The 144,179-nt window shown below is 45.6% G+C and overlaps 1 protein-coding gene across 4 annotated transcripts; it reads right to left on the minus strand.

Annotated features, from left to right (window-relative positions):
* Positions 1-9,302: 9,302 nt before the first annotated feature.
* SLC12A8 (solute carrier family 12 member 8) lies at positions 9,303-83,136 on the minus strand. Of its 4 annotated transcripts, XM_068123193.2 has the most exons (15): positions 83,079-83,136; positions 75,429-75,545; positions 62,750-62,929; positions 59,203-59,349; positions 55,595-55,786; positions 54,829-55,060; positions 49,061-49,174; positions 48,678-48,765; positions 45,402-45,489; positions 45,105-45,251; positions 33,341-34,019; positions 32,456-32,553; positions 32,131-32,248; positions 18,114-18,174; positions 9,303-11,108 (listed from the first exon to the last, which is right to left on the minus strand). In XM_068123193.2, the coding sequence occupies exons 3-15, from the start codon at positions 62,915-62,917 to the stop codon at positions 10,943-10,945; spliced, it is 2,298 nt and encodes a 765-aa protein (XP_067979294.2). In that variant the 5' UTR covers positions 62,918-62,929; positions 75,429-75,545; positions 83,079-83,136; the 3' UTR covers positions 9,303-10,942. The 4 variants fall into 4 exon arrangements, with proteins under 4 accessions (XP_067979294.2, XP_078638405.1, XP_067979296.2 ...); XM_078782279.1 differs by lacking the exon at positions 32,456-32,553 and having other exon boundaries at positions 83,079-83,125; XM_068123195.2 differs by lacking the exon at positions 75,429-75,545 and having other exon boundaries at positions 83,079-83,108.
* Positions 83,137-144,179: the final 61,043 nt, after the last annotated feature.

A 144,179-nucleotide genomic window follows, 5' to 3' on the forward strand; every position in this document is an offset into this window, starting at 1 on the left:
CGGCATCCGATCACCTTGAGTATCCATGGCACGACTCAATTTGGATGTTAAAAATAATTTTGGCCGCTCCTAATTTTTTGACCAAATTTTTTTCGATGGTATAAAATTTGGTTTGGGTCCCAAATTCCACTCCCGGACACCAAGTGTTGCGGATCCGGGGGTCGGCGCTCCCCTTACCAAGGGGGGGGGGGCTAATCCCCTTGTCTTTTACACTGGCCGATTTCCCCCAGTCCTGGAAATTACACGCTCCTTTGCGGGGTGAGATTGGCCAGGGTGATTGGTCAATGGGTTCCCAGATACCTTTGCCAATCCCTCCGCAAAGCAGGGATATAATTCCCTGCTCGGACCACCCGGACAAGATGGAAATTGCCGAGCGGTTTTAGCAATCCGAGGTCCGAGCCGTTAGCGGTTGACTAACCCGATTCTGAGCGGTTCCTATATCGTGCCACAGGTATTCAATTGGGAAAAGAATAAAGCGACCGGATGGAGAGGAAACCAAAAGTAAGGAAAGAACACAGGTTTATTAACTATGTACAATACTAAAGAGGAAACGAAAGGGAATGTACAGTGAAGAAGAAGAAGCAGACACACAGGGCAAACCTTATACACTCTTAATTAACACGCCCAGGGCAGAACAAACACACTTACACAAAAGGATGGAATGGCAGGGATGAAAGGTCCAGCCGCTGGCAGCGGGGGCTCCGGTCCGGTTCACGTCTCCGGTTCACGTTCACTCCGGTCCGGTCTTTGGTGCCGCGGCGAAACTCCGGCAGGCAGCGCGGTTGGTATGCCGTTGACCGCGAGCGGAATATATGCGGGGACGAATATACAGCTCTGCTACGAAGCAGTCTCTCTCACCACCACTCCACTCTCTCCTCAACTCTCTCAAGCTCTCCAACCCTTGCTTTTCTCTGCTTGGCTCACCACCACGCTCTGCACCGACCTTGCAAGCAGTCCCACACGAGTGCTTATACCATGCGCTCGCGTATTAAGCCGCGGTTCATGTGGACACGCCCACCGAGGCGCTGGCCTCGGCCCTGGTTGGGTGATGAGGGCTCCTTGGCTCCACCCTTAACAGGGATCCGCCTCGCTCGATAGCTCCTCCCCCCTTCTTCTCCGGACTTGACGGCGTGCGCAATGGCGTCTGGTGCAGCAAAAGCGTGGCCAGCAAAGGCAGGGGAGAGCATGGAAAAAACAACCCCGACTGCAGGTGTTACTTGGTGGCCGGAGAGAGAGAGATTGGGATATTGAAAGGGGCCTAACTTATTTGATTAATGCAAACGCAGAGTCAAGCTATGGGAACAGATCCTTAACTGAAACATAGACTAATGAGATAACTATAGAGGTTTCTATGTGCCCTACGTGTTGCAATATGGACTAGCTAGGGTGCGACATTTGACCTTTACCAAAAATGGGAATATTTACAGGGGATTATTTACAAGGGTTATTATTTACCAAAGTGAAGGTTCTAAAAACCGTAATATATATATATATATATATATATATATATATATACATATATATATATATATATATATATATATATATATATATATATATGTATATGTATATATATATGTATATGTATATATATATATACCTAAACCTATATGTACCTAAAGGTGGTTATTATATATATATATATATATATATATATATATATATATATATATATATATATATATATATATATATATATATATATATATATATATATATATGTGAATGTATATTGAATGAACTAAGGGGAAATTTTTCTTTTTTTGTATACAGAATCGAGGCTCGTGAAAGAGCTAACATTTATTTCACAAACAAATCAAACAGACAAACATAATATATAAAAAGAGGGAGCGGAAGACAGGATGGGGAGAGAAGGGGAAGCACACAAACACAACATTTGAGAGCAGGGATATCGGGAGATGTGTGGGAGGGAGAGGGCTTGGGGGGAGGTGGCGTGGGAAGGGGGGGGGGGGTGGTGGGAGAAGTAAAAAACACAAGGACACCAAGGACTTCCAGGACAGAAGTTGGTATTTCAAAAAAGTGGATTTGGGGGTGAAATTAGCGGGGGTAGAAAAGATCAAGGTTTTGGATGGGGGGAAATAAGAGATGGTGTTGAACAGCTGTTTTAAAGACCTGGAGGGAGGAGTGGGATTGAAGAGAGTGAGGGAGTTTGTTCCAGAGGCGGGAGAAAAGAGGAATGAAGGAGTGAAGGTGAGCAGATAGTCTTGATTTGGGCAGTTTAACCATAAGAGGGTTGCAGGCAGATCCTGTGCGACCTGTAGGAATATTTGGGGGACAGAGCCCAGAGAGAGCTGGGGCGGGGGGGGCAAGGCCGGAGAGGAGTCGGTAGAAGACGGAAAGACCACCAACCTGCCTGCGGTGAGTGAGTGAAAGGCCTTTGGAGTTAGCTTCATCGCGGGAGATTCCAATGATTCTGAACGCGCATGCGCAAGATTGGAGGTCACGTCTCTTCAAAGCTGTTCCATGCGCGCACGCTTTCGAAGTTAAGAAATTTTTCACAATTGTGTTTTTGTCGAAACTGTATCTTTCTTTCGGTGTATGCACCTATTGGTGTGTCTTTAATAGGATTCTCGGTGTTGGTTTTTCATACCTGTGTACAGAATCGCCGGTTAGTTCGTGTCGCGTATTCTGAGGCCTAGTGTAGTAGGCTACCATGTCAGACCTTGGCTTGAGGCTTTGTTTTTGTCTCAGCGGTTCTTCGATCGCGCTGCAATTACTTTTGGTCTCTGTTTTTCCCGGTCTTTTCACCCCATACTTCCTTGTTTTAAAATCTCCTCAAAAAAAAAAAAAAAAAAAAAAAATTTCCTTCTCTGTTCTTATCTGTTTGTTCGTTCTTATTTGTTCGTTCGTTCTTCGACCACGTTGTTCGTGATCACGTGATCACGTTGTTAAAAAAATGTTTAATCTGTCCCCTGAAGAACTGTATTCTGTCATATACTATAACACCTTTTTCTTCTTCTTCTATAAAAGGATGCTTTCGACTTGCTCACCAAATCTATTCATCCCAAAAAAAAAATTCCATCTCTTACAGTGCCTCTTTCATACATTCCCTAAACTCTCCAGCACTCCACCCATCCTTCAGCGTCCTCAAACGTATTTTTGACTCGAAGGTCTCAAGAAACTAATTTTGCAATAAATGTTCGTTTCCCATTAATCGTACACTTTTCAAAATCCAATCTCACCCCTCCCCTCCAAATCTTCCCTATCACCCCTCCCCTTCAAAAACTTCCCCATCACCCCTCCCCTCCAAATCTACCCCCTTGTCCCTCCCCTCAAAATCTTCCCCATCACCCACCTCTTTCAAATAATCCCCCTTGCCCCTCCCCTCCAAATCTTCCCCATCACCCATCCCTTTCAAATCGTCCCCCTTGCCCCTCCCCTCCAAATCTTCCCCATCACCCCTTCCTCCAAAACTTCCCCATCACCCCTCCCCTCCAAAACTTCCCCATCACCCCTCCCCTCTAAATCTACCCCCTTGCCCCTCCCCTCCAAATCTTCCCCATCACCCATCCTTTTCAAATCTCCCCCCTTGCCCCTTCCCTCCTAAACTCCCCCCACACCCCTCCCCTCCGAGACTCTCCCTCGCTCCTCCCCTCCTGGACTCCCCTCTCACCCCTCCTCCTCAAAGTGTCCTCCCCGCTTCTTTCCCCTTCCAACTTTCACCTTCATTTCCCTCAACCTTCTGCCTCACTCTTACCCCTCCTCAAATAACACCTCACTGCACCTCACCCAATCACCATCAAACCTTTTGTCTGCCCCATTCTTCCCTTTCTCCAAGCTATTCTAAAATCTCTGACACACCTTCAACAGCTCTCCCCTACCTCTTCCTCCTCTTCCACATCTTACCCTACCGCCCGCCCCCCCCCCCCCTGTTCTGTATCCGATGCTCCCCCTTCCTCTTCTTTGACAATATGGAGCTCAAACATCTGGGGCCTTCGCTCAAACTTAACTGATCTCTCCATACAGGTTGCTTCTGACAAACCAGACGTGATCTGCTAAACAGAAACTTTCCTCCTTCATGATGTCTCTGATTCCTTGGTATCTCTCCCAGGTTACTCCCTCCTCCGGTATGATAGACCTGAGCCTCGTCCTGGAGGTGGGGTTGCTGTCTTTATAAAAAACTCTCTTCCTCACTCGCCCTGCACTGCCCTCTCTCCACCTCACCCCCAGGAATACCTTTGGCTACGGCTTCCCCTTCGCTCCCACCTTTTGTTCATATGTGTGTTGTACCTTCCACCAAACAGTGATGACTCCATCTACATCTCGCTGTCTGATAATATGGACCAACTTCTATCGACCCATCCCAACTCTCTCTTCCTCATATGTGGTGATTTCAATTGTCACCATGCCAGTTGGCTGGGTGTGGGTACCCCTCTCACCAGCCATGGCTCTTCAGCAAAGGACTTATGTGACTCACTGGGACTGACACAATCTGTCAATTTCCCGACCCGGATCTCAGTCAACGGAGCATCTTCTCTTCTCCACTTGGTTATGACTAACTTCCCTGAAAATGTCTGCTGCCCTTCTTCTGCTCCAATCGGCTCATCTGATCATGTGCTTGTTAAAGTGGACATCTCTCTGACCATTCTCAGAGAGCCTCCTCAGCGTCGACGAGTCTGGCATTTCACTCAGGCCAACTGGCACGGTCTTCAAGCAGCCATCAATCATCTGGACTGGTCTCCCACCTCTACCGCCTCTGACATCAACTCATCCAGGAAATTCTTCCAAAGTAAATTTCTCTCTCTCATGCACAGATTTATCCCATCTCGTATTCAGTTGTCATACCCTTCCTCCCGTCCATGGTACACGGAATCTTGTGGTGAGGCTATTGCCCAGAAACAACTTGCTTTCGTCTCCTGGAAAGCAAATCCAACGGAAGGAAATCTCATTTCCTTTCACAAAGCCCGAAACAAGTGTGTGTCCACCCTCAGGAGAGCCAGTAAACAATATCTCTCCGTTCTCAGGACCCAACTCTCTTATCTGTCTCCCTCTTCCAAATCCTGGTGGCGTCTGGTCAAATCTGTTTCTGGTGTTTGTTCCCCCTCCATCTCCTCCCTCACCTCAAATGGCCACACGGCTGACTCCGCACGTGAAAAAGCTGAATGCCTCAACTCTGTGTTTGCCTCTAAATCTTGTGTCCCAAACCCATCCCTCTCTGTACCCACCGTACCCAGCTGCTCCTGGACTCCGTGTCCTTTCCTCCTGACAAGGTGGAAAAGTTTCTGTCAACCCTCGACTCTGATTCTGCAACTGGACCTGACGGCATCAGCCCACGGGTCCTAAAATCCTGTTCTTCTGCTCTTTCACTCCCTCTCTCTGTTCTCTTCACCCTCTCTTTTGCTCAAGGTCAACTGCCGTCTGCTTGGAAATCAGCCAACATCACCGCTTTGCACAAAAAAGGTGCAAAAACAGATCCTAGCAACTACAGACCAATCAGCCTTCTCCCAATTATCAGCAAAGTCATGGAATCCATCATTGCTTCGGATATGAAATCTTTCCTCTTCTCCAATGGCTTGATCTCTGATCATCAATTTGGTTTCAGACCAGGTCACTTGACTCTGGACATGCTGCTTCTGCTGTCTCAACAATGGATGGAGGTCCTCAATGCCAAACAGGAAATTAGAGCTGTCTCCCTCAACATATCACGTGCCTTCGATACGGTCTGGCACCCCGCTCTGCTCACCAAACTCTCCTCCTTTGGTATCCATGGAAATCTCCACGCATGGCTGGCAGACGTCCTCTCTCGTCGTAGTCAACGTGTGGCCCTGAATGGGTTTCTCTCCTCTCCTCTTCCTGTTCAGGCTGGAGTTCCCCAAGGCAGTGTTCTGGGCCCTGTGCTTTTTCTGTTCTTCATCAATGATCTCTCTGACTCTCTTGAAAATCCTCTCTATCTCTTTGCTGATGACTCCACTCTCTGCCGCTCCATTCCTCATCCCTCAGATCGGCAGTCTGCAGCCTCCTCACTCTCTGCAGACCTGGAAAAAATCACAGACTGGGCAAACAAGTTGAACATGTCTTTCAATCCTGACAAATCTCACACTCTTACGATGTCTCTCCGAAAAGACCGACTGGACAACCCTCCCATCTACTTTCTGAATAATCCTCTCCAAGAAGTTCTGTCACTCAAGCTTTTGGGTCTCACTATCTGCCATGATCTTTCCTGGGAAAACCACATTTCCAAGCTGGCCTCCAAAGCCAGTCGCCGACTGGGCATCCTCCGTCGTGCGAAGTCCTTCCTTGGCACACCTGAGCTCCTCACCACATACAAGGCTTTCATCCGCAGCTCAATGGAGTACTGCTCTCCCCTCTGGGCCGGTACTCCTGCTTCACACCTAGCTCGGCTTCACGCTGTTGAAGCCAAAGCTTTCAGAATCATTGGAATCTCCTGCGATGAAGCGAACTCCGAGGGCCTTTCACTCACTCACCGCAGGCAGGTTGGTGGTCTTTCTGTCTTCTACCGACTCCTCTCTGGCCTAACTCCCCCAGCTCTCTCTGGGCTCTGTCCCCCAAATATTCCTGCAGGTCGCACAGGATCTGCCTGCAACCCTCTTATGGTTAAACTGCCCAAATCAAGACTATCTGCTCACCTTCACTCCTTCATTCCTCTTTTCTCCCGCCTCTGGAACAAACTCCCTCACTCTCTTCAATCCCACTCCTCCCTCCAGGTCTTTAAAACAGCTGTTCACCACCATCTCTTATTTTCCCCCATCCAAAACCTTGATCTTTTCTACCCCCGCTAATTTCACCCCAAATCCACTTTTTTGAAATACCAACTTCTGTCCTGGAAGTCCTTGTGTTTTATACTTCTCCCACCCCCCCCCCCCTTTCCCACGCCTCCTCCCCCCAAGCCCTCTCCCTTCCACACATCTCCCTGCTCTCAAATGTTGTTTGTGTGCTTTCCCTTCTCTCCCCATCTTGTCTTCCCCTCCCTCTTTTTATATATTTTGTTTGTCTGGCTGATTTGTTTGTGAAGTAAATGTTAGCTCTTTCACGAGCCTCGATTCAGTATACAAAAAAAAAAAACGCTTACGAGCTAGGTGTGAGGCAGGAGCACCAGCCCAGAGGGGAGAGAAGTATTCCATTGAGCTGCGGATGAAAGCCTTGTATGTGGTAAGGAGCTCAGGTGTGCCAAGGAAGGACTTCGCACGACGGAGGATGCCCAGTCGGCGACTGGCTTTGGAGGCCAGATTTGAAATGTGGTTTTCCCAGGAAAGATCATGGCAGATAGTGAGACCCAAAAGCTTGAGTGACAGAACTTCTTGGAGAGGATTATTGAGAAAGTGGATGGGAGGGTGGTCCAGTCGGTCTTTTCGGAGAGACATCGTAAGAGTGTGAGATTTGTCAGGATTGAAAGACATGTTCCACTTGTTTGACCAGTCTGTGAATTTGTCCAGGTCTGCAGAGAGTGAGGAGGCTGCAGGCTGCCGATCTGAGGGATGAGGTTTGGAGCGGCAGAGAATGAAGTCATCAGCAAAGAGATAGAGAGGATTTTCAAGAGAGTCAGAGAGATCATTGATGGAGACCAGAAAAAGCACAGGGCACAGGGCTGTCAAAAAGCACAGGGCTGTCACGACACGTGACTCCTGGCGTCCAGTGGAGGGCCGTGGATCATTCTAGTGGGACTCCGGGGGATATAAAACCCGGCCTGGACCCCCGAACTCTCTCTCTGGCAGGACGATCTCTCTGGCAGGACAATCTCTCTGGCAGGACAATCTCTCTGGCAGGACAATCTCTCTGGCAGGACGATCTCTCTGGATTCGAACTCTCTTGCAGGACGATCTCTCTGGATTTGAACTCTCTGGCAGGACGATCTCTCTGGATTCAAACTCTCTGGCAGGGCGATCTCTCTGGATTGGCCTCTCTGGATTCGCCGCTCTCGAGATTCGCAGGCTGGATGCTCTCTGGACTCTGGACGCTCTCTGGATTCGCTCTCTGCTCTCTGGCCCTGGAACCCTGACGACCTCTGCCTGGACTCCCTGCACGTGCGTTTTGCCTCGCTGGCTTCGGGACATGCTGCGTGGATTCCCGTTACGTGCACGACTGAGATCGACGTCCCTGCCGCGAACATCCTCGGGGGGACCCGCCCAACGAGCCATCCAGGCGAACTGCATCAAGCGGCCGCGCTTTGTGCGCGCCCCCCTCTTCCTCCCCCTCCCCGAACGAGTCTGAGGGCCCTTGTCTGGGAAACGTAAGTAAGGTTGTTAAGGTTCTCCTCTGTGTCCCTTTTCTATCACCATTGTACATTTGTGAATAAATCCTGTGGATTGTTTCCAACTTGGCCGTTTTCTTCCCTTCACCATTGGCCTCACATTGCACGACTTAAAACTGCTCGATGGGGTTCATAGTGATTAACGGCACGAGTTACGCGACGCACAAACCGCTCGGGTGTACCATACCCGCGTGACTCGTGTGACGTTCAGCCCCCGTTCTTGCGGCGGCGTGTGTCGAAGGTACTCGGGTTGTGACCGGAAACCCTTCCACGCGTTAGCTGTGGGCTCGGCGGCTGGAATTGCCCAGCAATCCGTCCTCCACGAGTATAGCGTGGGGGCGGCCTCGTGGACTCGAAGCTCGAGGGGGAGCAGGGCTTAACCCCTTCTCAATACGTCGACGAGCTCGAGATCCACAACAATATATTTATATTTATATTTATATATATATATATATATATTTGTCCCCCCCCCCCCCCCCCCCCCATTGGAGGAAGAGATATAAGAGGTAGAGACACTTCTCAAATTATCACATGCAGTTTGATTAGTAGACACGTACATTGACAGTGCGGTGCAGAGGTAGAACACTTATCTTCGTGCTCTCATCTTGGTGAGATTATTATCCCGACTACAGACTGGGATTTGGTGCTTTGTGAACAGTGTCATTAATCAGAGGGATGTTAAATTGGGAATCTGCCAGCATTTGCTGTTGGATGTTAAAGATCCCACCCTTTAAAGATGTTAAAGATATGTCGGATGTTAAAGCAAAGAGTAAGCTGGCCAAACTCCAAATTGCTGCCACCTTCACTCCAATGAAGGCCTGGCCAGCCAGTTCAGTTGAAGACTTGTGCTAAAAACGTTTCCTGGCAGACCTCACAAGGAAGTGAGAATAACTGGAGCCGTTCCAAGTATTAGGAGTGTCATGAAAGTCTGAATGGCACTTCAAGCTCTGCTTTCCAAGTATATCGCAGTCATAAAAACATTTGGCTCTCTCAGCCACTCCATGCATTGCAAACTATAAAACATTTAGGTAACGTAATTTCCGTGTGTGTCACAACAAACAAGTCATTCGGATAGATTCCGTACCATGATGATAACCACTCCAGTTACCCAAAATGGATTGTTTATTGGCTCAATAAATTGATGCAAGTTTATTAACTTATCTCGTGGGAAAGATTGCTTTTATTTCAAACCAAAATAAACTCATCCCAACGTTATAGGGTTGAACATAAAGAATACCATCCAGAATAAAAATGATCCAAAACAAACAATTCAAGGGAACACGTCGACCACGAAGGTAGGAAACTACAATTAAGATTCAATACATTTTAACCTTCCTTTTAGAAGGTAGTTGTATTGTGCATGAATACCATTTTAATACATGTGAAGATCCCTTTTTATCACCTAACATTTATCATCAACCCTTATTAGTGTTGGCGCCAACCATTATTGCTCTAGCCAAAGACAAATGTTTAATTAAGACCATATTACGAGCACACTTGTCCAAGAAAACAAGTAAAAACCTCCGTTGCCCATGAGGGGTGGGAATGGGGTGGAATAGCATTTGAAAAAACAAAGAAGTAACTCCATGGAACAAAGTTATAACTACTGTATACAAGTTTGCATGAAACACAATGATGCTTAAGAGAAACGAAGATACGTCTGATAAGGGTTGATGCTTCTCGAACCGTTAAACACAGATTCAGACAATTTTAATTTTCACCGACTTACTGATGACGAAACATGGATTCACTCCCAGGACCTTAATACCAAATTGGTTTGGTGCAATTAAAGAGCAAATAATCCACACCACCCGATAAATAGCACACCTAACCCTCACCCAATGACATCATGATCTTCATTGTTTTAGGATGTCAAGGGAATCCGACCGATGAGCTATACACCTCGCAAAACTACAATCACAGGGGAATGTTACACCAAGGACAAAAAAGTGGTTAATGCTCCTCGCTAATAAGAACATGCCTGTTTACAAGTGCAGTGTTGCCCACCATCCATCACTGTGACTTTGAGCGGTGGATCACCCTCCGTACAGCCTGTCCCTGGCCTCAGAGGCTGCTCGATGGTTTTGCAGGTAGTCCCACCTGCATGGCCATTGATTCACCAACTATGACCAACCGGCCGAAGCAACTAAGAGATGGCTGAACGAACAATCTGAAACCTATTTTACTAAAATAAAAAGCTTGAAGGAAAAATGGAGCAAGTGCAATGAAGTCAAAAAACTATGCTGTGGAATGGAAAGTATGGAAATGATGTTGAAAAATACAAAAACTTGGCATTCTGGACGATTGTGATAATTTCGTTCCTAGAATCTTTTGAATTACCCTCATAGTTATAAGTTACAATTTTTTTCAGTGATATACTAATACATACTTGAACATCTTCCATTCACTCTCCACGTTACTGAAGTGTGTTTGTGGCATGAGGTACACGCATTAATAAATAGTAGTGCAATTTTGTTGTTGGTAGTTGTGAAATTTTGCACCTGGAAAGGATGGTAGTTTTGTGCATCATCGACGGTTTTGATGCAACAAGAATCGACCTTCAGGTTTGACGTAAACGTTCAGTCCAAAATTCACCAGGGATCGAGTGTGCGTCTCCTCCATTGTATGTCTCTCCTCGTCTACAATTTCCAGCATATTTCCTCTTTGTGAAATATGGAGCACAAAGACTGATGGAAAGCGTTTCAGAGGTCCTCATTGATCCTGTGTGGTTAGAGCAGCTGGTGTAACAGTGGATGAACGGTGGAAGCGTTCACGCAAGGCAAAGTCCTCATTCTCCTCAGTCAACTGGGTTGTGGATATCCCTCCAGGAACAAATGAAGGTGTGACAACAAATTGCTCTGTAGGTGCTGGTCCTTTCCTGGAACACAATTAACAGGAGTACAAGGTGAGTAAATGAAACAATCAGACAGCAAACTTTTCCGTAACCAATTCATTTTTGCACATAATGCTCGGGGAATACATGAATGTATATGCAGGGTGCATTGAATAGAAGGGAATTAAAACGTATTAATTAAATTAACCGAAAACATAATAAGGCTCTGGATGACTAAATGGGAATAGACTGTGAAGTAGATGAAAATATCAGATGAGCATGTTGTTGTAGAAGTAGGGAGAGATTTTTATTTTGTATACTGTTTTTGTATACTTTGAGCTGTTTTTGTTTGTATACTTTGTTTTTGTATACCCTTCGAGCGAGGAATCGTACTTTCGAGCTCTCCACGGCATCAAAGTTTAGAGATCGTCGTTCGTGCTGACTTCGAAGCGGCGGTTCGTCCAGCGGACCTTCTTTAAGCTGTGCGTCCTGGTTCGTGCTGACTTCGAAGCGGCGGTTCGTCCTGCGGACCTTCTTTAAGCTGTGCGTGGAGCGGACACGCAGCGAGGCCGAGTTCGCGCCAACGAACACATTTTCCCGCCAAGGCCTCAGACGATCTCTGATGAGATACACCAGCCAATTTGGAGGTACATCGATCAGGCAAGACATTCTCACGTCGTGCGAGTTCGAGTCCCGGCTTCATCAGGAGCGGTCGTCTTCTGACGTCTTGCTGGGGTCGGTCGTGAGGAGGGGAACTGTTGGCGGAGAGTTGTGGTTTCCGTGCAGACATCGTGAGGACAAGCACGGCTGGGAAGAGCGAGCTGCACGCCAAGGCCGTTCGCTTCACGCGGAAGGCCTACTTCACGCCAAGGAGTGTGTTTCATGCGCAAAGACGCCAGGGCCTCGGACGATCTTTGACGATTCCTGAGGAGATACACCAGCCGATTTAAGACTAAGTGCCCACTAAATCACACCTCTTTGTTTTTCAGTTGGATTTCCCTTTGTCTGTATTTGGGTATGTTTGGGAGTGCTCCATTTGGGAATATAGTTTATTGATCGTTTTTTCGTGCACCAAGCATTTTCATCAAGCATTTTCATTTTCATTTCATCAAGCATCAAGCATTTTCTTTTGTGCATCATCACCCTCGAAAGTGTTGCGTTTACATTCTGTATGCCTGGCCATCTTAGATACTTTACGTGCAGTGTAAACGAACCTTTTCTTTGTTATCAATGGTGATCTTAAGCTTGTGGAGGAGCTTGTATGTGTAATGTATTTGGGAGGATGACTCGGCCATCCTTGTGCTTTTAGTTTTACATGAATTGACTTGGACCGGCGTGTACGGTGTATACCCTGGTTAGAATAGGTACACCGTATCCCTGCGTGTCGTAAGAGGCGACTGGGGGGTTGGCGTCAGGAAGGGCATCCGGCCATAAAAACATTGCCTCAAAAAGAGAACCATGACAATTAGAACTACATATGGGCAGGGTACAGCCCGAAGTGGAGATCGGTTTCTGAGGTTTGGGACATTGAATGTAGGGACAATGACAGGGAGATCAGGAGAAGTGGTGGAAGTATTGGCCAGAAGAAGAGTGGACATATGTTGTGTGCAAGAGACGAGATGGAAGGGAAGTGGTGTGAGAATGGTGAAGGGTAGGCAGGGACAGAAATACAAGGTTGTGTGGCAAGGGTGCCCGGAGGGCGTGAATGGTGTTGGTGTCCTGTTTTCTGACGGGTTTGTAGACAGTGTGGTGAGTGTGACCAGAGTGAGTGATAGGTTGATGATGGTGAAAATGATGATTGGAAAGCTCTTGGTGAACATCATCTTGGGATATGCTCCGCAGGTTGGTCGGAACGATGAAGAGAAGGACAAGTTCTGGTGTGCGATAGAGAAGCTGATGGGAAACGTGAAAGATGAGGAAGTTGTTGTGGTAGGAGGAGACCTAAATGGACATGTGGGAAGGAGTATGGATGGTTTTGAGGGAGTTCATGGGGGTTACGGATATGGTGTGAGAAATGGAGAAGGTGAAAGGATTTTAGAGTTTGCTGATGGAGCTGATTTGTTGATTTGTAAGACTCAGTTCCAGAAAGGGGATAATAAGCTTGTTACATACACGTCAGGTGGATCGACGACAACTGTTGACTACCTGATGGTGCGTAGGCGAGATAGGGGGCACCTCCGGGACACAAAGGTGATCCCGGGGGAGGAGGCTGTTTCACAGCACCACTTGGTTGTCTGCGACATAAGGGTGAAAGGTGCGAGGAGAGCTCGGCGGGTGAAGTACCAACCGAGAATGAAGGTGTGGAGGTTGAAAGAGGTGACAGAAAGGGAGGTATTAAAAGAGAGGCTGAGTCGGGTCGAGGATGATGTGGTTGAGCTTGAAAGTGGTTGGATGTCAATGAAAGATAGTCTGTTGGGAGCAGTTGGTGAGGTATGTGGATGGACAAAAGGACCACCGAGGCACTCGGAAACATGGTGGTGGGATGATGAAGTTGGAAAGAGGATTGACAAGAAGAGGAAGAAGTTCAAGGAGTGGCAGAAGGCGAAGGGTACGGGAGCAGAAAAAGCAGAGCATGAAAGTTATAAGGCAGCCAAGAAGGCTGCAAAGAAAGAGGAAGCAAAGGCGCAGGAGACATGTAGGAAAATGTTCGGAGAACGCTTGGATTCGGAAGAGGGTCAGAGAGCGGTATTCAGGATTGCAAAGCAGATAGCGAAAGAGAGGTGTGATGTGATGGGGGTGAGTTGCTTGAAGGATGAAGTGGGACAAATTGTTGTGGACCCAGATGGAATTAAAGGAAGATGGAAAAGATATATGGGAATGCTGTTGAATACAGAGAATGAATGGGATGGCAACATAGAGAGTAACCAGTTTTAGGACCGGCAGAGAAGATAACTGAGAAGGAAGTTGAGGAAGCGATAAAAGCAATGAAGAGTAGAAAAGCGGGAGGGCCGACGGGAGTTGTGGGAGATATGTTGAAGGCAGCAGGAAGTTGGGGTGTGAAGAGAATGACAGAGATCTGTAATCTTGTGGTGAAAGAAGGCTGCATTCCAGTGGATTGGGAACTGAGTACCCTTGTCCCTCTATACAAGGGGAAAGGTGACCCTCTGGAGTGTGGCTCGTACCGAGCGATAAAGTTATTGGAGCATGGAATGAAGGTATTGGAAAGGGTGTTGGAGAGGACAAGGAAGAAGGTGAAGATCGACGAAATGCAGTTTGGATTTATGCCAGGAAGAGGAACGACAGACGCGCTTTTTATTGTAAGGCAGTTGCAGGAGAAGTACATGGAGAAGAGGAAGAAGTTGTTTCTTGGGTTTGTTGATCTGGAGAAAGCATTCGATAGGGTTCCACGCAAAGTATTGACATGGGCATTGAGGAAGTTAGAAGTGGAGGAATGGTTGATCAGAGTTGTGATGGCAATGTACAAAAGAGCGCGCACAGCTGTAAGGACGAAGGACGGGAACAGTGGTGAGTTTGAGGTGAAGGTGGGAGTGCATCAGGGGTCGGTACTAAGTCCACTACTATTTGTAGCTGTGATGGAGGTGCTGGCTCAGACCGTAAAGGAGGGTCTACCGTGGGAGTTGTTGTATGCAGATGATCTGGTGTTGATTGCGGAAAGTATGGATGGACTGAAGGAAAAGATGAACAAATGGAAGGAAAGTATGGAGAGAAAAGGTCTGAAGGTGAATATAGGAAAGACGAGGGTGATGGCAAGTGGTAAAGCATGTGGTGAGGTGGAAAGAACTGGGAAGTGGCCATGTGCTGTGTGCAGGAAGGGTGTCGGAGTGAATTCCATTCAATGTACAATGTGCGCTGAGTGGGTTCATCAAAAATGTAGTGGTCTGAGAGGGGTCATTAACCAGTGTGGCAGCTACATTCAAATGTAAGGTGTGCACAGAGGGAGCTGCAGATGGAAGAAATGTTGAGTTGGATCTTGGAGACGGCCTGAAGCTGGAAGGTGTGAAAACATTTTGCTATCTCGGAGACATGCTGAATGGAGAAGGTGGATCAGACTCGGCAACGGTTGCTAGAGTGAGATGTGCATGGAAGAGGTTTCGGGAACTGAGTGGCGTGCTGATGAGGAGGGGAGTGTCGTTGAAGCTGAAGGGAAAGGTGTATGCTGCATGTGTGAGAAGTGTTATGATTTATGGGAGTGAGACATGGGTCATGAATGTAGAGCAGCAACGAAGGCTGGAAAGGGTGGAAATGCGAATGGTTCGGTGGATGTGTGGAGTGTCGCTGAGAGAGAGGAAGACAAATGATGATTTGCGAAAGATGATGGGAATAGAGCCTGTGATTGATGCTGTGAAGAGGAACAGGTTGAGATGGTTTGGTCATGTGTTGAGGAAGGATGAAAGTGACTGGTTGAGAAGAGTGATGGAAATGAATGTAGAAGGAAGTAGAGGACGGGGAAGACCGAGAAAGACTTGGCTAAAGACGGTGGAAGAAGATATGCGGGCAAGGGGGTTAACAAGGAGAGATGCAGAAAATAGGGAAAAATGGAGAAGATTGTCATGGGGACCGCAAGGCTAACCCCCGCTCTTGCAGGGAAAATGGCCTTAAAATGCATGTTGTTGTATACTAAGTCAGGGCTCATGTGAGAGCTAATGTGTGAGATGTGACAATTACCTATAATGTGACATATGATAAATAAAATAATAAATGAGATATGACAATAACGAAGAGCGCACTGATGTGCATTGAATGAACAAGAGCATTAGTCTTGTATCTGCTGAGTGGGGGATCTGCTATCCCCCTGCCATGTGACCAGATCCTCAGCTCTGATTGTTGGAAATTTGTGAGGGACAAACATACATACATGCACCAGACAGACAGACAAACGCTGTTCCAGGCGGCATTACTCCACGGGATACGCCGTAAAAATATGGCTGCCGAACCACGTGACCGATGACGTCATCAATTTTTTTCCTCGCCCAATTTATCCCTAGATCACGCTGAATAAATTTGAAACTGATCGGATCAAGAGTTCTACTTGTCGAATTATGATGTCATGATGAAGGCACCAATGACATCATCATGAATATATGTTGTTCCCAATAGGGAGTATTTCACAATTTTTTTTATATACAAGATCGAGGCTCATGCAAGAGCTAACATTAATGACAAAAAACGTAAATGGACACATAAAACATAATAAAGGGGGCGGGAGACAAGATGGGGAGAGAGAGAGAAGCACAAAAGTACAACAGTAGAGAACAGGGACATTGGGAGATCTGTGGGAGGGCTTGGGGGGGATGAGGGAGGTGGGAGAGGTATAAAACACATGGACACTGCTCGGACTTCCAGGAAATAAGTCGGTATTTCAAAAAAGTGGATCTGCGGTGAATTAACGGGGGTAGAAAAGATCGAGGTTTTGGATGGGGGAAGATAAGAGATGGTGGTGAACAGCTGTTTTAAAGACCTGGAGGGAGGAGTGGGATTGAAGAGAGTGTGGTAATTTGTTCCAGAGGCGGGAGAAAAGAGGAATGAAAGAGTAAAGGTGAGCAGAGAGTCTTTATTTTGGCAGTTTAACCATAAGAGGGTTGCTGGCAGATCTTGTGCGACCTGTAGGAATATATGGGGGACAGAGCCCAGAGAGAGCTGGGGGAGTTAGGCCAGAGAGGAGTCGGTAGAAGACAGAAAGACCACCAACCTGCCTGCGGTGAGTGAGTGAAAGGCCCTCGGAGTTCGCTTCATCGCAGGAGATTCCAATGATTCTGAAAGCTTTGGCTTCAACAGCGTGAAGCCGAGCTAGGTGTGAAGCAGGAGTACCGGCCCAGAGGGGGGAACAGCATTCCATTGAGCTGCGGATGAAAGCCTTGTTTGTGGTGAGGAGCTCAGGTGTGCCAAGGAAGGACTTCGCACGACGGAGGATGCCCAGTCGACGACTGGCTTTGGAGGCCAGCTTGGAAATGTGGTTTTCCCAAGAAAGATCATGGCAGATAGTGAGACCCAAAAGCTTGAGCGACAGAACTTCTTGGAGAGGATTGTTGAGAAAGTAGATGGGAGGGTTTTCCAGTCGGTCTTTTCGGAGAGACATAGTAAGAGTGTGAGATTTGTCAGGATTGAAAGACATGTTCCACTTGTTTGACCAGTCTGTGAATTTGTCCAGGTCAGCAGAGAGTGAGGAGGCTGCAGGCTGCCGATCTGAGGGATGAGGTATGGAGCGGCAGAGAATGAAGTCATCAGCAGAGAGATAGAGAGGATTTTCCAGAGAGTCCGACAGATCACTGATGAAGACCAGAAAAAGCACAGGGCCCAGAGGCCCAGACCACTGCCTTGGGGAACTCCAGCCTGAACAGGAAGGGGTGATGAGAGAAATCCATTCAGGGCCACATGTTGACTGCGACCGGTTAGGAAGTCCGCAAGCCATGCGTGGAGGTTTCCATGGACAACCATGACAATGAGCCATGTTTAATTTTTTTTCCGTGAAGCGGTTTCAAAGATTTATAGGGTGGAAAGTTTTTCGCGTTTTCCAAGATGGCGCCCATACCACGTGACCTATGACATCATAATTATCATGGAAAAATTATACAGGAGGAGGCGATCCTATCGTGAAAATGTATTGGCAATCGGACTAACGGTTATTACAAAATAATATTAATACTAATTTTATCCCCCTTCCCCATGAGGTTTTTCCACCTTGAACAAACACCATGCTCACATGTATAAACAGCTTATATGCAGCTGAAGGTAGCTGTATTAAAAATTTAGATTCCCAGCTTTGGGAAACCAAGCTGCCTCAGAAGATATCTCATGTTGCTATCATATGTTGCAAAATCCCAACTAGCTCATTGAGGATCATAAATAAGGGAGGCATTAACTGCACCCACCTTACCTTGTCTATTCTCTATATAGTGTCAGCCCATTTACTTTGTTAATGACTCTTAATGGCATCGGGGTACTAAAATGCTACCTCGGAAAAGGCAGTACTGCCAAAAATCTCCATGCCCAAATTTAATTTAACAAATTTAAACACTTTTTATTCACAGAAAAAAAAAATTCAGACTGCAACAGAATAGAGAAGCAAAACTCAAGCACTTTCTATCTTACCTGCATAACTTCTGCAATTGTTCTTTAATCCATGTAAACAAGTTGAAGCAAACAGAAATGCCTGGAAGAAAGAAAGGGAACTTTAACATAGCAATGCAATTCACGTGGATAGAGCAATTCAGCTTGGGAAGGTGATACAGTCGGCCTTAGCACACCAAAGTCTGCAGTCTGGCCGCACACACGCACACGCACACATACACACACACACACACACACACACACACACACACACACATGACGAGCGCCACTCCAGCACAGGATACTCAACTGGCTCACTTTTCCCAGCAAGCCTTATTTTTCCGCTCTCCGACAGATGACAGGCGACAACAACCAAATTGCAGGTAAGACCAGACAAACGCCAGTCAAATTCCAGTGTTTAATGAAACATTATAATAATGGCACAGCTTCACTATATTACCGGCAGCAGTTGTTAAAATACTTCCTATAAAGGCACAAACAGCTCTGCAAATGCTGTTGTTTCACAGAATTGAAAACGCACACTTTTCCTCACACTTTACACACCTTAAGGGGCCACACAAAAGTTATGTGCATACAGGAGTTCGGGTATAGGAGAGGTTACATGGTGTTATACATTGTACCAGAAATAGCTAAACAGCAATGCCAAAGCAAAAAGTACTTTTTTTGTATACTGAATCGAGGCTCGTGAAAGAGCTAACATTTATTTCACAAACAAATCAACCAGACAAACAAAATATACAAAAAGAGGGAGCGGAAGACAAGATGGGGAGAGAAGGGGAAGCACACAACCACAACATTTGAGAGCAGGGAGAAGTGTGGGAGGGAGAGGGCTTGGGGGCAGGAGGCGTGGGAGGGGGAGGGGGGGGGGGGAGAGGTATAAAACACAAGGGGACCGAAATTAGCGGGGGTAGAAAAGATCAAGGTTTTGGATGGGGGAGGATAAGAGATGGTGGTGAACAGCTGTTTTAAAGACCTGGAGGGTGGAGTGGGATTGAAGAGAGTGAGGGAGTTTGTTCCAGAGGCGGGAGAAAAGAGGAGTGAAGGTGAGCAGAAAGTCTTGATTTTGGCAGTTTAACCATAAGAGGGTTGCAGGCAGATCTTGTGCGACCTGTAGGAATATTTGGGGGACAGAGCCCAGAGAGGGCTGGGGGGGGCAAGGCCAGAGAGGAGTCGGTAGAAGACGGAAAGACCACCAACCTGCCAGGAGAGTGAGTGAAAGGCCTTTGGAGTTAGCTTCATCGCGGGAGATTCCAATGATTCTGAACGCTTTGGTTTCAACAGCGTGAAGACGGGCTAGGTGTGAGGCAGGAGCACCAGACCAGAGGGGAGAGCAGTATTCCATAGAGCTGCGGATGAAAGCCTTGTATGTGGTGAGGAGTTCAGGTGTGCCAAGGAAGGACTTCGCACGACGGAGGATGCACAGTCGGGCGACTGGCTTTGGAGGCCAGATTTGAAATGTGGTTTTCCCAGGAAAGATCATGGCAAATAGTGAGACCCAAAAGCTTGAGTGACAGAACTTCTTGGAGAGGAATATTCAGAAAGTGGATGGGAGGGTTTTCCAGTCGGTCTTTTCGGAGAGACATCGTAAGAGTGTGAGATTTATCAGGATTGAAAGACATGTTCCATTTGTTTGCCCAGTCTGTGATTTTGTCCAGGTCTGCAGAGAGTGAGAAGGCTGCAGACTGCCGATCTGAGGGATGAGGAATGGAGCGACAGAGAGTAGAGTCGTCAGCAAAGAGATAGAGAGGATTTTCAAGAGAGTCAGAGAGATCATTGATGAAGACCAGAAAAAGCACAGGGCCCAGAACACTACCTTGGGGAACTCCAGCCTGAACAGGAAGAGGAGATGAGAGAAACCCATTCAGGGCCACACGTTGACTACGACCAGAGAGGAAGTCCGCCAGCCATGCGTGGAGATTTCCATGGATACAAAAGGAGGAGAGTTTGGTGAGCAGAGCAGGGTGCCAGACCGTATCGAAGGCACGTGAAATGTCAAGGGAGACAGCTCTAATTTCCTGTTTGGCGTTGAGGACCTCCATCCATTGTTGAGAAAGCAGAAGCAGCATGTCCAGAGTAGAGTGACCAGGTCTGAAATCAAATTGATGATCAGAGATCAAGCCATTGGAGAAGAGGAAAGATTTCATATCTGAAGCAATGATGGATTCCATGACTTTGCTGATAATTGGGAGAAGGCTGATTGGTCTGTAGTTGCTGGGATCTGTTTTTGCACCTTTTTTGTGCAAAGCGGTGATGTTGGCTGATTTCCAAGCAGATGGCAGATGACCTTGAGCAAAAGAGAGGGTGAAGAGAACAGAAAGAGGGAGTGAAAGAGCGGAAGAACATGATTTTAGGACCCGTGGGCTGATGCCGTCAGGACCAGTTGCAGAATCAGAGTCGAGGGTTGACAGAAACTTTTCCACCTTGTCAGGAGGAAAGGACACAGAGTCCAGGAGCAGCTGGGTACGACTGGGTACGGTGGGTACAGAGAGGGATGGGTTTGGGACACAAGATTTAGAGGCAAACACAGAGTTGAGGCATTCAGCTTTTTCACGTGCGGAGTCAGCCGTGAAGCCGTTTGAGGTGAGGGAGGGGATGGAGGGGGAACAAACACCAGAAACAGATTTGACCAGACGCCACCAGGATTTGGAAGAGGGAGACAGATAAGAGAGTTCGGTCTTGAGAACGGTGATATATTGTTTCCTGGCTCTCCTGAGGGTGGACACACACTTGTTTCGGGCTTTGTGAAAGGAAATGAGATTTCCTTCCGTTGGATTTGCTTTCCAGGAGACGAAAGCAAGTTGTTTCAGGGCAACAGCCTCACCACAAGATTCCGTGTACCATGGACAGGAGGAAGGGTATGACAACTGAAGACGAGATGGGATAAATCTGTGCATGAGAGAGCAATTTACTTTGAAAGAATTCCCAGGATGAGTTGATGTCAGAGGCGGTAGAGATGGGAGACCAGTCCAGATTGATGGCTGCTTGAAGACCGTGCCAGTTGGCCTGAGTGAAATGCCAGACTCGTCGACGCTGAGGAGGCTCTCTGAGAATGGTCAGAGAGATGTCCACTTTGACAAGCACATGATCAGATGAGCCGATTGGAGCAGAAGAAGAGCAGCAGACATTTTCAGGGAAGTTTGTCATAACCAAATCCAGAAGAGAAGATGCTCCGTTGACTGAGATCCAGGTCGGGAAATTGACAGATTGTGTCAGTCCCAGTGAGTCGCAGAAGTCCTTTGCTGAAGAGCCATGGCTGGTGAGAGAGGTACCCACACCCAGCCAACTGGCATGGTGACAATTGAAATCACCACATATGAGGAAGAGAGAGTTGGGATGGGTAGATAGAAGTTGGTCCATATTATCAGACAGCGAGATGTAGATGGAGTCATCGCTGTTTGGTGGACGGTACAACACACATATGAACCAAAGGTGGGAGCGAAGGGGAAGCCACAGCCAAAGGTATTCCTGGGGGTGAGGTGGAGAGAGGGCAGTGGAGGGCGAGTGAGGAAGAGAGTTTTTTATAAAGATAGCAACCCCACCTCCAGGACGAGGCTCAGGTCTATCATACCGGAGGAGGGAGTAACCTGGGAGAGATACCAAGGCATCAGAGACATCATGAAGGAGGAAAGTTTCTGTTAAGCAGATCACATCTGGTTTGTCAGAAGCAACCTGTATGGAGAGGTCAGTCAAGTTTGAGCGAAGGCCCCGGATGTTTGAGGTCCATACCCTTAATGAAGAGGAAGGGGGAGCATCGGGTCCAGAACAGTGGGGGGAGGGGTAGGGTAAGATGTGGAAGAGGAGGAAGAGGTAGGGAGAGCTGTTGAAGGTGTGTCAGAGATTTCAGAATCGCTTGGAGAAAGGGAAGAATGGGGCGGACAAAAGGTTTGATGGAGATTGGGTGAGGCACAGTGAGGTGTTATTTGAGGAGGGGGAAGAGCGAGGCAGAAGGTTGGGGGAGATGAAGGTGAAAGTTGTAAGGGGGAAGAAGCAGGGAAGATGCTTTGAGGAGGAGGGGTGAGAGGGGAGTCTAGGAGGGGAGGAGCGAGGGAGAGTCTCGGAGGGGAGGGGTGTGGGGGGAGTTTAGGAGGGAGGGGAGGGAAGGGGCAAGGGGGGAGATTTGAAAGGGATGGGTGATGGGGAGGATTTGGAGGGGAGGGGTGAGATTGGATTTTGAAAAGTGTATGATTCATGGGAAACGAACATTTTTTGCAAAATGAGTTTGAGACCTTCGAGTCAAAAATACGTTTGAGGACACTGGAGGAGGGGTGGAGTTCTCGATAGTTTAGGGAATGTAGAAAGGAGGAACTGTAAGAGATGGTATTATATATTGTTACGGATCGCGGTTAGATGTTATTTCGACCGAGCGGTGGTGTATTACCGCGACCTAACAGTTATTCCCCGACTAGACCCCGATTCCACCCAAACGTTGACCAAATCGCGCTATGCTAAATCAATGATGGAAAGGACACAACGACTGGGATAGATGAAACGACGCAAGGGGTACAGTTCTCAAGACCTCCGGAGGAGGATATAATTACAGTGGGGGAGAAAAGGGGTAGATTACAAGGTAGTGAGGTAAAGGCACAGAAGAGATAGGCACTTAGATACAATCTTATCTTACCCCAGACAGACCACACACAAACGGGACAAGGCTGACTTACACAGGGATTGATGGCAGGGAAGGACAGGTAGTTCGATAGCACAAGGTGCACCTTGGCTCGGGGACAGGATCAAGCACGGTCCAAGAGATGCAGGGAGGCCTCACAGCGCTCGGAAGGGACGTCTCTCTTGCTTCAAGCTCAGCGCGCATCTGACGTCACCTCCCTCTTCCTGCGGCGCATGCTCAGCGGGGAGTGACACGCCCTCGGCTGGTTGGCTCCGCCCCAGATGGGACCGGTCCGCCGCTTCCATTGGGTGCGGGGGTTACCGGGCTCTGCCCTTGACGAGGAGCTGACAGGGAGCCCCTATTTGGTAACCCCGTCGAGCACATGTTCGATGGCGGCTCGTGGGGAAGGCCTCGTGCCCTCCCAACACCCCCTACCAACCAAGCCGGAGTGAGGACGCGCACTCCCTGTGCACGCCGCCGCCGTTTCTGTTGTTGTTGTTGTTGTTGTTTCTGAACCGTGAGGAAGAGCTGCGGGGAGGTATTGGGAGGTCCTAAACTTCCTAACGGTGCCATACAATCACATTCTGGTGCAACGAAGGGTCAGAATTAATGGAAACGAATCCTTAACTGACATAGACTAAGAATAACTAGCAAGATGTCCTATAGTTGTCTACGTGAGATGCGGTGGACCTGGATGCGACATTTAATGGGGGAAATAGGGGGAGGTCGGGTCTACAGAGTGTTGTTTACAGAAAATGGGACTAGGGAATGGGGGATTGGGGATAGTTGGGAAGTATTGAGGAAATAGGGGAATATTTACAAGCGGATATGGATGGATGTAAATCCCATATCCGCAACATTGCACCCTTCTCTACCTCGGGGCGTCCCGACCCGATACATTTTTACCTACGTTAGTGTGGCACTCAGATGTAGTTCCCTCTACTATTAACTCAACCCTGAGTGCGACAGTTTTACAGATGTTCACAAATGAGTAAATATGTCCCCCTGCGACGTTGCACCCTTCTCCTAACAGAAACACACCCACAGGATAACCGAGTCGCGGAAAGCATCCTCAAACTAAACATACAGCCGGTAGGGAGCATCATTTATACAAGACTGATATTTACACTACGATCCAGGACCTGTTCTTTGAGGAACACATGCAGATGTTATGCATAGGGAGAGCACGCATGCCAGCATCGATACACCAACCCACGAGTGCCCTGTGGCCCTACGGCCTTTAATAATGTGCAGAGCACCCCGTCCAAGCACCAAAAGCACCACCCCATTATGCACAGTCAGCACCATCCGGTGCACCAATAAAGTGTTCAATAATAAATGCACAATCAAGTGTCCATGGTCACCGGTGGTGTCGCAGCCGGCCGATGTTCTGCCGCTGGTCTTGCCTTCATGGAGTGCACTTGGCCTTCTGGCTTCTTTAGAAATAAAGAAAGGCGCCAACCGCGTCCATTTCTAAATTGTGGCCGTCAGGGGGGCCAACTAAAAGTGGTTCACCTGTATGGCATAGGTGCCACGTTGACCCAGAGGTCCATCCACAGGTGGTGCTTGACCGCAAAAGAACTGCGGTCCATTGTGGGCGGCCACAAAAATTGCGGTCCATATGGTGTATCGATCCAGGCAGCAAGCAGCGGAAGTACAGGCCCACAACTGCGGAGCCAGCACCTCTCTCTCCTCTCTCTCTGCCCCAAAGCCAGATCCTCGGAGGTGGGAGACAAAAGAAGACAAGTGAGTAAGGTGGTAAGGGCGCAAAAGTGCACGCAATTCAAGGTAATGCACACTGGGGGCACATGGGAACCAGGTGAGACAGGTACGTTCCTTCCGTACGCCCCCCTCCCCCCCCACCAGGTAACCTACATTGCCCCTCCCTTACCCCTTACTGCATCCACAAAACACAACACTACCCATAAACATCTACTTTACACATCAACAAACGTCCCTACTGTCTTCCCCGTTCCTCCCATAAACCAAATTCGTCTTCTCTCCCTCCTAACCAATCAAATTTGCCATTTCCAACTCTCATCAAAATTTGCCATCTCCAACTCAACATCAAAATTTGCCATCACCAATTCATCATCAGTCCCTCCTAAGGAGGGAGAGATGGAATCACCCCAATGTCTCATCCACGTCGTGATGCGTCTCACAAATCCACACAGCAATTCTCCTTTCCTGCAACACAGAACAAAGGAACACAGGTGTGGAGTCATCATCACCACCTCAGGTAAGTGGCTGTGTATGGTGCGACAGGTTCATCAATCCTAACTATTTCCTAAATGACTTTAACAACTTTACATTACCCGGGGTCTTTCCCTGCCAATCCATTGGCCAACTTACACTATGGGTTCTAAAAACCAATTCCCATTGACCAAACTGTGGTGCTTCTCAAGTTGGGGTCTCACTCCCCCGATTCATCACTCGGTGCCCCCGCACAATTTCGGTGGCTGGGTCGTGTGACGCTCCCAGCTGGTCCGCCTACCTGCACACCTCCACCACTGTTGTTGCCTACCGAGCTCACCTGCTCCTCACCCTAACCTAACTAACTGGGGAAGGCCCTCTCGCACTCTCACCCCCTCAGTGCCCTCTCTGGCACGGCCTGCCCGATCCACACCCGGGATCCTCAGGCACCCACTGACACTAACGGCTCCCAGAGCCCACCTGCGGCCTCACCTGGCCGACATCTAACAGTGGCGGAGTGCCCAACCATTCACACTCATACTAACAGGCCACACGACCAGCCAATTTCACCTCACCAATGCACCCATCCACAATACCATTCTGCAACCAAACCACAAATGCCAATATCCAACCACAATTTACCTATACCTTCTAACTATTCTTTAAACTACCCTCCCCGGGTACTCGTGAAAAGGGGTCCACTCTTCCCCCATCCACACCTTCGCACCATGCACACCACTCCGTACCACTTACTCCAACTCTCTCCACACCACTCATTCTCTGCTCCATATATTCCACACACCTGTACTTGCATACCTGTGCTCTCATACTTGGTGCCGCCTGCACCCTTCTCTCCCCCAAGCGCATTCGCGCTGATCCACAACACTCACTACTCATACACTGCTCCACACACCTGTCCAGTTCTCACACAGCATCATCTCATCTAACTACTCCCCTCTGAAACTTGCGCTTCCCAGTCGTCCCTCTAAACTATTGCGCTCCCTCGTCATTATCATCCACTCTAATCTACCTGCGTCCCCTCTACAGGTATCAGTCACTATCTAAACCTTAACGTCACCTAATGTCATCTTCGCTAGATCCCTACACACAATATCCTAACCCACCCGGGCTAGTTTTCACTGCCATACACCCCATAATCTATAGCGCATTTGCCCCATTCATGGGAAGGGTGGCAGGGATGCCACCCTTACCCACCGTCATACGGCGCGAGTTGGACTTTGTGGGACCACCTCGTATGTGAGTCGCTGCCCGCCTGCCGGACCCCGTGCGTCGCCCCTTGCGGGGTCAGCGCGGGGCCGAACCGGCCGGGCCCCCACAGTACATTACCCCCAAGGGGCTCCCGTGCCTCGCCTGTCCCTCTAAAAACTACCCCTGTTGGTGTCGATGCATGGGTCACACTTCCGCAACCCGCTACCCATTCCATACCACCACAACCTTGCTCACTCACACCTCGCACCTCTCCCATCACCGGACCCTCTCGCTCGCACCCTCGTTCCATACCCTCCGGACCAGCCATACACCTCACTCTTGGCCTCTCACGAACATCCGGGTCCATCTCGACCCCCAAGCTTATTAAATCACCTGGCGCATCATACGCACGACCATATTGGTCACCACTTACACCGGGTCCTCTTTCTCTTCGCTTCTCCTCCATCACCTGCGAATCCCTCATCCGGTTAATGAGCACATCATCACGATCCGAACACAGACTTTGGACCAATTCTTTTACTTCCTCCTTTATCTCTTTCTTATCCTCTCTCTGTCGCTTCTTAATTTCGCTCACCCCTTCTTCCACTTCTTCTAATTTCTGCTTCACCTCCTTCATCTCCTCGTGCGCCCCCTTAAATTCTTCCTCTAACTCCACCTTATTTTTTTCTATGTGCTCCCGCACCTCCCGCTCTTTAACCTCCATCACCTCTACCACCTTGTTCATTTTCCTCGTCAGGTCCTCATGTACCGTCTGACACTCTTTTTTAATTACCCCTACGTCCTTTTTCATCTCCTTCTGTGTCGATTTTAAACCCTCTATTACCGCTGTGTTCTTCTTTACCTGGTCCCCGAACTCCTTTTGTCCCACTGTCAGTTGTTCTACTCCCAGCGTCAACTCCTCTATACCACCTTGCAATTTTACAGTCCCCTTTCTCACCTCCTTCTCCATGCGCTCCTTACAGTGCCTCACCTCCTCGCGCACTCCTCCGACCTCCTCACTCACACCTCTTCTGATCTCTTCTCCCATCACTTGCATCTCCTGCCCAGATGCCACCCTCATCTGCTCCATTTCCTCCCTGTGAGCATCCAATTTAGTTTCTACCCCCATTCTGACCCCCTCTATCTGCTGCCCCATTTTTTTAACTTCCCTTTCCGCTTGGTCCCTCATGTCCCTCAATTTGCCTTCCATACTGTTTTCTAACCCCTCTAACCTATTTTTCACTCCCTCTATCTGATTCTCCTGGGCAGCCATTCTATTTTCCACCCCCGTTAACCCATGTTTCATCCCTTCTATCCCATTGTCTAATCCCTCAAATTTATTTCCCATATTGTTTAACCCGTCTCTTAATTGCTCACTCTGAGCATCCATCTGGTTTCCCAATTGCTGACTATTAGCCCTCATCTCGTCCTTCTGCAGGTTGAGGAACGCCTGCATTTGTACCATAAATTGCTCTATGAGGGCCTGCATTTGGGCCATCCCTCCCACTTGTGCAGCGGGTGCGGCCGCCGTAGCCATGTGCGAGGCGCCATTTTGCGCGCCCGCAACCTCGTGCGCGAGAGCGCCATCTTGTGAACCTGCCGCCCTCACTGCTTCGCTCTCCTCATGTCCCTCAATTTGGTCCTGGATCGACCCTGCCTCACTCTCCTCTACCGGAACCCAGCCGTCTTGATCTGCCATAGCGCGACTTTCAAAATTCGGGTTTTTTTTTTTTGTAAAACAAAATCAAATTTCGCTGTCTTTATAATTTTGACCAAATTTTTTCCTAGATGTTTTTTTTAAAATTTGGTTCGGGCCTCGAATCTCACTCCTCGACACCAATTGTTACGGTAATAACACAATTGGTGTCCAAAATTTGGGCTAAATAAATTTAGTCCCAGGTTCGAATCCCAACTCCTGACAACCAATTGTTACGGATCGCGGTTAGATGTTATTTCGACCGAGCGGTGGTGTATTACCGCGACCTAACAGTTATTCCCCGACTAGACCCCGATTCCACCCAAACGTTGACCAAATCGCGCTATGCTAAATCAATGATGGAAAGGACACAACGACTGGGATAGATGAAACGACGCAAGGGGTACAGTTCTCAAGACCTCCAGAGGAGGATATAATTACAGTGGGGGAGAAAAGGGGTAGATTACAACGTAGTGAGGTAAAGGCACAGAAGAGATAGGCACTTAGATACAATCTTATCTTACCCCAGACAGACCACACACAAACGGGACAAGGCTGACTTACACAGGGATTGATGGCAGGGAAGGACAGGTAGTTCGATAGCACAAGGTGCACCTTGGCTCGGGGACAGGATCAAGCACGGTCCAAGAGATGCAGGGAGGCCTCACAGCGCTCGGAAGGGACGTCTCTCTTGCTTCAAGCTCAGCACGCATCTGACGTCACCTCCCTCTTCCTGCGCATGCTCAGCGGGGAGTGACACGCCCTCGGCTGGTTGGCTCCGCCCCAGATGGGACCGGTCCGCCGCTTCCATTGGGTGCGGGGGTTACCGGGCTCCGCCCTTGACGAGGAGCTGACAGGGAGCCCCTATTTGGTAACCCCGTCGAGCACATGTTCGATGGCGGCTTGTGGGGAAGGCCTCGTGCCCTCCCAACACCCCCTACCAACCAAGCCGGAGTGAGGACGCGCACTCCCTGTGCACGCCGCCGCCGTTTCTGTTGTTGTTGTTTCTGAACCGTGAGGAAGAGCTGCGGGGAGGTATTGGGAGGTCCTAAACTTCCTAACGGTGCCATACAATCACATTCTGGTGCAACGAAGGGTCAGAATTAATGGAAACGAATCCTTAACTGACATAGACTAAGAATAACTAGCAAGATGTCCTATAGTTGTCTACGTGAGATGCGGTGGACCTGGATGCGACATTTAATGGGGGGAAATAGGGGGAGGTCGGGTCTACATAGTGTTGTTTACAGAAAATGGGACTAGGGAATGGGGGATTGGGGATAGTTGGGAAGTATTGAGGAAATAGGGGAATATTTACAAGCAGATATGGATGGATGCAAATCCCATATCCGCAACAATATACTGAAACGCAAAAGAAACTTACCACCTTTGAAACCTTTAAATATCAACAATAACACTGTGTGTAGTAAATGTGTGAACTTATTTGCGGACAATAGTGTCCTCACTGTCAGACAAAACGGTCACGGATGGTCACTTGAACCTTCAATGGTCATTTCATAGCACAGCTGTTGAACAGCCGTTTTGACTGTCAGTGATTAGCCAAGGGGTTCGGGATGATTTTAATGAGCTGCACATGATGTCTTGATATTGGCTTTAAAAAGGCCAGTGCAAAATGGGCATTTTGACCGAAGAATTTGACCATTTTGACCAACTTCAAAAAGACCGAAAACGCAAAAGAAACTTACCACCTTTGAAACCTTTAAATATCAACAATAACACTGCGTGTAGTAAATGTGTGAACTTATTTGTGGACAATAGTGTCCTCACTGTCAGACAAAATGGTCACGGATGGTCACTTGAACCTTCAATGGTCACTTCATAGCACAGCTGTTGAACAGCCGTTTTGACTGTCAGTGATTAGCCAAGGGGTACGGGATGATTTTAATGAGCTGCACGTGATGTCTTGATATTGGCTTTAAAAAGGCCGGTGCAAAATGGGCATTTTGACCAAAAAATTTGACCATTTTGACCAACTTCAAAAAGACCGAAAACGCAAAAGAAACTTACCACTTGTTTGAAATGTAATAAAATTGTAACAGTTCAAAATAAAACAAACCAACAATTGCTAATTGAAACATTGGCATTTTATTTATGACATGTCAAGTTTTTGACCAAGATACACCATCTCATCAGTTTGTTCTACAGTACAGAACAGCAGAGGGTGCAATGTCAGTCCCCTTTCAATAGCGTGTGTGGCCACCATTGTTTTGGATACAGGCAGTGCATCATCGGCGTATACTGCCTACCAGTCTTTGGATGGATTGCTGCTGGATTCTGTCCCACTCAGTCCTCAATGTCTGAAGCAGCTCTGCCCGTGTCCTGGCCCTGCCAACTACGCGTCTCCCAAGCTCATCCCACAGGTGCTCTATGGGATTCAGGTCAGGGGAGAGCGCAGGCCACTGCATGGTGTTGATGTTCTCGCCTTGGAGAAATGCAGTGGTAAAGCGAGCAGCATGGGGACGAGCGTTGTCATGCTGAAAGGTTCTCAGTTCTGGGTGGTCCAGCAGGAATGGCAGCAGATGAGGTCGCAGGACATTATCCACATACCGCTGGGCGTTAAGATTCCCATCCACAACCACCAGTGGCGTCCTGTACCGGCCTGATATGGCGGCCCACACCATCACACTTGGGCCACCCCACCTGTTGGCTTGACGCACGCAACAATCGGCATATCGCTCGCCAGTTCTTCTCCAGACACGCTCACGCCCATCAGGACTGTCCACACAGAACCTTGACTCATCGCTGCAAGCGACCTCGTTCCACTGCGCCAAGGTCCACCGCTGATGCTGCTGGCACCATCTCTGTCGGTTGCGGCGATGGGCAGCCGTCATCACGGGGCCTCTGTATGGTCTTCTGGCAGTCAGGCCATAGTCATGCAGTCGTCTTCGTGCAGTATCATTGGAGATCCGTGGGTTTGCACGCCCCGGAGTTTCTGCCGCAGTGCGGGATGCTGGACGGAATCGATCCCGCAGGTGACTTCGGACCATCTGCCTGTCCTGCCTTGCAGTGGTGACTCTTGGCCTCCCTGATCGAGGTCTGTCATCTGCAGAGTTGTGGAGGGTGTCTCTGTCCACCAGGGCCGATATCGTCTGGTGTGAACAGCCAAGGCGACGTGCCACCTCACGGTAGCTCAGTCCGCCTTGCAGCATGCCCAGGGCACGCTGCCGTTGATCCCTTGACAATCGTGGCATGTTGATTGAAATGCCCATTTTGCACTGGCCTTTTTAAAGCCAATATCAAGACATCACATGCAGCTCATTAAAATCATCCCGTACCCCTTAGCTAATCACTGACAGTCAAAACGGCTGTTCAACAGCTGTGCTATGAAGTGACCATTGAAGGTTCAAGTGACCATCCGTGACCGTTTTGTCTGACAGTGAGGACACTATTGTCCACAAATAAGTTCACACATTTACTACACGCAGTGTTATTGTTGATATTTAAAGGTTTCAAAGGTGGTAAGTTTCTTTTGCGTTTCAGTATATATTTTTTGGAATGAATAGATTTGGTGAGCAAGACGAAAGCATCCTTTTGTAGGAAAAGAAGAAAAGGGTGTTATAATATATGAGAGAAAATAGTTGTTCAGGGGAGAGATTATACATTTCTAACCACGTGATCGCGTGATCGCAAACGAAGAACGAACGAACAAATAAGAACAACAAATAAACGAATAAGACCTGGGAAGGAAATATTTTTTTGGGTTTTGTTTTTTTTGAGTAGAGATATTAAACAAGGAGGTATGGGGTGAACGACTGGGAGGAAACAGAGAACGAAAATAATTGCAGCGCATTCGACGAATCGCTGAGAGAAAAACAAAACCACAAGGTCGGAGACGGTACGGTAGCCTAAGCCTACGAGTACTAGGCCGCAGAATACTCGATACGCATTAACCGACGATTGTGTATACATGTACGAAAAATTAGCACCGAAAATTTTCCAAAAGATACGCTATAGGTACATACACCGAAAGATAGATACAGTCTCGACAAAAACACAATTGAGAAAGATCACTTAGCTTCGAAAGCGTGAGCGCATGGAACAGCTTCGAAAAGACGTGACCTCGCCGTGATCTCGCGAGCAACTTGATTTATACAACTAGATCCAAGTTTGGTGACTTCCTCATATTAATCTTGCTCAAGGGATTACAAACAGCATGATCCATGTTCCATTAAATTTTCATTTCATTTATTATTTAGCAGGTACATCATAACATACATTGCGCCCCTGCAAGATTGCTAAAAAGTGAACCGAATCACTGTCGAGTAGCTCTCCTGGCGCGAAATAAGGACAGGTGATTTGATCTGGGTACTGACCAGGTGGAAGACCAGGGCTGGCCTGCCCAATGTACAAAAACAGAAGCAAGGCCATAGCTATGGTGATGAGGGAGAAGATCCAGTGGATAATAAACATGATGACGAGGCATACTCCGGCCTGGTTACAGGAATACAATGGCATCAGTCAATAATCAAACATGGCGGCTGCACAATATTGCATCTGATCAAAATAGGTAAATTAAATGCATATTACAGTAGTGTTCTGGCAGTATGATGAAAAACAAGGGTTGCTGTCATTCTGATGCATTTTGATAGTAAATCCAATTCCTCATTCACAATCTTAAAATGTGGGAAGCATACTTACACCAATTAGGGATATCCAGCGATTGCAGAGTTTAGAATAGAAGGAATTTGACATCTGATAAATTTCCAATTCCCAGGGATTCTTGTGATGAGACAAATCTTACAAGGGAGAGGAAAAACTTGATAAGAAACACATCCTTTACAAAGCATACCTGGTTTAGTCTGCAGAGGCCATGGCTAGAGGTTTATATGAAGCAATTGGTGCATTATCGTCAAATTTCAGTGGCAGTAGTGTAATTATGTCTAAAATAAATATGGAGTAGTGTAATCGTGTAAAGCAGGTATGCTTTGGTCAAGTCCCATGTCATGAAATCGCATTATTCAACTTAATTAATTTAGGTATATAAATAAACACTATGGGCTGGTAGGACAACATCGAGTTATGCATACTTGCTTCTGAGCTGTCTAGCCCTGGTTTGAATATTGGCCAAGCTATAAGCTGACATCCTGGGGTTTCACAGGCTGCGTAAGGCATCAATGTGTGTGCCGTCCCTCGGATGGACGTTCAACAGTTGTAACCTGGATAGGATTCGGGTTTCAGACTCTACTGCACACGTAACGCAACCTTGATATATGCAGCATGACAAGAGAACAAATTGGAGTGGATTGGTGGTGGATGATGGAGCAATATGGGGATACAATAAGTGGATCAACATACACTGGAGAGGGGGAGGAGGGGAGGATGATGGAACGATATGGGGATACAACAAGTGGATCAACATACACTGGAGAGGGGGAGGAGGGGCGGATGATGGAACAATATGGGGATACAACAAGTGGATCAACATACACTGGAGAGGGGGAGGAGGGGAGGAGACAAGAGATTTCATTACATAATTCACACAAATAAAGGTAAATTAGCAAACAAGCATTGGCTCTTGCTCACCAGTTGCAGTCTCTGCTTTGCTAGATTTCCTGCTGGAAGTCTCAAACGTTCCGTGTCTTCGCTCCTTTGGTTTTTCTTCACCATTGGCAGAGATCACAGGCTCCGGTTGGTCATCCAGTCCAATGGCCTGACCATTAATTGAAGCGCTGTCCTCGGAAAGTGATCCATCGAGATTCTGCTGGTCCCTCTTGCCAATTGAATCGAGCATGAAGCTGTGCTGCAGCCTCTCTTTGGCCACATTGTGCCGTTTACCCCGAGGGACGTCCTGCTCCGGTCTCTTGCTTCCACCGGTCTTGCCATTTGGCATTTGGCTGGGAAAAATCATTTTCATATCTCGAGTAAACTCCTCTAATGATCCCTCCTGACTCCGACTTATTTCACCACTCTCAGACTCATCCTTGCCTTTGTTTATCAAAGGCTTGTAGCCCTCTCGCTGGTCGCCATTTGTTCTGCTATTTCCCATCGAGGGTCCTCCAGTTGCCCAACGCATCCCTTCCATCTGCTGCAAATCATAACTCATTGCCAGGGCAAAGTAAGCGTAGGCCACAGTGGCATAGGTGATGAGGAAGTTGATGGTGACAATTGGAGAAAGAATGTCCACTTCACCGATGAAGATGAATATTACAGTGACTGCTCCAACCACCCCGATGGCATACGTAGGTGTCTTGTTGGGTCCAAACTGTCATAATAATGTTAACAAACAGGATGATAAACAAGCGTGTGTCATCCTCGTTAACACATAAAAATCAAACACTCATGACATTAGATTGCGCTCCATGAGACTAAAATCAGCTGGTAACTAGAGTGCAGCGATTGGAGATTGCTGACACATTTAAAACAAGACAAAGAGCAATCAGAGATTGCAAACCCTCACCAGGATGTATTTTCAGTGGTTTTTAAGACTTTTGTGTTAAAACAAATATGGCGGCCAAAACACGTGACCGATGACGTCATCGTTAAAAAAAATTCTAAACTAATTTATTCCGAGATTATACTCAATAAATTTCATCTTGATCGGATGAAGTTTTGTACTTGTCGAATTATGACATCATAATTGAGGCATGTATGACATCATCATTAACATATTTTATTCCCCATGGAGAGTTCTTTACATTGAGCCGTGTCTCAATTTCTTTATATTCAGCGCTTTCGGAGATATAGAGGTACAAAGTTTTTTGGTTTTTCCAAGATGACGGCCGAAACACGTGACTGATGACGTCGTCATTATTTTTTTCTCCACCACTTTATGCTGACATGGCGCTCAATAAATTTCATCTTGAAAGGATGAAGTTTTGTACTTGTCGAATTATGACGTCATAATGGAGGCACTTATGACATCACCATTAACATATTTTATTCCCCATGGAGAGTTCTTTACAATGAGTGATGTCTCAATTTTTTCTATTCAGCGCTTTCCGAGATATAGAGGTGCAACGTTTTTCGATTTTCCAAGATGGCGGCCGAACCACGTGACCTATGACGTCATAATTATCATTAAAAATTATACAGGTGGAGTTGCACCTTTGGTGAAAATTTCCTGTCAATCGGACCAACGGTTGCAGAGAAAATCATATTTATTCTGTGCAGACAAACAAACAAACAGACAAACAGACGGACTCAAATGCAATACCCTCTTCTCCGGCGAGGGTAACTAGAACGGCACTCGGTGGAGCGCATTACCTCCGCCAGGCTGAACAGTTTATGTTTTCTATCCCACTGATAGGCCGGATCTGGATTCGGACCTCAACCAATATCGAATTGGCTTGTTCTTGTCACCTAACCAACATATCATGTTATATATTGCTTTTCACCCAATCTCTCAATTGTGAAGAATCACTTATATAATTAAATAATTGTCGTAATGAAACTCACATCCAGATCTCCACCAAAATCGAATCGATTAGTCATTGTCACACACCCAACCTCTCCACCAAGTTTCATCCAAATTCGTCCACAACGTTTTGAGATATCCTGATATGTATCGTTTTTGTCCCAATCTCCCAATGGTGAAGAATCACTTAAAAAATTATAGTAGCCGGATCAGAATCCGGATCTAAACCAAAATCTAATAATTTCGTCCTCGTCACATACACTACCTCTCTGCCAAATTCCGTTTGAATCTGTCCACAACTTTTTGAGATATCTTGTTCACAGACAGGCAGGAGTGAAAACATTACCTCCATCCACCTTTGGTGGCGGAGGTAATAAATAAACCTTCAGCAAATGCACCATCATGTTAGAGACATCAACAGAGGCAATGTGATTAATTCAATCATGTGCAGTATGAGTTTGTGGGCTTGCATCATTACAGGAAGCATGGATGTGCTGCTGAAATAGTTCCCCCTGTAGGTCGGGACAGGGATTTGCTATGTTTTTCAGGGTGCTAGCAAAAATTTGACTGCTCCTAGCGAAAGACAGCATGGTATCATGAACGTCCACCAAGCAGCAGTGCTGGCAGATGGTACAACGAGCTTAGCGTTCTTTCGAAAGACAGTATCAATTTGGTTAGCACTTCATAAGCTGAATGTGCCTTGTCCAAGACTAATGATGGCAGTCTTTAAAGATCTATTCAAACTATTTTATGTTTTTTTCTATCCAAGGTCGAGGCTCATGGGAAATGCATGCCTCCACAATACTATTTTAACTCTACCGATGATCCTGATAAGATGGTAGAAATTTGACACAGTACTCTAATGATGCAATACAAACGATGCTTTCAAGAGATGGTGATTAAGTGGAAACCTAAGGACAAACCATGGTTCAACGACAATCTTTGCCGTTTAATAGTACAATGGGATGCTGCACATGATATCGGTGATTTTGTTAGATACCGTCAACGAAGGAATATACAGACTTGGCATTTAATATGGAAAAAAAAATTTGTGGGGGTGAACTTACTTTTCAAGATGTCTTAGAACCAAAAGTTCATTGGAATTATGTTGAAATTATTCTAGATTTTGTTAATGTGGCCTTTAAAAGAAACAAAAACCACATTTGACATTTCGAAACAAATAAATTGATCCTTGAAAGTGATGTAAACTGATATCGAACTCAATTCATGGACAGTACTGTGTTAAACTTCTGTACGTTTTCCAGAAGTATCTCTTTATTTTGCACATTTGCCAAAAATTTTTTTAACAAAAACAAAAGTTAAATTACGACTGGGATTACGGACAGTAAAATTACAGTTCAGTACTTCGTGTAACCCCCACGAGCATTCAGGAGAGCACGTCCACGTTGAGGCATGCTGTTCACGAGATTTGCCAAGGTTTGGACAGGAATCGCTTGCCATGCAGTGACAATAGCCTGCTGCAATTCACGCACAGAGGTCGGCTGCTGGTCCAAGTGGTCGATTTGACGCGTTAATTCTGCCCACAAGTTCTCTGTCGGATTCATATCCGGAGACATGGCAGGCATGGTATCATGGTATGGTATCATGGTATGGTATCCATATGGTATGGTATCATGGTATCCATATGCTCGACACCACGGTCAGCAAGAAAGTGTTGGATCATGCGAGCATGACGAGGCCGTGCATTGTCATCTTGGAAGACAAAGTTTCCTCGAAAGGCTGCACGAGCAAATGGAAGCAATGTTTCTTCCAGAATGGCCCTGTACTTGAACTGGTTCAGGTTTCCATTCAAAACAACCAGGTCAGTTTTGCCCCCTGCATGAAAAGCAGCCCAAACGGTCACCCCACCACCTCCAGCTTGGACTCTTGGCACTATACAATCTTTGTTGTAGGCTTCATGCACTTGTCTGCGCACTCGGACGTGGCCATCTTGACGATAGACCAGAAATCTAGACTCGTCACTGAAGAACACGTGATTCCAGTGTCCTGGCTGCCATTGACGGTGCTCTCTGGCCCACTGCAATCGGTGCTGGCGGTGTTGTCTGGTCAGGCGTGGCTTTCTCAGGGGACGCCTGGCACGATAGCCTGCTTGAACCAGTCGTTGGTTGACTAGCCTTCTGGATACAGGCACATTTGTCAGTTGCTGCCACTCAGCCCTAAGCCGATTAGCTGACTTGGTACGGCCATTGCAGACTAACCGGTGCAGCTGGCGATCATCCCTCCTTGTGGTTCTGCGGGGACGTCCTGGCCTCGGTATTGGAGTAGGGACACCCCTCTGAGCATTTCGTTTCAGGATCTGTGACACCTGACCTTGAGTGGTGCCATACTGCCGAGCAATAGCACGCTGTTTCATGCCGTAATTTTGTAAAGCCACCACCCCATGACAAACAGCATTGTCGAGTTGACGGACCATCTCCAGAGGAAGCGGCAATAACTTTTGGAGACGTGCAGCAGTTGTTTTCCACTAATACAGAACGCAACAACCCTTGTATACCTGACTGTGAAGCCAATCATCAAATGCACCTGTCCGTACATTTTGCCACGCCACCTGTGATATAATCCTGTTGTTGACTTCTTGCTGCGACAGACAATCAGTGACATGGTTCTTTTAACAAATAAATCACCAAAGTGTAAAAGAAACTCACCAGATTGATATACTGAGTTAAGAAAGTAAACCCGTCAAGAAAAAAAAATATTCCATATTAAATGCCAAGTCTGTAGTTCAGCGTCATATCAGAAAGGCTAAGGTATCTTACTTTCAGAACAAGTCGAATACCTTAAAAGATCAGAGCCTGGAAAATGGCATAGACAGATCAGATTATTGACCAGAATGAAGAAGCAGTCCTATAATCCTGCTTTTGTTGACCAATCTCATCAGCTAGCTAATGATCTTAATAATAAAAATCTTCATTGTCCCACATTCAGGGAAATTATACTTTGTATCAAAAAATGCTTAACAAGCACTGTTTACTGTTTTTTTTACTATGTTATGAAAAAATAACACAAGTAACATAATATGCAACTGAGAAATGCTCAACATCTTGACCTACCTCATTATAAGACTCAAAGATACGAGAATTCAACAATTCCTTTTTTGACTGAAATGCTTAATTCTGTGATGTATGTGCATAAAATCAATTACATGCATCATATCTGTTTGTTGTTCTTCTTAAGTTTTCTGCTATTTTAGGTTATTTTGTTTGTCGAATTTGTTATATTTTTATTGTTGTTTAATTATGTATGTTTGTTTATTCCAGATAATTATTTTGATACATGATATGTATATTATTGTCATTTTATATGATTATTATTATTTTTATATACATTTGTAGGTTTTATGAAATACTATTTTATTATTGTAAACTTGACAAATTTCAGTCGTCGGACTGCCTTGTCCAGTGTTTAATGATTTCAATAAACCGAAATGAATAAATGAATACTACTACTTCGGTTATTCTCACCTTGTGGGGTCAGCCCAGAAATGGTTTTGGACTAAGTCTCCTTATGTCCAGCAAAATCAACACAGCCACGCTAGACTCCTCTTCTCATTCCCAACTCTCAGATCCAGTCGTTCCACAAAAAAATAGAACAAAAAAAAGGACCTTGTGACGAGTTTTACTTCCTCCAGACAGTCTGGTTCGCTCATCTTTTTGGCGCACTGGCACGAGGCGAGAACGGCTCGTGCAGGGGCTGATCCGAGGATCTCACCAAACCGTCCGATCGGTAGTAGCGACCAAGTGTACAAAGGGCAGGGACTTAATCAACGCGTGCTGATGACTCGTGCTTCCTGGGAATTCCTCGTTCATTGGACACAGTCTCAAGCCAGAGTCCCCATCACGGACGGGGCTCAGCGGTTTACCCGAGCCTGACGGCGAAGGGCAAGGTTCATGCTGGCACGTCCAGTGTAACACACGTGCGGCCCCGGACATCGATGGGCATCACAGACCTGTTGTTGCTCAATCTCGCACGGCTTGCGGCCGCTCATCCCTCTAAGAAGTTAGTCTGCCGGCCACACTAGGGTCGCGGGACTAGTTAGTGTATCAGAAGTCTCGCTCATTGTCGGAATCAACCAGACGGATTGCTCCACCAACTAAGAATGGCCATGCCTCATCACCCACGGCAAAGCAATTGTGAAAAGTCTCCTCACCGAGCCCCAATTGCACACTGTGCACTCTATTTACAAAGCAAGGCCAAGGGCTGCACTTTCAAGTGATCACTTCTTAACCCGTTACCCACGCACCCTCTTCAGCGGTAGCCTGGATAACGTCCTACTGATTAACCATCCTACTTTGTCTAGCCACCTCCACCTTTGGCCCACTGTCAAGCGGTCTCTTCCCTGTGCTTCTCCTACTACAACTACCACAGTCAGTGCCCTGTCAAACCCTTGGCTTCCGTCCCTCCCCCTCCTCACTCTGTTAGCAATATCCCTAACCCTAACCCTTACACCTTCTACACTTCACCCTTTTTGTGTTCCCCCTACTCTTCTCTCCATACCAATCACCATGCTTCCTCATTATTTTCCTGCATTCCCTCTCTTTGGAACAGCCTCCCCAGCAGTGTTCCCAACTTATATAAACTTTCACCAATTCAAGTCACGAATCAATCGCCTCGATCTCATTTAATTGTCTCATATTCCTATCTTTCTTTGTTTTTGTTTTTTTTCACACAGAGGGCTCCTCTTAGTTTTGGGCTCGACCCTTCCCCTGTGATGTATTTTTTTAAACGTCTCACAGATGAGCTGGCCAGGCCTGACGTTGGCATGGAATCTCATGAACCACTGAAGGTGGCAGGAATTTGTAACGTGTTCAGGGTGCTGCCGATAACTCTCCTACTCTTCATGAAAGACACCGTAGGATATTAAACTATTTAGCTCATTAATTACCATAGTTCGAACTGAGGATAACAATCCTCCATCAACCACCTCAAATGAGCTGAGAACAATTGGAGTTTGATATTTTTCTACAAGGTATAGAGCAGATTTTAACAGAAATTCCGAATTGTATGAAATTTGGAATAGGGTTCAGCACATTTGACCAGATGATTTAATGTTTTGTGTTCGCTGAAGTTTCTCCAAATAAATACCTTTAATAAGGGTTTTGGGAACCCCAATCATCCAATAGTGTAATTATTTATTTATTTAAATAATTTTCCCTTTTCTAACGTTTTTATTTCCTGGTTGATTATTTGGTGTCAAATATTTTTTGTAAATCAAAATTAAAATTAAGAGAAAACAGATGGGTCTTTGGTATTTACGTCCTTATGGGTTTGAGACCGCTTGGGACACTATTTATAAAGCTGCTGATGATCTAAGCAATAATTTATAAAAATTCGTGGAAATTTGTAATGCAGACAAAAAATAATTGCTCCAAGGACTTAATAAAGGAATTGAGCTGCTCTCCATCAATTTAATTTTTGCATCCCCATAATCATGTGAATTTAGAGCAGCCAAGATCACTCTACGTAGGATTCTCACACCTGAGTACTTACTGTATGTTTGTTCAAAATATTACATTGGCAGAATAATCTGGTGAATGAATGTGAAATCTCAAATTTGTAAGTCTGTTGGGTTTTAAGTCACCACAAGATCAGAAAAGATAAACTTACCAGCCAATTAAAACGGCCAATCAGCAATCTTGGATTGATGAAAGTCTTGGATTGATGAATCATAATTCAATTTATATACGAAACAAGGGCTTTTCAAATGTGGTAAAAAAAAAACATGCTTTTGTATTAAACAAAGATATATTGAGTATTGTTTTATGTTTCCTAAAGATAATGTATTTATTGTTCACGGACGAAGGACGAAGTTCGAAGGACGAAGTTCACCGCAAGGACGAAAGACGGGAACAGTGGTGAGTTTGAGGTAAATGTGGGAGTGCATCAGGGGTCGGTACTAAGTCCACTACTATTTGTAGCTGTGATGGAGGTGCTGGCTCAGAACGTAAAGGAGGGATTACCGTGGGAGTTGTTGTATGCAGATGATCTGGTGTTGATTGCGGAAAGTATGGATGGACTGAAGGAAAAGATGAACAAGTGGAAGGAATGTATGGAGACAAATGGTCTGAAGGTGAATATCGGAAAGACGAAGGTGATGGCAAGTGGTAAAGCATGTGGTGAGGTGGAAAGAACTGGGAAGTGGCCCTGTGCTGTGTGTAGGAAGGGTGTCGGAGTGAACTCCATTCAATGTACAATGTGCGCTGAGTGGGTTCATCAAAAATGTAGTGGTCTGAGAGGGTCATTAACCAGTGTGGCAGCTACATTCAAATGTAAGGTGTGCACAGAGGGAGCTGCAGATGGAGGAAATGTTGAGTTGGATCTTGGAGACGGCGTGAAGCTGGAAGGTGTGAAAACATTTTGCTACCTCGGAGACATGCTGAATGGAGAAGGTGGATCAGACTCGGCAACGGTTGCTCGAGTGAGATGTGCATGGAAGAAGTTTCGGGAACTGAGTGGCGTGCTGATGATGAGGGGAGTGTCGTTGAAGCTGAAAGGAAAGGTGTATGCTGCATGTGTGAGAAGTGTTATGATTTATGGGAGCAAGACATGGGTAATGAACGGAGAGCAGCAACGAAGGTTGGAATGGGTGGAAATGTGAATGGTTCGATGGATGTGCGGAGTATCGTTGAGAGAGAGGAAGACAAATGATGAATTGCGAAAGATGATGGGAATAGAGCCTGTGATTGATGCTGTGAAGAGGAACAGGTTGAGATGGTTTGGTCATGTGTTGAGGAAGGATGAAAGTGACTGGTTGAGAAGAGTGAAGAGTGATGGAAATGAATATAGAAGGAAGTAGAGGACGGGGAAGACCGAGAAAGACTTGGCTAAAGATGGTGGAAGAGGAAATGCGGGCAAGGGGGTTAACAAGGAGAGATGCAGAAAATAGGGCAAAATGGAGAAGATTGTCATGGGGACCGCAAGGCTAACCCCCGCTCTAGTAGGGAAAATGGCCTTTAAAATGCATGTTGTTGTTGTGTTGTTGTTCACGGACGAATCTCCATCCTCTTTCTCTGGTCCAGGTGAAATATGAGCCACTCATCTACATCTAAGCTGTTTTTGGAAGGGTTCCTGGTATAATATTGTTTGATAAAGCAGAAATTATTTAATAATGGCATCAGGGAAACACGACTGGATTGTGTAAATTTCCATCAGTAAGCATCCACTCTGGACAAGTGCAACTGCATTGTAAGATTGAATGGCTATAATGTTTGTGAAATTAGTTTGTTCTAAGGCTTACAGGTTTAGAGCATTCACCGAGAAGCTATCGAGCATGGCTTTGAACCTTGGCCCACCTATACACTGCCATCCTGGTGTTTCACACGTAACACGATTCATATAAATATGTGCACTGTCTTTCAAGCTGGAGGACCCCTCGGCCGATCTGGTCATAGCACGGGATGTTAAGTACCCCACAATGTCTTTCGCAGAGTATGAGAACAATCACCATGATCCTGTCCAAATTTCAAATTCCTGTCAGGTGAACGTCTGGACGTTATCTAGCCCCCCCCCCCCCCCCCCCCCCCGTTATCTAGCCAACTCCGCAATGTCTGAATAATTGGCGCAATTGAATAAGAATTGTGGTGGTAGTAGTAGTAGCAGAAGAAGAAGAAGAATAGAATCAAACAGGTCCTAAGATGTTACAGATGAAAATGACTTTATACTATTATGTAAGATAAAATAAGTCATATTTTTGTTAATCAGATTCTTCCAGAGGACAAAGTTGGCTGTCCCATTGACCATCATATTCTTGTATAGGTGTGCTCTTACAGAAAGGTTAATATGGAGTGGATCCAATGTTTTTAGAGCTGAGGCCTCTTTAAACGCAAGTTAGTACTGTATGTCAAAACTTGGGAGGTGTTAATTCATCGGAGACTGTGGAAGAGTCATTCAAGGCAAGTCTGAGAAAACACAGCTTAAGCATATTGCTATGGCATAACTCAATGTGTGGGTGTCCAACTTGCAGTAATTATCATGTGACTTTCAACACGCTTCCTCAGAACCCAGTTTGATTGCCTCTCGTCACTGGAGAGAACAGGAAGTCCAAATTTTCCACAGGCAATAGTACATTTGAGGCATCATGAAGACGGAATGCAGGAGTGGTGTGTGTGTGTGTGTGTGTGTGTGTGTGTGTGTGTGTGTGTGTGTGTGTGTGTGTGTGTGTATTCCTTTTGTAAAACAGTCATGTGATCCACTGCCATACCTTCTCATGACGCCAACCAGTTCGCTCCCTGCTCTTACGACTTGTGATATGTTAAAATTAATTTTGTATTTCAGAAAATGCAGCATGAAGGGCTGAATTTCCTTTGCTCATACTTAAACGTTGTAGTCTAGTAGGAAGACTAGGTCCCCCTGCACCCCCCGGAGATATACTTCTAATCAGTGTTTCTAGATTGGAAAAAATGTGTAGAAAATGACTAGCTATGGCCCCAAGCTGAAAAAATGTCCCACATACCATTTTTATGCAAATTACTGCTGCAAATTTTATGCAAAATTATGCAAATTTTATGCAAATTTTTGATGAGGAGTAGAGTTGAGGGGTCTTTGAGGGCTTAATCGAGGTGCTCTCGGTTGCAAGACTGGGTCATTCTGAGAAGCACAGCAGGGTCAGAGATCATGATGTTCTCCTCCTCAGTGAATCTCTCCATCAACAGCCTCTCCATTGCCTCACACACTGTTTTGAGGCAAAAGAGGGACTTTGCGTAGGCCTTTCCACTGAGAACACCTTTGAGAGATCCACTTGTTACTAGTTGTGCCTCAAAGAGAATCTCTGCATATCCAGAACCACGCATCTTGTGTCCAGTGAGCATCCCGATGTAGTTCATGGATGTGTGGAAGGGTCCAATCGTTACTACATGACTAGCAAATTCATTTGGCCAGCGCCAGATGATGGGAAGGGCTTTCATGCAGACACCCAGATCAAATGTATTCAGGACCCATCTCTGACCCACCTCAGCAGTTGCTGCCTCGGAACGCTTCAGTAGCTCACGAACAACTGCGTTGTCTGTGATCGGTCTGTGCCTGGTGCCTGCATGGCATGGCAATGGCCTGCAGCCTGTGCCTGGGCTAGGGGGTTTCACCTCTGCAACTGGTTCTCCCCCACCCAGCAAATCAACAGTCGACTACTGCACGCCTATCCACCAACCGATCACAGACAACGCAGTTGTTCGTGAGCTACTGAAGCGTTCCGAGGCAGCAACTGCTGAGGTGGGTCAGAGATGGGTCCTGAATACATTTGATCTGGGTGTCTGCATGAAAGCCCTTCCCATCATCTGGCGCTGGCCAAATGAATTTGCTAGTCATGTAGTAACGATTGGACCCTTCCACACATCCATGAACTACATCGGGATGCTCACTGGACACAAGATGCGTGGTTCTGGATATGCAGAGATTCTCTTTGAGGCACAACTAGTAACAAGTGGATCTCTCAAAGGTGTTCTCAGTGGAAAGGCCTACGCAAAGTCCCTCTTTTGCCTCAAAACAGTGTGTGAGGCAATGGAGAGGCTGTTGATGGAGAGATTCACTGAGGAGGAGAACATCATGATCTCTGACCCTGCTGTGCTTCTCAGAATGACCCAGTCTTGCAACCGAGAGCACCTCGATGAAGCCCTCAAAGACCCCTCAACTCTACTCCTCATCAAAAATTTGCATAAAATTTGCATAATTTTGCATAAAATTTGCAGCAGTAATTTGCATAAAAATGGTATGTGGGACATTTTTTCAGCTTGGGGCCATAGCTAGTCATTTTCTACACATTTTTTCCAATCTAGAAACACTGATTAGAAGTATATCTCCGGGGGGTGCAGGGGGACCTAGTCTTCCTACTAGACTATTGTCATTCAAGATTCCTTGACACACTTATTCAAATATGCAAATGAAACCTCTGTAGATTCCCTCTGTGAAAAGCTTGACCCATACCCCTTTTGCGAGGAAAGAAATGGCAGGAATAACGTGTTCTTCTGCGATGCACTGCAATATGCGTGGAGCTCCATAAAGCGAAGTCATACAAGATCCCAGCGAGGAGATATAAAGCCCAATGAGGAACAAGAAACCAACCAGGGATACCTGCAACACACAAGGCACCCACTGTTAGATAAGCAGGAATATCTTGGTGGATAAAAAGGAAACTACTTATTCTGGAAAACTGGAATAAAGAAAACAAAACGCAATTTCACAAGTGTAGGTATGTTGATAAGCAAGGGTCTCAGGCCTTGCCTTTTCAGCGATCATGAAGTCAGTGTGTAGAGCATCACGTGTACAGGTCGATCCGAGCAGAAGAACAAATACCAAATAAAGAAACAACCTGGAAAAAGAAACAAGCAAAGAGATTTACTTTGATACACATGGAATGATGGAAATACATGAAGTGTAATGACAAAGATCTAGTGATACATGTCAACTTTAGCACCTACAAGTTTGAGAAAAGTAGACCGAGGGCTCAAGTCCTGCTTACTGGTACGTAACTACACACCACGGGTAAGAAACCCGGAGTCCCTTTTTCAGTACTAACTTGTGAACGAGCGCTCCTGGATTCAAGGTGAAGCTGTTGGGGATGTCAGTGCAGCATTGGTCCCAATAAATGTTATGTGTGTCATCCCACTAGTTTATATCACTCATCGACCAATCACTACTGTATGTACTGGATTCATGAATGGGTTACAAGAAATAGACTTTGAATGTCCAACTGGAATGCTGTTTTGGATCAGGTGTAAAGGTGAGTCTGTGGCCTCAAGCTTGCAACTGGTGTTCTGGTGTAATTGGAGTCAATCTGCAGCATATTGTGACACAAAGATGCAGGTATGGTATGGGAGAGGAAACCCACCTACATTCGGCTTGGGATGAGCAACCTTTACGATAAGGTCTTTTTAAATTTTCCTCATAAGCAATAGACTAACTATACAATTCAAGATGTCACATTATTCTTTCAGCAGGGAATTTTTTTTTTTTTTTACAAGGAACACAATGACATCAGGAGACATGGGCACGACTTCCACACGAATTATAAAGGCATCACAAAGTACGTAGGTAGGTGGGATGCCCTCTCCCACACCTGCAACACACTCCAATTTTTGGGCCTCTCTATCAACTATTATCTTTATTTGGCAAACCACACTTCTAAGTTGGTCTCCAAAGCCAGTCGATGACTGGGCATCCGCTATCGTGCGAAGTCCTTCCTTGGCACACTTGAACACTTATCCACCTACAAGGCCTTCATTCACAGCTTGCTGGAGTACTGCTCCCCCCTATGGGCTGGTGCACCTGCCTCACATCTTTCTCAGCTTGATGCTGTGGAAACAAAGATCTTCAATAATATTGGAATCTCGCATGATGAAGCTGCATCTATGAGCCTTTCACTTTAACATCGCAGACAGGTCCGTGGTCTTACTGTCCACAATCACTGCTCACCTTCACTCATATTTGTTCCTCTTTTTTTTCCACCATCTGTGGAAACAAATTCCACATTCTCTTTAGTCTCATTATCCCATCCAGGGCTTCAAGACAACTGTTCACCACCATCTCAGATCATCCCCCATCCACAATCATGATTTCTTCTACCCGCACCCCCACCCCAACCCCTCCCTCAATTAACCTCTGCAACTCCTCCTCCCCCAAACCCACCTATTCCAAACTTCCAGTTTCCCCTTCCTACGAGTTTACAGCTGTATCCATTGATACACTCCTGTGTCTCCACTAGCCCTCTTCCCCCACATCATTCTCCATCATCATCATCTTCTTTCCCCACAAGCCCTCATTCTTCTCCCACATCCTTTCATTTATCCGAGTCTCCAACTATCCTATCCCTCATCTCTGCTGTGACCCACACCTCCATTTGTTCTGTTATGTCCTGATCCGTTCTATGTTCTAGCATCTAGCTCCTCCACGAGCCTCGACATTGTAAACCTCCAACCCCCCACGAAAGACAGATTTGAAAAGTAATATCCAAAAATATGATATTTGCTGATAAATTGCAAATACAACAAATAATTCAGAATGTATAGCAGAGGAATAGTAGACTTTGTCTAGGCCAGTTTGCATGGGTAGATCCATGTGCATGGGTAGATCCCAATGTTGTGGAGTATTTGAAGGTGTTGATTTTGAAAATTAACACATGTTTAACCTGCAGTGATGGGACATTGTGCATTTGAATTTTACAATTGAGCTGAGCAAGTTTTATTCCTCGCATAGAGAAACAAAAATTTGGATTTAAAAAAAATAAAGATCCATGTTGCGTAAAAAGCAGTGTTCATCAACCTGGGGTCACAGCCTCATAAGGCAAGTGGTCAGATGGAAACGCCAAACAGTCCAACTCCCAGAACCACCTGACTTCTTACCCTACCTCGCAATTGGTCAGATGGGACATCAACACTCATTCAACACTCACGCTAATCGACTGTAATTACCCTGCGCTCGCAAAGTGAAAAGTGGGGTTAAGCGATCGGTTGCATGCGTACATGTCGGCGTTTTTAAAATTCAATTTCTCAGCAAGCGTTAATCCGATTGAAACGACATTTTGCACCATAGGAGTGCCTCCTCCACTATAATTTTTATTGGTAATTATGATGTCATAGGTCACGTGGTACAGGCGCTATCTTGGAAAAACCAAAAAACGTTGCATCACTATCTCCGAATCCGCTCCTTGGAAAAAATTGAAACATGGTGCGTTGTCAAATACTCCCCATGGGAAATAAGATATGTTAATGATGATGTCATCGGTACTTTCATTATGACGTCATAATTTGACAAGTACAACGCTTGATCCAATCAGTATAATTTTTTTACTCTGCAACTGTTGGTCCAGTGGACATGAAATTTTCACCATAGGAGCAACCTACTCCTGTAGAATTTTAGTGATAATTATGACGTCATATGTCACGTGGTATGGGCGCCATCTTGAAACAACTTTGCACCTCTATATCTCTGAAACAACTCCATGGAAAAAAATTGAAATGTGGCTCATGGTCAATGACTCTCCATGGGGAATAAGTTATGTTAATGATGATGTCATAAGTGCCTTCATTATGACGTCATAATTCGACAAGTACAGCGCTTGATCCGATCAGAATTTTTTTCTCTCTGCAACTGTTAGTCTGATGCACATGGAATTTTCACCATAGGAGCGCAGAATGTTTAATGATAAACACCAGTTCACTCTTTATCGCATGGCATTTTGATTATAAACGAGCTTCAATACTCGATGCACACCTTTGTAAAGTAGCTGCAAAGCATTGTGGGGAAAAATAGACAAAATAGGGTTGGGAGAGTTCTTTTGAGTTTGGAGCTGCTGTTCCAAAAGTTTTGGGAAGAAAATGGAGTTTGTATTCAAGTATTAAATGCAAGTAGTAAAGGTGATTGTCATGCAGGTGTTATGCGCTGAATGGCCTAAGCTCCTCCTATACCAAGTTCCTTGTTATTAATCCTTTTAGTAACGTTTAAATAATTTCAAATTGATTTGCACAGTGTATCATTCAATAGACAAGTGTAACATCTTACGTTATGGCGATAGCACAAAGGGAACCCACAGGGATACTGAGCGATGGTTTATTCAAATCTCCACTCATATTGAACCCGGCCATGACCCCTGAAAGTAAAGAAACAATGTTACAAAGCACAGATTGTATACTAGCTGACAAAAGGCCTCATTGTTGTTCATTGCATAGTTTTTTCAGTTAAATTATTAGAATAATGTTTCTTGGAATTCATAATGTACTTCTTTCTGTGGGGAAGGGGGGGGAGAGAGGGGGGGAGAGGGTGTGGGATTAAACCCAAACTTTGGATTTTAACATGTGCAGCATTAATTGCTAGCCTATTATAAGAGTTTCGTTATTCCTTTGCTCAAAAATTTTCAGGATACGTGCTCGATTTGCTTTGCTTACCTGTTGCTGTTGGAAAGAAAATGCCAAAAACGGTGAAGAAGCTTTGTTCTGGCAAATATTCTGGAAATGTATTGTTTCTCAGCAGTTTCTCCGAGTAGCCCACAAAGCCGTTTTCTGAAAAGACAAAAAAATGCACATATATTTATTTTTATTTTAAAAAGGGAGGGTTTCAGACTGACACTGATATGCGTGGTTTGGCAGGATGGCCTCGAGGTACGCACACACTCGCCTCTAAGCCGTTTCAAATCAGGGTTGGAATCCCGACCCAGCTAAAAAACGGTCATCCCAGTGTTTCACAGGCAGGGTTAATCATCATTGTGTGTTCTGCCATTCCTCGATGCATGTTAAACTAGGCGTCCAGTCTGCCGGCATTAGTTGGTGGACGTTAAAGATGCCACGGTGTCCTTCACAAAGAGGAGGTGAGCTATCACTCACACCATGGTAAAATTACAAATTCCTGCCCCAAAAAACAGAGGACACAGCGGCATTGGCAGCACCGCAATTGCATCAATGCCGCAGCCACACCCTCTGCAGGTGATGCTACCCCACAGCCTTGTGCTGCATGCGAAATAACAAGATAGGGTTGGGGGGGGGGGGGATGATTGCATGGGAAATGTATGCATGAATCTGAGTCATTGATGCATTATATTTTATCATATATTCCCTGACATTTTGATAAGGTTAAAAAAAAAATCAAATGACATATTTAGTACATATTTGGAAAGAGCTCAGATTTATTGTATGCCCTTATATGACTGTCTCTATTCTGTAATAATTATTAAAATGTGTATAATCTTATAATAGCTCATCACCTCATAATGCTAATTACCTCCACCACCAAAGGTGGACGGACCTCTGTTGAGTAATCACCGCTGTCTGGTTGTCTGTCTTTTGCCTGTCTGTGAGTAGGATGTCTCAAAGTTATGGACAGATTCGAACGAAATTTGATGGATAGATTAGCTGTGTGCCAAGGAACAGTTGATTAGATTTCAGTGAAGATCCGGATGTAGATACTATAACTTTTAAATGTGATTCTTCAGCATTGAAAGATAGGGCTAAAAACGATATATTGCAACGATATTTCAAAAAGTTATGGACGGATTTAGATGAATCTTGGTGAACATGTTGAGTGTGTAATAAGGACAAATTGATTATACCCGTATTTTGGTGAATGCAAACTGAGATCCGAGAATTTTTAATTTTTTAAGTAATTCTTCACCATTGAGATGTGGGGGACAAAAACTATATATAGCACAATATTTCAAAAAAGGATCTGGCCTATCAGTGGGAAACGAAACACATTGTTCAGCCTGGTGGAGGTTTGTGCCCTACCGAGTGCCATTCTAGTTACATAATGTTGCCGGTCAGTGGTGTTTTGCCATTCGACCCATCACTCCATTGATGCATTCACATATAATAGTGTGTGAGATGAGGTTAAATATTTTTGCATAGTAACACATTCATTCTCCCCTACCCCCTGAAACCACCCACACCCTTATACCTCCCCTCCTCAATTTGTTCAATGATCATATGTCAATCTATCTGAGGTTTTATGTATGAAGTTGATAAATCCGGAACACGAGACCATTATATTTAATTGAGGTAAAAATTTCTCAATTGTTATAAAAATGTCATAATTCATGGTATCTAGGGGTGGTGCACATTTACAGCAAAATGGCAATGGCTGATGTATGTGAACTTGTGTTTTTCTATTTAAAGGGGGAAGGTTGTATGATAGAGACACTCTCTGCTGCACTTTCTTCCCTGGTGGAAGAGAGCTCGTGAGAAATATATTGTTACGGTTTTTAGAACCTTCACTTTGTAAATTTAGTAGTAAATTTCCTGTGTACATTTCCCCTTAATTGGCTGTTAATTGAAATAAGTGCACCTTAGCTAGTCCATGTACAAGCACGTAGCCAATCATAGAACCTCTCTATAGTTATTTCATTAGTCTGTGTTTCAGATAAGGCTGTGTGTCCAATAGTCGATCTTACGTTGCACCAAAATCAAATAAGATAGATCCCCTTTCGATGGCCCCAGAACCTCCATTGCCAACAGCATTGCCTCCATTGCCAACTGCATTGCCTCCATTGCCAACTGCATTGCCTTCATTGCCAACTACATTCACCCTCCATTGCACATGTGCTCCAACTCGGAGAAGAAGGGCGTGGCCCCACCTCGTCATCAAGGGTGGAGCCCCAGAACGACGAACCAGAGATCAGGGGTATGGCTTGAGAGGCGTGACCAAGAAACATCGAGCAGTTTCGCGAACGTTCCAGGGTGTGGCGCTATATAACCCGTCGCGCGGAGCCCCCCACCTCAGTTGAGGAGTTCCGTGGCAAGCAGTTCTGCAAGAGAGTTTTGGGGGAGGTGCTTGCGCAGGTGGCGGTCCTGCTGAGAGCTTCGGAGACGCATGAGGCGGAGACGCGCAAACTTACAAGGCTACAGACAACAACAAGTGCGGGCATGCGAACCTCGACGTCGTGCCGCGGTCCTCGGACCTCCCTGTCGCCCGTTCTGTGGACCAGATTGCGGTGGAGTCGGCGGCCGCTCACCTCCAGCCTGCCGTCCTGCACGAACCCTTCTCTCCCTCCAGCCAATCCAACCTGCAATTCCCCATTCGTGTGAGTCTGCCCGTCGTCTGTCCTTTGTGTTGTCTGGGTATAAGTTAAGCTTGTTTAAGGAATTGCTCTGTGTCCTTCTGCTCCTTCCATTTTCCGTATATTAGTTTGATTTCTTTTCTTCTCTTTGATTGTGGTTTGTGTAAATAATTAATAAATACCTGTTCCTCCATTCTTTGATTTCTTCTTTCTCATCCGATCGTTTTAGAGATTTCCCAATTGAGTTCCTGTGGTGCGATTTCGGCCAAAGCTCCGCAATAGGGTTAGTCTTTGTTAATGGCTCGAACTTCGGACTGCTAACCCGCTCGGCAAATATCATCTTGTCCGTGGTTTCGAGCGGAGTTACCCACCTGCCTTGTGGAGGGATTGGCGGAGGTGTACGGGAATCCCTTGACCAATCACCGTGGCCAATCCCACCCCACAGGGGAGCGGGGTAGCTTCAGGATCGGAGACGGCTAGTGCAAATAGAAGGGGGATTAATCCCCCCCCCCCCCCTTGCTAAGGGGAGCGCCGTCCCCGTTTCCGTAACAATATGTATCTATACCATAAGAGAGATATTTGTCTGCCTCTGTGTCACCACTATTTTCAAAAACGGCTGAACGGATCTTTGTCAAACTTTTAGGTTCATCAGTGAGTGTCTGGGAGTATTTTGTGCAAATAAATTGAAAATTTTGGAGAAAAAAAAAAAGATTGATCTTTTGGGGATTTTAAAAAATCGCTTTATGATGCCTGAGCCTTTGTAGCTACGTGAAAGGTGATTTTTAATTATCCCCGAATAGTGTGTGTGTGTTAACATAATGTAAAATATAAATTTTCCTGAGTCGGTGTGGGGAAGTGTTTTATGCACCCACAAAAATATTTTAAAAACCAAATTGATTTCTTCAAATGGCCAACAGGATTAGAACATATATATATATATAACTGTGAGAAATAGCAGAAACTCCACAATACGAGCAGGGTGCCTCATTTGCATAAAATAAATAATCGGAAGAAATGATAAGCTGCGGACGTAGCTTCAAGACACGTAGCTTCAAGACGGTCGATCTTTTATTTTCGACAAGCTTTCGACCAACAGGTCTTCTTCTTAGTCTTCCTCGAGTTCAACGAAAATCAGAAGAAAGTTTCGTTCTATGTGGAATAACATATGTTAATGATAATGCCATAGGTGCCTCCATTATGACGTCATAATTCGACAAGTACAAAAGTTCATCCGATCAAGATGAAATTTATTGAGCGTCATTGAGGTATAAATTGGCGGAGAAAATAAACAATGATGACGTCATCGGTCATGTGGTTCGGCCGCCATCTTGGAAAAATCGAAAAAATTTGCACCTCTATATCTCTGAAAGCGCTGCACAGAAAAAATTGAGACATGGCTCATTGTAAAGAACTCTCCATGGGGAATAACATATGTCAATGATGATGGCATAGGTGCCTCCATTTAAAAAAAAAAAAAAAAACACCTTTAGAGGCCATTTTTCCCCGCAAAGCGGGGGTTGGCCTTTTTCGGGCACCGTGGTTGTTGTTGTTTTTGTTGGTCCCCTTTTTGAAGCAATGTTTTACGGCCGGATGCCCTTCCTGCCGCCAACCCTTTTTATCGCCTTTTACGACAAACAGGGAATTACCAGTGAACTGGTACTCAATTAGCCGACCTCGGAAGGATGACAGGCTGAGTCAACCCCCCTGGCGTTAATTCAGCGATCGACCAGGATTCAAACCCAGGATCCTTGGATCCTAAGCTGGCACCCTAGCCGCTAGCCCAACACCAGGCAACACCAGGCGTCCGCCCAACACCAGGCCAGTAAAACACTTTATCCTGATCAAGATGAAATTTGTTGAGCGTCATCTCGGGATAAATTGGTGGAGAAAATAAATAATGATGACGTCATCGGTTTGTGGTTTGGCCGCCATTTTTTTTTTTACATAAACGCCTTAAAAACCACTAAAAACACATCCTGGCAAGGGTCTGCAATCTCTGATTGCTCTTTCTTGTTTAGATCTTGTTGTTTTATCAGTTTTATGGGCAAAGTCATCTGCTAGTGTGTGTCATCATTGTCATATCACATAGGCCCCACACAAAGCCTGGTGCAGGATATGCTTCTTGACAGTGTACTGAATAAATAACTGATTTTGTACAGCATTCTCTACATAAGATAAAGAAGTACGGTACTTAATGTAAGCTATTTCATATGTTTGCATATTTTATGACCTCCTGGAGTTTTGATATTGGAGAACATTTCTACGGTAGCCCAGTCGAACCATACTGACGCAACTTAACATTCCAGTTAATGTGAATTGTATTCAAATCGTTCCCGACTGATCTTAACAGGATATTTATTGCATGGTGTCACATTAAATTATAACAAGGCAATTGTATTGATGGTAATAAACCATACATTTTTCTTATATTGCTACATCATTGCAGCTTTGATAATTTTTGTGAGTAGAATTACAAACGTAGCAAGGATTACGTCACCGCATCAACTATTAACGTTATCGCCAACCATCTGTATGTCTACGGTGGTTGAAATAAATTGCTTTTTTGTCTACCTTCAGGTACCCTGTGTTGTTCAAACATTGAATACGCAATCCCAGCCCAAAACTGGGTAATAATGGCGATTATACTTTCTGCTGAGGGTAACTGGAGTCTTCTTCTTGATTGGCTTGTGGCATTTGTTCATTATTGCATGGAATGTGTATTCGTTGATATTGTTGATCCCTTTCCCTCCCCCAAGGCCTTTTCTAAGGGCCAGTGTCCCTCAAGGGTCAAGGCAGTGTCCTGTGACCAATTAAATTCCTGGTTTGCATCAACAACATTATTGCCACATGATAAATAGATGCCAACACCAGACTTGTTATGTGCCGATCATTTGAAAAATTGATTCATGCGCTAAAAGGCAAGAAGACTAAATAAAGCACCTTTTGTCATACTTTGATAGAAGGTGCTTTACTAGAAGAATAGAAATGTTATCTTTATTATGGCAACCAAACCAATCTCCTTTTGTGACATCATCAGATCTATTTTTGTGGAAAAGGTAATGACCAAGAACACAAAAAACTGTATTGCCTTTGTGTCAATATCCCTCATTCCAAACTAATAGAGCAACGGATTGTAGGAATCACCCAAGTTGGATCTGTACCACTTACCAGGATCAAGATGTGTGAAGGAGCCAGTGACAAAGTCCAGCATGGACACAGCCAGAAGCACAAGCAGAACCAGCTGCAGACGGATGACCCAGATTACCCCAGCCAGGTTTATGGCCAGCAGGCCGAGCAATACGCCAACAGCCAAGCCACGCACTGCCCACACGTGAGTCACATCAAATGAAGCTAGCACCGACTCGGCAAAGCCAGTGACATAGAGTGCGCCGACGACAGACTGCACATATCGGTCAGGGCAAGAAAACATTGCAGCAGGCTCAATCTAGCACAATGAAGAAACTTATTGATAACTTCAACTACCTTTTTAACCAAACCAGAAAATCCTTCAATGAAACAACACAGAATCTCTAAAATGTCACCTGAAATTAGACAACAAATCAGTAATAACATCTTTAATTGGGGTAGAGGCACTGTTGTCTCAAAGCAGACTAGTTAACCCCTCCCAGCCCTTTTTGTTCTGAGAAGAGACAACTTTTTACATTTGTCTCGTTTCATTCCAAGAGGCTGGTTGTTCTGCTTTTGTTTTCTTTGTGTAGCCCCCACCTCGTGTGGCCCCTTCTGGCGTTGTGGCAGGCAATATCCCATTAAAAAAAAAAAAAAAAAACAGTCCAAAGGTGACATTCACTGATACTACAAATAGCCATTCTGAGAGTAAAGAAAGTGCAAATGGCCACATATCTCATCTATTTTCCATTATTAAGACTATTCTGAAGAAAAACTGACAATTACTATTCCATTCTCCTGTACTCACCTGGCCAAAGACGTACAGTAGGCCTGTTGTCCCTCCAACTCGGCTGCCCAAAACAATTGAGATCATGTAATAAGTTCCGCCGCTGCCAATCTTGCATCGTTCACAGATGCCAATACCAGACATAACCGTCACAAGAGCAACCATGATCGCCAGGAAGACCATCACGACACTCAGCAACACACCTACATTTCCCTATACAAAAATACAGCATACTTGTGCAAGATGCAACCTTTGCTTCAACATCACAGTTCACAAGGCTAGCAATAAATAGCATAATATCGATTTAGAATGTCTTGTAAATCAGTTAGATGTTGTGAGTAACACAATGAAGAAAAAGCAAGTTTTATTAACTAAACGAGACAATTCACATGGTCATTTTCTTTTCATACAGAAGTTCTGTGACTCATGGAAGCGCAGGACGACAAGTGGTGGAAGTCTTAAGGACATGAGCATGCTTCATCAAAGTGAAAACATAAAATGAGATTTAAAATTCATTGACGAATAGCAAAAAGCACAAGAAAGATGCAATCATTTAGTTACATGTGCCGCAATAACCTTAAAAGTGGGTATTGCCGCGTTTTGCTTAGAACTGTCTTTAAAATGTCACATTAATAAGAGCCAAGTCAGTGAACTTATTTATATGCTTATGATTGCCATGCTTATTCATATGTATTCACAGTTTTACTTTTCTTTGTTACTGCGAGTATTTTATCTGCTTCTTTTAATGAGACTGGGTATTGGGAGATTTATCTGCAGTATTATCCACTTGTGCGGAAGCAACTTCCACATTCTCTTCAATCTCATTTTCCCTCCAGATGCTCAATACAGCTGTTCATCACCATCTCATATCATCCCACATCTAAAACCATGATCTTTTCTTCCCATTATGACCACCCCCATCCCACCTCAAACACACACCTCCATCAAAATGTTGTGTTGTGCTTCTATATCCATCTTGTACACGCCATGCATTCCCCATATCCCTCATTTGTCCAAGTTTCCCTCTACTTTGTCCTTCAATCCTGCTGTTAGTGTCCTTCAATCCTGCCCCTCCCCCCCCGCCCCCCCCCCCCCCCCCCGTCTCTCTCTCTCTACTGTTCTCTTTGTTCTGTTGTATTCTGCTCCATTCAATGTCCTAGATCTTTCATGAGCCTTGACTTTGGATACAAAAAAAATAATAGCAGTGTAAAACAAAACAAACCATGAAAGAGCAATTGGGTGAGGGATTGCAGACTTGGAGGTATTGCAGACCCTCGCCAGGACTTGTTTTGTGTGGTTATTTTGTGTGGCAAATAAATGGAAGGATGTACGAAATTAAATCGCATTGAATGAAAATTAAGATCTAAATGGTATCGTTGTAAATGTGTAAAGGTAAAAGGTCTGACAAGTTGTAATGGTCTGAAGGTCGAAAGGTCTAAATGAATCAAAAGAGTCGAAAGGGTCTGAAAAGGTTGAAGGGGTTGAAACGGTGTAATTTAAGGTCTAAAAGGTCAAAATTGTTTGAAGGGTTCTAAATGGTCTTAAAACATCTAAAAAGGGTATAAAGATCAAAGACATCCGATGATGATGATGACCACTCCTTTTTGCATCTTCAGATGCATAGGGCTGCCGAAGCAGTTTCTTGCCTATTGGGCACAATCCTGGATGGGCCGCCACTCCGACGCAGGATACTCGAACGACTCATTCATCCCAGTAAGCTGGTACTCATTTTGGCGACTTCGGAAGGATGACAGGTTGAGTCAACCCATATGGTGTTAATTCAATGGGGGACTGGGCTTGAACTTAGGACCCTGAGATCCCAGGCCAGCCACCTTAACCATTAAGCCAACACCCAAGCTACCAACAACATCTGCAGGTTATTACAAGGTCTGAAAGGTGTGAGAGTCTAAATATCTAAAGCTCTAAAGGGTATAAAGGAGTGTCTTAGAAGTCTAAGTGTTCTAAAAAGTATAACAAGATCTACAGAGTCTTAGGGGTATAAGGGGTCTTGAGGATCTATAGAGTTCAACGGGGTCTACAGGATTGTACAGGGTCCGACTTGGGTAAGCAGTAGTACTCCCTATTGCCTCCCTGTCAAGGCAACGGTGAAGCCACGGGCATTAGTGTGGTGGATGTGTGCACCAGCGGACGTTTTTAATGATCAACAGTGATTGCTCACATGATACTGGGCAGGTAACCAATTATTTGGACAAAGGCCAGAGTCAACCAGGCCATTTATCGGGTTACTGCGAAAAATCAGTGTAATGCTTGTGGAGAGATGGAGCCTCTTGCAGTCCATCTGGTAATTGGTATCCACCGTGTCCGACACACCTCCGGTTGTCTTGCTACGCTTGCCACCAGATTCGGGTGATGAGGAGGAGAGGGTGCGAGAGTCGCGGTGCGCCCACAACAATACCATGAACATATATTTTGCGTAGGAGTTGGGGAAAGGTCAAATGGCGATGGAGGATCGGTTAAGAGGCAGGTACAGGAGTGTGTTGTGCCCCAGCCCCCACCTAGTCTTCGTGGACAGTCAACAACTGAAGAACAGGGATGCTTACACCTATCTAGGGAGTGTTTTGTGTGATGATGTTCAATTGGATCGGGAAATCTCTCGGCGGATAGCAAAGACCAGCACATCCTTTGGCCGTCTTTACCACAGAGTCTGGAACAGTCACGATATTAAAATGATTACTAAATTAGCAGTCTATAGAGCTGTGGTTCTGGGTGCATTGCTGTACGGTGCTGAGTGCTGGACAACCTATAGTCGCCACATTTGTCAGCTGGAAGCTCTACATCAATGATGTCTGTGGAAAACCCTGCACATAACATAGAAGGAAAGAGTTTCCAATCTGGAAGTGCTAATTAAATCTGGCTGTGTATCGGTGGAGAGTATCATCAAAAAACGACAACTGCAATGGGCTGGTCACCTCTTAAGAATGAGTGATTTAAGGATCTCGAAACAGTTATTTTATGGGGAACTGGCTGTGGGCAAACATGGCAATGGGAAACCTAGAAAGTGCTACAATGATTGTCTCAGCGCTGAGATAAAACGCTGTGATATTGACCCGGCCATGTGGGAACACCAAACTGCAGATCGCTCGTCTTGGAGAAGAATTGTCAACAAAGCCATCACATAATTCGCAGAGGCGAGAAGTGAGCGTATCCACCAGGTCCGCTTGAGGAGAAAACATCCGGACCAAGCGGCATCGGCCAGATTCTAGTGTGACATATGCGAGAGATCGTGTCTAACTGTGGCGGGCCTCGCTGCGCATTTTCTTGCTTGCCACAGAATGTAATAACCCAACAGTCTTCGTCAGACTCAAAGTAGTTTCCATCAGCACAGGTTCTGAAATGGTCTTACGTGTCTTTAAACTCCTAGGGCTCTAAAGGGTCTAATGTAATGGATACACATACTCACATTCTGTGCGGCCAAACAGACAAACAAACAGACCCAAATGCAATACCCTTTCCTCTGGCGTGGGTACCAATCAAGCTAGAACGACACTCGGTAGAGCGCATACCTCCATAAGACTGACCATTTTACATTTTGTATCCTACTGATAACTTGAATCTGCATCTGGACCCTAAATAAAATCTTTGTAAACTCTGTCTGTATCATAACTTACCACCATCCAGCCAGTGCGCAGAAAGATGACAACACCAAAAATATTGATCAAGCAGGACGTGAAGACACCATCCCAAGTGCCAAATAGCACAGGTTCTCGCACAAAGAACTGGCTTTGCCACCAAGGTGTGGTTTCAGTTTCCTGCGCCTATAGGTGATATGATTACATAATAGTTACATCCAACAACAACATGACAGCTCTATACAAATTAGTGTCTCAACTCTCACGTAGCCAATGACTCGAAAGGGCTCTTATCCAGACAAAAAGTCCATCACATTTCAATTTGATTTTCCTTCAAGGTTGTTGATATTCAGAGTCTTTTGGTAATATCACTTTTCTGTATAGACTATAGAGGGTTGTTAAGTGATTACAACATTTTACACCTACAGTATTTTCTGCAGTAATTAAGGAATGCAATTAAGGGAGTAATTACGAAAATGAATCGGAATTTTCTAAGTTCAAATACAAACTATTGTGGTGTGTTCACACAAAACAAATATGTTAAATACGTTTTTCTTGGTACGGATCAATGACTGAAAGGAGTGCAAATCCAGATATATTTTTTGCCCATTATTTAGGTGGTGTAGATGATGTCGAGACGGAGGTTAAAAGTGTTGTGTGTGCAGGAGACCAGATGGAACGGAGACAGGGCGAGGAGATTGGTAGGAGGACACAAGCTGTTGCACACAGATGGGGATGGAAGGAGTAATGGCATGGGAATAATCGTGTCAGAAGAGATCACCCAAGCAGGTGATCAGAGTGCGAAGATGGGAGGGATGGATAGTCATAGCACGGGTGGTGATAGAGGCAAATGGTGTGTGTTATGTCGGTTTATAGGCCACAAATGGGAAGGACTGGGGTGGAGAAGCAGGAATTCAGGGACGCACTGGAGAGGATGATAGGAATGGTTGACCTGGAGGTGATACAAAGGCGTTTCGGGGGATTGCAGAAGTGTTGTGTGGAAGGGCGTCAGGAAAGGGTGCATTGTCGAAGGATAGAAACCAGGTATGATGGACAGAGGAAGTAGTGAAAACAGTTGTTGAAAACAAGGTTTGGAAGAGGATAGAGAAGATCAAGTATGAAGGGGTGGCAACCGGATTCAAGGGCACTGCACCTGCATGGGAAAAATAAGAAAGCAGCAAAGAGAGTGGTGGATTGGGCGAGGAATGATATGGAAGAGGAGGTGTACGACAAGTGGGAAGAGGATGTTGGGAAGAAGTTGATATATAAATTGGCTCATGGTGAGGCTTGACAATGATGAGAATAGTAAGGACATGAAGGGGTGGGTGGTGATTAAGGATGGTGGCGCGCGGCTCGTGATAAAGGGTGCAGTAATGAAGGTGTGGGAAGGATATTTCAAGGAGCTGTTGATCTGGGAAGAAAACAACATAGAGCTGGAGCTACCGTGTTATATGTAGAAGGGAAAGTGAAGTTGGTGGAGATCACGGAGGAGGGGGTGTAGACAGCATTGAAGAGGATGAAGAAGGGAAGAGCACCAGGCATTGGTGATGTGTGTACAGAGATGATAATTGCAGCAGGAGAAGTCGAAGTCAGTTGGCCGAAGAATCTGTTGAATGTATGCATCAGAGAGAGGGTTCAATTCGGAGAATTGGAGAACAGGGTTAATTGTGCCGATATGGAAGGTCTAGGGCGATGTTCAAGATCCGGGGAAGTACAGGGGCATTATGCTCATAAGTCATGTCATGAAGGTGCTGGAGAGCGTTCTGGATGGGAGGATAATTAAGTGTATGGAGATGGAGATCGGAGAAGAGAAGCAGGGGTTTTGAAAGGGTAGTGGGTTGACAGATGCGATGCTCACGCTGGGATAGCTAGTGGAGAAGAGGCTGGAAGTGCGAGGTGAAATGGCATTGGAATTTGTGGAGCTGGAAAAGGCCTACAACACTGTCCTGAGAGAGATGGTGATGGCGACACTGAGACAGGAGTGCCGGAAGCAGAAGTTGGGTTGGTAGAAGGGATATACAAGGGAATGAAGGGGAGAGTTTTGGTTGGTCCTGGGATGTCGGAGGGGCTCAGTTTGAACATCAGTTTGAGGCAGCGAAGCTCTCGCAGCCCACCCATGTTGATGGAGATAGAGCTGGTGAGCAGGAAGGTAAACATGAGGGGTATGCTGGGGAAGATGTATACAGACGATATGGCTGTTGTGGTGGAGATTAGGCGGCAGATGCGAGGAGTATTGGGGGAGTGTAAGGAGGCATTTGAGAAACATGGGCTGAAAATGAGCATGGAGAAGACAGAGGTGATGTGGGTTGGGCAGCAGAGAAGAGAAATGAATATCAGGTTAGAGGAGAAAGAGAGCAGACAAGGAAATAGGTTTGAGTACCTGGAGGGGAACAGTGACCGGGGATGGTAAGTCAGAGGCAGACGTTTCAGGTGGGTGCGAATGCGTGAAGGAGGGTGGAGAGATTAATTGCAGACAGAAAGATATCCAAGGAGATTGAAAGGGAAGGTTCTCATGTCGTGTGTAAAGCCGGCCTAGCTTTATGGTCTGGAGATGGTGGCACTGACAGAGAAACAATAACAGAGGCTGCAAGTTTGCCAGAACAACTGGGTCAGGATGATTGTGGGAGTGAAGAGGGTGGATAGAAGGAGGATGGATAAACTGAGGGAGGTGATTGTTGTGCAGATGAGCTTGATGGGGAAATTGGATTGGTGAAATGCTGGCTGAGAAGGGCTGGACACTTGGTGCGGATGGGGGAAGAGAGAATGGTAAAGAGAGCAGATAAGTTGAGGGAGCAAGGTGGGAGGAAAAGAGGTAGAATGCGGTTGAGATGGGAGGATTGTATGAAGAGGGATATCAGTAAGGTAGGGGTGGTTGGAGAGTGGAGAGAGATGGCTGAGGTATCGTGTATCGTGGCCAAGGCTGGGCAGAAGCTTTGTACCATTGGACATCACCCCTTATAAAGGGAAGAGTAGGAGAAGAAGAAGAGTCCATTATTTTCCCCATAATCCAATGCTGCAGTGATGTATGTTTCTCATGTCACGTGGTTTGTTTAAAAGCAAGAAAAGTGGAACTGTTTGGTCTGGCGATTTCTCAAGACTACTGGATGGATCCTTTCTATACTCACGTCAGATTTTATCTTTATATTTGTTGCGTGGAGGAGTGTGAAAGTGATAGCTATCAGCAAATCTACTTGTCCAATAGCACACCTCACATTCTGACCTTTACATCTTGTGGAGAAGGGAATATCAAGGTAAAGATGTTTCTACTTAGATCTCAGTACTTATTTTACTTTCAATCTGGTTAACCTTTTACACTCTTTCTGTACTAATTGCTAAAAGACAAACAGGGATGCGTTTCTCTCTGTTATTCAGGCCAAGTTTTCAGTGAAAATGGAAATATAGAGAATGAGACTTGTCCTTAAAGTACAATAGAAACATTCCTGCATTGTCATGTGCAATTATAGCAAGAAATAAGAGTTGAGTAAAAAAAAATTGATGGAAAACTACTGTACAAGAGGAAATCAGAATTCAGAATTCTTTAAAAATGGCAATGTGTGCAAAGGTGCAAATTCTTGGAAAACTTTACCTGCGTTTCCTCATAGAAGAGCTCCTGGAGTTGGGCTCCTTCCTTAATTGTTCCATACGAGTCTCCTGGCTCTGCCATAACCACTGACACTTCTTTGCTGTTATCCAAGAGTAGCGCTGTCTTGCTATTCTGCTCTGAGTGAGTGTGCCACACACTTGATTTCACCATAGTCAGCCAGAGCTGTAGATAAGGCCACGGAGACATGGGAAGAGTAAATAAGAAAATGAAAATAGGTAAAATCAAACACAATGAAGGAAGTTTTAAATGTAAACTTGGTGATATCCCAGAATAAAGACCCCTTAACAATCAACTCGAAAAATCACAACACCACATTACGGTGTCATTTGTACCACTGCCAATCATTTTATGATGAAGTAATGTTGGAAGGCATTGCATTTAAATACATATCATACTCATACAAACTTACATTGAAGAACACCATGGTAACAGGTTTTCCAATGTTTTCTGGGAACCTCAGGCCCGTGACATGTTTTGGACCGACCCACGTGGTGATATTTTATTCAATATTTTTATGTAGCTATTATTACTTCACTCAAAATCAACTTAAGAAATAGCAACAAGTATTCACCCCCAACATGGACATTCTCATCAAAAGGAATTAGGTAAATTACTTTAAAATTATTATTACTAGGCGTGCTTACCTGTCACGTCCCTGACAGATTGAATCAAAAGAAAGCAAGCTGTACTTCACAAACATGTTGCATGTCCATCTGTGAGTGTCAATGACGTGTAAAATGAAGTGAAATATTGTATGTGAAAAAGGATCTTTAATAACACGTAATTGTTGTCGTGGCTGAGGTTCTTGTGGTTTCTGTGTTCCTTCCGTTTAATATACTTTACCTATGCCTCCAAAGGTGGGTGGAGGTTATGTTTTTCACCCCTGTCTGTTTGTTTGTGAACAGGATATCTCAAAATGTTGTGGATGGATTCGGCCGAAACATGGTGGAGAGGTTTGGAATGTCACAAGGACGAAATTATTAGATTTTGGTGAAGATCCAGATCGGGATAGAGGAATTTTTAAAAAGTGATTCTTCACCATTGAGAGATAGGGCAAAATAACGATATGTAGCACGATATCTCAAAAAGTTGTGGATGGATTCGGACAAAACTTGGTGGAGAGGTTGGGAATGTCACAAGGACGAATTTATTCGATGTTGGTGAAGATCCCGATCTGGATACGACAGTTTTTTAATTTATTTAAAAAAAATTACATTTTTAATTAATTAATTTATTTCGATTAATTATGAAATTAATTTTCAAAAAGTTACAACTTCGGATGAAACACTGGTGGTTGAGGTATGCCATCTGCCAATAGGGTGTGTTAGTTATTTATTTGGCATGGGGGCGGTATGCTTTGAATGTATTTGTACTTGTTTTTAATTTGTTTGAGAAATAGTACGATAAATAATTTTGTTTGTTCCTCCCATGTCATTATAATGCATTCCTGCTGTCGTAGAAGAATTAATGTTACCGTTGGGACCACTAGAATAAAGCTCGAGGTCCCACTTCTTCTTCCTCAATCCTGAAACCACGGCTTTTAAAACAGGCATATTTATGATAAAATGGACAATAATTTTTGTTTCAACTTGATCTATTAATTAGCTTTCCAAACAAGTAAATTAATTATTCGCTTTCCAAACCAGTAAATTTACTTATTTTTTGTTTGTATTCAGCACATGGCTGCGGGGTAGCATCAATGGCTGACGGTGCAGTTTTGCTGCTGATATGCTGCCCTCTGTGAGTTAGAGCAGAAATTTGGAACTTGTTCATGGTACCAGCGATAGCTCGCCAACTCTTTGCGAAGGACATCATGGGCTCTTTATCGTCCACCAATGAATACTGGAAAACGGGAGGCCTGTTTAACATGCATCAGTAAATTCACTATTAGCTCTCAAACCAATCAAATTGACTACTGGTTTTCCAACCAAGTAAATCTATGATTACCTCATGGTACCATTTTTATTACTCCATGACAGCCTATCATCCTTTGGGGTTGGCTCAGCCTGTCATCCTTCCAAGGTGGGCAAATTGAGTACCAGCTTGTTGGGATGAATGATCCCGGTGTGTACCCTGATTTAGAATAGGTACACCGTATCCCTGCCCATCGTAAGAGGCAACGAAGGGTTGGCGTCAGGAAGGGCATCCGGCCATAAAAACATTGCCTCAAACAGGGAACCATGATTGTCATGGGGCCCGCAAGGCTAACCCCCGCTCTAGTGGGGAAAATGGCCTTAAAACGATCATTCATTCATTCATGACAGCAGGAACCCTTTAGTATGGAGTTTGTGACACACACACACACACACACACACACACACACACACACACACACACACACACACATATATATATATATACACACACTTACATACACACACACACAAAACCAATAACACACACAAAACGACACACAACCAATGACACACACACAAAACGACACACAACCAATGACACACACACACACACACACACACACACACACACAGCTCCTTTTAGTAATTGAAGATTATGACAATTATTAATATGTAAATGTTTTCCTGTGTTACTTACATTACATATCTGCATATGTGCGGTAATAAGAGTCACAAAGATTACCATAGTTACATTACATATCTGCATATGTGCGGTAATAAGAGTCACAAAGATTACCATAGTTACATTACATATCCGCATATGTGCTGTTTAAATCACTGACATCACTATAGGCATATATCCGGCCCGCAGCAAGTTTAACCATAGCTGTTAGGCCTCCGACAAGGAAAGGTTCCCCCCACCTGACGCAGAGCAAGTAACATCGTAACATAGCTCAAACAGACAATACTCTGAAGGTGAGAGAGACCTATGGATCAACATTCAGTGGAAACGAACCTACCTTTCGGAGGAGATGAAGATAATCGAAACTGTTGCCTTATGAAATCTGTTTGGTAAAGTTCAGCCGAATGATTGGAGGACATTGCATTGCCTGGAGCACCTGGAGGCGAACCTGCTGATCTACTGAGGAATATGCTCAGGAAGTTACGGTGAGATGACGTCACCAAGCAATACAGAATGGTGACCTCATCACACGTATACACAGGTATTTTAACAATGAAAATTTCACTCTCAGCTTTGATAAGTTTCTCCAATAATTAGAAATAAATTTTACACGAATTTATGGTGATACAATGTAACAGTTAAGGTGAGAGTTATCTGACTTGAAACTGACATCAGAAGACCACACATCTTGCATCTTCAGATATATAGTGATGCCGAAGCAGTTTCGTTTTTGCAAAGTTGGAAGCACCAAAATAGCATTGCCTTCCTGTATTAAGGTAAAAGCTTAGCGGAATGTTATCCTTCATACCACTGCTGGGGGTGGGGCGGGAGGGGCGGTGTTGGCCGATTTAGTGGTTAGACAGGATAATGGTGTCCCACCTGGTGCCTGCCCCCCCCCCCCCTCCCAAAAAAAAAACATTTCGGATCCAGGCCAGGTCAGGTCAGGGTGTCACAGTGACATCACCCAGCCTCTGTAACAAGCCCAATAGGAACTGCTGCGAAACCAGTGTATACTCGTGATTGATGGAGGAAGGCCCAGAACGCTGGGCTTAGATTGCCCCTACAAGCACATGCACAGGAGTCACCACTAGTGGGCATGCCCATGGCGAATGTGAATGGCTAGTGCTGGGCATGTGGGGTATTACAGTTGTTGTTGTTGTTGTTGTTATTGTTGTGTAGCCCAGGACATTTCTCTTCAACAAGCCCGCGGCATGGAGACAGCTGGTCGATCTCGCAGGAATGACCTAGAGATCCCTCACATCCTGGATGGTGTACCCCGCCTTCACTAAGTCAGGGCCACAACAAAGTTAGAGAGAGAGAGAGTAAAAGAGAGAAAGACACGAGGGAAAGGGCACTCTGACTGTGACCGCGCTGCCCTGATGAATCCAGGCCACAGGGAAGAATGAGGAAGACTTGGCCCCGGACCTAAGTTGGGTGGTACAACCACCACGAAGTGGCGTCCCCAATTAGTTGAGAGTAGTATAGTTGGTTGCGGTGCTGGAGTGGGCTGGTGTATCCCCAAAAGGGGGGGGGGAGGGATGTGCCAGGGAAATGATAAAAGCAGAGGCAGCTCTTGTCTGTCTGTCTCTCTGTCTGTGCCTTGCAATCCCTCCGAGTGCTTTGGGGGAATAATCACTGTTAGAGCCCTGTTCGTGCTCACCTGCCCGGTAGCCTATGGAGAGATATGCTAGGGAACAACACAAGGAAGAACAACAACCCCAAGTTGCATTGGGGCAATGCCCCAGCACCGCTCAGGATGCTGCATCCTATAAAACCCAGCCTGGTTCTGAATTTTTGGGAGTTGTGTGTGGTGGCACCTAAAATCGTACTTCCACTGTCCTATTAAGTGTATATTTATTTATTCATTGTGTCTGTCATCCCAAGACCCATTCTGCTTATGTTCTGTCTCTTGCAAATTAATTATTGTCTTACACAAGACCACGTGTCTGCCCTGCCTCACATCTTGTCGCGCTCATATGGTTCAAATATTGAAATATTTGATCTGTGAAAGAAATATCTTGTCGTGCAAATATTTTGCTTCCTTGAGCTTTCCCTGGAGGGTATCTAAATTATTTAAGGGGACTAATGAAATCCAATAATTACCAGCACCTTTAAAGGTTGCAAAAGGCAGATCGATAAAAAAAACACCCGTTATCGGGAAGAGCTACTGGCATATTCATAGGCAGTTCTTGTGACCTGTGGGTAGTGACACATACAGATCTGCCAACTGGGTGTTAACCATATTCTAGGCAGGCCATTCATATATACAACACACGACAACAACTAGAACGGTACTCGGTAGAAAGCAAACCTCCGTCAGGCGGAACAGTTCAAATTTTGTATCCCACTGATAGGCCAGATCTGGATCCAGACCTGAACCAAAATCTAATTGGCTTGTTCTTGTCGCCTAACCAACTCGTCCACCAAGTTTTGTTATAAGTTGTCCACAACTTTTTGAAACACCAGGCTATACTGTATATCATTTTTTTATTCCATCTGATAAATGGTGAAGAATCACTTCAAAAAATGTAGTAGCCGGATCCGGATATTCACCAAAAATCTAATCAATTTCTCCAGTCACACAACCAACAATCCTTTTGAGATCTCCTACACACACACAAACAAACAAACAAACAAACAAATGAAAAATCACTGATAGAGTGACACTTGGCAAAAGAGAAGAAAGTAGAATGGCACTCAGTAGAGCATCTTTTTTACCTCAGAAATATTGGTGGTTGAATTCAGCGACCTGACATGCAAATCGTCTTCAAATTTTAAGTTCATTGGATGAAAATTAACAATTTTAGAAATCCGGCCTATGTTGACCTTGTGACCTGTGTTGGCCTCAAAAATAGTTGTTGGTTGAATTCAGTTCACTGATATGAAAATCCTATTCAAATTTCAAGTCAATCAGATGAAAATTAAGGATTTTAGGAATTTGAAAAGGTTGTTGACCTTTGGCCTATACCCGGTGTGTACCCCGGTTTAGAATAGGTACACCGTATCCCTGCGTGTCGTAAGAGGCGACTAAAAGGGTTGGCGTCAGGAAGGGCATCCGGCCATAAAAACATTGCCTCAAAAAGAGAACCATGACAATTACGACGACATATGGGCAGGGTACAGCCCGAAGTACCCCGTGGGGGACCCCACTCCCTCTCGTCAAAACTCAAGGTGGGGAACCCGATCGAAGCAAGGGTGGAAATCATTCCATTTATGACGACGAAACGTCTGATGCCCGACGTGGAGATCAGTTTCTGAGATTTGGGACATGGAATGTAGGGACAATGACAGGGACATCAGGATAAGTGGTGGAAGTATTGGTCAGAAGAAGAGTGGACATATGTTGTGTGCAGGAGACGAGATGGAAGGGAAGTGGTGTGAGAATGGTGAAGGGTAGGCAGGGACAGAAATACAAGTTTGTGTGACAAGGGTGCCCGGAGGGCGTGAATTGTGTTGGTGTCCTGTTTTCTGAGGAGTTTGTAGACAGTGTGGTGAGTGTGACTCGAGTGAGTGAAAGGTTGATGATGGTGAAAATGATGATTGGAAAGCTCTTGGTGAACGTCATCTCGGGATATGCTCCGCAGGTTGGTCGGAGCGATGAAGAGAAGGACAAGTTCTGGTGTGCTATAGAGAAGCTGATGGAAAACGTGAAAGATGAGGAAGTTGTTGTGGTCGGAGGAGACCTAAATGGACATGTGGGAAGGAGTATGGACGGTTTTGAGGGAGTTCATGGGGGTTACGGATATGGTGTGAGAAATGGAGAAGGTGAAAGGATTTTGGAGTTTGCTGATGGAGCTGATTTGTTGATTTGTAATACTCAGTTCCAGAAAGAGGATAATAAGCTTGTTACATACACGTCAGGTGGGTCGACGACAACCGTTGACGACCTGATGGTGCATAGGCGAGATAGGGGGCACCTCCGGGACACAAAGGTGATCCCGGGGGAGAAGGCTGTTTCACAGCACCACTTGGTTGTCTGTGACATAAGGGTGAAAGGTGCGAGGAGAGCTCGGCGGGTGAAGTACCAACCGAGAATGAAGGTGTGGAGGTTGAAAGAGGTGACAGTGAGGGAGGCATTAAAAGAGAGGCTGAGTATGGTGGAGGATGATGTGGTTGAGCTTGAAAGTGGTTGGATGTCAATGAAAGATAGTCTGTTGGGAGCCGTTGGTGAGGTATGTGGATGGACAAAAGGACAAAAGGACAGGCACTCGGAAACATGGTGGTGGGATGATGAAGTTGGAAAGAAGATTGACGAGAAGAAGACGAAGTTCAAGCAGTGGCAGAAGGCAAAGGGTATGGGGGCAGAAAAGGCAGAGCATGAAAGTTATAAGGCAGCCAAGAAGGCTGCAAAGAAAGAGGTAGCAAAGGCACAGGAGGCATGTAGGAAAATGTTCGGACAACGCTTGGATTCGGAAGAGGGTCAGAGAGCGGTATTCAGGATTGCAAAGCAGATAGCGAAAGAGAGGTGTGATGTGATGGGGGTGAGTTGCTTGAAGGATGAAGTGGGACAAATCGTTGTGGACCCAGATGGAATTAAAGGAAGATGGAAGAGATACATGGAAATACTGTTGAATGCAGAGAATAAATGGGATGGCAACATCGAGAGTAACCCAGTTTTAGGACCGGCAAAGAATATAACCGAGAAGGAAGTTGAGGAAGCGATAAAAGCAATGAAGAGTAGAAAAGCGGGAGGGCCGACGGGAGTTGTGGGAGATATGTTGAAGGCAGCGGGAAATTGGGGTGTGAAGAGAATGACAGAGATCTGAAATCTGGTGGTAAAAGAAGGCCGCATTCCAGTGGCTTGGGAACTGAGTACCCTCGTCCCTCTATACAAGGGGAAAGGTGACCCTCTGGACTGTGGCTCATATCGAGCGATAAAGTTATTGGAGCATGGAATGAAGGTATTGGAAAGGGTGTTGGAGAGGAGGATAAGGAAGAAAGTGAAGATTGACGAAATGCAGTTTGGATTTATGCCAGGAAGAGGAACGACAGACACGCTTTTTATTGTGAGGCAGTTGCAGGAGCAGTATATGGAGAAGAGGAAGAAGTTGTTTCTTGGGTTTGTTGATCTGGAGAAAGCATTCGAAAGGGTTCCACGTGAAGTCGTGACATGGGCATTGAGGAAGTTAGGAGTGGAGGAATGGTTGATCAGAGTAGTGATGGCAATGTACAAAAGAGCGCGCACAGCTGTAAGGACAAAGGACGGGAACAGTGGTAAGTTTGAGGTGAAGGTGGGAGTGCATCAGGGGTCGGTACTAAGTCCACTACTATTTGTAGCTGTGATGGAGGTGCTGGCTCAGAACATAAAGGAGGGTTTACCGTGGGAGTTGTTGTATGCAGATGATCTGGTGTTGATTGCAGAAAGTATGGATGTACTGAAGGAGAAGATGAACAAGTGGAAGGAATGTATGCAGACAAAAGGTCTGAAGGTGAATATCGGAAAAACGAAGGTGATGGCAAGTGGTAAAGCATGTGGTGAGGTGGAAAGAACTGGGAAGTGGCCGTGTGCTGTGTGCAGGAAGGGTGTCGGAGTGAATTCCATTCAATGTACAATGTGCGCTGAGTGGGTTCATCAAAAATGTAGTGGATTGAGAGGGTCATTAACCAGTGTGGCAACTACATTCAAGTGTAAGGTGTGCACAGAGGGAGCTGCAGATGGAGGAAATGTTGAGTTGGATCTTGGAGATGGCGTGAAGCTGGAAGGTGTGAAAACATTTTGTTACCTTGGAGACATGCTGAATGGAGAAGGTGGATCAGACTCGGCAATGGTTGCTCGAGTGAGATGTGCATGGAAGAAGTTTCGGGAACTGAGTGGCGTGCTGACGAGGAGGGGAGTGTCATTGAAGCTGAAGGCAAAGGTGTATGCTGCATGTGTGAGAAGTGTTATGATTTATGGGAGTGAAACATGGGTAATGAACGTAGAGCAGCAACGAAGGCTGGAAAGGGTGGAAATGCGAATGGTTCAGTGGATGTGTGGAGTATTGTTGAGAGAGAGGAAGACAAATGATGAATTGCGAAAGATGATGGGAATAGAGCCTGTGATGGATGCTGTGAAGAGAAACAGGTTGAGATGGTTTGGTCATGTGTTGAAGAAGGATGAAAGTGACTGGTTGAAAAGAGTGATGGGAATGAATGTAGAAGGAAGTAGAGGACGGGGAAGACCGAGAAAGACTTGGCTAAAGATGGTCGAAGAAGAAATGCGGGCAAGGGGGTTAACAAGGGGAGATGCAGAAAATAGGGCAAAATGGAGAACATTGTCATGGCGACCGCAAGGCTAACCCCCGCTCTTGCAGGGAAAATGGCCTTTAAAATGCCTGTTGTTTGTTGTTGTTGACCTTTGTCCTATATTGTCCTTTTAGCCTATGATGACCTCAAAAATAGTTGGTGGTCGAATTCAGTTCGCTGATCTGAAAATCCGAATCAGATTTCAAGTCAATCGGATGAAAATTGAGGATTTTAGAAATTTGCAAAAAAAGTGGTTGACCTTTGGCCTATGTTGACCTTTTGACCTCAAAAATATATAGGGTACTGTCGGACCACCAACTCTACCATTTGGTGTAGTTTCATGAAGATCGGTTTAAAATTGTAACCTGTAGGAAAGTATAAGTGAGCGGACAGACAAACACACAAACACATATACAAACACACACACACACACAAACCGGAGTGATCAACATACAGTACTTGGGGGAAAAAAATTTTTGCCAAGTAACAAACAAACAGTGGTGAAAACATAACCCCCATCTACCGCAGATGGCCGAGGTAATAGCATCAGGTAAGGCTACATTCACAACACAACAACAGGCATTTTAAGGCCATTTTCCCTGCTAGAGCGGGGTAAGCCTTGCGGGCCCTGTGACAATCGTCTCCATTTTGCAAGTAGTAAGGGCATTTTATGAGATATTTCACAAATCTATTAACTAAATTGTTACCAAAAGATTTCTTCACCAATATGTTTGTAAAGGTGTGTAATAACATGTGTTAAAATGTTGAAGTTCAACTCCCGTGGGAAACCCAGAAAAAAAGCTGTTGAATTCGGGTACCGAAAAATTATTTTCGAGAATTTTTATTTTTTTAAATCGGCCCTTAAGTAACTTATGAGGGGTCAAATAAGGGTTTTTCATGATTCTGAGTTGATTGTTAACATTTATATTTTCACTTTTACATTTACACACAAAGTAGCTTTTATTTCACATACATATATAATACTCAAGAGTTATTTCTCATTCACAATGTCAGAAGTTTCAACAGTCATTGTCTATGTCTTCTTCAGACTCAACAACATCATGACTGGCTCCCATCTTCCCATCAGCCACCTTCTCCATGAAGGTCTTCATGTCACCACGCTCCTCCTCAGTGAAGGCAAGTTTCATGATGTGTTGATAGATGGCTGCATCGATGAGGAGGTGAACACGGATTGCCTTGTCAAAACATCCTCCATCCATGATGTGGTTGGCTGTCGTACTTCCAGGATAGATCAACTGGATCACATCTAGTAGTCCAGAATCTTCCATGATATTACCCATTGATCCAAGATAAGACTTCAGCAGGTGAAAACCACCCAACCTTGGAATGACGGGTAGATTTGCCTGCTTTATTATATTCACAGCCTTCAGCCAAATCGGAAGATCAAAGGTCACTATAGCGACCCCAGCGCGCCGTATGCACTCTTTCAGAGTGGTGAAGATGGTGTTGAGGTCATTAGGGTCTCCTTCAATAACTGGGAGGAACTCGATCTGTGTGCTCTGCTTTGCATCATTAGCATGGATTCTCTTCATCCAGCCATTCCAGTTGGAGTGTGGGAACTCAGGATCGTTGGCTTTGATCACCCACCCCGCTGCCCAGAGTGTGTCACCTGGAGTGAGGAGTGGCTGATCATGAGCCAGGGAGGAGGAAAGCTCAGCGAGGGGGAGAAACATGATCGCGTTCGTTCCTATCTGTTTCCTGTTCGTAAATGGAATAATCTTTACTTCAGTTCCTCTCAGGATCTTAGCTTTGTCGAGTGCCTTCAACTTCACCCGGGGGAAAGCTGCTGTTGTCTGTGGATCTGGCAAAGGTGGTGCCGGAGAGGTGACTTCGATCCAACCCATTGAGTGAAAGGAAGTGTTTCCGTGAATAGAGACAATGTTTAAATCTATATTGTCTCCAACAAACTGAGTGACTGCATTGTTTGTTTCCCCAACCTCCATAAAGACCACCTGATCATTACTTGACAATTCACTTTCACTGGCTGGCACTTTGGCTGTCATCACTGATTGATCCTCAAGCGCAGCATCAACCGCAACCTCATCATTGATCTGTTCATCGGTTTCCTCCACAATGGTGTCAAGAGTGCCAGAAGTATCTGGAACATCATCTCCACTCCTACTATTAAGGAAGCAGTATTTGTAGTTTTGTGTCTCCGTGTAAGACTCAGTGTATCCCAGCCGGTGGAACTTGTTGAGCATCCATTTTGACCCAAATCTATGATCAAGATGTATGGCAAGCCCCATTTGGTGTGGCAATACTCCAGACCGAGGTCGACAGGCCTTAATAAAATTCTGCCCCCAAACGGCAACTCTTTCGTCTGTCTTGACAATCGGTCTCAAGAACATCTGAAGGCTTGCAGGAACAAGTGTCAGCTGACTATCGATGTCAGTCATACTGTGTGTGGTGGGGTATGACTTTGGACCTAAATCAATCAAGGCAATATCATTGGATATGAACTTGAGTGCCGTCTTTATGATCTGAGTCTTCTCATCTCCATGGTCAAGATTAGCATGATGCTCTCGCAGAATATTGTCGGTGCCATCTTTGAGACAGAGTACATCTGCCCTTCTTTCCTGTGTTGTGAAATACAAGGTGTCTTCGTATTTCTCTAGAAGTTTTATCTTTAGCCAATGCTTTGAATAAGAAAGGCTCTTCTCTGGTGACTGATCAAACTCCTGCAGCTTTTCATCGACTTGGTCCATTACCCCATGCTCTAATTCTGAGTCTAACCATTCGCAGAATTCAATAAAAACTGCCTCTCGCTCCTCATCAATACTCCTCTGTCCTCTCTTCCTTTTTCCTTCCTCATCAGTCTTGGACAAACTGTCACCTCTCGCAAACATAAGTTTGCATCGCAAATGGTACAGTGTTTCTTCTGCTACCAAGTCGTTGATCCCTTCCAGGCGTCCAGTGACTTCAGTGCCCCAGTCATCCCTGCGACTCCGTGCTGTCTTCAGCAAGCTTGCCTTCAGTGTATCTGCAGTCAAATTATCTGGCACTCTGTATTTCTTTCTAGCTTGTGCTGGATTATTTTTGTAGAGCTGGGCTGGTTGGTTGCAAAGAATGCATACATCCTTATACAGGAGGTCAACTGACTGTGATCTTCTAGAACTGCAGCCAGTTGATGAACTGAACTCACAAGTAGTGCGTCTTCTCTTCAACTTTGATGACTCTTTCTCTGCCTTTGATGCTTGAGCTGACTTCTTGGTGGTTGCAACAAAGTTGTTGTACAGATCATTTTACACTTCTGGTGGTACCTCAGTTTTCCTTCCTTTTGAGCCTCCTTCATACGTTCCACAACAGTAACATTTTCGACAGTTTCTGCTTGTTTCAATAAAGTTGAGTATCCCTTTGGAGTTGCCTGTATGAGCCTTTCAGCTGGTGTATCCGAGCGTGCACAGATGAAGCAATTGAGCACAGGTGGAGTAACGTCTTCATCCATATTGCTAGACTCCATGTCCTGCAAAGTAGAAAATGAGATATATTTAGAAATTATTTTTCCACAAAGGAGTGTCTGTGGTGAAATATAAATGTTAACAATCAACTCAGAATCATGAAAAACCCTTATTTGACCCCTCATAAGTTACTTAAGGCCGATTTAAAAAAATAAAAATTCTCGAAAATAATTTTTCGGTACCCGAATTCAGCAGCTTTTTTTCTGGGTTTCCCACGGGAGTTGACCTTCAACATTTTAACACATGTTATTACACACCTTGACAAACATATTGGTGAAGAATTGTTTTGGTAACAATTTAGTTAACAGATTTTCATATGTTTCCCTTACTAAAGGTTACATTCGCATAATACATTCAGAACCTGCAGATGTGCTGTATCATACAAGTGAATCTTTTACAACAATGCAAATGCCCCCTACCACTCATGGTCAGATGACTTGTAAAAAAATCCAGTATAAGAGCGTCTGATGAAATGGGCAACCTGCAGGATTGATCTTTGTACGACCAAAATGTTCAATGATTCAATAATATTCATCCTGGAAGAGAGAGAGGACAAAACCCAGCAAGGAGCAGCATTAAGCAGAACAGTCAAGAAGGTTGCACCTTTTTTTTTCTTTTTTTCTTTTTTGGTATTCAAGATCGGGGCTCATGTAAGAGCTAACATAAATCACAAAAAAATATAAAACGGACACACAAAACATACAGTAAAGGGAGCGGGACAAGATGGGGAGGGAGAGGGAAGCACACAAGTACAACAGAAGATAACAGGGACATCGGGAGATCTGTTTGAGGGAGAGGGCTTGAGGGGAGGAGAGGGTGGGAGAGGTATAAAACACATGGACACTGCTAGGACTTCCAGGAAAGAAGTTGGTATTTCAAAAAAGTGGATCTGGGGTGAATTAACAGGGGTAGAAAAGATCAAGGTTTTGGATGAGGGGAGATAAGAGATGGTGGTGAACAGCTGTTTTAAAGACCTGGAGGGAGGAGTGGGATTGAAGAGGGTGAGGGAGTTTGTTCCAGAGGCGGGAGTAAAGAGGAATGGAAAAATGAAGGTGAGCAGAGTCTTGATTTTGGCAATTTCACCAGAAGAGGGTTGCTGGCAGATCTTGTGTAACCTATGGGAGTATTTGGGGGGGAGAGCACAGATAGAGCTTGGGGAGCAAGGCCAGATAGGAGTCAGTAGAAGACATAAAGACCACCTACCTACCTGCGGTGAGTGAGTGAAAGGCCCTCAGAATCAGCTTCATCACGGAAGATTCCAATGATTCTGAAAGCTTTGGTTTCAACAGTATGAAGCCGAGCTAGGTGTGAGGCAAGAGCACCAGCCCAGAGGGGAAAGCAGTATTCCATTGAGCTGTGGATGAAAGCCTTGTATGTGGTGAGTAGCTCCGGTGTGCCAAGGAAGGACTTCGCACGACGGAGGATGCCCAGTCGGGGACTGGCTTTGGATGCCAGCTTGGAAATGTGGTTTTCCCAAGAAAGATCATGGCAGATAATGAGACCCATAAGCTTGAGAGACAGAACTTCTTGGAGAGGATTGTTGAGAAAGTAGATGGGAGGGTTGTCGAGTCGGTCTTTTCGGAGAGACATAGTAAGAGTGTGAGATTTGTCAGGATTGAAAGACATGTTTCACTTGTTTGACCAGTCTGTGATTTTGTGCAGGTTTGCAGAGTGGGGAGGCTGCAGACTGCCGATCTGAGGGATGAGGAATGGAGCGGCAGAGAGTGGATTCATCAGCAAAGAGATAGAGGGGATTTTACAGAGAGTCGGAGAGATCATTGATGAAGACCAGAAAAAGCACAGGGCCCAGAACACTGGCTTGGGGAACTCCAGCCTGAACAGGAAGGGGAGATGAGAGAAACCCATTCAGGGCCATATGTTGACTACGACCAGAGAGGAGGTCCACAAGCCATGCGTGAAGATTTCCATGCATACCATAGGAGGAGAGTTTGGTGAGCAGGGCGGGCTGCCAGACCGTATCGAAGGCACGTGTTATGTCAAGTGAGACAGCTCTGATTTCCTGTTTGGCATTGAGGACCTCCATCCATTGTTGAGACAGCAGAAGCAGCATGTCCAAAGTAGAGTGACCTGGTCTGAAACCAAATTGATGATCAGAGATCAAGCCATTGAAGAAGAAGGATTTGATATCCGAAGCAATGATGGATTCTATGACTTTGCTGATAATTGGGAGCAGGCTGATTGGTCTGTCGTTGCAAGGATCTGTTTTTGCACCTTTTTTTGTGTAAAGCGGCAATGTTGGCTGATTTCCAAAGTGATGGCAGATGACCTTGAGCGAAAGAGAAGGTGAAGGGAATAGAGAGAGGGTGTGAAAGAGCGGCAGAGCAGGATTTTAGGACCCGTGGGTTGATGCCGTCTGGTCCAGTTGCAGAATCAAAGTCGAGGTTTGACAGAAACTTCTCCACCTTGTCAGGAGAGAAGGACACAGAGTCCAGGAGCAGCTGGGTTCGACTGCGTAAGGTGGGTACAGAGAGAGATGGGTTTTGGGACACAAGATTTTGAGGCAAACACAGAGTTGAGGCATTCGTCTTTGTCACGTGCGGTGTCAACTGTGTAGCCATTTGAGGTAAGGGAGGGGATGGAGGTGGAACAAACACCAGAAACAAATTTGACGAGACGCCACCAGGATTTGGAGGAAGGAGACATATTTGAGAGTTGTCTTGAGAGTAGAGAGATAGTGTTTCCTGGCTCTCCTGAGGGTAGACACACTCTTGTTCCAAGCTTGGTGGAAGGAACTGAGATTGCCTTCAGTTGGATTAGCCTTCCAAGAGGCAAAGGCAAGTTGTTTCAGGGCAACTGCCGCACCACAAGATTCTGTGTACCATGGACGGGAGGAAGGGTATGACAACTGAAGACAAGATGGGATAAATCTGTGAATGAGAGAGAGCAGTTTACTTTGGAAGAATTCCCAGGAAGAGTTGATGTCAGAGGCAGTAGAGATGGGAGACCAGTCCAGATGAGTGATGGCTGCTTGAAGACCATGCCGGTCAGCCTGAGTGAAATTCCAGACTCGTCGACGCTCGGTAGGCTCTCTGAGAATGGCCGGAGAGATGTCCACTTTAACAAGCACATGATCAGAAGAACCGATTGGAGCAGAAGAAGAGCAGCAGACATTTTGCAGGGAAGTTTGTCATAACCAAGTCTAGAAGAGAAGATGCTCCGTTGACTGAGATGTTGGCAAATGTAGTGACTACAAAGACAACCAATACTCATGATATTCCAAATTGAACAGCCACCATACTCTGCAATACAATGCATCAGCCATCGCTTATGTCATGCATATTTCCAATGTTATTGTTCTGTACGTGCAAATATGGCCTTTTGAAATAAAAAAAATACAGTAATGTATATGTATATATGTATATGTATATACATATATATATATATATATATATATATATATATATATATATATATATAGTGCTACGGTTTTGAGATTTGTACATATGACATCATTAAAGGCTAAAGGTTTGCCCCCCATAGTTAGTCCACAAGCAACACGTAGGCCCACTTAGAGTATTAGTTATGTCATAGTATGTGTAAGAGTAGGCCATTTCCCTAGTAATATCTGCGTTGTGTAAAGACGTGAGCTTAGGTCCTTCATTTTTGCACCACCCTCCCAAATCCATCTATGGGCATAATTGATCCCGCGCCCCAATTGGCTGATCCCTCAATTTTGTTACGCTTTGGGCTACCCGCAACAATTTGTTCGCTTTGGCTGCCAGCAGCATTAGCTGCCCTTTGTTCGCACGAACTAGCCGAGTAACACGAGGTAGGCTGGAGAAGAGGGAGGAGCGCGGGGTCGGGGTGTGGCGGCGTCAAGGAGCACGTCAGAGGCGATGACGGTAAGGGCCACCAGCCAACCAGGGCTCTGAAGGGAATGGCGTGATAGGGCGTGGTAAGGGCGTCTAGCAAGTTCCAGAGAGTTCGCTGGGCAGGGCTATATAAGTCTTCGCACAAAGCCCTTGAACAGGACTTATGAGAAAGGACTTGCCAGAGAACCTATGCATGAGAGGAAGGAACTGTATCGAGAGGACTGCAGTGAGGACTCGCACAAGAGAAGAGGGCTGGTTGAGAGCACTGCATTGTGTGAACACTTCGAAGCTTAGCGCTGTATTGAACTATTACGTACGCAGCCACGCGAGTGAACGCGGCACAGCCGCCAGTATTAACCGCCAGAGCCCAGACCCTACCGTTCGCCCCGTAATTATCCCGTGCGCGCCAACGACACGCGGAGAGCTCCTGCCGTCTCTGTTCATCTACTTCGCGGTGTGAGCTGGGGACCGGAGAGAGAGCTGCCCGGACGCCATCCCTGGACGTGCTGACCTTCGTCTGCAATCCCCGTGTGAGTGTCTGTGAGTGAGACGGGCCCGTTTGTCTGGGGTATTAAGTATAAGACTGCTTAAGGACTGCACTGTCTTCTTCTTCTCATCATTGTACATAGTGTGAATAAATTCTGTTCTTCCTTTCTTCCAATTCGACCGCTTCTGTGATTTCCATCATTGGGTAAGCGTGGCACGAATAAGAACCGCTTGGATCGGGGTCTAGTCATTGATAACGGCTCGGATCACGGGTTCGCTACCGCTCGGCGTATCCACCAACACCCGTGATTCAGGCGGGGCTTATTTCCTCGTTTCTGGGCAGCGCGAGTAATTAGGTAATAGCGAATTCTTGGTCCTAAAACCCGATTTCGCGCTGTCTGGGAAGGACGTCATCGGTCCCGGGTCCCGTCGGTCAGTCAAAGACAAGGGGACTAATTCCCCCTTGGTAAGTATGTATGTATGTATGTATGTATGTATGTATGTATGTATGTATGTATGTATGTGTGTGTATGTATATATATATATATATATATATATATATATATATATATATATAGTGAAAAATTGTCCATAATCACCATCAAAGTTACTAATTTATCAAAAGTCAACATTCGTCATCATCAGCAACATACCATACTCTTTACAGAGTGTTGTTGCTGCCAAAGCATCCTGATTTACTCTCCAAACTCTCTGCCTACAGTATCCAAGGTCAACTCCACACATGGCTTTATGACTTCCTCCACTCTCGTAGCCAACATGTGGCTCTCAACAAAATCCTTCATCTCCTCTCCCTGTCAAGTACCCCGAGTCAGTGTTCTTGGCCTAGTGCTATTCCCGATCTGCATCAAAGACATCTTTGACTCTGGAAAATCCTCTATCTATTTGTTGATGACTGCATCCTCTGCTGTGACATCTCTCATCCTTCAGGCAGGCAGGCAGCCACCATACTCAGCCTCTTCACCATACTCAGTAGCCTCTTCACTCTCTTCAGACATTGAAAAAAAATCACGAGCTGGTCAAACAGTTGGAATGTCTTTTTTCAATCATGACAAATCTCACACTCACAATGCCTCTATCTCTCTCTCTCTCTCTCTCTCTGAAAGGACCGTTTGGCAAACTCTCATATCTACTTTTTAAAGAATCCTCATGAGGAAGTTCAGTCAAATGCCTGGATCTCACTATCAGCCATGCTCTTTCTTGGGCAAACCACATTTCAAAGTTGGTCTCCAAAGTTAGCCCAGCCACCAACTGGGCATCCTCAGTCATACAAAGCCTTTCCTTAGCACACCTGAACTCCTATTCACCTACACTCCTACAGTCTTTCCTCTGCAGTATGATGGAGTACTGCTCTCCCCTCTGGGTTGGCTCACCTACCTCATATCTTGCTCAGCTTGATGCCATGGAAACCAAGGCCTTCAAGATTATTGGAATCTCACACGATGAAACTGAGTCTATATGGGCCTATCATTTCGTCATTGCAGACAGGTCGGTGGTCTCTTTGTCTTCTACTGCCTACTCTCTCATCTTGCACCCTCTGCTCTTTTCCTTTTGGTGAAACTACCCAAATCCAGGATCACTACTCACCTCCACTCATTTGTTCCTCTTTTTTCCCACCTGTGGAACCAACTTCCACATTCTCTTTAATCTCATTCTACCCTCCAGGTCTTCAAGACAACTGTTCACCACCATCTCAGATCATCCCCAATCCACGACCATATTTTCTACCCTCATTAACCCCACCCCTCCGCCCCCATCGCAAATCCTCACGATTCTAATCTAAAGCAAAGTTGAAAGATGGCAAAACGTTTCACCAGGAATTACTCAATATCATATTTAGAGTTTAAAATCTTCTGTTTTGATCCCTGTGACCCGAAGTCCCCACCCCTCTGGGGCATGCACAGGGGATAAAATCCCAAAAATCGTTACATATTTAATGTATCCCCCAATGCCGATTGCATATACAATGTTTCATTAAAAATGTTCCTCTAAATGCAAGGATTTTTAGTCAATGACCTCTTGTCTCCGGAACAGGGCGCCATGGGGCGAAGCCAAAAATGATACTGTTCTTGCACCTTCTTGCCCTGTGCCGTGTGATGATCATAACTACCAGGTTTGGTGAATTTCTGTACAACAGTTTAGTAGGAGATAGCATGATGGACGGACACACAGCCAGACAGACAAAGCCAATTACAATAGCCTTGGGAAGTAAAGGCTCGTGAAGTTCCATACCACTAAATGCTTATGAAGGTCCATAACACTAAAAGTTTGTGAAGTTCCATAACCATAAAAGCTTGTAAAGTTCCATAACCCTAAAAGCTTGTGAAGTTCCATAACCCGAAACGTTTGTGAAGTACCATTACCCTAAAAGTTTGTGAAGTTCCATAACCCGAAAAGTTGGGGAAGTTCCATAACCCGAAAGGCTGGTGAAGTTCCATAACCCAAAAAGTTTGTGAAGTTCCATAACCTTAAAAGTTTGTGAAGTTCCATAACCCGAAAAGTTTATGAAGTTCCATTACCCTAAAAGTTTGTGAAGTTCCATAACCTTAAAAGTTTGTGAAGTTCCATAACCTTAAAAGTTAGTGAAGTTCCATAACCCGAAACGTTTATGAAGTTCCATAACCCAAAACGTTTATGAAGTTCCATAACCCGAAACGTTTATGAAGTTCCATAACCCGAAACGTTTATGAAGTTCCATAACCCGAAAAGTTTGTGAAGTTCCATTACCCTAAAAGTTTGTGAAGTTCCATAACCTTAAAAGTTTGTGAAGTTCCATAACCTTAAAAGTTAGTGAAGTTCCATAACCCGAAACGTTTATGAAGTTCCATAACCCAAAACGTTTATGAAGTTCCATAACCCGAAAAGTTGGGGAAGTTCCATAACCCAAACGGCTGGTGAAGTTCCATAACCCAAAAAGGTTTGTGAAGTTCCATAACCGTAAAAGTTTGTGAAGTTCCATAACCCGAAACGTTTATGAAGTTCCATAACCCAAAACGTTTATGAAGTTCCATAACCCAAAACGTTTATGAAGTTCCATAACCCGAAAAGTTTGTGAAGTTCCATTACCCTAAAAGTTTGTGAAGTTCCATAACCCGAAAAGTTTGGGAAGTTCCATTACCCTAAGGGCTGGTGAAGTTGCATAACCCAAAACGTTTATGAAGTTCCATAATCCGAAACGTTTGTGATGTTCCATAACCCGAAAAGTTTGTGAAGTTCCATTACCCTAAAAGTTTGTGAAGTTCCATTACCCTAAAGGTTGGTGAAGTTCCATATCCTAAAAGGTTTGTGAAGTTCCATAACCCCAAAAGTTTGTGAAGTTCCATAACCTAAAAGGTTTGTGAAGTTCCATAACCCCAAAAGTTTGTGATGTTCCAGAACTTAACAGGTTTGTGAAGTTCCATAACCTAAAAGGTTTGTGAAGTTCCATAACCTAAAAGGTTTGTGAAGTTCCATAACCCCAAAAGTTTGTGAAGTCCAATAACTCTAAAAGCTAGTGAAGTTTCACAAGCCTAAAAGCTTCGGAAGTCACATAATAGAAGGTAAAAAACGCGGCCACACTGTCTGAAGCCCACGTAAGACACCAAAAGCACTGTCTGTCATTTAAAGAATAAAGCAGGTGTAAACTGTGCAGGTAATTTCCAGTGAACTTCCCTGGAATCCGAACATGCACAATGCAGATTTGAAACTAAAAGAAACGCGACAGAGAGCAAATTCGGAGACGAACACACTCACCAGGTGTGTGACGAGGCAGTCAGGTGTGTTCCGGAGGTTCTTCCGACATGGGTGGAGTGGGAAACGCCTCGTACAGCACACCTGGCGGGCGCGGCTCATTTTTATAAACTCCTCGTGCTTGAATGAGGATTACCATATCCCAAAAGATTTATGCACAAGCAAAACCAAGCAAAACCAACCTGCAACAATCTTTTTGGAATTTTGCATCACTTATTTAAAAATTTTCAAAAATAATAAAACGACAAGCGTCCTCAAGGATGGAGATTCCCCGAGCCAGGTGATAAATGGAGCCAGGATGGAGATTCCCCAAGCACGGTGATAAATGGAGCCAGGATGGAGATTCCCCGAGCCAGGTGATAAATGGACCCAGGATGGAGATTCCCCTTGCCAGGTGATAAATGGAGCCAGGATGGAGATTCCCCAAGCAAGGTGATAAATGGAGCCAGGATGGAGATTCCCCAAGCACGGTGATAAATGGAGCCAGGATGGAGATTCCCCGAGCCAGGTGATAAATGGACCCAGGATGGAGATTCCCCAAGCAAGGTGATAAATGGAGCCAGGATGGAGATTCCCCAAGCAAGGTGATAAATGGAGCCAGGATGGAGATTCCCCTTGCCAGGTGATAAATGGAGCCAGGATGGAGATTCCCCAAGCAAGGTGATAAATGGAGCCAGGATGGAGATTCCCCTTGCAAGGTGATAAATGGAGCCAGGAAGGAGATTCCCCAAGCAAGGTGATAAATGGAGCCAGGATGGAGTTCCCCAAGCAAGGTGATAAATGGAGCCAGGATGGAGATTCCCCGAGCCAGGTGATAAATGGAGCCAGGATGGAGATTCCCCAAGCAAGGTGATAAATGGAGCCAGGATGGAGATTCCCCTTGCCAGGTGATGAATGGAGCCAGGATGGAAATTCCCCAAGCAAGGTGATAAATGGAGCCAGGATGGAGATTCCCTAAGCAAGGTGATGAATGGAGCCAGGATGGAGATTCACCGAGCCAGGTGATAAATGGAGCCAGGATGGAGATTCCCCAAGCAAGGTGATAAATGGAGCCAGGATGGAGATTCCCCTTGTCAGGTGATAAATGGAGTCAGGATGGAGATTCCCCAAGCAAGGTGATAAATGGAGCCAGGATGGAGATTCCCCGAGCCAGGTGATAAATGGAGCCAGGATGGAGATTCCCCGAGCCAGGTGATAAATGGAGCCAGGATGGAGATTCCCCGAGCCAGGTGATAAATGGAACCAGGATAGAGATTCCCCAAGCATGGTGATAAATGGAGCCAGGATGGAGATTCACCGAGCCAGGTGATAAATGGAGCCAGGATGGAGATTCCCCAAGCAAGGTGATAAATGGAGCCAGGATGGAGATTCCCCTTGCCAGGTGATAAATGGAGCTAGGATGGAGATTCCCCAAGCAAGTTGATCAATGGAGACAGGATGGAGATTCCCCTTGCCAGGTGATAAATGGAGCCAGGATGGAGATTCCCCAAGCAAGGTGATAAATGGAGCCAGGATGGAGATTCCCCGAGCCAGGTGATAAATGGAGCCAGGATGGAGATTCCCCAAGCAAAGTGATAAATGGAGCCAGGATGGAGATTCCCCGAGCCAGGTGATAAATGGAGCGAGGATGGAGATTCCCCGAGCCAGGTGATAAATGGAACCAGGATGGAGATTCCCCAAGCAAGGTGATAATTGGAGCCAGGATGGAGATTCCCCGAGCCAGGTGATAAATGGAGACAGGATGGAGATTCCCCTTGCCAGGTGATGAATGGAGCCAGGATGGAGATTCCCCAAGCAAGGTGATAAATGGAGCCAGGATGGAGATTCCCTTTGCAAGGTGATAAATGGAGCCAGGATGGAGATTCCCCGAGCCAGGTGATAAATGGAGCCAGGATGGAGATTCCCCAAGCAAGGTGATAAATGGAGCCAGGATGGAGATTCCCCTTGCCAGGTGATAAATGGAGCCAGGATGGAGATTCCCCAAGCAAGTTGATAAATGGAGCCAGGATGGAGATTCCCCGAGCCAGGTGATAAATGGAGCCAGGATGGAGATTCCCCAAGCAAGGTGATAAATGGAGCCAGCATGGAGATTCCCCGAGCACGGTGATAAATGGAGCCAGGATGGAGATTCCCCGAGCCAGGTGATAAATGGAGCCAGGATGGAGATTCCCCAAGCAAGGTGATAAATGGAGCCAGGATGGAGATTCCCCTTGCAAGGTGATAAATGGAGCCAGGAAGGAGATTCCCCAAGCAAGGTGATGAATGGAGCCAGAATGGAGTTCCCCAAGCAAGGTGATAAATGGAGCCAGGATGGAGATTCCCCGAGCCAGGTGATAAATGGAGCGAGGATGGAGATTCCCCAAGCAAGGTGATAAATGGAGCCAGGATGGAGATTCCCCTTGCCAGGTGATAAATGGAGCTAGGATAGAGATTCCCCAAGCCAGATGATAAATGGAGCCAGGATGGAGATTCCCCTTGCCAGGTGATAAATGGAGCCAGGATGGAGATTCCCCAAGCAAGGTGATAAATGGAGCCAGGATGGAGATTCCCCGAGCCAGGTGATAAATGGAGCCAGGATGGAGATTCCCCGAGCCAGGTGATGAATGGAGCCAGGATGGAGATTCCCCAAGCCAGGTGATAAATGGAACCAGGATGGAGATTCCCCAAGCAAGGTGATAAATGGAGCCAGGATGGAGATTCCCCAAGCAAGGTGATAAATGGAGCCAGGATGGAGATTCCCCTTGCCAGGTGATGAATGGAGCCAGGATGGAGATTCCCCAAGCAAGGTGATAAATGGAGCCAGGATGGAGATTCCCTTAGCAAGGTGATAAATGGAGCCAGGATGGAGATTCCCCAAGCCAGGTGATAAATGGAGCCAGGATGGAGATTCCCCAAGCAAGGTGATAAATGGAGCCAGGATGGAGATTCCCCTTGCCAGGTGATAAATGGAGCCAGGATGGAGATTCCCCAAGCAAGTTGATAAATGGAGCCAGGATGGAGATTCCCCTTGCCAGGTGATAAATGGAGCCAGGATGGAGATTCCCCAAGCAAGGTGATAAATGGAGCCAGGATGGAGATTCCCCAAGCCAGGTGATAAATGGAGCCAGGATGGAGATTCCCCAAGCAAGGTGATAAATGGAGCCAGGATGGAGATTCCCCGAGCCAGGTGATAAATGGAGCTAGGATGGAGATTCCCCGAGCCAGGTGATAAATGGAACCAGGATGGAGATTCCCCAAGCAAGGTGATAAATGGAGCCAGGATGGAGATTCCCTGAGCCAGGTGATAAATGGAACCAGGATGGAGATTCCCCGAGCCAGGTGATAAATGGAACCAGGATGGAGATTCCCCAAGCAAGGTGATAAATGGAGCCAGGATGGAGATTCCCCAAGCAAGGTGATTAATGGAGCAAGCATAGAGATTCACTGAGGCAGGTGACAAATAGAGCCAGGATGGAGCTTCCCCGAGCCAGGTGATTAATGGAGCCAGGATGGAGCTTCCCCGAGCCAGGTGATTAATGGAGCCAAGATGGAGATTACCCGAGCCAGGTGATAAATGGAGCCAGCAAGGAGATTCGATTTTGGTGAAGATCTGAATATGGATTCGGACATGAGAATTATTTAATTTTCAAGTGATTCTTCACCATTGGGAGATCAGGCCAAAAACGATACATAGCAGGATATCTCAAAAAGTTATGGATGGATTTGGATGAAACTGGTTGGACTCTCTACTGAGTGCCGTTTTTATTATTGATGACATGATGCAGCACTACATCCCTCACAATAGATTCCATGGTTTTACCTGCTACCGAGGTTAGGCTTATTGGCCTGTAATTATCTGGCAATCGGCGATTTCCTTTCTTAAGGATCGTGATTACATTGGCTTTTTTCCAATCGTCCGGAAGTATTCTCTCATCCAACGATTTCTTAAAGATAATTGCCAGTGGAGTCGATATAACATGAGCTAACTCCTTCAGGACGATCCATCAGGTCCTGCTGACTTTCACCCAAACTACATGATTTATCGTTTTAAGGCACAGAATCCATTGTTTGTATTTGTACCATTTTAAGAGTTTTCCCATTTTGGAGTTATTGACCCTGTTCTTACCTTTGTGTTCGTAGCTTAATAGTATATATTGCTTTGTTACCCTCACCCATTCCCAAAAGGAGTGAGGCTATCGTAATCGCGTTGTGTGTCGTTGGTTTAAGCAGCCACAGTATTGGAGTGTCTGCGGGCACATGTACTTTCTTTTTTAAGTTGTTCATTCTCAGATCTACTGTAATCTATATGCACCACAAATACTCGGCATTGTCAAATGCTCAATCTTGTTGCATAAATGTGATTGTGAAGTAGATTTGCAATAAGTATGGTGCAGTAATTTCACCTCATGTATGACAGTGGAATCAAATAAAGTGGTGTGTGCGTTTGTGTATCTGTATGTGTGTGTGTGTCTATGCATGTGTGTGTGTGTGTCTGTGTGTGTGTTTGTACGTGTGTGTGTGTGTGTGTGTGTGTCTGTGAGTGTGCGTCTGTGAGTGTGTGTCTGTGAGCGTGTGTGTGTTTGTGTGAGTGTGTGTCTGTCTCTGAGTGTGTCTGTGAGTGTGTGTGTGTTTGTGTGAGTGTGTGTCTGTCTCTGAGTGTGTCTGTGAGTGTGTGTGTGTGTGTCTGAGTGTGTCTGTGTGTGTCTGTGTGTGTGTGTGTGTGTGTGTGTGTGTGTGTGTGTGTGTGTGTGTGTGTGTGTGTGTGTGCATATTCAACCTTGTTTGTCTACGAGCAGGATATCTCAAAAGGTTATGGACGGATCCGGACGAAACTTGGTGGACAGGTTGTGTGTGTGACAAGGAAGAATCGATTCCATTTTGGTGAAGATCCGGATCCGGCTGGTAGAATTTTTTAAGTGATTCCTCACCATTGAGTGATGTGGCCAACCAGGCGGAGGTTTGCTCTCTAGTGAGTGCCGTTCTCGTTATTGATGTGATTCTTCACCATTGATTGGGAGAATGGGGCAAAAAAACGATATGTATATCCAATAGCACGATATCTCAAAAACGTTTTGGATGGATTATGACAACCGAACCGATCTCGATACTAACTGGATCGGAGGGGAAGCTCATTTTTTGAAGCCATTTGTCCGCCATCGTTTCTCTCCCAGAACGAATAAATGGTAATGTTAGTAACTGAGGTAAATCCAACTTACCGATTAAATGTGATTCCTCTTAAGTCTTTTCCTTTTATCACGACCGTCGCCGTTTTTACAACAGTAAGCAGAACACGATGACATTTCATAAGTTATACTATATAACAATAACATGCTTCTTTCAACCCGGGAATGGAATAAAATCAATTGGTAAAAGAGAAAAATCAAGTAGGAAGGTGGAAGTTTCGTTAGGAAATATTCACCTTCAAACGAGTAGGCCTATTTGTATTGACGCTGTAATATACTGAACAAACGCCTCACGTCGATATTTCAGTCAAGGAGCAGCCGAAAGAGGGACACAGACAACTGTACGACGCCATTACATGACTGTCTATATTCTGCGCATGCGCAGCCTCAATGCGACGCGATTGCGTCATTCAACACGATGCTACGGCCGCAAAAGGTAGTTTTTGTCTTGTGGGAGAAGGAATATGGCGGATGGAGCGCTTCCGGTGGCTTCAGGACTGTCCGACCAATTAATGTTAGCCACCTTATCAAGTTAGTATAGACTATAGAAATTAGTGATTATGACGAAACTTGGTGGACATGTTGCGTCGGTGAAACAAGAAGCCGATTCCATTTTGATTCAGGTCCGGATGCAGGTCCGGAAACCGTGGTTCAGGGGATACAAAACCACAAGGGGGTTCCTCTGACCTTTGCCATGACCTCCGGACCTGAGGCTACCAGTCATGGATAACTCCGCTGTCCGGCAGGTTGATAGTCAACCACAGATGCAGATATAGAATCCACCAAACTAAACAGTGTTCTCGCTCCTTTATTAATGTGTTACCTTACCAGTGGTTTGGCAATCCAAATTGGGGACCATACCCTTGACGGCCACCCGTCTACTTATTATGTACGGCCGGGTGAAACCATGGGATAAACGTTGGCGAAACTAGCGGAGCCAATCGGTGGGGCAGAACGTCCCGTATGTCTACTCTTTACGCACAATGTCGAACCAAAGAAAGAAACAGACAATCGAGCAGCTTGTTTGAAAGCAATTTACCAAAAAATAAAGCATGTATTTACAAGCACGTACAAAAGCAATGGTCACAGGCATGTATTTACAAAGCAATATTCACACAGTCAAAAGGAGTCACGTGAACAACAAGCAGGCAAAGACACAGGAGAAAAAGTAGTTAACCTTTTCAGTTATCACCAAACAATGAGATAGGTGCCTCATACATTTGCGGATGATTGGAGAGAAAGGGCCAGAGAGAGGGGAAGAAGAAAAAAATAATCTGGGTATGGGTTCAAAAATGGCCTCACCTGTACGTGAACCGATATGGTGTATGGCGAGTGGCTTGGCATTCCTCAGCGTTCCGCTTGGAGCACTTGCTTCGTGCACTATTGCGATGCCTGGTGTTCCACAATGCACGATTGGCATTGCTCTTGCTGCTCATCCATGTTTGCTTGGAGCCTCTGGTGCCACTTACTTTCTTCGCTTTCGCTTGCCGAACTCTCTCAGCTCCCACTTCCACTTCGCGTTCCTCAGATTTCACTTCGAGAACGCTCTCAACACTTGCTTGGCGCCCTCTCGCGATGACTGGCGTTCCTCAACTCTCGATTGGCATTCCTCTTGCTGCATCTCCATGTGTGCTTAGAGTCTCTCGAGCCACTTGGCATTCCTCCACATTTGCTTGGAGCCTCTCGCGCCGCTTGGTGTTCCTCTACGTTCACTTGACGAATGCTCTCAGCTCCCACTTCGCATTCCTCAGCATTCACTTCCCAAATGCTCTCAGCGCCCGCTTCGCGAACGGTGTCACGACACAGACTGCATGAATTGTTGAACTGTCCACATACTAAACAAAAATGGTTCAACTGCACATCTGCTCTCTGGATCCGTGCCTAAAACCCGACTCTCTGAGGTGTACCGTGTAGATCTAGCCACCCAGATTGTCACTCGAGAGTGTTGGGGGCAGGGGCTATTTGCTTCAGTGAAGTCACGAGAACTTGGATTTCAGAATAGCGGCCACTGCAGCATTACCAAAGCAATTATTTGGTTGAAGTTCGGAAGGTTGGTTTGAGAATGGAACAATGGGGATGGGCTTATCTACAATCACAACGCATAATCCTTTCCCCTGATATGAGGATGGGTAACCAACTAAACGATCATTACGGAAATATCTAAACTCCAGGGTTCTTTTATGTGTTGGATGTAACTCCCCGGGGACTTTTCCATAACCGCAACAATATATACTGTATATTGTGATGTTTGTGGGGGTTAGGGGGGGAGGGGTATATGAAAGAATACCATAGGAGAGATAGGATTGTATAATTAATTTGGAGCATGGACCGTGTAAACTGTAAAGCGTAGGAGAATTTCAATGTATTAAGTAGGGATACTGTCGCTTAAGGTCATTTAAATGTTCACCACACGAGAGGTGGTGCAGTGCTAATTAGTGGTAGGGTTTAAGGATAATTTTCCCCAGTGCATGCTTACCCTCTCTAAGCTTACCCTAACGTTTATGCTGACAAGGCCGGCCATGTAAAATATCCTTTAAATTACAACTACAAGTCAAGCAGGTTCCCGGACTAAGCCCGCCCTCATGGACCTAATGAGAAAATGGCCCCACTCACAAGAGGCGAAGAATCACGGGGAGGAGAGGAGGGCCGGCAGGCCATGCCCCGAGGGACACAATTGGGTTGTAGGCGGGGCGAACTGGGAGGGAAAGGACCCAATTGGCTGTAGAGAGTGAAGTTCAGGAGGTCGCTCCCTCTGCCATCGACCCAGAAGACTTCGCCATCTTTGGTCCTTTTGCTCGATTAAGAAGCTGGCATTTTTGGTACGCTTACGCGGAGAGATAGCAGATTTGCAGTACCAGCGTGAGGAGGGTTCAGCTGTGGTGCTTCTCAAAGGTGGAGGAGGCCGGGAGTGAGGCAAATTAGGCCGTCTTCACTGCTCAACCCATGGCTCTGCGCGTATTTGCCTTTGTCGGTCGGCGCCATCTCCAGTCTATTTGGAGACGCGGAAGGCTCTGGACTTCGCCACTGCCACTGGCCTTACAAAAAGACAATTTGGGACACAGATAAGTGTACAAGAAGAGGGATTTATTTTATCTTTCCCCTGTGTCCGTATTTGCGTCAGTGAGTGAGGTACCTCGAAATAGGAATTAGTTTTTACCACAACCTTTATTTACGTCCACGGGTATTTTCATTAAATCGTTATTGGTTGTCCATTTATTGTTGTGTTTGCATGTTTTGTGGTTTCGGTATAGACCCGTATGCTTCGTGTAGTGTAGACAAACGCTCCGTGTCTCTTCTTTCCCCGTGCGCGCCATAACCGGCAAAAGATCGAAGCTCGCCTCAGGAATTAAAGCAGTTCGGCTATTCATCCGAGGCTGGTCTTACCTAGCCACGGACACGGCAATATATATATTGATGCGGTTTTGTGTTTTTATAATAAAGGTTAATTTCCCCTCATAGTTTAGTTACACTACAACATGTAGCCTCGTTTAAGCTCAGTTATTTCTTAGTAAATGTAAGCGTAGACCTTTCCTGTGTGTAGTTTTGCGTTGAGTAGAATAATGAGAATTAGGTCCTTTACGATGCCTCCATGTTTTGTGTTTTGGCACAAAATACCACGAGGCCAGCCTGAACAAGTCGATCAAGGCCGAAGGAAGGTAGGGCAGGAGGAGTGGGAGTGACCGGTAAGCACGAGCCGCCAATCAGGGCTCGAGGGGAGTGACTTACCACTGCGGCAAAAGGCGGGGTTTGGAACATTCGATTCGGGCCAGGGCGGGACGATATAACCCGGTGCCCAGAGCCCCCACCTCAGTTATGAGAAGGTGTTCAGTTCTCAGTTATGAGTTGGGGTCCTCTGTTGAGTTATGAGATGAGGCAGGGTACGACCCCGGGTAGGTTAAAAGTAAATGTTAATGGTGTAGTTAGGATGAGAAATCCCTTTGCACCATCCACAGCCAGTCACCGAGGAGGACGAAGCTCCACACCAAGGCTCTGTAAGCCGTTTCGATGGTGAGATGCATCACGACGTAAGAGTGACATTGTGTTTGTTCCATTCCTTCCTTCCTGGGAGGGATTGGGAGACGAATTTGGATTAGAGGGGGATATGGGGGACAAGACATAGAGACGAATTGTAAATACAATGGGGGCTAGGGTAGTGTAAGCCGACTTTGGGAGGGTATGGACGGTTAGGGACGAGCCTGCCCTGCTCGCTCTTCTGCGCCCCTCGCACTGCATTGCCTTGTGTTTCTGTGTGCCATTGCATCTTTTCCGCTTTGCTTGTTGTGCCTTGTCTCTCCCCCCACCCCAGGACCATTTTGGAGGTGGAACTGTGCAGCACCATCGACCTGTGCAGCATCCCTGCTGCACTTTGCTGCATCTGTGCAGCCGAAGGCGCAGCACTTTTCTGCCATATCCTTTTGATGCACCTTGTTGCATTTGTGCAGCACTTTGCTGCCAAACCCTTTGCTACACCTTACACACTATGGACCACAAGCTTTGTGGCCTTGCACCTCTGCTGTGCAGCACTTTGTTGCAAAATCACCTTGCATCTTCGGACCACTTGTTGAGTGGCATTGATGTCACGCAGTCGGACCACATGAGGTTGGCCCTGCCTGGCAAAGAAATAAAATAAAAGCATTTTTTGTGCATTTTTATTATGGTGTGCTCGGGATGAGAAGATATGTAAGTTTAGGTAGCCCTGAAGATTAAAAATGGCCTGTATGCCGGTCCGGGGGCTAGCCGGTTTGATATATGCACACAGAAGAAGCAAGAAGCAAGATGCAAGAAGCAAGCAGCAGTTGTCATGATTTTTTAGTGTGATTTTTGCTGTGCTTTCTCTCCCCTCCAATCTTCTCTTCCAAAAAAGGACAGGTCCTGGGTCATAGAATTGTAAATAAATTAAGTTTTTGTGCTTGTAAATATAAAAATGCTGCCCACCGGCTATGTGTTTAGTTTTAAAAATTCCGGAATTTCGGTTAGTTGTGGGCGTGAATCTGATATGTGGCTACTCAACGCAATAGGAGGGACATATCTAGTGTTTTAAAACTGTCGCATACACGGGTCAGAGTAAATGTTAGGGGGACCCAAACCTATATGTCACATGGAAAAGTAAAAGTTAATTTTGCATGTCATTCTCTAACCGGTCGTTTCATTTGTTGGTTCCAACTTGGGGATGAGTCTGACGAGGGAGGGGTGTAGTGTTGCGGTTTTGTGTTTATATAATAAAGGTTAATTTCCCCTCATAGTTTAGTTACACTACAACATGTAGCCTCATTTAAGCTCAGTTATTTCTTAGTAAATGTAAGCGTAGACCTTTCCTGTGTGTAGTTTTGCGTTGAGTAGAATAATGAGAATTAGGTCCTTTACGATGCCTCCATGTTTTGTGTTTTGGCACAAAATACCACGAGGCCGGCCTGAACAAGTCGATCAAGGCCGAAGGAAGGCAGGGCAGGAGGAGTGGGAGTGACCGGTAAGCACGAGCCGCCAATCAGGGCTTGAGGCGAGTGACTTACCACTGCGGCAAAAGGCGGGGTTTGGAACATTCGATTCGGGAAAGGGCGGGACGATATAACCCTGTGCCCAGAGCCCCAACCTCAGTTATGAGAAGGGATGCGAGGTGTTCAGTTCTCAGTTATGAGTCGGGGTCCTCTGTTGAGTTATGAGATGCGCGCAGGGCAAGCCCATTAGAGTGATGAGCTCGAGTTAGAGAGGGGATGTGCCAAGTTATGAGCCGGGGTCCTCCGTTGAGTTATGAGAGGGGATGCGCCAAGTTATGAGACGGGAGGAGACGCGCTCCATTGGGTTACGAGAGTGAAAGCGCTGTGTTCAGTTATGAGAGGGAAAGCGCTGTGTTGAGCTGGAGTCAGATCCTCCGTTGAGGTACGAGAGTGAAAGCGCTGAGTTATGAGTTTGGAGCGCTCAGTTTGATGGCAGTTGTATTAATCGCGCTGTAAGAGACAGCCGTGCCAGGCCACAGACGCGCATATTTTCCTGCCTGCATGCCTTTGCCGAGATACGCGCCGCGAGGATTTTCCCGCCTGCCTGCCTGCCTTCGCCGAGATACGTGTGGTGACCGCCAGAGGGCCACGCCGGGTGAGCTGTTCCTGGATGACCAAACCCGGTGCGTTCGGCGCATGAACATTCTTCCTTCATCTCCCTGTATGTGTGAGTGGGCCCATTGTCTGGGTTTAGTTAAGACTGTTTAAGACTGCCCTGTGTCTCTCTTCTGCTACCATTGTACATTGTGTAAATAATAATTAAATCTGTTCTTCCTTTGATTCGACCGCTTTTGTCTCTCCATCATTGACTTAGCATGGTACGAATTAGATCGCTCTGATCGGGTTCCAATAGCAAGGTAACAGCACGGACCACGTGGTACGCCATCCGCTCGGGTGTACTCAATTATGCATGGTGCGTGCGAGACTCGATCCCCGCTTCCGCGGTGGCGTGGGTGCTTAGGTACGTGCGAACATTGTCCCGAGACCCTTTTCCATGTCTGCCCGGAAGTGGCGACTCAGTCTCGCGGTTTGAAGACCCAAGGAGAACCAGGGGCTTAATCTCCCCTTGGTAAGGGAACGGGCTTCACAAAACCGCAACAATTTGGTGTCAGTGGGGTGGGATTGGACCTGGAGTGCACTTCACGCACTTGAAATTAAGAGCGAACGAAATTTAGTCCTTTTAAATCCAAATTATATTCGTACCATGGCTGGCCAATGCGGTCGAATGCCGGTAGGGGTAGATGAAGAGGTAGAATTGATGACCAAAGACCCAGAGAGACAGTTGGTAGTGGAGGAAGCAGATGAGGGTGCAGCAGCTGGCAAAGAAAATGGCGGCGCCTTGCACGTGGCAGCGGAAGCCGAGCCCGTGGCGTCAGGGGACTTCCAATTATTTATGGCATAAATGAGGGCCTATATGATCAAGACGGAGGATAACCTGAAAGAAATGATGGCCAATAGTGAGCGAATGGATAGCAAGATGGATACCCAGGGTGACAAATCCACCAAGGACATGAAAGAAATGAGGGATGAAGCAAGGTGTAACAAGGGCAAATTGAAAGAAACAATGGATGCCCAAAATAATCAATTAAAAGAAATGGGGGACAAAACCACCCGGGAATTGGAAAAAATGAGGGTAGCATCGAAGAAAGAAATAAAAGAAATGGGGGAGGACATTAGGCGCGGGTTTGAGCGGGGAGGTCGCATTGGTATGCGACGATGTGAAGCAGTGTGGGTAACGCATGGAGAGCGAAGTAGAGCAGAGGACAGCCAAGTTGACCGGGGTTATGAGGGTCGCGACGCGAGAGGAGGTGGTAGAAAAACCGACGATTGTCGAATTGGACAAAGAAATTTCGGGGGCGCCGGTGAGGGTTGAATCAGAAAAAGAAATTTTATGGGCGCCGACGATTGTCGAGGTAGAAAAAGAAATAATTCGAATTGAAGAGATGGGGGTTGAAGAGACGGTAGAAGTGGGAAATAAATCACGGGAGAAAGAAATGGAGCCTGAACAAAGTCTGTATTTGCCATTTTGTATTACTGTATTTGCCATGTATTTGCACTGTATTTGCCATGCTTGTTAAGCCCAATAAAGGTTTACAGGTGCTGGCGGAAAAGCCGGGGAAGGAGGACCCCGAGGTGAGTGGAAAAAATGGCGTGAATGTGTTTGGCACGAACGGGTTGTTGGCGCGCTTGGGACAGAGTCGAGACCCGGGCGTTCGCAGAAGGTCCATTGTGCGGTGTACAAGGGCGACTGGCATGAAGCATGAGAGAGAGTGTGCGATGGCCGAGGAGTGTGAGCGAGAATGCACAACGGAGTGTGTGAGAGGCATGAGTGCGCCTCGGTGTGCGGGTACGAGTACGGAGTGTGAGGGAGAATGCACACCAGAGGATGTGGAAGGAGAGTGTGCAGTAACGGAGTGTATGGGAGCGCATGGGGGCGCCTGGGTGTGCGAGTGCGGAGTGGGTCGCGAGGTGTGAGGACGCGGCTCAAGCATCGACACCGACCGAGGTAGCGTTTAGCGGGACGGGTAGCGGACGCGAGCCCCCGGTGAGTTGTGTGCAGCAGGGACCGGCGGGGATCAGTGCCACAGCGGTCTCACAAGGACCGGCATGCACGATCCGTGCCGGCCCCCGCACTGTATGGTTGGTGCCGTGCCGTGGTGGCAAAGGCAATCGGCGAGGTTCAAGGGGAGGTAGGAGATTTCGGAGCCGCGCACCCTCGCGGGTGCGGTGCTCCGACCGAGGCCGGTTGGGTCATCATGCGTGGGACCGCGAGGCCCTGCATCGGGATGGGGCCCTGCACCTCGGCCCGTCCATCCCTCCTCCCTTGGACAGAAAATGCCGGACGGACACCCCATACAGGAGATCAACCACCCGCATGGATCGCTCGGCCTTTCGAAGCCGAGCTGTGACGACGTACCTCCATAGATGGGGGCTCCTAGTGAAGCAGACTGTGAGAGTGGTGTCCCCCACGTGGAGGAATGGTGGTGTAACCATTCCTCACGCCAGGGCCCATGAGCATTAGTTTAGGGGGATGGCAGTGACAGGCACTTGGGGGTGCCAGCAATTGTTGCCTCCATGGGGCACCGAAGCTGGCCAAGGGAGGGCTGGGATAATGATAGGGAACTAGAAGACTGTAGGGACAAGATTTAAGTAGTGACACTGTACCTATAGTGGGGACATAGAGAGGTTAGATGGTTGATAATGACGAGGGAGTGCATCGTTTAAAGGGACGACGGGGAAGCACGAGTTTTAGGGGAAGTAGTCAGATAGATGATGCTGTGTGTTTGAGGAATTGTGTACTGAGACAAGTGGAATTGTGTTGAGGTGTATGAAAAATGGTGTGCAAGACAAAAGGGGTGTGAGCACAAAAGCTGTGCGAGACAAAAGGTGTGTGAAATAAATGGTGTGCGAATAGGTGGTGTGGAATGCTTGGTGTGGGAATAAAAGGTGTGGAATGCATGGTGCGAAGGAGTGAATGGGGGGTGGTGGAACCCATTCGGGGACGCCCGGGGTGGGTAGTGTAAAGCCAGGTCGAGGGCCAGGTAGGCAAAATTTGTATGGATATTGACACCTGTGGTGCAGGTAGTAGAACAAAGTGTTTTGTTGGGTGCATGAATCTGTGACATGGCTGGGCGTGTGGCTTAATTGGTGCATATGGTTATTGGGGCACTCCGCCACTGGCAGTTTGTCGGCCAGGTGAGGCCGCAGGTAGGCTCTGGGAGCCAGTTAGGCTAGTCGTGAGTGGGGCCCGAGGATCCCAGGAGAGGACCCGGGTTGCCCGATGCCAAGGTGGGCACAGAGGGGGTAAGCGCCAGGAAGGGCCTTCCCCAGTTAGGGTAGTTGTGAGTGGGGCCCGAGGATCCCAGGAGAGGACCCGGGTTGCCCAATGCCAAGGTGGGCATCAGGGGGTAAAGTGCCAGGAGGGGCCTTCCCCAGTTAGGTAGTCACAGGAGCACGTAAGCTCGGGTGGCGACTTCAGTGGCGGAGGTGCGCAGGTAGTTGGACCTGCTAGTGGAGTCACACGACCCAGCCCCCGAAATTGTGCGAGGGCACAGAGAGAAAATTCGTTGGGAGTGAGACCCAAATTTTGGAGAGCACCACAGAGTGGGCAATGGGAATTCGGGTTCTTAGAACCACATAGTTTAAAGAGGCCAATTGGCAGGGTACGGCCCTGGGTAGGTTAAAAGTAAATGTTAATGGTGTAGTTAGGTTGAGAAATCCCTTCGCACCATCCACAGCCAGTCACCGAGGAGGACGAAGCTCCACACCAAGGCTCTGTAAGCCGTTTGGATGGTGAGACGCATCACGACGTAAGAGTGACATTGTGTTTGTTCCATTCCTTCCTTCCTGGGAGGGATTGGGAGACGAATTTGGATTAGAGGGGGATATGGGGGACAAGACGTAGAGATGAATTGTAAATACAAGGGGGGCTAGGGTAGTGTAAGCCGACGGTGGGGGGTACGGACGGTTATGGATGAGCCTGCTCTGCTCGCTCTTCCGCGCCCCTCGCACTGCATTACCTTGTGTTTCTGTGTGCCATTGCGTCTTTTCCGCTTTGCTTGTTGTGCCTTGTCTCTCCCCCCACCCCAGGACCATTTTGGAGGTGGAACTGTACAGCACCATTGACCTGTGCAGCATCCCTGCTGCACTTTGCTACATCTGTGCAACCGGTATATATATAGACATACACACATACATATAATAATGTTAAGCTGCTAAAGTGATTATATTGACAATTTTTATTCCAAACAAGTACAAAAAGTTTTAATTCAAACAAAAGCCGCGTCAATGTTACACAATGCCTAGATGCAGCTGTGCCTATAACGTCGATGTTATAGGCACAGGACATTCCTATTGATTCGATTACTTGACGTTATTTTTGTGCAAAGTGAAAATAAATCTCGGCAATTTCCCGTGTGTGGCGACGAATTTTTAATATATCTCGGCATTTTCCTGTCTGTTATTTCAGGCGGTGTATGACTGACCATGCCGCGATGTAAAAAAATATATATCTGGGCAATTTCCCGTATGTGGCGACACGTGAACGAAGCTATGCTCCTCTCTCCACATTATTGTGACGACGTATAAATTAAATATTTCATCGTGACGATTGTCATCAAATGGACGAATTTTTAATATATCTCGGCATTTTCCTGTCTGTTATTTCAGGCGGTGTATGACTGACCATGTCGCGATGTAAAAAAAAAAAAATCTCGGCAATTTCCCGTATGTGGCGACACGTGAACGAAGCTATGCTCCTCTCTCCACATTATTGTGACGACGTATAAATTAAATATTTCATCGTGACGATTGTCATCAAATGGACGAATTTTTAATATATCTCGGCATTTTCCCATCTGTTATTTCGGGCGGTGTATGACTGACCATGCCGCGATTTAAAAAAAAAATATTTCAATGGACTTGAAGTTACAGGCCTTTGAGAATTCATTTCGTTCTATAAAGGGCAACTTTCATCGGATTTTCTTCACGTTTTTTTTCAACCGAGTCTAAAACTATGTTAGCGACTGTGAAAAATGAAATGATATATCGAATTTGATTTGAAAGAAAACTGTGTGAGAGAGCAAGACACCACCGCCCTAAAAAACAGGCCTCAAAGCTATGCGAGTTAATAAAATGGTGGATATTTGTTTATATGAAGCCTCTCCCACAATGGGTAGAGCTATGGGTCCCAGAATGGGTGGAGCTTTGAGGTTTTGTCTTCTCTGCAAGAACAACAACAACAAGAAGAAGAACAACAACAACAGCAGAGGGCACTCTATGAGCAGCGTCTTGCGACGCGGCTAAAAAGAAAGGTTTCCTGACTTTATTACCTTTGAGGACTTTCCACGTTGTGCTGATCATTCTTCATATGGCTTGTCCATGAAGATTGAAACTACAGGGATTAACATGATTGTGAAATTCAACACCTTTGTACGCACTGTATGTAAGGTGTCCATTGGGTTTCCAAAGCAAATGCGAGAAACAAAATCATTTTAATTTCTTTAATTACGGTATTTCGGTTTGTGATTCCTGGTCACAATGAATTGCATCAATGATTCATGACTAGAAACGACGAAGTTCCCAACATCAATAATAACTTTGAAAGACTTCATTTTGGACAATGTAATATGGAGAATTGAATCGTTAGTGGAAAAAGTGAAATTTGTGAAATTGCCCACTAATGTGAAATTGGGCCTGAAAATGGCCGTTGGTCTTCTGCGGCTGAATTTTTTAGGAGCATTTCATCTGCAGAGCCAAATGGTTGGACACCGAGAATGGTCCTAATAAAAAGTAAAATTGGCTTTGCATTATTTAGTTTAAAAAGTCAAAGCATCGGACTTTTTTTTCCGACAAAAAAGTCGGATAAAATACAAACAAAATCAATAGGGGGCGCAAGAGTTGCTCGTTGGCGATGGGATTGCCTCGGATGCCATGTGCACATACTGGAAAGGCATGGTGAGAATTTGTCTCCAACTAATTAGTCTTCAATGAGTTATGCTGTGCCATGAAAAAGCAGTTGAACTTGTGTCATTTTTCACTTTTGTTTGTTATCCGGCTTCCATGTAATTGATTGATCGAGGTGTACTTTTTTCAGGCCATCCCCGACACTTCGGCAACGGACACGAACCATCACCATTTTGTTTTTCATGTCCATCAGTGTCCACACACTGGTCCACTGAATGATATTGATTCTACTCCAAATGGTGTATTGAAATTCCCCCTAATTATATTAGGTTGTGCAATTTCCATTGGTCCCGCAATAATACAGTGCCTTCAGAAAGTATTCACACCACTTGACTTGTATCACATTTTGTTGTGTAAAATGGATTCAATTGAGATTTTTTGTCACTGATATACACATAATACCGATAATGTCAAATGGATTAGATATTTTTACAAATTACTTAAAAATGAAAAGCTGAAATGTCTCCAGTCAAGTATTCAACCACTTTCCTATGACAATCAAAATTGAGCTCAGGTGCATCCAATTTCCTTGGATCATCCTTGAGATGTCTCATCAACTTGATTGGAGGCCACCTGTAGCCAAATCAATTGATTGGACATTATTTAGAAAGAAACACATTTATATATAAGGTCCCACAGTTGACAGTGCATGTCAGAGCAGAAACTCTGCCATGAAGTTCAAGGAACTGTCCATAGAACTTGGAGATAAAATTGTGAGGAGGCATAGATCTGGGGAAGAGTATAAAACAATTTCTGGAGTGTTGCAAGATCCCAAGACCACAGTGTGCTCCATCATTAGGAAATGGAAAAAATATGGAACTAGCCAGACTTTTCCTAGAACTAGAACTGGCCGTCCGACCAAACTTAGCAACAACGAACTTGGTCAGGAAGGTAACCAATAACCCAATTACCATTTGACAGAACTACACAGTTCTTTGGCTAAGTTGGGAGAACCTGCTGGAAGTACAACAATCTCTGCAGGTCTTCACAAATCTAGGCTTTATGGAAGAGTGGTCAGACGGAAGCTACTCCAGAGAAAAAGACACATGACAACACACCTGGAATTTGCAAAAAGGCATGTGAAAGGCTGAGAGCATGAGGGAAAAGATTTTGTCATTGTGGTCTGATGAGACGAAAATCGAACTCCTTGGCCTAAATGCAAAGCACTACGTTTGGCGGAAACGGAGTACAGGATGGTGTTAGATGGAAACCCATCTAACACCATCCGTACAGTGAAGCAAGATTGTGGCAGCATCATGTTATGGGGATGCTTTTGAGAGGCAGGAACTGCGAGTCTTGTCAGGATAGAGGGAACAAATGAGCCAAATACAGGCAAATCCTTGAGGAGAACCTGCTTTGGAGTGCAAAAGACCTTAGACTGCAAAGAAGATTTACGTTCCAACAGGACAATGACCCCAAGCATACAGCCAAATCAACACTGGAATGGCTTCAGAACAAAAACGTGAAAGTCCTTGAGTGGCCCAGCCAAAGCCCAGACTTGAATCCCATTGAGAATCTGTGCAAAGACCTGAAGATTGCTGTTCACCGACGCTCGACATCCAACTTGACAGAGCTTTAAAAATCTGCAAGGAAGAATGGGTTAAACTCTCCAAATCAAGATGTACAAAGCTGATACAGACATACCGAAGAAGACTCGAAGATGTAAAAGCTGCCAATGACGCTTTTACGAAGTATTGACTCAGGGGATTGAATACTTATGTAAATTAGATATTTCTTTATTTCATTTTGGATTATTTTGTTAAGATTTCTAAGAAGAAAAATTCAACTTTAACATAATGGCGTATTATGTGTAGATCAGTGACAAAAAATCTCAACTTAATCCATTTTAAATTCAGGCTGTAACTCGGGCTGTAACACATTCAGGGCTGAATACTTTATGAAAGCACTGCATGTATGTATTAGCATTGGTGCCATTAACAATTTTCCATATTTGCACACAATTAAATCCTGTTGGCTTAGTGGTTAGGGTGCTGGCTTGGGATCCTAAGATCCTAGGTTCGAATCCCGGTCGATCGCTAATTTAACACCAGGGAGGTTGACTCAGCCTGTCATCCTTCTGAGGTCGGCAAATTTGAGTACCAGCTTGCTGGGATGAATGATCCCGGTGTGTACCCAGGTTTAGAATAGGTACACCGTATCCCTGCACATCGTAAGAGCGTGACCAAGGGTTGGCGTCAGGAAGGGCATCTGGCCATAAAATCATTGCCTCAAACAGGGAACCATGATTGTCATGGGGCCCGCAAGGCTAACCCTCGCTATAGCGGGGAAAATGGCCTTAAAACGATCATTCATTCATTCATTCATTCATTTACTCAACTCTAGCTAACCAGACTGCATTGTTGACTAGCGAAGCCAATATGTCCCCTGGTCAATGGGAATGGGCATCCTGAACTGAACATCCTGAGCAAATAATTCATCCTGAACAAATGCAAATTTGGCATCCTGAACAAATAACAAATTCCTGCGCTAACCCATGGGGTCACTTCATCAGCAGTACCTTTAGGCTCCTAGTATTTATGCAAAAGAGCAGCCACATGCACATGAATCAATTAAAGCTTGACCGTTGCATAATTCTCAGATGTTTTTCTGAAACCTCTGATTTGAAAATTGATGGCAGGTCAACTATTTCAATACCACATACAGGGAACATTTCTTCAAACAACTGTCTTCACTGTTTACCAAATCCAGATGCAAAAAATACATTTATCCCCATTTTTGGCCTGCACCACATTTTATCACAAGACTAAAACAACAAACCCATGGACACATGTTGGTAATGGATACAATGGATGTCAATACCAATTAAAGATTTGGCAGGATAATGCAGAGGTTCCACCCCATAGTTGTGGGGTATGCCGATTTTTCCCAGCCCCTTTACATTTGAGACTGATGTGAAAAAGGATGGTCCAGGAACTGTGTTCTCCTAAACTCAGAATGGCAAGAACCGAGTAATTCCGTATCCCGGAAGAAGTCTATGATCTCCAGAGAAGAACATGCTGTCAAGTGGGTGATAGTAGAGAAATATAGGGATTATCTCATTGGTGCAAAGTTCACGATTTTGAAAGGCAACAATCCCCTGAGCCATTTGCAGACAGTCAAATTGGGAGCTGTGGAACAACGTTGGGCCAATCAGCCAGCACTGTTTGACCTTGAGATAAAGAAGTGGAGTGGCAAGAGCAACGTCAGCGTAGATGCCCCGTTTAGGAAGTAAGCCACTTATGAAACAAATCAAGAGTATGATGATGATGATGATTGGTATGCCATGTTTCATGTGACTATACATTGCACTGCAGTGCCCACAAGTTGGAGAAAACCGTTTTCAACTGGAAGCAGAAAACCAAGTCGTGAGCCAAGGATGCCAGTTAATTTAATATTGAACTGGGATGCTGCCGATGAAGGTGACTTACCTTTCAACAGCTGGTTGGCCAATCACCACTCTGCTTTATCCGATGCTTACAAAAAAGCAGGGAAACCTCTTGATAGAGAGGTAGACAACAGGAAGAAATTATTCGACTGCAAGATGAAGGAAGCTCCACTTGCAATAGGTCAACGTGTGTTACTGGGGGATCGGACGCACATTAAGGTCGTCACATGTTTCAGGACATTTGGGGGCATCCGGTATATACGGTAGTGGAATAATGCTGTTTACATTGTAGAACCTGCTGACATGTCTGGATGGAGACAGTGTCAACAAAACACAAATGAGAGTGTGTTGTGTTCCCTTGACTTCAGTAAATGTGAAATGTCCTGGCCATAAACGCATCTGACAGAGAATCACAGGAGGCAGATGCAGCAGAGGCCATTTAGTACATTTTTCACCTGAGGAAAGTTATACCAATAGGCAATCAGATGTGGAAGAGATAGAACAATTCAAGGACTTGGAAGGGATATAACAACTTGTGAACGGAAGTGAAGCAGAGGATCAGGAAGAGGAACTTGCTGCAGCAGAACCACCTTCTCGGAAGTCATCACGATCAAACGCAGCGAAGCACTCTAACCGGTTCAATGAGCCTAGATCTGTGTCAGCCCTTGAGATAAAGACACTGTCTGAGTTCATTATTGAACTGAGGGCCACGCTTAGCGAACGGCTCACGAGAACCGCCATACAGGAGATGGATGCCCGGTGAAGGACAACTTCGACAAGTACGAATAGTACTCCCAAGCATTAAGGGGTAGTTAACCTGTTGAGTACTCAAATTGTAAATTTAGTTAGCTTTGTGCTACCGAGGACGACATCATTGTTGTAGGGGAGATTGGGGCATTGTGAATGCCATATAGATTCACTTCCTGTATTGTTAGAGGTTATTTTGACGTCTGAAATGAACGCGAGGACCTTTAATTGAACCAGATGTTACTGTAGGTAATAACTTATCAATTGATGTTTTGGAAGGCTTAATTTTGTTATTGTTCAGTTTAGACTTTCAATGTGTTCCATGAAACTCTGTTAATTTACTTGGAAAGTAATTCTTATGAACGAGTGATGCATCGTGCGTCCATGTGGTCGGATTGATTGGGTTGTGGGCGCCATCTTAGATATTCGGGAATGCCTGGTTTAAGCTCTTGTCTGTTTGACATCTTGAGGAAGACAAACTGCATGAAGGAACTCTGATGGTCATGTACATTCAAAAGCCTTGTAAACCACCATCCAGGTGGTGGCTGGAATGTTTAGTATATTCAATAAATTGATCTTGAGGTTCGTTGTATAGATTTGATTTAATCGTGGCGTTATTTAAAAAATTTAAAAAAAACACCTTTAGAGGCCATTTTTTCCCACAAGCAGGGGTTGGCCTTTTTCGGGAACCGTGGTTGTTGTTGTTTTTCGGTCCCCTTTTTGAAGCAATGTTTTGCGGCTGGATGCCCTTCCTGCTGCCAGCCCTTTTTGTCGCCTTTTACGACAATGCCAGCCCTTTTTGTCGCCTTTTACGACAACCAGGGAATTACCAGTGAACTGGTACTCAATTAGCCGACCTCGGAAGGATGACAGGCTGAGTTAACCCCCCTGGCGTTAATTCAGCGATTGACCGGGATTCGAACCCAGGATCCGAGGTAATCCTAAGCTGGTACCCTGACCGCTAAGCCAACACCAGGCCCAATATTCCATATTCAGTTCTCATGATTAAATATCAGTTTAGGAAAACTGTTTACCTTGTGTTACCTGTTTAACTGTTTACCTGTTAACCTGTTTACCTTGTAAGTTGTCACTCGTGTACTCAATTATTTTATTTTTTTGTATACAAGATCGAGGCTCATGTAAGAGCTAACATTAATCACAAAAAGACAAACTGACACATAAAACATAAGATAAAGGGAGCGGGAGACAAGATGGGGAGAGAGAGGGAAGCCCACAAGTACAATATTTGAGAGCAGGGACATCGGGAGATCTGTGGGAGGGAGAGGGCTTGGGGGGAGGAGAGGGGTGGGGTAGGAGAGGTATAAAACACATGGACACTGCTATAGGACTTCCAGGAAAGAAGTCGGAATTTCAAAAAAGTGGATCTGGGGTGAGTTAACGGTGGTAGAAATTGTATTTGGAGACAAAAGGTATATTTGTATTCCACTTATTTCTCGTCTCTCGGTTCTATTTAAACAAACTCATTGTGCTTTATTGAGAACGTGTCCCCGACTATCGAATTGAATTCCGACAATTTATACATCCTAATTTTATTTGCCAAATGTATTTCTGGCTGCTGAAGTCTTTTTTTTGTACAGAAATCAAGATTCAGACAGGAATCTAGAGAGTTCCACAAACAAGATGACTGAGGAATGAAGCAATGGAGGTGGTTGTTCGGCTTAGAATTAGGGAGGATAACAATGTTTGAGATCCGGGAATAACTTGGGTGGGCTAGGTGAGGGTTCCGGGATGAGACATGAGGAGTGAGAGGACATGATGCAACAGTAAACTTCGATTCTAGTCTACCATTCTATCTGGAATGGATAAGAATAGGGCCATGAGATTCAGTCTGCTGTTGTGAGACATGTCCACAACAGGAAGAGCCTTGGACTTAAATGCCTGCAGGGCAGAATGATGGGAACCAGCAGAGAGTCCAGATTCACACTCCATGATCCTTCAGATAGAGGCCTTGTACACTGTACTGAGATCCGAGTTGCTAAGATTGACTTTTCTGGCCAGTTTTGCAGGCCGGTTTGGAGACATTCATCCAAGCTAGGCTTTGACAAATTGTGAGGCCTCGGACCTGCGAAGACTGCACTTCTTCCAGGGGTTCGAAAAGTAAATTGCAACACATTGGTCGGGGGTCGATAGTCGATTCTTACTGGGGGACAGAGTGATAGCTTGGGATTTTTTTTGCATCGAAAGACATTTTCCAGGTATAAAGCAGAACAACCACATTTATTTCTTCACGGTGGTTGTACCCCTCAATGCAAGTCGGGAGCCAAATCTTCCCCATTCTTCCTGCTGCCCGGATTCGTCAAGGCAACGCGGTCACGGTCAGAGTGCCGATTGGTCCCCATGGAAAACAACAGCAGCAACCACATTTCTATCCCCAGATCTGCAGAGAAGGATATCATAGCAACTTGCTTTTCAGAACTGTACTGCATTGTTCTGTACAGACTAAAGTTGTCAGAAAAATGATATGGAGCACCTTAACGGGAAGAGGTCTCAATATAGACCAAGAATAAGGTCTTTCCTGTTTAAACGCTGCCTTGTGGGACACCAGCTTCACAACTGAGATGTCGAGATGGAATGCAATTGAGAGAAAGCCGTTGTTTCTGCTTGCTGAGAAAATCTTGTAACTACGGTATTCAAGGAGGGGGTCCTGCATACCAATAGCAGAAGGCTTGGAACGTAAGGCCGGGTGCCAGACAGGATCAGATGTACTCGAGATGTCCGGAGAGATCGCTCTGATCTCTTGCTTGAGATCTCGTGCATACATCCATAATTGGGATGGAAGAAGCAACGTTTATATGGCTGAATAGCTGGGGAATAGTGAAACTGATGATGGGAGATTAGAGTTGGAGAATAAATAACGCCTGAGGTCTAGAGCAATGTTAGGGAAGAAGGGCAGGGAGGAGTTTAATGGATGAGGGGTAGGAGAGTTGTGGTGATGGAGATTTTATTTGCAACTGGTCTGTTTTTACTTACTGACATTAATTGAATGCATATAATGTCAACAGATACTAATGTTGTAACCAAAAATATTATCCTTAAAATACAAAATGCAGATTGCAGGGTTCACAGTTTATTTATTTATTTTTCTTATGAAACAACAATGTCTCAGGAGAGCAGGCAGGGTGGTCTAGACTAGAGGTATGCACACTCTCCTCTGAGCTGTCTAGCCTGGGCTTGAAAATGGAATCCGAACCAAGCTACAAACTGTCATTGTGACGTCTCGCAGGCAGGGTGAGGCATTGATGGGTGTGACGTCCCTCGGTTGGACATTAAAGTAGGTGTCCTGGCTGCAGCATTAGTTGGTGGACGTTAAATATCCCACAGTGTCCTTTGCTAAGGCCATGAAAAAATTCCCAAATTCTTGCCCTAACCTATAGAGGGCACTGCGTCATTGACATAGCCGCTCCTCCAGTAAGTGATGCTACTCGCAGCCACGTGATGCATATGAAAGAAGAAGAACTGGAAGTCCCAGGAGTAATGTATCACCAAGTAAACCTGTCTGGACAGAATGTATTCCTATTCCTATTCTGGTGTGCTGCCCAATACTTTACTGCCGAAGTAGTTTCTCGGAAAGGTTATGCTGGGTGATTTGCTATTGCATTCCCAGGGGCAAGAACAGAATATAATATCCATTGAATTACTTGAACTGGCTGGAATTCTGGCATAATTTAAGAATCTGACAGAAAGGGAGGATTGATGGCAAGGAATGGGGTCACAGATACGACAGCTGACTTGATGTCCTGATCTGAAGCTGGATGGTATGCTCCATGATGCAGCATCATTATCATTCAGAATTTGTTGTTACCCTGCGTTCGCGAAGCAAAAGCGGGGTTAAACAATAATTGGTCATGTACAGTCACGTGAAAAATTAAGTACACCCCATGTAAAGTTTTGACTTTTTCAACATATTTCAACATACAGCTATTTGATCTTCATTTCAACAATATTGATAGATAAAGGTGATATAATATAACAAATATCATGAAACATTTACATTTTGTAGTCCCTTGTATAATTTAAATAAACATAAATGCAAATTTTGCATGTGGAAAAAGTAAGTACACCCTGACATTTATCACTACTTCAAATACCTAAAATTAGAATCAGGTGCACCAGCTCAGGTGCAAATAATTAGAACATTGTTAGAGAGGATCTTGTAGGAACCTGTCTTTTTATACCTCAGACATTTAGTTTGGTTTGCTCTTTGTTGTTGAAGTGTGCAGCGTCACTATGCCTAGATCAAAAGAGCTCTCTGAGGCCTTCAGAAAGAAGGTTATAGATGCCTACGCGTCTGGGAGGGGATTTAAAAAGATCTCCAAACAATTTGAAATCAATCATTCGACTGTCTGGAAGATCATCTACAAGTGGAGAAGATTCCAAACAACTGCCAACTTGTTCAGGCCAGGCCGCCCCAGCAAGTTCAGCCCGAGAGCAGACCGCAAGATGCTGAAAGAAGTCTCTAAGAACCCCAGAATGTCATCACGGGACCTACAGGTAGCTCTTGCCACTGTTGATGTCAAAGTGCACGAGTCTACCATTAGAAGGAGGCTGCACAAATTTGATCTACATGGGAGGTGTGCCAGGAGGAAACCGTTGCTGTCCAGAAAGAACATCAGGGCAAGACTAAAGTTTGCCAATGAACACCTCGGCAAAGACCAGCACTTCTGGAACAAAGTGCTCTGGACAGATGAGTCAAAGGTAGAGCTATTTGGCCACAGTACCAGAAGACATGTTTGGCGAAAACCAAAGACAGCGTTTGACCACAAGAACCTGATACCAACTGTAAAGCATGGTGGTGGAAATATTATGGTTGTTTATATTAGAGGTTGTTTCTGCCAAAGGGGGCAATACCACCTATTAGAGCCAAGGGTGTACTTACTTTTTCCACATGCGAAATTTGCATTTCTGTTTATTTAAATTATACAATGGACTACAAAATGTAAATGTTTCATGATACTTGTTCTACAATATCACCTTTATCTATCAATATTGTTGAAATGAAGATCGAATAGCTGTATGTTGAAATATGTTGAAAAAGTCAAAACTTTACATGGGGTGTACTTACTTTTTCACGTCTACGTACGTATGTGTCTGCATTTTATGGCTTACGTATGGCTTATCTGCGTACGTATGGCTTCGGGGGCTTTCTGGAACTCTAAAGGCACAGACTTGAAGGACCGGAAATTTCCACTACACGAATGATGATAAAGTCCGTCTGCTGCATGTAAATCTCGTAAATAGTATTCAATCCGACCCTTTACAGTATGTCCCCAATCATCTGAACGGGATTCACAGACCTCCACAATTGTCTCCACAAATTTGTCAGTCCGTACCCAGCTAAAGTGTCCCTTGTCCAAATCAATTGTACATCCACAGAATACGCAATCCTTTTCACTGTCAAAACCTCCACTTGATTGTCTTGTGGTTCTCTTTGGTGGCACAGAACCACTACTTTTCTTTGCAACATGGCTTTTAATGTTTTTATCATTTATGTACTGTTGACGACAGCTTTTATGCACTTTCGTACTGGCTTCAACTACAAGATCGTCCTTCCGCTTTACACTGGCTTCATTTATTCCCTTCGCCCCCTTCCACTGAATTGCAACCTAGTTATCACTGGAATCCTCGATCTCCTCCTTGCAGATTGGACAAAAAGCTTGACTGGCTGTGCTTGCACTCATTGTTGAATCATGTCTGAAAAAGAGAAAGATGAGAATTAGTTATTCAGTTAGATCCAATTCGACACATTCTTCAGGTCAATATATGGAAAATGCCCCCTCAACCTGTTAGATAATGGCCCACTTTCATTTTTAATGGTCTTAATGTGTTCCTTGCCCCCAAAAACCTAGGGATAGACACCAAGATCATCAAATTTGAGTTGATAGTTACATAGTTATGATCATTAAGAGGTTTCGGGGCCATCTTGGACTCCATCTTGAAAAAAAAACTTTTCCGGGGGTCCTCCTTTGGTAAACTTTTAGTATGTTATAAAGTACACTAAACCCTACCAGAATCAGTTGAGAAACCTTTTGTAGCAATTTTTTGGGGGTTGAGGGGGTATTTTCCATATATCGACCTTACTATACGTACGTATGTGTCTGCATTTTAAAAATTCATTTTCTTGGCAACCGTTGGTCCTATTGATGGGAAATGTTCACCATAGTATGCATCTCCTCGTGTAAAATTTTCACTGATAATTATGACGTCATAGGTCATGTGGTACGGTCCTCATCTTGAAAAAAAACGAAAAAATTTGGACCTCCATATCTCCGAAACTGCTCCATGGAAAAAATTGAAACATGGCTCATTGTAAAGAACTCTGCATGGGAAATAAATGTTGTTCGCGATGACTTCATTATGATGTCATAATTCGACAAATACAACGCTTGGTCTGATCAGTTTGAAATTTCTTGAGTGTGATCTACATCAGAATTTAATTGGAGAATGTAAACGTATGATGTCGTCGGTTACGTGGTCTGGCAGCCATATTGAATCAAAAAAAGAAAATCTTAAAGAAACCGAAGAGTTGGCTCGCACCAAGTCGACTATGTGGGGTAAGTATTCCATTAATACATAGCTCATCATACAACGGATGAGTTTCATGTTTGTCATATTTATTCTGGAGGAAAATGTGCACGAAGCATCTCTTAAATGATTACATTACTACTGTACTGGGAGTGTGGTGTGGGATGAGATGGAGGCATTTTACTCGGGTCTTGTTCAGTATTATTCCGAAATCATTCTGCTTGCGTGATGCAAAATCTCTTTATATTCTCTTTTAAATTGAGTACAACATGGCACACGATACATGCTTGGTTATCGTTATATTGTGCTAATCAGAGGGAGTCACTCATGTGATCATCATAGGAGTTACTTTTGTGATCATTCCACTGCCAGTGAATCTGTTTTAATGCAAATATGAGGCTGCGTGGGAAGGCTAAATGGCAGAGGGTGGAGGTTAACATGCTGATAATGGAGGAGTGACAGTGAAAGCTCTTTTTGGTTGTCCTCCTGGCTCTGTTGACCCTGCCCTGAAATGATTGCAATGGTGCTGCTGAAAGAAAAGCTGAAAGGCTCATGCAGCTTGAGTATGTGCATGGAAGCGCAAAAAGCCAGCTGGCCTGGCCTGGATCTTGCCCTCATTGAAATGCACCGCTATTTTCTACAGTAGTAGTCATACTGAGCTCAGGTTGGCCTTTGGGTTTTCCAGTGTGTAAATTGAGGAATGCAGTCATGTGTACTAAATGATGCTGCTTATGAGGTCATAATATTCCCAAAATCACATAATGGACCAAATTGGAAAGAAAGAAAAAAAAGCCTGTAAAATTCTGAATCGTAATGTCTTCAACAACACAAGCCGGTAATTCATCTTGGTTCTCATCATTTTAGGCGTTTCTCAATGCTTGCACAGTTTCCAGAGTGTAATTTGGAAACTAGAGTACTTAGGGTTTGCTTAGCGAGCAGTTGATCTCCTTAAAACCCCTTGTGGTGTGTATTGATCATTGTAAAATACACTCATTTCAATTTGCTGTTTGTACACACTGATTACATAAAATGTATCATTTCTGCTTCTCCTCTTTCCTGCCTTTGACAGATAACAGATGCAGGTGGCACAGAGTGTGGGAAGACAATATATTGTTACGGATCCGGGGGACGGCACTCCCGTTAGCAAGGGGGGGGGGGGGTTAATCCCCTTGTCCTGTTAAGCTGGCCGTCCGCCGGTCCTGGAAGTATGACGTCACTTCCGGTCGGTGGTGAGTAGGGTTGTAAGTCCAATCCCTCCTACTACCTAATTACCACCACCGGCCGTAAGCGAGGAGATACTCCCACGCGGGCCGCAGCGTGAATGGATGCGCCGAGCGAAGTGAGCTGCAACTCGGGCCGTTAACAAGAGACTAAACCCGATTATAGCGGTTGGCCGAATTGTGCCACAGGTACTCAATCGGGAAAGGACTAAAGCGATCGGGGGAAGAAGAAACCAAAAGGGTAAGAAATAACACAGGTTTATTTACTATCTACAAGAGGAAACGAAAGAAGGGAATATACAAGGAGAGGAAGAAGCAGATACACAGGGCAGCCTTAAAACAGTCTTATATTACCATACGCCCAGACAGAACAAACAGACTTACACGAATAGGGAATGGCAGGAAGGAATGGCTGGAAGGGGGAGAAGGTCCAAGCAGATGGCAGGGCAGGAAGGTCTGAGCAGATGGCACAGCGTCGGGGTCCGCTCCAGGTCACGCTCCGATCCACGCTCCGGGCTTGAGGCGAAAACCCGGCGGCAGCTGCACGTATCGGTTTCACGCGGTCGGACAATGCGAATATATCGCGGTATTGTCGTCGTCAACAGACCCACTCTCCTGCCTTCTGATTCGTCGTGTTCTCATCTGGTACCTCGTATCTCGGACCTTCGCACTCATCTCTCGAAGCAGTCCCTCCCAGCCGCTTTTATTGGGCGTTCCTGTATCCAGCCGCCGGCTCCTAGGACACGCCTACCGGTCGGCTCACCTCGGCCCTGGTTGGCCAGCGAGGGCTCGCTGGCTCCACCTCTTGAGGAGACATTGACAGGCCATGCCTCGTTCCTGGCGCTCGAACCCACTCCTCCCCTTTTTCCTCCAGATTACCGCGTGCGTAATGGTGGCTTGGGGCCAGCAAACAAACCAAGACAAAGGGCAGCGAACGCTGCCATACCGCTACTGCACTTTGAAGAGAGAGAGAGAGAGAGAGAGATGATTGGGGATAATTGAAGGGGCCTATCTTATTTGATTAATGCAACGTAGATTCAACTATTGGGAACAGATCCTTAACTAAAACACATAATAATGAGATAACTACAGAGAGGTCCTATGGTGTTCCACGTGTTGTACATGGACTAACTAGGGTGCGATCTTTAATATTAGCCAAATAATGGGGATATTTACAGGGGATTATTTATAAGGGAACATTTACCAAAATTTACAAAGTGAAGGTTCTAAAAACCGTAGCAATATATATGGCGGTGCGCTGCTTGATTGAGGTCCAGGAGAAAATAATGAAACAGAACAACCTCTTGGAAGATGGTTCCACAGACAGGAGGAGAGAGACATAAAAATTGAGATGTGCAGTTAACCTGGATTTTGGAACTTTAACCAGGGAGGGGTTATTAGGAGAATGTATGCATCGTGGATTAGATCGGGAGGGTTGGTAGACTGCAGTAGCAGAAGGGAGCAATATTGGAGAATTGATGGTAAATAAAAACAATGGTACCACCAATCTGCCAGTGATGTGAAAGCAACAGACCTTGTGCTTCGGCCTCATCAAGGAGATTCAAATAATCTTGAGAGGTTTCAATTCCACGGAGTTCCAGCGATTCTGTTTGAACCACCGACATCCCAGACTCAGGGCAGACGCTCTAACCATTGTACACCACCGGGAAAGATGGAGCTATTTTATCGAGGTTACGAAAAGATGGCTCTTAATGCACTGAACATGTTCCCCGACAGCCAAATGGCTGCGGAATTCACATTTAGGAGGAAAAACGCTCCCCAAATAAGAAAAGGCCGTCTAGCTAAGGCCTACATGGATACAGTTATTGAAAGATGAAAGATCGATGATGCATTCGCATCATTGATTGATGAGATCAATGACAAGTACACAAACAAAAATGGTTTGCTGTTCTTGTTGGAGTTGTTCAAGTGGAGGAAGGCACCAAAACTGGGATCCTTGAAAGTTGGAATGCCAACACAATACATGTTAGGTGTTCAATTAAATTCGAAATTCTACATGAATCTTCAATTCTACATTATCAATTCGACAGTCACGTGAAAAAGTAAGTACACCCCATGTAAAGTTTTGGCTGTTTCAACATATTTCAACATACAGCTATTTGATCTTCATTTCAACAATATTGATAGATAAAGGTGATATAATATAACAAATATCATGAAACATTTACATTTTGTAGTCCATTGTATAATTTAAATAAACATAAATGCAAATTTCGCATGTGGAAAAAGTAAGTACACCCCTACATGTATCACCACTTCAAATACCTAAAATTAGAATCAGGTGCACCAGCACAGGTGCAAATGATTAGAACATCGTTAGAGAGGATCTTGGAGGAAGCTGTCTTATTTAAACCTCAGACATTTAGTTTGGTTTGCTCTTTATTGTTGAAGTGTGCGTCGTCACCATGCCTAGATCAAAAGAGCTCTCTGAGGCCTTCAGAAAGGTTATAGATGCCTACGAGTCTGGGAGGGGATTTAAACAGATCTCCAAACAATTTGAAATCAATCATTCGACTGTCCAGAAGATCATCTACAAGTGGAGAAGATTCCAAACAACTGCCAACTTGTTCAGGCCAGGCCGCCCCAGCAAGTTCAGCCCGAGAGCAGACTGCACGCTGCTGAAAGCAGTCTCTAAGAACCCCCAGAATGTCATCACGGGACCTACAGGTAGCTCTTGCCACTGTTGATGTCAAAGTGCACGAGTCTACCATTAGAAAGAGGCTGCACAAATTTGATCTGCATGGGAGGTGTGCCTGGAGGAAACCTTTGCTGTCCAGAAAGAACATTAGGGCAAGACTAAAGTTTGCCAATGAACACCCAGGCAAAGACCAGCACTTCTGGAACAATGTGCTCTGGACAGATGAGTCAAAGGTAGAGCTATTTGGCCACAGTACCAGAAGACATGTTTGGCGAAAACCAAAGACAGCATTTGACCACAAGAACCTGATACCAACTGTAAAGCATTGTGGTGGAAATATTATGGTTTGGGGCAGCTTTGCTGCATCAGGTCCTGGGCAGCTCACCATCATAGAATCCACTATGAATTCTTCATTGTACCAGAGGGTGCTTGAGGATAATGTGAGGCCATCTGTCGGAAAGTTGAAGCTCAACCAAAGGTGGTCCTTGCAACATGACAATGACCCTAAACATACCAGTAATTCCACCAATGAATGGCTGAAAATAAATAAATGGAGGGTTCTGGAATGGCCAAGTCAAAGCCCGGATCTAAATCCCATCGGGATGTTGTGGGGGGATTTGAAACGAGCTGTGGATGCAAGAAACCCCTCAAGCATCGCACAGCTGAAAGAATTCTGCATGGAGGAGTGGGCAAAAATTTCTCCCAGTCGATGTCAGAGACTAGTAGACAGTTATAAGAAACGCCTACTTGAGGTTGTTTCTGCCAAAGGGGGCAATACCACCTATTAGAGCCAAGGGTGTACTTACTTTTTCCACATGCGAAATTTGCATTTATGTTTATTTAAATTATACAATGGACTACAAAATGTAAATGTTTCATGATATTTGTTATATTATATCACTTTTCTCTATCAATATTGTTGAAATGAAGATAAAATAGCTGTATGTTGAAATATGTTGAAAAAGTCAAAACTTTACATGGGGTGTACTTACTTTTTCACGTGACTGTACATGTTCGGTATTTTAACGACAAAGAGCATATATAATGCCCACTAAGAAAAATTATAGATTTTGCTATTTTATTAAATAATATGCAGCATTCATAGTCTTTTGATGAAGTGAACTTCTCCATAAGGTGGTGGACAATCCCATTTTGTGAATTTCTGGGCGGATTTCATTAAATTGTGATGTTGTCCGACCAGCAATATTTGATTCCCTGGAATACAGGTTTGAAAGCTTTGACTGTACAGGTTAGCCAAAAAAGGCGTTGACATGTATGATATCATACCTTGTAGAATATCATGCTGAACGAATGGGAGTATTTGGATGTTCATGCAAATGATAAAACCAGTTACCTCTCCTGCTGATTTCTCATGGTCAGACAGGTGTGTGAACGTTTACTAATCCAGACAAAAATTGATAAACGCCGTCGTGTTTGGCTGACCTTATGCAGTTTATTAGACATTCTACTCCTATTTTAACAACATAGCTCTCTAAGAATGGCCAGAGAGATGTCCACTTTAACAAGCATATGGTCAGAAGAACCGATTGGAGCAGAAGAAGAGCAGCAGACATTTGCAGGGAAGTTTGTCATAACCAAGTCTAGAAGAGAAGATGCTCCGTTGACTGAGATCCGGGTCGGGAAATTGACAGATTGTGTCAGTCCCAGTGAGTCGCAGAAGTCCTTTGCTGAGGTGCCATGGCTGGTGAGAGAGGTACCCACACCCAGCCAGGTGGCATGATGACAGTTGAAATCACTACATATGAGGAAGAGAGAGTTGGGATGAGTCGATAGAAGTTGGTCCATGTTATCAGACAGCGAGATGTAGATGGAGTCATCATCCTGTCCTGTCCTGTCCTGATGGAGTCATCCTGTCCACGGCTGGTTACCACCAAGCCTTGGACAGATGAGCCAAACCAGCTTTAACTCCTGAAGCGATCTCCAATTTTGGCGGTTATTGACGGGCGGGACTCAAGAACCACGAAGCATTTATTCTCACGAACACATGGGTTTATTCCGAAACCCACCAACAACAATGCAACAAAAATGTAACAATAATTATTTAGAATAAAATAAGGCATAGAATGAGAAGAAAGAAAATAAATACTGAGGTAAAAATGCTAAGGTGAGGATCCTCCACACAGACACAAAAACCGACAGTGAGAGGTAAGAAAACAACAATCACGCTCCGGCACTCAACTGGCCCAAATGGATGTCCTGGTAAGTCAACAGTTGTTGATACCTGAAGCCCGAAGCCACTCCGGCAGGAAGCCCAGAAAGATGGTGGCAAAACCGAATGCCGAGGGCACCCGGGATCGAGGCGAGCAGGGAGCACGGCCCTAGTTCTCTTCTCCTCCATCCACCGCTGCACACTCCTTCGGTGCGATAATAAAAATCCTCCTTTTTGGTAAAGGGAAGGACGCCCACGTCCTGACGCACACCAGCACCAGCCTCCACATGGGCACCACACAAAAACACTCCGAATCCAGTCAGAGACTCTAGAACCTCTTTTCCCCGAAGACTTCCCTTCACGCTCACGCTCCGCCGACGTCATTGTCGAGGGGGATGTCACCTGCAGGCTGTCCCCCCGCCCATCGGACCGTCGTAGCTCTGCCTCTCCTAAGTGGGCCTTTGCCTCTTGTGTCCATTGGAGCGTGAATAGATTGGACGGCTGATTTTATAAATGTTAGGGATGGCCACAGAGGGTATTATGAACAGGGGAAATTATCTTTAATCCCTACTCCTAATTAACACGGCATCACCCCTCGTATGATGCACATTTAAACAGCCTTAAGCTACATTTTCCCTACTGATTACATTGAAATGCTACCACACGTCACACGGTTCATCCTATTTCTATTCAATCCTACTTTTCCTATGGTATTCTCTACCTTACCCCCATACATGTAACAATACTATTGTATACCCTAAACGCTTAACGTCTACACTTGACATTTTTGTGTTCATTCAGGTTACCATATTTTTTTGCTGGCAGACAGAATGCCCAAATTAACGTCTGTGCTAGAGATGGCACACGATGATGCCTCGTGCTGCCTGAAAAACACCAGAATGACAGTTTGTAGCGAGGCCAAGATTTCAACTCAGGCCAGACAGCTCGGAGGCGAGTGATGCACACTTACGTGACAATATCTTGGAAGCTAAAAAAATATTGGCAGTTCTTAACTAATATATTTTGTGTTTTTTGAAAAGTCTTGAGGTTAAAGAATATTGATAGTCACTGAAACTCCTTTCCTTTTTTTTTGTTTTTAAAATGTTGGAGGTTCCAGGCATGGACTATATAGCCCTCATCGAGGCCGGGCCTTAAATAAAAGAGAAGAAAAGTGTATGATGAAAAGTGTATGGTGCTTGTTTGCCAGAAAGATTGAAGCTAGCCCGGTAGCTGTAGTTTGAGTGAGACAGAAAGTAAGACTAGCAATCCTGACACGGAGAGTGCAAGATGGTTCCGGGCACCACTTTAACGTTCCTAAGTCAGGACGGTAGTACGACCCTGGGCAGTTGCTGTCTACAACCTTCTACCTAAAAAAAACAACTGGCAGGTTGCTGTCTACAACCTACTACTACCTTACCTTAATATATGTACTATCTTTCCAATTAGAAAAAAAAATTAAATCTGTTTCATGAATATTGATAATCACAAAAACTCCTATCTCCTTAATGTATGGAATTTTTACACTTAAAAAAAAATAAAAATTAAGTCTGTTTCAGGAATACACGACTTTAAAAATGACGTATGAATGCCAAAAGAGGTCTTTTGTACATGCGCAGTGTGTTTGCACCGACTCAGTTTTACTTGCGTTCACTTTTAACCAGGGGTGTAGTCCAGCCGAAGCACACCGGGGTGGAGCTCCGGCATGTCAATCCATCGAAAGCGGCGCTTAGCTCAGCAACAGTTAAAAAACAAAAAACAAAAACGTGTCAGTGTCTTGTTAGGGGAGTATAGTACCAGTAGCATTTTTAGTGTGCATGTCAGCGTTCACCTTCAAAAAAAGAAAAGGATGTACTGTGTGTATATACAGTATATATATATATATGTATATATATATATATATATATATATATATATATATATATATATATATATATATAATTATATATATATATATGTCAAGTAGTAGATTTGTTATTGCCTAAAGTTCAGTTATAGACGTTGGTTGCTAATGTGTTATGATTTAAATGTTGTCTAAAAATGCTAATTTCATAAAGTTAATAAAGGGTTTTTGCTTCGTTTTAGTTTTGGATGAGGAAAGGCCCGCTGAGGTCATGCTGAACAAATTGTATACGTGTGCTTTTTCGAGGCTAGAGGACATAAACCTATCGTTAACCATATATATTTTGTTTTAATCACAGCAACGCATGACTCTGTATAAACATGCTTTGAATTACTCATGTGAACCCATATATTTGCTCTGGGCTTATCTGGCCAAGCATGCACTCTTTGTGAGTTACATTTCTGTTTTCTCGGAGCCCAGAGAAACATTTGGTCCGAATGATAAGGAAGGGCTGACTCCCCCGAATAACAGGGCGGATGACGGTGGGGGCTTGGCCCACCGGGGAGGAACCTCTCCCAGTTTTGTTTGTTCCCTCGGAGATTTCCTGATAAAACGTGTCCCTATATAAATGGACTGGGAATCAATGTGTTTTCAGGAAGGCTTGACTTGGCATGAGACTGGCTCTTGCTATAGATGTCTTGGCTTCTTCCGGATCTGTATAAGTTGGTTTTTAATAAAGCTGCGCCATTCCAGGCTATTGTGGACTTCTTTTGCAAACGAAGAGCTGATTCTTCACAGATGGTACCAGGAGTGGGGTCAGCACCGGACGACGGGAAACGGAGCCCGAGGGACAGGAGGAAGGCTGCCTGAGGCGCGCCGGCACGCGGATTTGATTAAAGGTGGGAGTTGTTTTATATCAGAGGGCTATTATTCCAAATTCGTACCTTCCTCCCTCGCGCGGGCTTAGTCTCCTTGTCTTCCGCGATGCCTGCACTCGAACAGAGATTGTAAGTAAAGGCTCATTTTAGGCCTCAGAATGACGTAGCTTTGTTAAAGCCAGGATAAACAAGTAAGGATAAACCAGGAAGGACTTAACAGTAAGCTTAAAGTTACAGTTAGCACCAGGAGGGGAAAATGAGGTCGGACAGCCATATAGGCTGAAGCCAGGTGGCCAAGATTTTTCCAGGAAGGAACAGCCCAGAGACAAGATGGGGTATGCCATTGCATGCCAGGGAACGAAGGGCTGTGGCTAAACTTAGATAGAAGGCCAAAGCAACAGAGGTCCAGATAGAAACAGGCCAGGACCTGGTGGACAAGAGAAAATAAATAAGCTCACAGGAAATGGGCCAGGTGGCCACAGGGTGAGAAGGACAGGAATGGTTTTGAAATATTGAAATTTTATGCATTGCAGCTATAGTTATTGAAGCTACAGGACAGAGGACAAGTAAGTAAGCAGTTAAACAAGTAAATCAGCGAGTGATGCCGCTGGACCAGATACCAGACCAAGACCCCCCAACCCACCAAGACCTGAGCTCAGTCCCGGGGCTCTAGGCAACACCCCCCACCCCTCCAAGACCTGAGCTCAGTCCCGGGGCTCTAGGCAACACCCCAACCCCCCACCCTGCCTTCCCTTTTTCACCTCAACCAACCCCCGTCCAACCCGTCCCAAAAATCCTTTTCCTTGAATGAGAGACGTAACATGAATGAGCAAAGATTGTTTGGGAGTGGCTGGAGAAAGGCATGATTTGAGTCGATCTGAGTTTCGCGCGAAGTCTGGGAGACTTCTATGAGTATATGAATGAGGAATGAATGTATATTGGGATGTTAATTGACGTGTGTATCTAGCCAATGTATTTGTCTGTATGACATATGCAAAGCAGAGGGTTTCGGTGTGAAGCTTTGTAAGTGGTCTGCTCGACATGGGGGAAATTCAGGCCGGGAATGTCCATTTTAGCATCTATCCGAGAGAACAGGCGAGGTCCTGAACTGAGTCCGGATTTTCATCTGTTTGGGAGTTGTTTGGGAAGCGAATTGATATAAATCGGGTCAGGAAAGCACTCGGAGTGCCCTTGTCGACCTACTGTTGATATGAAACGGTTTCTTGGAGATGGTTGCAGGATGGGCTGCTTTGTCTTTCGAGCGGCAGCCGGACGGAGGTTTGGAGTTTGTGGAACTGGAGGTTCAGAATTCGAATCAATATGTGTGTTTTACTTGAATCAAAGAGTTCATTCAATGGCAGATATTGTGGATTGTATGTGTGGGATGTATCGCTGAGGCAGCTCACCTTTGGAATTGGTGTCATATAGTGCATTTTGGGTCAGAGAGGTCAAGCGTCGGAGATCCTGTTTTTTTGCGATGTTTACGAGCTAGGGATGAGTTCTGACAGCTCAATGTTCTGACAGCTCACTACATGTCAGGTCGCAGATTTGTTATGACAGCTTTTCGCACTTTGTTATGACAGCCGACTGCATGTCCCAACGTGAGGTAAAACCCCGCCGTGAACGCGAATAGAGCGGCGTGCAGGGAGTGTTGGGATTCGTGTGGAGGCACGAGGGTGCGCGCCAAGACGGGGGGCGGCGTGGCGTCGTCGCGTTGAGATGGTTGTGCCAGGTCGATCGGCGATCTCTGAATTTAAATCGGATTTTTGTCATGTGTGTTGTGAAATTAAACGTCTATCCGAGAATCCTGGCAATGTTCGTTTAATTATCTGCTCAGAGTGCCGGCGATAACTCGCCCACTCTCAGAGGAGGATGTGTGCCCAAATGCATTGTGGGTCATTTCGACTTTGCTGGATGTCGGACGTTCATGTCAGACGAGCCATGTCGGAATAGTGGCCGGCTGCGACATATATGCCAGGCAATGTCACAGGACGAATACGTTATTTATAAGATGGATAGATGGATGGATTTATTTAAGATGGCTAAAATAAACGATTTCAAGACAGAGTAATTAATTTCCGGAGCCAAGTTCCAACAGGAAGTCTTGTTCATACAGTAAGGTACAGTGCGGAGTGGCGGCTGGAAGATGCATCGATGCATTTGTGTTGACCAATTCGAAGTTTGACCTTTTAAAGTTTAGTTGACCTTTGTTCGAGATATGCAAGGGAAAGGTCAGAGGTAATTCACTAACCTTGGAAGAACGACAGGCGGAGTCAGTCTACAGGGTGTTGCTTTAACGACAGGATATATACTATATAGGACTTAAATCTGGAGAATATCGGGACATTATATTGTGGGTAAAACCAAAATCATGTACATAATTAGTGGACAGAGAATATCGAGTTTTTTGTTGTTGTGGAAGCGTCAGGTACAGTACGCTTGGAATTTAATTTAACCGGGCCGAGTACAGTAACGTGTTCGATCGAGCTGTGGGGATTTGAGATGGATTTGAGTCACGTTAAATGGAGGACATTTGGGAGGATGAAGAGATGCAAGTAACGTGGATTAAATTGTGGTATCACGAGTTGGGTGCCAGAGATATTGTGGTTATTATAACTCACTGATTATAGGGGGCGCCGGGCGCACCGAGTACAGATCGGGTTGCATGATGGAGCACGCATGCATGGATTTTGGCTTTGCGAGGCTCCGGATAGAAATTGGCATTTCGATGCTGTGGATTATATTGTGCCTGCCCGGAAAGGTGATGTCCTGTGCTGGGGCTGGCGACATGCCTCTGTTATTTGTCTGTCTGTCGGTCTGATTGTAAGTCTTTGGTACTGGGAGGGCTAATTGAGTGCTTAGGCGTCATTGTTCCATGGAGGCAGGAGCTGTGAGTCACAAAATGTAAACGGGAACTTTGTGTAACTTTGCACCGGATCCACAAACAGAGAGATGGACAGGACAACAATGGAGTTTATATGAACTGGGTGATGGGCAATAGTGTATGAGTGAGTAATTATGATCTGTTTAAGTGTAAGAGGCGGTGGAGAAGAAAGGGGTGATGAAAAGTTATTTGTTTAGTGTGAAGTAGGTTGGTTGCTTACTTGTCACAGTAAGATGAGAGTTGTGTTTTTAAGCTTGGTCTTTGAATGAATTGTTGATTGGAAAAGTGATTTTTGATCGCTGATCCGATCTGGTTTTGAATTGTTTGATTTAATTTTGAATTGATTGGAGGTAATAAGGATTTGTGTTGATTTCCTGATTTGAGTTCATCTGGAAACAAAGACAGATGGGATTAATGTGTATATCAGGAACAATTTGGAAAAGAAATATGGATATATGACATTACTAAAATATAACCAAGCAATTGAGAGTTCTTGGGTTAATGGGATATAAATAAATGCATCTACAAGTTGATGGTTTATAAAAATTTAGTTCTGGATGATACTTAAACGATGAACAATGTTGGCAATATACAAAGAATGTGACTTGTTTTTTGGGGGGAAAACATGTGGTTTAAAATTGGTTGGCTAAGTTTTAAAGATGGAGATGTTTTGCAGAACTCTTATGATTATTTATATGAGTGGTGGACTATTCCATGGCGAAGCAATTTTCAGTTTATTGAAAGTTGGATTTATATATATATATATATATATATATATATATATATATATATATATATTGTAACGGTTTTGAGAAGTGTGTAACGAATGTAAAATAATGGTTTAATATAACCACAGTAGAAAATAATATACAGATTTGGGACATTTTGTAAACTTTCAAATAATGAGAAGATTCAAAAAATTCATTTTATTTATTTCATGGAAAATATTTGGGTTGCAAGTGGAGAAGCATGGTATGGTATAAAAATAAAGAGGGAGTATCCAGGAAAAAGATGTTCAAGTGAACTTTGTGCTGTGAAAAGAATGTCGAGTTAATGGAAGTGTTTTGTTCGATTAATTTTGTTCAATTTGTGTTCAAATGACCATCGATGTTGGGGGCAAAGTTATGGGTGAATTTGGTGAGTGGTTGTGGGCAAACTAGTTAAGTTCGAGGAAGTTGATTTGAAGCCAGAATTTCATTTGGATGCCAGAAAGGAGAAAGGAGATGCTGAAAGCCAGAAAGGAGATGCTGTTGTCTACTCTGAATGACAGGTGGCGGTATCCAGGGCGCTGAGGAGTTTGTTCACGTTGTAAAGTTTGTTTATTTAGTTTGTTTATTGTAGAGAAGAGTGCTTTTGGGATTCCGGAGCCAGAGTGGATAATTTGAGAGTAGTAGGTGGTCCTTGTGGGCTTGGGAGTGAACTGATTTGGGTTTAATAGGCACAAGCTGGTCTAAACAGGGTGAGGAGGATGGCGTGATTGATGATGTCAAAGGAAGCGTTGAGGTGAGGAGGATGAAAATGTTGAGGTTGCCGGCATCAGAGGAGAGAAAAGGTCGCTGGTGATTTTGAGGAGAGCAGTTTCAGTACTGTGGCTGGAGCAGAATCCGGATTGGGATGTTTCATACAGGTTATTGGCAGAGTGGTGATGTTTGAGTTGAGTGGCCACAGCACGTTCCAAAACTTTTGACAGAAAGGGTAGATTGGAGATGGGTCTGAAGTTATTTAGGGTGTCAGGGTTTAGTCCAGGGTTTTTCCAGAATGGGGGTGAAGTTTCACGAGTTTTTGGGGAAATCGGTATGTGAAGCTGGATTAAGTTGGAACTGCTTGATGAGCCATGGAGATGGATTGGGTTTTGTTGTTGGTTGTCTGGGAGTTCGGTTGTTGCATTGCCAAAGGTTTCTGTGTGGTGGACACACTCGTTGGCTGTTGTCTTGTGTGACGTGGGTGGAGATGTATGTGGCTGTGTGTGGCTGCCTGGAGGGGAAGGCGGCTACAGTGGTTGATATTGGTTGTGGGTTGTCCGGGGTGCTTCGATTTGCATAAAGGGTGAAGATTGGGATATTACATTATTTTGAGTAAGTATTGGCATGAGTAATTACATAAGTAATTATGAGTTATTATGAGTAATTAGTGGTATGAGTATTAATTATGAGTAAGTGATTATTTTAGTAAACTTACATGTTTCGCTGTGTTGTGGATCTGGGGACAAGCTAGTTTGATGGGTACCCTGGGGTCTTCGGCGTGTCTATGTGTTTGGCTGTCTGTCACACCGGACTCTTGAATGGGTTTTCATGAGACGAATTTCAGACATAACAGTGAGAATCTATTTTGAGCGAATCACAGTGGGTGAGGAAAACATTGTGTGTGACCAGACACCAGAACTGACCAGAATTGAAATTGGAAGTAGACCAGGTTATTTCTATTATTTGTTTATTCGTGAAAATAAATAAATAATAGGGGGAGGTTAATGGAGGTTAATGGTGGTTTGTTTGTGTTAATGGAGGTTAATGGTGGTTTGTTTGTGTTAATTCTAGTTGAAACTCTCGCTGAAGTAATTTTCGTTTATTTTTATTTTTTGATTCGATTTGAGAGTTGAGATGATTGATTTTTTATTAATTTTATAATTTTATTTTTATTGATGTAGGAAACAGGTAATGGGATGCTGAGAGAAGGATTGAATTTATTTTGAATTGGACTGGATTAAATGGGATTGAATTTAAAAATTGAATATTGGATAAAATTGGATCCACTTGAAAAAAAGTGGATTAGGAAATTGGAGAAAAGGTGTTCTATGGGGCTATGGATTGGATGAATTGAGTCTATGGGGTGGAGACCTGTGGACCAGGCGTTCCCAGGAGACTTGTGGACCAGGTGTTCCACCAGAGGAAAAAGACCAGGTGTTCGTGGAGCACTTCACCTGCAAGAACGCCTTGGAACCAAGGTGGAAGGGACCAGTCCAGGTGTTGCTGACTACACCAACGGCAGTCTTTTGCGAGGGCAAGACCTCGTGGATCCACGCCACGCACTGTAAGTTGGCCATACAAGCACCAGACACTACACCACAGCAACCACAGTAAGGATGGGCCTAATCATAGGTACAATACTATTGATAGCGACAGCAGCTAGGGGAAACTCCGATTCCAATAGATGCGAAAACGAAACCCGACACCTCACCGTAACATGGGGACAAAGAGTATCACTACCATGTTTCGAACAGAAAGCCCTGCACACAAATTGGGTGAACATAAATTGGCTAGCACTGTCGGCAGGGCCTGGACGCGTTGGCATGATACTACAAAAGCAACGAGAGTTCCGGGAAGACGGGCAAGCTAGCATTAAGACCTTGGCCCAACCAGGATACAAATGGGGAACCCCTGATTTTAAGCTACAAACACGCACACGCCTAGGGAAAGACATGACCATGCAGGTCCGGTGCAGCGTCTGGACCCCTGGCACGGCCGGTGGCGAAAGGAACTACATACCATGCATCGAATACATACTCACGCCACAACCCCAGAATAAGGCCCCAAAGAAGGGTGAAAACACATATTGGAAAGTGGCCAGGGAAGTGGCAACAATTCAAAATAGGACACACTGCTGGTCGTGCATGCGCTTTCCCCAAGCAGGCACCACAGGAATACACATGATAGTGCTACCCTCGTCCCTCAATGACCTCTGCTCACAACCTATCGATTCCCCATGTTTAGTCACCACGCTGGAAAGAGAAGGGGTTGACAACGGCAAGAGTTGCAATCGACAATTTAATTATCGCCCGTCAATGATTGCCCATGTGGCCGAGAGGCCTGCCCCCGTCTGGGTCAAACCACAGAGAGGGAGGGTCTGCCTCCAGGGTTCCGGCCACTTGCGTATGGGAGAATCAGAATGCGCCTACACTCTCCCCGGGAAGCTGGGACAAGGGAGCTCGGGGATTACATTACGAATAGTACTGCAAGATAAACACAACCACAACATAACGGCTATAACATTCTCTAGGGGGGTTAGTAGGATTAATGGGGTGGTAAAGGGACTCCAGTGCTTATCCACCCACCTGGTCCCACCCCATGGGACAATGTTTATATGCGGCGACAAGGCTTACCCCTATTTACCAAATAATTGGGGGGGCACATGTTATCTGGGTTCAGTCCTTCCTGACGTTGAGATACTGGATGAGCTAGACCCAAAGTCCTTGGACAGGCGTTATAAGAGGTCAGTCATGAACGAAGATGGAACCACTAAACTACACGGGAGCCTATGGGAAAAGGTGTTTGGTTTCTTCTTCCCAGGAGCGGGCACAGTCATGGATAGTTTCCGGATAGACAAATTGGCTTTGGCCCTAGAAAAGGTGGCAAACGACACCGCTACGGCTCATGACATACTATTGGACACGGTAATTCACATGCGTACAATGGTGATGCAGAAGTGAGACTAAGGGAAACTAGCCACGCCCTGACGATCGATCGGATCGCGCGTGAAAATTCTTATACATTTAGCTGGCTCACTGACTGGTTCCAGGGATGGACGGGCACCATAGTGAAGTGGTTATTGACCGCACTGGCTGTGATAATCGGGGTAGTAATTTGGGGGGCACTAATGAAATCTCTAGTCCTCCTCTGTATGAGAAAGTATTTTACAGGATGGAAAGTGAAGAAGCCGCCGACAACGACTATGGCTCTGACCACAGAGGCCGTCGACCTGAACGGGTCCTTCAACAAGGCAGTTGCGACCGGCGCTCCAGAAAATTGCATTGAATTTTGTAATGACTGTGATACTTGTGCGGATCCCATGTGGGAACTGGCTGCTGCCTGTAACGGTGTATGTAATGACTGTGATACTTGTGCGGATCCCATGTGGGAACTGGCTGCTGCCTGTAACGGTGTATGTGATGACTGTGATACTTGTGCTATAAACCCCTTGCGTGTACTGGCTAACGCTGCTTATGTATTACAAGCTGACAGCTGCACGCCCCCTTTCAACCCAACTATGGATCTGATTGCGACGCTGGGTCTGGCGGTCGAGGGACCCGACGTGGATATCCTAGACCCGCAAGCCGACCAGGCGCCCAAGGGAGACTTTGACATAAAGGAAGTTCCTCTCTTTGCTTCATATGTATTAAGTTCAAATGCTTCAAGTGAATCGGATTTTTACGCTCTGTACCCTGACCAGGAAATTGAGACACAAGATACTGACAATATTATGTATTCCCCAGAACAGCAGCACGTGAGGGACCTCATGGGCATGATCGTTGATTAACTTCGAAGATCTGCAAGGACTGGGTCTGCAAAGGGTGGGGGGAGCAAGTTCCGCAGAGGAGGTGGTGGCCCTCTGGCGGAGCAGAACCTCATCTGGACCAGACCTCTTCGTTGTGGATCCGAAACGTTAATGGACTTTCATGTTCTGAGCCCTCAGGCTCCGAGCACGCACCACACGACACGTTCGCCAAATGCACGGGCGAGGCGCTTTGGGCGCACGATATGCCCTTGGGAGATACCCGCATTACACAATTATTTTTTCAATACCCGCATTACACAATTATTTTTCAATAAAGCCCAATGTGGCACGTTGTCTCTTAAGATACTTTGTCTCGACGAGACAAGAGGAAGGAATGTCAAGTAGTAGATTTGTTATTGCCTAAAGTTCAGTTATAGACGTTGGTTGCTAATGTGTTATGATTTAAATGTTGTCTAAAAATGCTAATTTCATAAAGTTAATAAAGGGTTTTTGCTTCGTTTTAGTTTTGGATGAGGAAAGGCCCGCTGAGGTCATGCTGAACAAATTGTATACGTGTGCTTTTTCGAGGCTAGAGGACATAAACCTATCGTTAACCATATATATTTTGTTTTAATCACAGCAACGCATGACTCTGTATAAACATGCTTTGAATTACTCATGTGAACCCATATATTTGCTCTGGGCTTATCTGGCCAAGCATGCACTCTTTGTGAGTTACATTTCTGTTTTCTCGGAGCCCAGAGAAACATTTGGTCCGAATGATAAGGAAGGGCTGACTCCCCCGAATAACAGGGCGGATGACGGTGGGGGCTTGGCCCACCGGGGAGGAACCTCTCCCAGTTTTGTTTGTTCCCTCGGAGATTTCCTGATAAAACGTGTCCCTATATAAATGGACTGGGAATCAATGTGTTTTCAGGAAGGCTTGACTTGGCATGAGACTGGCTCTTGCTATAGATGTCTTGGCTTCTTCCGGATCTGTATAAGTTGGTTTTTAATAAAGCTGCGCCATTCCAGGCTATTGTGGACTTCTTTTGCAAACGAAGAGCTGATTCTTCACATATATATATATATATATATATATATATATAAAATTATATATATATATATATATATATATATATATATATATAAAATATATATATATATATATATATATATATATATATATATATATATATATATATATATATATATATCAAATAAAAGTATTAAAAGTTTGCTAGAAATGAACGAAGAACTGGAGAAACCTAAATAACTGAAAATATACATGACACGGACGTCACTCGTCACATGGAGGCCGTCCCCAAATAGTTTCCAGTATCACCTCGGGCATGCATTAAATACAAACTAATTTTTATCTCTGGTTTGTTTTCCTAGCTGTCTTTATTGGTTTCTAGTCCACAGAAGATAGAGTAAATGAAAATGTTTTTTGTAATAAGTTGAAGGGAGTATGGAAGAGGCTTGACTCGATTGAAATCATTCAAGTGCGGTAGGCTTTACTCAGCAAGAACTGAACAACCTGTAACAACAGATGTAAAGATTGGCCCGTCACATTTGACAAGCATAATAATGCAACAAGCATAACAATACAACATGCATAATAATTAATAGGCCTACCGGAATTATCACACACGTCTCCAGTAGCCATCTTGAAAATCGTAACAATTATGAGTAATGGGGTGACCCAGAAATATATAGCCCATGACACTGTTGTGGTTAAAAGGGGAAGGTCGAGGGCTTACCGTACACTGGATTTGAATGACAATCTATGACATTCTCCCCCTCTTAAAAGAAGAAACAAACAAGTCCTACAAATCCAGGGAATCAGGTGGTTTTCTATCACACCCCGATCTGCGCAGTACAGGAGCATAAGGGACATTCTTCGGAGTGCTTTCAACCTCACCAAATGGTGCCAGGTCACGCAGAGCAACAGTTGTCTCTTTACCACCAGGGCAACGCACATGAGCGTACTGAGGGTTTGCCTCAAGCAGTTCCACCTCCTCAATGAGTGGGTCATACTTTGATTGACGCACATAACGTTTCAAGAGAACAGGTCCAGGTGAGGAAAGCAATGTCGGAATTGAACAGCCACTTGTAGACAGACGTTGATAATTGAATAAACGCTCATGTGGAGTAATATCGGTAGCAGTCGAGAGTAGTGAATGTATAGAATGCAACGCGTCTAACAGAACGTCCTCCGATTGAGGGCTTGATAGGCCTCGTGATTTGAGAGCCAGAATAATATTCTTTCAAATCACACCGTTATAACGTTCACACTGGCCATTCCCTTCAGGATTGTGCAGGGCAGTACGACTGGTCGAGACACCACAATATTGTAGGAAGTGCTTCAATACTGTTGACAAAGGAACTTCCCCTGTCAGAATGTATGCAAGCTGACATTCCAAATATAGCAATTAGTTGACCAAGACATCTGATCACGGTGGAAGTTGTCATGTCAGAACAAGGAAAGGCAAATGGGAAAAGAGAGAACTAATCTATCACAGTAAGCAAGTAGTGGTTAGCCGTAGATGATGGTAAGGGCTCCTTGAAATCTATACTGAGTCTTTCAAAGGGTTGTGTGGCTTTTATCAAATGTGACTGTTGCAGTCGATGGAATTGTGGTTTGCAATCCGGACACACTGGATAGACGGCCGTTATCTTCTTCACATCCTCAACAGAGAAGGGAAGATTCCGAGTTCTTATGAAATGTACCATCCTTGTGATGCCCGGGTGACAGAGAGAATTGTGTAGTTTGATCAATGTGTCTGTGCTGATTGCCGAGCAGTATGCTCTGGATAATGTGTCTGCCACTATGTTCTTGCTTCCGCGTCAGAACTGTATGTCAAAGTTGTAACATGCAAGCTCGATCCTCCATCTGTATTTTATCATTCTTGATCTTGCCCAATTGTTTGGATTCGAAAATGAAGGCTACAGACTTCTGATCGGTGATCAGGGTGAAGTGGCGCCCAGTCAGATAGTGTCGCCACTTGCGCAACGATTCAACAATAGCATACATAGGCCTCTTCCTCCACTGAAGTATGTTTGTGTTCACTCGCATTCAGTGTCCTAGAGAAAAATGCCACAGGTCTTCTGGCTTGATTAAGAGTGGCGGCAATCGCATTGTCTTACGCACCCGTCCCGACAACAAATGGGACAGATTAATCGATAGAATGAACCACTGATTTCTTCACCTCTGCTTTTAGATCTTTGAAAGCTTGTTGGGCTGCATTTAACATAGGAAAATAACGAACCTGAACAAGGAGACTGACCTTCTCGGAGTCGTTAACAATCCACAGAGTAGTACGAAAACGTGCCAAGTGATCAACGCAAAGACCCCATATCCACTGGAAGGGGAAGGTCCCGGAGTGGTCGAAGTCTCTCTGGGTCAGACCTAATGAACCCATTTGAAATTGTGTATCTCAGGAGATAAAGTGTGGCTACAGAGAATGAGCATTTATCAGGGTTTAAGGTTAAGTTTAAGTTTAATTTCTTGGCAGCGTCGAGAAATTTGTGAAAATTAGCATCATGCTGTCCCTTACTTTTGCCACAGACGGTAATGTTATCCAGTAAGCATGGGTAATGGGTATCAGAAAGTCCATTGTCAGTAATAAACTGATCTATCACTCGTTGGAATCGTGCGACTCGGCTTGTCACCCCGAATGGAATTCTGCAAAATTTATGCAACTGCCTGCATGCCTCAAAGGCAGTATACGGTTTATCTTTATCTCCGATATGGACGTGGTGGTAAGCAGAATTCAGATCGATAGTACTGTATAGTTGGTACTGTGCTACCTTGTTAACCAGTTCGTCTATCTTTGGTAGCGCGTAGGCATCTAGTTGAGTGAAGCGGTTGACGGCCTGTGAATAATCAATTACCTGCCACCTTTTGTGTCACTCATTTGTTGTAACTACCACTTGAACTTGCCAGGGCGAGGTACTGGGCTCAATGATTCCCTCTTTGGGCAACCTTCTTGTTTCTGACTCAATGAAACAGCTGTCTGGTGCACTGTACTTTGACCGAACAGCAATAGGCTTATTCGGGAGTGACATTAGCAAAAAGTGGTGGAGGAGGTACAGTGAGGGTAGCTAGCGCACAGAGCGGTGGTTGGTCTCCCCCAAACTGCACAATAACACATATTTTATGAAATCCTGGCCTAGGATCACATCACTGCAAAGGTCAGGTAAGATGGAAAGTCGAACATTACTGTATGTACTACCCTTCAGCTCAAGGTTCACTAAACAATGACCAGCTATTCTAGTCGACTATAAGGGAGATGCCATTGATACTGTACCTGTCCCAGGGTGCACACAAAGTTTGTATGCATTAACCAGCCTCTGGCACACAAAACTTTGAACTCCCAGTATCCAAAAGTGCTCTACACTTGTTACCATTCACAAGCACGTTAACTGTTGCCTTAGATAGGTTATCTACGAATGCGGCGGACATTGTAGTGAGGGTGGGGGTGTGGAGCATAGCAGCAGCCGCTGGTCCAGATCTACATACCTTAGCAAAATGTCCTGTTTTCCCACATTTATTACATACAGAATCCCGAGGGGGACAAACTCGTCGAGAGGTCGAAAGTTCCCACAAAAAAAAAATACTTCTGTTGCTTTCCAGCAGCAGCGACTACTTGAGTCATCTGGATGAGTAGGTTGGCAAGTCCTCGTTTCGGCTTCGGCAGTAGGTCTATCGACCGAATAAGTTGTAACCGCATTCAGGGGTGTTACAGGTGCCGTATATGACTCAGAACACCTCTGAGCTTGATCGAGAGCCCGAGCCTAATCAAAAGCTGTCGTGAGATCCATCGTTTTAATCTCGAGGAGCCGTTAGCGAATGACATGGGACTGTAAGCCACTTATGAAGGCATCCCGGATGGACCCCTCCTTATATTTCTCAGCAGTGACAGCCTTGTAATTACAGTCTCCACTCAAATGTTTCGATGCCTGCAGGTATTCATCAAGAGTTTCTCCCGGTTGCTGTCGATGACTCGCCAATAGGTGCCGTGGTGCATAGCCTTAAATCTTTGGTCTTGCGTACATGTTTCGTAAGGTCTGTATGGCAGTGTCATAGTCTTCACAGTCAGCGATAAACTCGTACACACTTGGAGCAACATCGTTTATGAGCATAGTTAGCTTCTCTGGTCCATGATGCTCAATTGCTCTCAAGAAGTTGTCGAACATCTTGGATCAGTGGTTCCATTCCTTTGTAGCACTGCTCGAGTTTGGCTTTGCTTCAAACCGTTCAGGACGTAAGAAATTGTCCATCATGAAATTCTTGCTGAGTAGATTGTAATAAGCCGTAGGGGGTATAGAAGAGGCTTGACTCGATTGAAATCATTCAAGAAGGCTTTACTCAGCAAGAACTGAACAACCTGTAACAACAGATGCAAAGATAGGCCCGTCACATTTGACCAGCATAATAATGCAACAAGCATAACAATACAACACGCATAATAGCCGGCGAAGCCGGTGTTGTGAATGAACGCGTACGTATTATGTTGAAAAGCCAGATTTTGCTGGATCCTTTGAGAATTTCGAAGCTTTGACGCACCAAATCACTCAATGGAGGCCGCCATATTGCGGATGCGGAAGTATGCATAAACAATTGTGAAAAAGTTCAATAGGAGTTTGTTTCACCCATCTTTGTTTGATTCACAATCTTATGCACCTCTAATTTGTAATTAAAATACTTTAAGACCAACCTCATTCCTCGGGCCCGCATGGGCCCTGGTTATCTTCAACGAAAATCGTCACCAAACACCGGACCCAATGAGATTCGAGCATGTGAAAAAATATTTCAAAAAACAAATCGCTCCATGGAGGCCGCCATCTTCCGGATGCGGAAGTATGCATAAAAAATTGCGAAAAAGTTCAACAGGAATTTGTTTCACCCATCTTTTTTTGATTCACAATCTTATGCACCTCTAATTTGTAATTAAAATACTTTAAGACCAACCTTGTTCCCTGGGCCCGCATGGGCCCTGGTTATCTTCAACGAAAATCATCACCAAACACCGTAACCAATGAGATTCGAGCATTTGAAAAAATATTTCGAAAAAGCTTATTACCGCGTTTCGAAGGCTGAAAACAGCGTCAAATATTCTAAAATTGACGAAGAATTATTTTTTTGAAATCTTGCGGCCTTAGGGGATAGTTTTTCACGGCCGGAAATATCCGAAGTTGAGACGGAATTCACCGAATTAATCAAGAAGGAAATTTTATAAACTTTAATGTCATCCAGAATGCAAATGGTGTCATTTTGAACTAGGTACGGTACCTACTACACCTACCTACTACCAACTACCTAACCTACTGATGCCATAGTGATGGGTAAAATAGTGGCAAGAGGCTTTGGCTTCGCCGGCTCATTGCTGCTTTACAGTCAGGTACTAGTAATTAATAGCCGGCGAAGCCAGTGTGGTGAATGAACGCGCACGTATTATGTTGAAAAGCCAGATTTTTCTGGATCCCTTGAGAATTTCGAAGCTTTGACGCACCAAATCGCTCAATGGAGGCCGCCATCTTGCGGATGCGGAAGTATGCATAACAAATTGAAAAAAGTTCAACAGGAGTTTGTTTCACCCATCTTTTTTTGATTCACAATCTTATGCACCTCTAATTTGTAATTAAAATACTTTAAGACCAACCTCGGCCCGCACGGGCCCTGGTTATCTTCAACGAAAAGCGTCACCAAACACCGGAACCAATGAGATTCGAGCATTTTTAAAAATATTTCAAAAACCAAATCACTCAATGGAGGCCGCCATCTTCCAGATGCGGAAGTATGCATAAAAAAATTGCGAAAAAGTTCAATAGGAGTTTGTTTCACCCATCTTTGTTTGATTCACAATCTTATGCACCTCTAATTTGTAATTAAAATATTTTAAGACCAACCTCGTTCCCCGGGCCCACACGGGCCCTGGTTATCTTCAACGAAAATCGTCACCAAACACCGGAACCAATGAGATTCGAGCATTTGAAAAAATATTTCAAAAAAGCTTTTTACCACATTTCGGATGCTGAAAATAGCGTCAAATAGTCTAAAATTGCCGAAGAATTATTTTTTAGAAATCCCGCGGCCGTAGGGGATAGTTTTTCACGGCCGGAAATATCCGAAGTTGAGACGGAATTCACCGAATTAATCAAGAAGGAAATTTTATAAATTTTAATCTCATCCAGAAGGCAAATGGTGTCATTTTGAACTAGGTACGGTACCTACTATACCTACCTACTACCAACTACCTAACCTACTGATGCCATAGTGATGGGTAAAATAGTGCCAAGAGGCTTTGGCTTCGCCGGCTCATTGCGGCTTTGCAGTCGAGTACTTGTAGGCCACCCGTAATTATCACACACGTCTCCAGTAGCCATCTTGAAAATCGTAATGATTATGGGGATTGGGGAATGGGAGGACCCGGGAATACGTAGCCAGTGACGCTGTTGTTGTTGTTTAAGGGTGGCATCGAGGGTATTCTTCTGCTTGTTCTTTTTTGGGGGTTTATGGCGTTTTCAGAGCCGTGAGGCTCTATACACGCCATGCGCCTGAACATCACTGTGTTGCAACAACAACAACAACAAAATTGAAAAGGACGCCGATGGGACATCCATAGAACTATATAGGTCGCCTAGCACAAAGGTTTAGGACCGCCTTGCACAAACGAGGATGCTTCTGGTTTAAATGACCAAAAATGACGTGCAGGTCAGACCCACCGACCCCCTCCTCTCTAACGATTTTAAATAGAAGCAACCTAGGTCCGTCATATTGGCGGCATACCATAAATAAGTGGGAGGAAGGTCGAGGGCTTACATTGACTGGGATTTGAATGACAAATCTATGACAGTTTTTCCTTTTATTTTTCCGGATAGACTAAAAGTAAAACACGGTGGTTTGTAAGTTCTTCTTAATTTTGGTTCCAGTACCAGCTCGAGCGTGCGTTAAACGCAAACAATTTTTTTAAATCTCCGGTTTGTTATCCCAGCTGTCTTTATTGGTTTCGAGTCTACCAAAGATATCGTAAATGAAAATTGTTTTTCCTTTTATTTTTCCGAATGCGACGCACAATGCAATTTGTTTCCGGGAAAAAATGGTGGCATGTGTGTCGTCACTGATGACGTTTTCAACACGATTTCCAAATTCGATGGATGTAGTTTATTTTTAATTTTTGTTATTTCTGTTACGTATACTCATTTTGTGTTTAGAACGAACTTTTCGTTCGTCATAACCAACTAATTTTAATTCTTATCTTGAAATAATTGCTTTTCGGAACAAAACAATATATACATTCAATGTTGCATAAGATATCCCACAATGCACTGCATTTGTAATATGGAGGAATCCATTGGTGAAGGTAGTTTTTTGATGCGAAACAAACATATAACATCATTCCATGTTAAAGAATGTACAACACTTTCTCATATTAACAAACGGACTGGCAATGGAGACGAGGAGATTTGCAGTGTTTCAGCAGCTTCAAGTTCAACATGGAGCACACGTCGTGTGGCACTGAAATTGGGGTCGATAGTCGATACAGCAACAGTACAGGTGTGTGGACAGAGGGCAAAGGAGACATATCCTTGGATAGACTGCAAAGATGGAAAACTCGCGTGTAAAGAGTGTGCGAAAATTGATACTATATCACTCGCGATGCTAAATACTAAATTATTCATTATACCACATGGTGGGCCTACTAAATAAAATAAAAGAAAAATTCTCTTCAAGCCTTAAAATACATAGGCCTAGTTTGTCGGAAAATTGTGGATAGAAACTACATTGACCTGACCTTTTCTAAGGGGATTCTTAATTGTGAGATTAAGTGGGTGTGAATGTGTTGTTTTTGTTTATCTTGGTAAAATGTGCATAGTTCATTTATCACTCATTTTGGGGGAACTCAAATGGTGAGTGTTGTGCTGCGCACACACGACGATTGCCAGAGAGGTAGGCCACAACGCGTTGTTACAACGTCTTTATTCAGAGCTCGCACTTCAGCACTGGGCGGGCTCGAGCTTAGAGCCCGCATATATGTCCCGAGGCCACGCCTTGCCCCCGGGCGTGGCCGATCCGTCGAAAGGCGGGGCATGCATTTTAGTTCCCCGCCTGGACGCTCGCGCCACCCACTGGTGCGCGGAATTATTGCCCCTTGTTTCCGCCACACGCACCCCCCCAGAACTCCCACACACCTGAAGGGTGAGCTTGCTGGGAAGCCGGATGACCCGGCCGAAATGCCCCCTGGCGATGCGTGCAGGGCTGGGGGGTAGCGGAACGGCGGGGCTGGGGGGTGCCGGGGGTCTGACCGCCGGGGGGCGGCCTCGACGCGGAGGGAGAGCTGCTTGCGGGGGGTGGTCCAGATCGAGGTGGGCCGGCTTGAGGCGGTACACTGAGATACGATCCGGGGCGCCGCCGATGTCGACGGTGAAATATTTGTCCCCGGTCTCCAGCATGCAGAAGGGCCCGTCGTACGGGGGCCGTAGCGGTGCCCGGTGGGCGTCGTGCCGGACGAAGACGTACTCCGCCATGCGAAGCTCCGGGGCGACGTGGGAGGACGGGCAACCGTGGTGTGCCGTCGGCACCGGGGCGAACCTCCGGGCGGTCTCCTGCAGGGTTGAGCGCTGTTGCGCCGCGGACCAAGGAGCTGTGGAGTAAAGTCGGGGATAAATTCACCCGGTACCCGCAGTGGTTGCCCGAAAACCAGCTCCGCCGAGGACGCGCGCAGGTCGTCCTTGGGCGCCGTCCTGAGGCCCAGCAGGACCCAGGGGAGCCTGTCGGCCCAGCTGCCGTCGCGGAGGCTGGCCCGGAGCACGGCCTTTATCGAGCGATGAAAGCGCTCGCACAGGCCATTGGCCTGGGGGTGGTAGGCCATGGTGCGGTGCAGTTGGACGCCGAGCCCTTGCGCCACCGCGCCCCAGAGCTCCGAGGTGAACTGGGGGCCGCGGTCGGACGACATGTCCGAGGGGGCACCGAACCGGGCAACCCAAGTGGCGATGAAGGCTTGCGCCACATCAGCCGCAGACGTCGCCGCCAATGGCACGGCCTCCGGCCACCGAGTGGTGCGGTCCACCATGGTGAGGAGGTGGGTGAACCCCCGCGAGGGGGGCAGAGGTCCCACCACCAAGTCGACGTGGACATGGTTGAACCGACGCTCCGGCACCGTAAACAGGGCCAACGGGGCCTGGGTGTGGCGGTGGACCTTTGCGCGCTGGCACGCGAGGCACGTCCTGGCCCAGTCGTGGACGTCCTTCCTGAGGCCATGCCAGACGAACTTCGCCGCGACGAGCTTCTGGGAGGCCTTCGTGCCCGGGTGGGACAGGCCGTGGATGGTGTCGAAAACCGTGCGCTGCCAGCCAGCGGGCACGATGGGGCGAGGCCGGCCGAGGGAGACGTTGCACAGGAGGGCCGTGCCCGTTACGTCGAACGGCACCTCGGTGACGCGGAGGCCCGTGATGGCGGTCCGCAAGGCCTGGACGCCGGAGTCAGTGGTCTGGTCCTCCGCCATCTGGGCATAGTCGATCCCAAGGTGGACCGCGTGCGCGACGGACCGGGAAAGGCAATCCGCCACCGGGTTGTTTTTACCCGCGACGTGACGGATGTCCGTCGTGTACTCGGACACGGCAGAGAGGTGACGCTGCTGCCGTGCCGACCATGGCTCAGTGACCTTGGCCATCGCGAACACAAGGGGCTTGTGGTCGACGAAAGCCGTGAACGGGCGGCCCTCGAGCAGATGGCGGAAGTGTCGGACCGCCAGGTGGAGCCTGAGCAGCTCGCGGTCGGAGGTGCTATAGCGGCGTTTGTGCGGGCGAAGCTGCCGGCTAAAAAATGCCAGCGGCTGCCAGGCACCACTCACCCACTGCTCGTGCACCGTGCCCACCGCGTAGTCCGATGCGTCGGTGGTGAGGGCGATCGGTGCATCGGGCGCCGGGTGCGCCAGCATGGTGGTGTTGGCCAGAGCCAGCTTTGCGCCCGCAAACGCCGCGGCCATCGGCTCCGACCAGGCGATGTCACCTTTGCCCGGCTTGCCCCGGAGGGCCTCGTGCAGGGGACAGAGGAGCTGGGCGACGTGGGGCGCGAAGCGGTGGTAAAAATGTACCATGCCCAGGAACTCCTGGAGCCCCTTGATCGTGCGGGGGCGCGGGAAATCCCTGACTGCCTCCACCTTGGCTGGTAAAGGGATGGCCCCGTGCCTGGTGATGCGGTGCCCCAAGAAGTCGATGGCGGCGACGCCGAAACGGCACTTTGCGGGGTTGATGATCAGGACATGCTGGCCCAGGCGTTCGAAAAGCGTGCGGAGGTGGAGCAGGTGCTCCTCCCGGGACGCGCTCGCGACTAGGATGTTGTCCAGGTAGACATAGATGAAAGGTAAGTCGCGCAAGACGCTGTCCATGAGCCGTTGGAACGCCTGGGCCGCATTCTTCAACCCAAAAGGCATTCACAGGAACTCAAAGAGGCCGAAAGGGGTGATGACGGCCGTCTTTGGGACATCGTCCGGTTGGACGGGGACCTGGTGGTAGCCCCAGATGAGGTCCACCTTGGAGAACACGGTCGTGTTCGCCAACCGGGGGGAAAAGTCCTGGATATGCGGGACTGGGTAGCGGTCGGGGGTGGTGGCATCATTGAGCCGGCGGTAGTCACCGTACGGCCGCCATCCTCCGCCGGGCTTCGGCACAATGTGCAGAGGAGAAGCCCAAGCGCTGTTGGAGCGCCGTACGATCCCCAGCTGTTCCAGTGTGGCGAACGCCGCTTTCGCCACGGCGGGCTTCGTGGGGTCGAGTCGGCGTGCCCGGGCATAGACCGGTGGCCCGACCGTGGGGATATGGTGCTCCACCCCGTGTTTGACGGCCACCGCTGAGAAGGTGGGCCGCGTGAGGGCCGGGAAACTGGCGAGGAGGCGGGTAAACCCGTCCGCTGCCGGAAGCGTGCAGACTAACCTCGCCGGGAGGGAACCTTTCAGCAAGCCGCTTGGCAAGCCGCTCGGTGAGCCGCTCAGCAAGCTGCTCAGCGAACAAGCGAGCGAGCTGAAGGTTTCGGCCTGGACGAGACGTCTGCGCTTAACGTCGACCAACAGCCCATGCGCACATAGGAAGTCCGCGCCGAGCAGGGCCATTGGCATGCTGGCGGTAACGAACGACCATTGAAAACGCTGCCCTCCGAACCGCAGTGAGAGGCAACGCTTCCCGAATGTGCGGATGGGTGTAGCGTTGGCGGCAAGCAAAGCGGGGTCCCGGCCCGCGGTTTGCTTGTCGGACGTGGAGGCAGGGAGGACGCTTACCTGCGCTCCTGTGTCGCAAAGAAAACGGCGCCCGGACAAGGTGTCCATTATGAACAGGAGGCTGCCGGAATGGCCGACGCTCAGGGCCGCATGTGAGCGCCGGCCAGGTCATTTCCCGACCCGTCAAAAGAACACGGCGGTGGCACGTTTTAGCCTTGCGGCCGAACCTGGCATGGTAGTAGCACCAGGTTTGCGGTGGTGGTGGCCGCGTCGTCCGTGCCGGCGGCGGTGGTGGTGGCGGCGGCGGTAGTGGGCGGGGCGCAGCAGCGGCCACGAGGGAAGCCGGGGGCGCTGGAGCCTCCACATCGGGAGCCACTACGGCAGCACCGTAAACCGACCGCGTGTCACAGGCTGCGAAAAACTTGTCGGCCTCTCCGGCCAGGGCGCGGGGTTCCGTGATGTTGGAACCGGCCAGCGCGAGGCGCACCTGTATCAGTAGCTAGCAGAGTAAAAGTGTGCGGAACAAGAAATCTGGGCGCTGGTCCCCAAGCAGAGACAGCATGAAATCCATCCGGACAGATGGTCGTGTGTCGCCGAGGGCGGGAAGGTCCAGGAGGCGGTCGGCACGTTCGATCTCTGTGAGCCCGAACGTGGCGAGGAGGAGACGTTTGAGTGCCTCGTACTTGTGGTCGCCCGGCGGTCACCGAAGGATGGACACGACTCGGGCGGCAGTGCCGGGCCCGAGGGCGGCGACCACGTGGTAGTACCGGGTCTCGTCCGCCGTGATGCCTCGGAGCTGAAATTGAGCTTCGGCCTGCACAAACCAAACGTCGGCTTGCGCTTCCCAAAACTCCGGGAGTTTGATTGTGACGGCGTTGGTAGCCATGGCGCGTTCGGGGGTCAGCAACGGCTGAACCAATCGGGGTCACCAGTGTGGTGCTGCGCACACACGACTCGATTGCCAGGGAGGTAGGCCACAACGCGTTGGTACAACAAGAGTCTTTATTCAGAGCTCGCACTTCAGCACTGGGCGGGCTCGAGCTTAGAGCCCGCATATATGTCCCGAGGCCACACCTTGCCCCCGGGCGTGGCCGATCGGTCGAAAGGCGGGGCATGCATTTTAGTTCCCCGCCTGGACGCTCGCGCCACCCACCGGTGCGCGGAATTATTGCCCCTTGTACCCGCCACAGTGTTATGTTAAAACATGATGTGATGGTAGATCTGGTGATGACGTCACGGCTGACATTTTTGCAGAGCTGCGGCACCTCAACATTTGGCGCTGCACCACTGCTTTTAACCTGCCGTTACTAGCACTATATCTGTAATTCAAATAGTCTTTTAAACATAATTTCCAGAATTTAGAGTTTTAGACGAAAGAGTGGCAATTTCAAGATGGTTTACCATAACTGTTGTGTTCCTGGATGCAAATCAGACTCATGGAAATATATAGTTCCATGAGAAATATCTATGGATGAGACAGGTCGAGTTGTTACTATTTCCTGTTAATACCACCGAGTCGTGTCAGTCACACACGCACACACCTATTTTTAGCAATAGATGCAAAATATAAACAAGACCGAAAGTCTAACAGCGGCGTAGCCAAGCAGAACTAAGGGAAGATCTACTGTAATCTAGATTATACCCCTCATGGGTTGGGTACGTACCGTTTTGTTGGAAGAGACGTAACGCCGATACTTTCGATATTTGATGGTCATTTCAGCAATCGGTTTGTTTTGTTTCACTCTGAATGAAAAATGTAAATGTAGAGCATGGCAATTGTGATATATGACAGGTACGACCGCTTTGACGACGTATTCGACCTGAACGGAACCCCTCAGGGACACCTGCCTGATATATCTGGCTCCCATGCATAGGTGTGTCTGTTTTTGTGTACTTGCCCCGAGCACATCAATATTGAACACCAGCAATCCAACATGTGTTGAAGTTGAATGAGATGGGCTATATATCTATTACGTACGATTCTTGACTCGTATTTTAATGCACTTTAAGCCACCTGAGGATGGATACCAGACTTGATTCCTGCCTTGGTATTTTTTCTTCTTTTGAAGGCAAATAGCTGCGTGCCGGAGATGTCTAAACATTCAATTGTGCTTGAACTTGTTTTTGATAGCACATGTGGCTCTCATCTGCTTTTTGTTTTTCTGTGGCCTTTCTCATTTCATGGACACGTGAATTGCAAGAACAACATTCTGAGCTCTAATCTGCAGTGTGCCTTGTAACATATGAAGGGAAAGATCAAATGTTGTACTTTCTTGGCCTTGTGTTTGTCTTTAGTAAAAGCATATTTGTTAGTAATGCTCCTAATGGTATATTTTATTTGATACTTTCGTTTCATGGAGTGTTGCATCGTCGTCTTAGCTAAGCAGTGACTTATTTAGTCTTGGCATTTTTATTTTGGAAAAGCATTAGGGTCTCTGCTCTTGCTGGGTTAACACTTTGGCTTGTGCAACAGTGCGCATTCCTCATTGTACAGAAAAAGGTACAAGAAGTTTGACTTCCCAACCATTGAAACGCATCTGTTAGTGGTTTCTGTTGGCAGCCGCAATTTCTGGAACACCTCCCAGGTTTTGAAAGCTGAGGTTTTCAAATGCTCTGGAACTGAACCACCTTGAATTTTTTTTTTTTTCATACGAAGAGAATAACAGATCACATTCCAGGGGAATGTGATCTTTGTCTCAGTTTAAAAAAAACTTTTGGGCTCATCCAACTTATCCCATTTTGGAAGCCTCACTGTGTGGAAAGAACATTCCTGTTATTGTTGTTTTGACTCTGTTGTCAATCCATTTATGAGCGAGAAAACTTCAAAAGTACTTCACGTACTTCAGAACGTACTTCAAAAGTACGTCTCTGCAGTTAGTTTGTGACCAGTTGCTTTTATTTGTAACTAGCTGAAGGACCCGTCGTTGCTTGGGTGGGGTGGGGGAGGAGGAGGAGGGAGGAAGCAGGAGGGGAAGGGCAGGGGGGGGGGGGGGACTGTGGAAAGGTGAAGGAGGGAAAGAAGAGATGGAGAGAGAGGAAGGGGGAGGGAGGGGAGGAGCACAAATTTAACCGTGTGAAGAATGTTTTAACTTCAATGCTACCCAGGTAAAAAGGGAAATTGTAAAAACCCTCTTCCACCACAACCAGCTGGCGCTACACGGTACACATTTACATCGACAATTTATGCCTCCCACGACCCCCCACACCTATTCGTGAGGCGGCAGCCCACATAACCTATGTCCCCCCCTCACCCCCACACAAAGTTGTATTTTTACCCCGAGTCTGGAGTTTGTAGCTTAAAAGATGTGGCCATGCATAGAAGACACAGAGAGACAGAGAGACAGAGAGACAGAGAGACAGAGACAGACAGAGAGAGAGAGAGAGAGAGAGAGAGAGACTTTTTTTTTTTAGACTTTTGTGTCCTTTTATTATAAACAATGTAAAGCCATTTCACAAGCAGTTGTAAAAACACATTTCACAAAGCAGTTGTAAAAAAAACGGAGCAACCAGTTTAAAGAAATTGCATAAGGATCATGAAGACACCACAAAAAGAGCAAAGGGTATTTAAAAGAAACCAGCAAATATACAAAAATATATATTTTACAAACCAAAGGTGAAGACACAAACAAAACCACAACCAATTTTAAAGGAAATGCTCATGCAAGAGCTATAAATACATCAAGAGCAAATTAAGCGAAAAACTGAGAGAGAGAGAGAGAGAGAGAGAGAGAGAGAGAGAGAGAGAGAGAGAGAGAGAGAGAGAGAGAGAGAGAGAGAGAGAGAGAGAGAGAGAGAGAGAGTGAGAGTGTGTGAGTGTGTGACAGTGTCAGAGAGTGAGTGTCAGAGAGAGAGTGTCAGAGAGAGAGTGTCAGAGAGAGAGTGTCAGAGAGAGAGTGTCAGAGAGAGAGTGTCAGAGAGAGAGTGTCAGAGAGAGAGTGTCAGAGAGAGAGTGTCAGAGAGAGAGTGTCAGAGAGAGAGTGTCAGAGAGAGAGTGTCAGAGAGAGAGTGTCAGAGAGAGAGAGAGAGAGAGAGAGAGAGACAGAGTCTTTGACTTTTAAGCTCTTTTTATTATAAAAGTATAAAACAAGAGTACCACCAAAAGCAATTCATCCAGGAAAATCAGTAAAATCATAGCAATCCTGGAAGGAAAAAACAATCGGTGCACTGCAAACCAAGCGACAGAAAAGGTGCAAATACCAAAAAAAACACACGAGGAGAAAATCTAGG

This window comes from Myxine glutinosa, chromosome 7 (assembly GCF_964187855.1).
Source record: "Myxine glutinosa chromosome 7, kmMyxGlut1.1, whole genome shotgun sequence".
In the NCBI taxonomy this organism is placed as follows: domain Eukaryota; kingdom Metazoa; phylum Chordata; class Myxini; order Myxiniformes; family Myxinidae; genus Myxine; species Myxine glutinosa.

Bases quoted from the DNA above. Each gene is read 5' to 3' on its own strand.
- SLC12A8 (XM_068123193.2), bottom strand. From the start codon at position 62,917: ATGGTGAAATCAAGTGTGTGGCACACTCACTCAGAGCAGAATAGCAAG. The intron at 55,787-59,202 runs GTAAGTTATGAT...ATTTTTGTATAG, and splicing joins TGCGCACTGGCTGGATGGTG to GGAAATGTAGGTGTGTTGCT. The intron at 49,175-54,828 runs GTAAGTGGTACA...TTGTCTTTTCAG, and splicing joins CTTCACACATCTTGATCCTG to AAAACGGCTTTGTGGGCTAC.